Below are 124,501 nucleotides of genomic sequence, written 5' to 3'. Positions count from 1 at the left end.
TGTGTGGGTTTTCTCTGGCTTCCTCCAACAGTCCGAAGACATGCAGGTCAGGTTAATTGTTTCTATTTGTATGTTGGTCCGGTGATGTACTGGCGACCCATCCAGGGCGTAACCCACCTCTCGCCAAATGTCAGCTGGGATTGGCACCAGGACCCAGGATTCAAACTGGGAAAAGTACGGGGCCTTTAAAGAAACTTTATGGACTGTAAATCATTTAAGTTCACCCTGACTTACATTATCACGTAAGCATAGAGTATATATTCTATATGAGTTCCAGCTCTTCATCAAAACTTTATGATGTTTACATGATGTACTTTTCCAATGAAATGGAAATATTCTAAATATTCACGATTCAGCTTGATGTGTTTGGCATAATATTGGATCCGCAGTAAATATTAAAATAAACATCCGTGGACTTGAACAATGTGTGGCTGCACGGCACTCGGCAGAAGCAGAGGCTGCGATGACTAATTCAGCAGCCACTCAAATAGTTTAACCCTCCACATGTTCATAAATCTCCCATTTGATTCATTGCCGTGTAATTAACCTCCGTCCCTGCCTCAAAACAAGTGGCTGCATTCTAATCTTCACTCTTTTTGTATTTCCACAAGTGACCCAATTTCTCTTGCTCACTATTGACCTCCTCTTGAATAGCGAGGGGAAAAAATATTATATACGGGGATTCTTAATAGAGTAAGAGAGGAGCAGAGACGTGGAGCCAAACCGCACATGATGCCGGAATGATTAGAAACGGAAGAGGAACGTTATAAAAACAGAGAGAAACGTGTGAAAGGACACAGGGGGAAAATAAGTACATATGAAATATTAGAAACATTAATGGATAGGGGGAGCTTGTTAGCCACATGCAGAGAGAAAGAGAGCGATCTGATTCAAACATCCCGGTGGGGCGGCCTTGTAAAATCAATAAATAAATAAATAAATATCCACTCAGCACTCATCCAGGAATTTATTCATAGGAGTATTTATAATGCATGTCCACAGAACGAATGACTTCCCTGTGCATCCGGGCACGGCCGTGCGTGCGGCGTGTAGCCTTTACATGTCAGTGCAAAACTGTGCATCGGGTGTGTACGTGATTCCTTTTTTTTTTTTGCATGTGCAGTCTGTCTGCGAGACGGCGTAAGTGCTGACTGATGAGAGAGCATTTGTTTTAATGAGCCTCGAGAGTGGATTCACCTTGAGAGACATTTTGTTTCTCACATTACACTGTTTTCTGCTGCTGTCGGAAGACATCTCAAGCATACAGCATCAGGGAGTGAGAGAGAGAGAGAGAGAGAGAGAGAGAGAGAGAGAGAGAGAGAGAGAGAGAGAGAGAGAGAGAGCAGGGAAAATATAGTATCTATAGCGTAAATATAGCCTTATGCAACGTGCGCACAGGGTAAGCATCGTTCTCTATCTGTGCTGTTGTGAATTGATTTTAAAACAAACTTTGAATGACTGAACCCTACAGAGATCCCAAGGTCATCAATGAGGCTCAGAAGCACAACAAGCTCCTGAAAGAGAAGCAGCAGCAGCGGCCCCTCAACCCTAAACTCTAGGGTCCACAAGAGGTGGAGCTACAGGTGGTACCCAGCGTTCTGCACGGCTTCTGGCATCCTCCGCAGGACACCTGCCTCAACATCCCCTCCCAGCAGCTCAGCATAATGGCTGCTGGGCTGCCAAAAGCCATCGAGGACCAGGCGTCCAAACTCCTGCCCTCCCTGCACGTTCAATTCCCATTCTCACTCTCCACCAGAAAGAAAGTGGTCCTGTCGATCAGGGGGACGGTGAGACAGGGCAACGCTCAGCACATCCTGATGGAGAAAATCCACTCCTCCTCCACTGGACTCTTAGGATCCATCACTGATGTCGTAGCAAAAAAGATCTGTGAACTGTACCAGACAGAGTTCTAAGAGGGCGCATGTCTGGAGCCAGCCAGCAGAACCAGTGTGGCCCAGGCGTCACCTGATGAGAGCTCCACAGGCTGTAGCAGAGTGTGGGGTTGGGCAGGGAGACATGTCACAATTCCGTGTTTTGGAATCGGGTCACAAAACCTGGGGCGTTTGGACTGCGATTTTGGTCTCGGTTTGAGAATCGTTACAGCCCTACTGAAGAATATATATATATATATATATATATATATATAATACAGGAGTGGAGTAAAGAAATACAGTATTTACCTCCAAAATATAGTGTAGTAGAAGCATGAAATTGCAACAAATTCACATTCTATGGTAAAGTATGTGTACAGTTATTAAATAAATGTCATTTGTAGTCTTATTTTCAGAAAAACACCAACACTCAACATCCGACAAAGTTATTTTAAAATTTCACAAACATTCTCACCATATGAATGCGACACCACTCTGATAATCAACCAGAATAAAATATAGAGAACTTTACCTCTGTGTCTTTAAAAGTAGCTGCAGCCGTGGTTTGCAGGGATTTCTCAGCCCAATTGATAATAATTTAATGTAATTTTTACGTCAGTCGGATTATATTAAATTATATATTTTCAGTTTTTTTTTTACATCCCACCTTTCAGACAGTAGAGTGAGATAGGTTAAGAGATCCCGGATCATCCACCCCGCTGCCTTTCGTCGAGACGCTTAATAACCTGGTGTGTAGGTGGGGTCAGTGAAGCATTTAATGGTCTGATTATTCATGTGCCACTGAACTAAATTAGAATTAAACATTAAGAGAGTATCCTTCCATAAAAGTTCCTCCAACTGGTTAATCTAGAAACTTACGATTTAAATATTTTAGAGTCTCTAACCCATTAAACACAACCACATTAGTCGAGGAGGAGCTGATTTACAAGATTTTTTTTTATTCCTCATATTGGCAGAATGTCAGATGTGGTGGATTTGATGGGAAACAGCAGACATCTGTTCGCTGTCTGTGTTTCGATGGGGCCCGACAACGATATTTACAGTGAGGAGTGAGAGCAGTGATTGGAATACCCACTCACGTATTAAGATCATTTCCTGTGAATGAGACATGAAGTGAAATTTAACTAGTCCTCAATTTGCTCGAGAGCCCTGGAGCCTCTTTAAAAAAAACGGATGAGACGGAGTGAGAGCTGCTGCCATGTGCGAGAATAAAGCCACTTCCACTTTGAGCCTCTAGGTGTCCCCATAACTAAATCCCCACCTCTCTCCTGCCCCTCTTCTGTCTGAGCTGTCGTCGACTGTTTACATCTGCACATGGCGGAAGTGGTTTCACTGTGTACATTTTTCCTGAAATATTTACAAAATCCAGCGATGACAGCTTTAAAGAGCTTTGAAGGGTGAAGTCGCTTGTTGGGGGTGAATCGGCGCGTTGGTGTGCGGGTTGTTTCGTGTCAGAATAATACGGTTTTTTTACCGGGGAACGACGTGAAGCGGTGCGGTCCATTCGCACACAGCGGCGTTGAAGGGTGGTCACAGCGGGGCGAAGCTGAATGAAGAGCCGGTGAGGATGACGCACAGTCCGGTCTCCGAGGGGCGGTGCTGTCTCGTGTGTGTCACGATGGGTTTCAGGTTAAATGAGCTTGAAAGTGTTTGAAATAGCAACGTTGTTTAAAGACTTAAAAGAAAACATCGCGGAGGCAAAGCGCCTCATCATCATTGATGATGCTTCTAACACACGTCAGATGCAAAAATGAAAAAGAAAATAACTATAAAAGAAAACTATTGCGTAGAAGACACAGGCGAAGATGTCAAGAGAGTTTGCGGTGATGAGACCCGACGACGTGTTGTCACGTGGTCTCCGCAGCGGAGTTAATATGTCGCTTCCGGTCCCGGTGTGCTGCACCCAGCTGCTCCATCTCTCACCGGAAGAAATGCAGAGGATGTGATGCTGTTGTGAACGCGTGTGTGCAGAGAACCTCCTGCTGTGATGTGCATGTGTGAAAGGCAAAATGTGGGTTAACTCCGTATAGGTCATGTCTGAAAACGGCTTGAGACTCAAGGGCTGTTTCTGAAATCACTCTCATTCACTAAATCTTGTTTTGACTCCAGTTCTATTAAATTACAGTCGACCTTTATTGTTGAAACCTAATGCACTCACAGGTAAAGCTGGAAAACTTGAAACAGGGTTCATTTGAACAGGTTTCCATCGTCACAGCAGGTGATCCGATGTAACATTACATTTCCGGTCCATTACCAACTCACTGCTCTTTTATTTGCACTATTTCTTTTATATAGCACACATTCAAAAACTTCTGTTTTCCTGCATTATGGCATATGTGTTGTAAGCTATAACAATAGAAATGTAGTTTACAACAATAGAAACATTAGTCAGCATAGTCCACCATTCAAACATACAGTTACAGTTGTACAAATGATAGTAGCCTATTCATAAAATGTCATAATAATATATTTTACCAATCAAGGACATGTAGTGAAGTGGCTCTTCACCAGTTTAATGATTTACCAGTTTTTAACTTGCAGATGCAGCTGTGACAGGAGGTGTAACCTGTTTTTTAAAAAGGTCAACCAAAGTTAATTTATAACTGACCAGTATCTACATACCGACCTCTCTTTCTTGATCGTGGTCTGCTCTGCTCAGCTGCCTTGAAGACGAGCAAGGTGCTGTATGTTTGTTTAATTCTCTAGTTTTCAAAGTGGCTAATTCATAGCATGTTTAACTGAAAGTCTAGTAAAGAGTTAGATTTATTTAACACAATACCTATAGCCTCTTTCTGCATGAACAAGTTGTTTGCAGATCCTTCATATGTCATATAAGTTCTAAGAAATATGAACTTAATTTGCAACCCTCAATGTGTCCTTCATTTAGACATTTGTAGTTTGTCAAAAAGGTTTCACACGCTGTCACTTTCACCTTAGTTGACCATAAAACTGAATAAAACTCCAATTAATGCAGTGAATGATTATAATTTCGATCCCTGCGTACTAATAATTTATAGGGATTATTTTTGTTAATGAACATTCCAGTTAATGTCTTGATTAATGTAAGTCCTTTTTTTATTATTTTGACCTCCATTATGATTTTAGAGTCCATACAGTCAAAACCCCGAAAATATTAGATTTATGATGACATTTGACCAAAAAAAAAGAAGCTCTATACGCTCCAGCTTAATTCCATTTTCTGTTTGATAAATCACTCAGACTATTAATCATTGATCATAAACAGTTGTAGATTAGTTTTCTGTTATCTGACGGATCAGTTAATTACCTAATTGTTTAAGTGCTAATTGTTTTTGTAATAAAATTCGCTGCTTTAGGGTTTTGGAGCATGACAACTGTACCGACAAGCCTTTTTGTTCATATTATTATCATCATGAGCAATGTATTGTGTCAGTTAAAGCTGCAATCTATCATCTATTTATCATCTAGTCCAGTGTGAGCATTTGCTGCTTTTGTTTCCTGTCTGATATCATCGTAAACTAAAAAGACAACACAAGATGATTTGATGAAGGACTACGAGAAAACACGTTTTTCTCTTTTTTCCTCACATGCATTTTGTGGATCAAAACTTAGTGATATGAAGCTCTTGTGTTTCTTTTCAGTGTTTTGCATTCAGTCTTCTTGTTTTAGGGTCAATATTTTTCCTGGAATAAGAATAAAGGAACCAAATTGAAAAATGATTTAAATAAAAAAAGAAGTAACATTGTGTTTCCATTTGTTTTCAGTCGAGGGTTTGTCAGCTGATTGAAGACGAGCTGCTGTGGATCCTTGCCATGGATAAAGAGTTGACACCTTTGGACTGCCTGCTGCCCTCTGGTATTGGCTTTCTGTCACTAGAATTGGTTCATGTTTTATCCATAAATCCATATTTGAGTCCAGATATTCTTTATGTAATTGGGAAGAAATATCACAGTTCAGATCCTGGACTGTGATTATGTGTTAAAAAGATTGTGATGTGATTTTTTTGGGGGGGGGAAATCACTGACCCTCAGCTGTGTGTTTGCATGTAATCTGATTTGACTAAAAAAATCAGTCTGGTACATTTCTTCTTTGTGCACATATCTAGTTTCTGTTGGATGATTAATTTCCCCAGCGATGATCCAACATACTCAGTATCTGTTGATGGAAAAAACTAATAAGATGCTCCAGATGGTCAGCGCTGTCTGCCCTGCAGCCTTGAGGAGGAAGCTGGTTGCAGCTGGCTTTAGCCACCGCTCTCAAAGTATATGTGACCTCCATGGTGATGTGTGTATGAGTGTGGAAAGCTGATGTGAGCCTAAGGGCAGGTTTTACAGAGAGGAAAAGGTCAAGGGAATCGTATATATCAGTTTTGGCCCGTAAAGCAGACAGCGGGCGCATGTAGTTACCTCCGTCTCTTATGTCTGTCTTGGAACGCAGAAACACCTACATCATTTATTTCCATGAAATGTTTTAGAGGTTCCACAGCATTCACACAGAAAAGGCAGGTTCATAAACCTTTAATACAATAAGAATACTGTGAGCTGTTTAGAGACGTATCTGTGGCATTTACGTCCCAGAAGAATCTCCTCTTTTATGTGGTTTTATTTTTACAAAGAATTGTTATTTGGTTTTGCTGCTTTCTCTGAACCAGCCACTGTTTGAACAGCTGAAGAATCCGATGTCAAGTTGTATTCTAGTTAAACACGAAAAATCTTGTCTTCTCGTTGTCTGTTTTTCCGACATTCATTGATGATTCACATGAAAAACACAACACCAGAGAGAAAATATTGGCCGTTGAATGCTTTGGTCTATGCCAAGAACTGATTTATGTTAGTGCTGTCAAAGTGATTTAAAGGCTCCATATTTTACACTTCCTCTGGTGTTTTATTTGACATTTTGATACCAATAGGAAGATATATATGGCTTTAAGAACCCGAAACGCATCTCAATATAGTTTTAAATCTCCTCTCTCATACTATTTTCTTGAGCTCTAGCAAGAACAGGCTGGTTCGGGTCTGTCGGGTTTGAGTGATGCGTAGTCAGGCTTACCACGGTTAACATCTTCCTGCTACTGTGCCCCGCTAAAACTCACCAGTAAATGCGATGGTAAATCTGTGCTAAAGTGAGCCGAACAGATGGTTCGAATTGGAACCAAAATGCTACGGCTGAATTCTGGTTTGAATCCCTGGATCTTCTAGGTGCGTTGGTGTGCACAGTGTTGCGAAAACCTGGTCCAATGCGGGAATAGCAATGTCCCTCATTTCAACTCACTCCCTCTGAGCTGCTGGACCCTTGGGGTAGACCGGTACAGTGCCAGTATGTTTCAGGGCCAGACACAGGAACGTGCATGGCAAGAGACTGGGAGACCAGCAGGGACTTCAGGGCAGTGGGTGATGGGACAGCTGGGACAGCAAGAGTGGAATAAGGAAACTGAAATATCAGGAGGAGGAAAAGGAGCAGTCTCCCTTTCCGTCACTACCAGACCTCGTGGAGATTTGACTGGGATTGATTGGGACTGCAGACATCTATTAGGGGCTGGGTGATGGTGTTTAAGGGAAATTATGACAGCAATGTGTTTTGCCTTGGCAGCAGCCATGGAGACAACGCTATGGAGCAGCTGTAGGGTTGTAGCTGAAGGAGGTGACCATATTTCACAAAAATACGGAAGTCAAGAAAACATGATTTAAAGCAGATATTTTGAATATTTGATTATTTATAATCTCATTTTCTACAGTAGGAGATGTTTAATTTGAGTGTGGAATTATCAAAAATGACGGTTACAAATGAAGGTGATGAAGCTAAATAATTCTAATCTTAATTAGTATTTAATCAAAATGTTTGATTTGACAAAAGCAAAACCACCATTTGACAAAAAGAGCAGCCCTACGTTGATAAATACTTTGTTTATGACTCCTTCATTTTACGATTTATCAGTCGTTGTTTGCGCTGGCGTGAAGATTTATTGTTTGACATTTGCTCGGGGCGGCGTGTCAATCAAACAATGTGCTCATGATTCTCCATTGATCTGCTTTGACCCTCACTTGTGCTGACTTGAGGCTGCAGAGGGCCGGCTACCAATCACAGCTCACACTTCATTTTAAGGAACATGATGAACATAATGCCTGTGAGTATTACTGGAGGGACTCTATAGGCTTTTTAGTACTACATTATTAACCATATATTTATGATAGTATATGTTGCATTGTACTGCATTGCATTCTTCTTTTTTTGCTTCCCCCTTTCCTCTCCTGTCTCCATTGATTCTTGTGGAATGTTTTAAATCACTACAATAATCCCGTTAAACTACAAAGGCTACTGTAATCGCGCTTCTTGTACATGTACATATGCTGGTATAAATTCTGGCGTGTGTGTGATTTGTGCAGAGTGGGAACACAGAACTGCTTGTTCAGCTGGAAAATCAATAACCCCAAAGGCCAACATCAGTCAAGAGGCACTCACTGCTGATATCAGCTGTTGTGAAGCATCCATTGAGACAAATGTTTGCTTAAATGTGTGAGCCAAGCGTTATCGGCTACACTGGTCACTGTTCAAATCCGAGATTTATTCTGAAGATTTCACAGGTCGTGTAAATAATCCCCAAATCACAAATCTGATATGTCGCCCTGATGATATAATTTTTTCCATTAATCTGCCACCTGCTATCAAGGAAGATCAGTATGAGATTCCCTGAATTGTCCATTTTTTAAAAATCTCTTTGCAATATGAAACACTTGTCCCCTGTTAGATCAGTTTAGAGTGCATTTCTGTGTCTTCTTTATTTTAATCCCTTGAAGGAACTGCTTATCTAGACTCTCAAAGGAGAATATAAAAACAGCCCCTGGATATATGCATTTTAAAACACCTAGTGTGCACAGTTGGCATTCACCACTCAATACAAATGTATATTTTTGGAATATATTATGTGTTAGTTTACCTATGTTCTTGGATTTTGCCTGTGTGTGTGTGTGTTTGTGATATTTATGCTGTCTGGCACTTTATAAAAAAATCCCAAGGTGACATTTCTTTGAAGAGGGTGCACAAAAGGCTGAACAGTGTGTGTGTGTGTGTGTGTGTGTGTGTGTGTGTGTGTGTGTGTGTGTGTGTGTGTGTGTGTGTGTGTGTGTGTGTGTGTGTGTGTGTGTGTGTGTGTGTGTGTGTGTGTGTGTGTGTGTGTGTGTGCACTTTTACGACCAAGGGTTATCTGAAAAGTCACGGCTGGTTGAGTTTGTGTTTTGGTTCTCTGTACACATCCAGCCAATTAGGAGACAAGACTGACAAATCTACTCCACCCGCCCCCCCTCCTACCCTTCCATGTGTTCTCCTTTCTTTACCTCCTCCTCTGTCTCCCCTTTATCCCCCCCTTCTTACCCTCTTCCTTTAACCACACCAGTCTGGGGTTGACTTTCGCTTGGAAATGACCTTCCAAGTGATGTGAATTTTTTAATAACATCAAGCCGCCGCCACAAAGTCACACACCCAAAGGACTTTTTTTTCCTCCAAACCTTTTTGGCAAAGCTAAAATTCTCTCTTTTACACTTGAGTTTTTCAGGACACAAGGTGATACACTTTTTGAAAAGAGAATTCCGAGAAACCAGAATTACATTCTGATTATTTCTCTTTCCCTGTTGCTTCTACCTGGCATGCCTTAATAGATGCCCTCTCGTGCTGCCTTGAAACTGGGACCCAGTTTGGATGAATTTACATAAATACAGTTTAGGAGAGAGGGAAGGGGCAATTGCAATCATGGAGTGTTTCTTAAGCTTGCATATGGCACTGCAACTTAAAAAATTGGATGAGAATCATTCATACAGCAGACATGAAAAGATAAATGAGCAGGCAATGTGATGGCGAAGTGTGAATGTGAAGGGGAAGAAAGGTTGTGCTTTGGTCTTTGGTCCATTTAAGGCTGTTTTTCGAGCAGCTCTGTGTTTCAATTTTGTCAATCAATGCAGAGTCTCCGGTAATTTAATTTTTCATCCCCTGCAAATAGAAAATTGACAGTCCTGAGGCATTAGTCAGGGGATCTGCATCAGCAGCAGAGCACAAAGAAAAGCTAAAAGCAAGATGGATGCGGGGGGTTACAGGAGGAAATAGATTTATGAAATGATAAATCGATGACGGGGACCGAGAGTTTTGGCACAGAGACGTGGAGGTGCGCTGAGAGGAAGGAGAGAAGCTACAGATGCTGTGTCACCGAGGGCAAAGTATCGAGCACAGATGAGATGACGGATTTCCCCTTTTTTATACAGTAAATATTAAAGGAAAAGGTCATGGTCAAGAAGAGTTCATGTACTTAACTACCGGTTATAGGTTATTTTCATCCTCTGATGTTCCAATGCGAACCACTTGCAGCCTCACTGGGTCTAGTGGAAAACGATTTGAACTCTGATGAAACCGAGACTCGTTTGAAATGTTTTCCGTTTGTAATCCTCTTTTCCCGCTCTCCATGTGGAGCATAATAATGCCCTTATTATCACGGCTTTGCATTAATTATGCTCCTTAATTAGCACATTCAGTGCCACAAACAGCGACCTACAATCTGGATTTAAAAGGTTTTTTCGCTATGAACATGTAAATAATCAGGTCTTTACAGTTTCTGCTGTCTGACTGTTACACTCCATCAACCGTCTAATTATTTATCATTCATGGGTTTGCTCTTTTTTTTCTTCTGCCCCTTTTCAGGCACGCTCAAGATCTGTCTGATCATTCTCAACCAGCCGCTGGATGTGAGCTACCTGCACATGCTGTGGAGTAAAGGTAGATGTCTGACACAGATCAAACGCACCCTCCTCATATCACTTACATCCCATCTGCACTGGTTTGCACCCAGAGTCTGATCCTGTGTTGTTTTGTGCTCTGTGTAGGCATCAATGTGCAAAATCTGAATTGCTGCCATGTCACTCCCCCACCTGCTGCCCACATTTCCTATGACGTGTGTTTTAATGAAGTTATGGTTTCTATAATTTTTTTTGTAGAAAATAATTTTGCCTTCTTCAAGGGTGAGTTTTATTTATTTATTTAATGACTTCTGCAGCTGCGTGATCTGAAAAGTGATTTTCATAGGTCATCAGCTTCCTCAGCACTAAACAATAAAGTTTGTTCTTATCATAGATATTTGGAGCAGTGTTCCAATTACACAGTGGCTTTCCAGGAGCCCTATTTGGTCTCCGACATTCTGACTTCTAATCCATACTCTGTTCAAATATACCGAATAAAATCACCTTTTTTTCTAGCTTAATGATTTACCATTCAAATACCGGGGCCACTTCAACTCAAGCCCCTTTTTTCATGGACAATAAACCAACTAACACCTGCTAACATCTGGCTTTCGTCTGCAATGGGAATTGATGCGATCTGCATTCCCTCCCACGGTCAAATGACTCTGCAGTAGACACAGGTTTTAATTGTCTCTGGCTCCCATCGGCGGTGATGGAAACGAGACGTCTTGGTGAATTGGCTAATTCAGCCCGTAGGCAGAAAGCGAGGTGAGAGAGCACCTCGGATTTCTGTGGGTTTGTGATGTTGAACATGACGCAGCGGGAGAAAAACAGAAAGACAAACTCCTCTACTGGCAATGGGAATGGAGTCAGTTTTCTCTTTCAGTGGGTTTACATGCTTTTAAAAAACCCATGTATACCCAGTAGGTATCAGCGAAGAAGTGAGAAGTACAAGAGGTGACGTAAAGTTAAAACAATTATGATTTTAGGGCAGCGCCACCATGCATGGATGGCCACAGCAGGAATAGTTAGTCATAATTAGTGATGACATTGTTCAAAATTGGGATTTTAATGAGCGAAAAACCCACATTTACATATTTTTTGATTATTATTTTACATTCCAAGAACCTCATTGGACAGAAAAACAAAGTCGGACTCCCTAGCTCTCATTAACCATGATTTGTAGCATTTTAAAGTTTCTCGGTGACAAGGATGGCCATTCCTGCTCATCTCTTTTCGTGTAAACATTCACTAAAGATAACAGTTTGGTAAATGCTGTGAACACAGGCAGTGTCTAGTCCACTCAGCGAGGGAGGTCATTATAGACAAACCCAGTCCACCCAATAGCTCTGTTTTCAGAATGAGGGTGTCTTTTAAAAGCAAATCCATGGTTTCCATGTGCGCTAGTCTGCTGGGGTCCACTATGGTCCTTGTGACGCACATGTCATCATCCACCCATGTCTGCTAGGGAATGCACGGACCACTATGTGAACGTCCACGTGCAGCCAAAGGTTTGTAACATTCCTGACTGTGTCCACTGTGCAGGCTCCAGCTGCTACCAATGGAATGGAATGTGGTATCAGGTCACATGCGTTGAATGCCAGACAGTAGCTCATTTTAGTATGAATGGAACAAAAGTGTGTGACTGGATCAAGTACCCAACACTCAGCAGACAGAACATGGATAGAACGGTCAACCCTTAACAAGTCTACCTTCACTACAGACTGTGATCTGCTGCCTACGTCTATGAGGCCTCTTGCAGTCCTTTAGTAATGTGGGTAAGTGATGGTCTGGGACATGGACATATAGGAAGTACTGTACAGTCCTGGAGACCTGGATGCACAACTCTTATGTGTGTTTCTGTGTAAAAAAGCCAACATCATTTCATCAGCTATACATTACATTCATATTCAGATGTATGGTACATGTTGCACAATACCAGCTCTGTGGACGGCTCCACTTCAGCAGCTTCATGCCAGAGGGCGCTGATTATTGTTGAAGATGCCGGTCACAAGCTTGCTGGCAGTTTATGAAACTAGAAAGTCCCCAGGAAAGATTACAGCTGCTTCTTTTTTTTTTTCTTCTTTCTTTGCAGTCGTTAACTAGAGGATATAGAAATGGATTTGGTTTTCATCTGCTTCATGAATACGCCAAGGCCCTTAATCAGAGTAAAAGAGGAACAGAAATTCAGAAAAATACAGAAAAAAAACATTCACAAAAGGCTTATTGAGAAAAAAAACGAGGTGTCGCTTATGAGACGTGACGATGCATTGCAGCTCCCTGGCTGTGATGTATTAAACACCCAAAGCTGAGTTTGAAACTTTAAAGTAGACAATCTGTGTCCTACATTTGTTTTAGTTTTTTAGCTGTGTAAAATAATCAGCAAGAGTGCCTCACCAGACAAGAATAACTTGAAGCTATCTCAAGTGTTAAGCACAAATTCATATTATCAAGGACGGGGGTTAAAACAGTTGTCTTTAATCAGTCGTTCTCAACATATAACAGCAAACAAATATGGAGTCACACAAATGTATGAAAAAAACTTCTCGGTAACTTCACAGAGGAACTTTGATGGCAAACTTGTGATTAAAATCACTTTAGGTTGAATTTTAATGAACACAGCTTTGATATCTTATCAAAACCCAAGAGGCACCTGAGCCATCTCCACTGCACAGCAGCCACTCAGTTAGATACATGCTGCTCTCTCGGGTCGTGCCTTTTCGCTAAAGAAAAAATATTTAATGACATTTGACAGAGCAATTTCCTCATCTGATTTTACACCAAAGGTGTGCCTTCTTTCCCAAGATAAAGATTCTGTGGGTACTCTATTAAGGGGGAAAATATAATTTAAAGAAAGAAAAACACCGACAACATGCATCAAAATGAATGTAATACCTGTTTAATGTAAAGAGAGTGTCTGGATTGATGCTACATCTCATCAGTCTCACTGTAGTTTTCTATAGATTCTCAACGATATTATAAAAAATCACATTGCTTGTTTTTTGCTGAAGAAAATTGCAGCTGTAATTTGATTCGAAATGCATTGGAACACCCACTTCTATTTTTAGTGCGAGCAATAAACAATATCTAAATTGAGGACAGTTTTTCAATGTTCTGTTTAAATTGTCTGTTCACCACTGTCCTGCATCATATTAGGCTCGAAATAGATTCTTTTTACGCTCGGTTGATTGTGGCTCACCCTCGACAAAGTCTGCAGATTGATAATTTTGGTCAGCTCTCCAAAGTGGGTTAGGGATTACATTTTACATAAATTAATTATGGGGCTTTTGCATGTCCTTTTGTTGATTGTTGAATTTTTTGTTATCACATTCAATATTCACCAGTAGAACAGGAACATTAACTAACAAACCAGCTGCGTGATTCGGCAATATCAGATGCACTCTGTCAGAGGGCTGATTTGGTCGTTTGCCCACATTTAGACAAGGCGACTTATGAAAAAGTTTCAGAGAGATTCTGGGCAGTTTCTGAAACGCCACGAGCAAGTCGCTCTGGTGAGGATGTCAGAAATGTGAAAGCTCAGATCAGTTTGGCTCTCGGCAGCAGTGCACATTGCACTTGGAAGAACTTTTTTGACAGGATGATGATTGGGGCGTGAATGACAGATCTCAACTCTCCCACAGTTTGATGTTAAACACGCTCCTAGCATGTTTTTTCACCCCTCACTTGATTCGCCATGTAATTTTGATGTTGTTTATTGGATAAACAGATGTCGGCGCGCGTGTCTGAGTAGCGTGTCGCTCTCCGGATGGTTGTTCGCCTGGAGGCCTCCTAGCCAGGTCTCCACCCTGACAGACACAGACATCCACACACAAACATGCGCACGGTACTCTCAGGTTCTCTGATGTGGTGCCCCTGGGCCCCCTCATCATCTGTGGGAGAAGTGGAGCAGCAGGGAGGCAGAGGAGCAATGTGGGCTGGAAGAGCGCAACGCTGATCAAAGTCAAGCTCATTCACAGGTGCCAAGTGCAGTGTTGTGAAGTGGGATCAAGCTGCTTATCTCACTCGCGCATCCGCTCACTCATCAAGTCCATCAGTCCCCCACTTCCACACCTAGTCAGTCACTTGTTCACTCAATCGGTTACTCGTTTATTAGCTTGCAGATCCTTCACTTACTCCCAGTGAAAAGACACAAACAAGCAGTTCAATAAAGCAATCAGCGGAGGCGACTCTCTCTACAAGACAACAACGGGGAAAAAAACAGGCCCGTGTTTACTACAAGTGCCTCATTTCATCATTTGTTGATGCGGAGCAGCTTGCCGAAGTTGAAGTTTGTGAACATCACCCTCGTCAGTCGAGTATCAGCTTTGCAATCAAGGCTGGTTGGATAAACACACAACACGCACACGCACGCACACCCACACCCACACACTTGCTATACTAAATTTAAGCACACATTTCAGAGCTAATAGCCGTATCGAGTGTTTGAAGACAGAAGTTTTCGGAGAACGGGGGGATAGAAATCTGAAAAGAGCTAAAAGGCAAATTGGATCGAGACCGTCAATGGAGGAGAAAAGAGTGAAATTGTGCAAAATTGTGCCGCCTAGAATAACAAAGAGAAGGATGGAGCGGAAGAGTAAAGAGTAAGAGGGGCCTAGAGAGAAATAAAATGTTTGTGCAGGAAATCAATCAAATTCAAGGCAAGGTGTAGAGAGCAGGAGGAATCTGGAGACAGGCTGACGGAGTGTGGGGGGGGGTGGACTGATAGATGGCGGAGTGGCGTCACGGCATCTTAATGGGGATAATAATCTTTTCACAGCTCTTCATGACCGTTTGCCCTCTCCTGCACTGCACCAAAGCCCTAACCTGACAGGTATTAATACTCATTGCTAACCTCATCAATACTGGCATTCAGTAGAATACCCCGCACAGCAGCGTATGTGTGTGTGTGTGTGTGTGTGTTTGTGCATGAACGTCTCCATGCACCTTTTCTCCATCATATTCAGCAGTGACACAGATGATAAAAAAAATAGCGAAAGCTCTGAAATGACATGTTTCATTTCAGAGCCCTGCAGGGAGGGATTATGATAGCTAGTTGATTTACAAGGTCGTCTCCTCTGACACTTTCTGCTGGCCCCGCTCGGCTCGCATCAGATCATCGTCGCCATTCACACAGCCGTGTCTCCGTATGTGCAGTCCCTGTCGAGTTCGTCAAACTGAAATGCTCCGAGGTGAGCGAGCAGATGAAGGAGTCGGTTAAGTCGTCGCATCGCAATCGTGGCACACTTCAAATAGCCGACAACTCATTGTTTTCAGGAGGAGAATGACAGTAATTGTGTCTTCGCTGTGTGTGAATGGAGAACAGATGCAGAGATCATGTTTCCTCAAGTTAGGTTTACTCACTTTTGCTCTTTACAGTGATGCAGATGAACGGGACGTTGAGAAATCTAGAAAGATGGAGACTGAAGATAAACTTTTGAAAAAGCCTCAACTATGTGAATTTTGAGGGGTGTAAATGTCAAGAAGAGCAGCCTTGAAATAAAAGGAGAATCACAGTCTTTACTATTTGACATGCAGACGGGAAGACTATTAAAGCGAGCCAATCGATAACCCTAACACAAGGGGGGGGGGAAGGAAAGAGCTTGACAGGGATTTAAAAAGCAGGGTCATCAAATACAAAACAAAGTACTGATTCATATAAAACAGGATACAGGGATTGCACATTAGTTGGGTAAACTATGGGTAAACAAATTGACAAAACTAATATCAGCACATATCCAGCTGTTTTTTCTTTCCCCAACATTGCAACACCTTAGTCTGATTGTCGTAAGGACCATCTGTGGACCAATGTACTCCATGTGGGTCCCCCTTTATTCTGTGTTGTGCCTCTGCATGATTTCCACGCCTGCTGCGAGGCCATAGTGCTAACCACTGGCCCACGTAGATCTTGTGTATAATTAAAAATGTGTGATAAGCTAGAAAATGCATGCACCATGTTGGTTTGACCTCAAGAATGCACACAAAAAGTGCATGTTGATGAGAAACACTGAAAATAAAATGTATTTTTGTCACTAAAGCAAAAATCATTGTAGTTGTTTCTATGTAATAGCTGCCTCATTAATGAACTGCATCGCCTCTGTTGTGGGATTTAGCAGCAATATTTTAAATCTAACATTAGCATAGAGCTTTTTTTATTTCAGCCAAGGTAGGAGGCTCCAGTATAAACTGCTGCAGAAAACCATGACATAATTTAACAGGAGAATTAAAGTGCAAAAGAAAAGCAATATTGAAAGTCATCACTGGCTTCCATACAGCACTGGAAGGTTCATAATGCTTATAAAACAAGCATTGGCAAGGACAAACCTCACATGGTAAGGTTTTGTGTCACACTGCGTGTAATCGCATCCGATTTCCTGGAGCTGCGTGTGTGTGTGTGTGTGGATGGTCGACCATGCAGACAGAGAAAATGGAGAGAAGTAACTGATCTAAAAGTATGAAAATTATTCTGTGTTTGTGTGAGTGTGTGTGTGTGTCTCTGTCTCTCATACACAAATAATGACTGATGCCTTTACAGTTGTCTCTACTAAGCTTAAATGAGAGTTTCTCTGTTTTCCCAGAAGTTGTTATTCGAAGACTTTCACAGCCTTTGCACTCTGTCAGAGATAATGAGTCATTTACATTCCAATCATTTTTTGATGCCAAAGCATAAACAGCAGGTGGTACGGGTGGTGGATAAAAGCAGTACCTTGAATGTAAGTGTATTATTTACATCAATGCAAATGCTTCTGCATCCTCTCACCTTTTGAGCACTGAAGCCAAGGATAGTTCGATTTAGAACGATTCCTCTCTCTGTGTAAGAATCGTCATTTCTCTCCAACTCTAATATGGTGAATGTGTGAATCTGTGACTAGTGAATGTGAAGTGTAGGTGTGACTCTGCAGATTATTACATTCAACACATATGCTAATGGATTAAGAGATGTGTGATGTGACGTAAACAACTCGACCCATAGTTGATTTTTAAAGGCCAAATAATAATGATGGTTTAAAGCAGGAAAAAGTCAATGGCCCTTTAATTTGCTCGGGTAATTAGAGCTATTAACTGTTTATTTATTTATTTAACTTTTATGTATTCAATATCTATTAATATCGACACAAACTGAATGAGTTTGCACTTCAGTACGAGAGAGAATTACTCAGCCGTTGCTTTAGATTAAAATATCTTGGATAAAGTTTAGTTTCGTAAAGTTAGAAACAAATATTTTCATCACAGAAGCTTTCTATTTATTATTTCCTGTAATGTATTGAATGAGTGAGTGTTCATGCATAGTGTGCTTTACTCCTGCTGCACACCAGCTGGCTTTTGCTGACACCATTTTTAATTAACTACAGTTGTTGTTGAATGCGATCATTTGTAAGAGAATATCAGAATAATACCAAGAAGTGTTATGAGGTAACAGAACATCCCCAAGTGGATTTGATGGTTGATGATATAATTGGAATATGTTATATTTACAATGGGTGATGCAGGATTTCTTCATCACAATGCATTTTTAATGCCACGGTTAGGAACCATTACTGACACAGAGTTCTGCATAGTGTGATTCCATTAGATGAATGGAGGGAACAGCATTGTTAAGTAAAAGTAACAGATGAATAGTGTCCTTTCTGTACTGTATCATGTGTATTGGAGGGGGAGAAATGAATAAAGTCTGATATGACCTGATACAGTCGACAAAAACATAAACTTAAAGTCAAAAGCAAAATGTTTTTTGTCAATCAGGGTGGAGTTTGGTCGCCACAATTAAGCCTTATTAATGTATTTTTTCACTGATAATCAAACAAATGGTAATATCTATGCAGGCAACCAAACCAACGACATGCACAGAAGCACGTGCACTCTCGAACGGTGGTCTTTGGAAACTGACGCGTGGATGAAAGCCTTCGAGAACGAGCATCAAAAACAAAACAGGCGTACAAGTGTTACCCGTCTCTTTGGTGCAAGCTTCAGTTAGTTTTAAACTCGGTTCAAGTAGAAAAAACAGAGCTCACTCTTTGAAGTTTTCCCCCTGTGTGCTCCACAACAGCCCCAAACAGAAAAGGGCTCTTTAAAAAATAGGCTGCTCAATTTGAATAGAATGGAGGCCACGAAAGAGCATACATTTGCAAATAGTTTGCATCTAATTTTCCGAGAACTTGAATGCCATTTTAAGAATGGCAAATCACCGCCTCATTTGTCTGTCTTTAAAGGCACAAAAGATAAGTGCTCTTTCCTTGCCTTTGCCTCTAAACTGTCAATCCTTTTTTAACCGTAATGCTTCACCTGTCTGCGTGATTTGTTTTGTTTCCTATGGCAGAGAGGTATTCTCCTTCTAATAAATTTTGTCCTTGTTCAAACTCTTTCCATTTGTGCAGGGACTGATTGAAGAAAAATAAATAAATGCTGATGTTCATGTCCAATCCGGGGCTGTGTTTAAATGACTCACAGTTATGTTTTTCCTTCTTCTATAAACCCGTTTCTGTGTTTCCCTCTGTGCTCTGTCAAGTTGGGAACACACAGCTCATGCTAATGCAGACCAATACAACAGGTTTCATTGTTCAGCTTTTGTTGAAACTTTGTTACAGAGTTGCTGATTCATTTGTATGATAATTTGGGAAGTTTTAATTTGTTGTACACTCGAATTGTACTGTGTTGTGTTTATAGGTGTTTCTATTATTTCGTCCGCTCTATTCAAATCAATGAGGATGGGCAAATTTACAGAAGAAAATCTGTATACAATGCTTTACTGATCAACAGCACCACAAACTAAAGCTTTTGGAATGATTGTGATATTGAATTTATTAGCGCACAGTCATATGGTTAGTCCCAACCAAAATGACAGGTGTGAAACGGGCCTCTGACCACAGCCTGGAACCATGTACCAAAATTCAGTCCGATCAAAAGAGGAGGTCTTGGTTTGGATCAAACTGAACCCTGGTTCGGTTTATTTGCTGTGTGACAACACAGACTTCCGGACCAATTGCAGGAAGTTGAGACAGAATTAAACAATAGAAGAGGTTAAATAAGATAAAACAGTTGCCCAGGCTCTTGTTTGCAGCCTTTGCCCATCACCGACGACGATATAACGTTTGAATGAGAAGGTCGTTCATGTGACTCATTCAAACTAATGTTGACTACTGCACCTGAAATAATATTACTGCAAGTTGAATCAGTTCCTTATTTCCTCCATTCAAAGAGAAAGACAGGACGCTGACGATAGACGCAGGCCCGTTCAACAAACCAATCAATGTCAACTATTGGGAGACACAGCCCAAGTATTTCATACAAAAGTCTCAAGTGCGCTCCCTGAATAGAGATGTGAAACCAAAAGCGGATCAAATGTAAACAATGTAACAAAGACACAAACCTTGGTTCAGACTTTCAGCTGTGAAAACACCCGAAGTCAGTGCACTCATATGTGTCCTTCCCTGTGTCCTCACCAGAACTCTGGACACAAAAAAGGAAACCTGTCCATTGAATTAAGAGAATTTAGAGAGCACACAGCGTCTTTATCAGAAATAGCACTGGAAAGATGTAACTTGTGTGATACGGCTCCAAGGACACCACGTCTAACTGTACGAAGCTCTAAGAATCATTTCTTTGTAAATCCTTCTAACTGCACACGTGAATTGCAGGTCACACTTCTTAATTCATTTGTTAACAAAGTATGGTGCGTCCTATCCGAGCGAGGAGAAAATTGCACCTTCATGCCACCAGGCAGACGATGATGCACAAAGTAAAGAGCACACCTTTTCCCCAAACTCACCTCTGCAGCAGTGCAAACCAGCACGTTGTTCACGCTTCACATTGTTTAAACCAGACTGAACTGGATCACACACACGACAGTAACTTGTAAAAAAAAAAGAGTAGAAATGTCTCCTCTCAATGAAAGGAGGTGTTGTACTCGTTTAAAACTAATTGCTTTCATTTACACAGACCAAAGTGTCACTCTGTCGCTCTGTCTCTCTCCAGCTCTCTTGAGGGCCTGTGCTGATGGAGCTGCCAATCACCTTTATAACATCACTGCTGGAGAACGTGGCAGGTGAGTCTGTCTTGTGTTCGCATTTGCATTCGTTAATTTGTGTTGTCACTTACGTGTCGTTCTCCGGGAAAAGAGACGATCAAATTCAGAAAAAACGCTTTGGATTTGACCAAAATAAGTGACTGCATCATATGTGAAGCTCTGTGTCTCTCTGGTGGCAGTGTGTGTGAACGTTTTTTTCCGTGCACCCTCCATTGTGTGTTATTGTGTATTACCATTGTGTGTGTGTGTCTCTAACAAAGTACTATGTGTGTGGCTAATGGAGGACTGCTGTCTGGAGACAGATGGATCTGGGGTTCACTGGCTCCCTGAGGTGTTGAGGCTTTCACATTAACACCAAAGTGTGAGCATGAGTGTGTTTTCTGCCGAGGTCTGTGTGTGTGTGTGTGTGTGTGTGTGTGTGTGTGTGTGTGTGTGTGTGTGTGTGTGTGTGTGTGTGTGTGTGTGTGTGTGTGTGTGTGTGTGTGTGTGTGTGTGTTTTTGTATTCGTCTATGTGCATGATCTTTCAATTCTATCAGTGTAACAACAATTTGAAGTTGTAGACATGTGAGGCGTGGAGATTTTTGCTAAGTGCCATTCACACTTTTTCACAGGGACAACGTATTCTACTCCTAAATGTTAAGGTTTAAAGATGAAATCCTTGAAATTGTGTATTGCCACACACTTTAAAAGATTAGTCAGTGCTTTGACTGCAAACCAATAACAATGTTGTAAAACAACTTTATACAAAAAGCACTAGATGATATTGTAACACAAAACCTTTTGAAAGTGAAAACAGTTAAATGCTTTGCTGCACGATGAAGGTAATTTTAACAAGAAAAACACTGCTGAGAAAAAGGTTTTTTTCCGAACCACAGGAGTAAATAAAAAATGATAATTACGATAACAAAATAAAAACTGTTTCGTGGAGTTTGGAGGTTGAACAATCTAAGACAATTGTAACAAGAGAAGGTAGAATAATTAAAATTGGATATATGGTAAAAAAAAATGTCAATGATTCTTAAGATGCTGTTCTCAAAAAGATAAATCACTACAAATAAAAATAATTAAGAACATAACCATACATTTATGTAAAATGTAAACATATTTTCTGCATTTTTTACTCTGTGAAATAAAAGGTTTTATATTGACATACATCGGCAAACATAAACACAATATTGATATGTCTGTGAAAGGCTCAAAATGAGTCAGGCTTTAGAATTGACCACAGTAAATGGTTCACCAACAACTATTGTTTTCTTACAGTAATGTTAGTCAGCTATGCTTGTTGATACAGGCTTCACAGCAAAAGTTAGAACTAGGATCAAGTTAGGAATCTGCAAGTAGTGAGAGTTACAGTAGCTTTTTTAAGATGAGGCAGTGTATGGTCCTCCCTACTTTGGTGAGACAAACAGGTTTTCTGAGTCGGTGTTGTTTTTTTGTGTTGTATTTTGCAGCAGGTCATGCATCTCCGTCATCTCCGTGAGTTTGAGCATGTTATCCCTGCCCACAGAGGCATCGCTCATATTTCTGTCTGCGTGACACAGCAGATTCATCTTCTGACCTTTCAGTTCGAGCTCTGTCAGCAGCCTGCACAGTGGAGCTGACAGCCAGACCTCCCTTTTAGCCCCACCCAACTGCATCTGTCCCAGAAAATTATACATTGCACAGGAAGGATGGGTAATGGAGGAAAAAGATGCAGAGGGGGGGTAAAAATCATCATGTGGGGATGTGTAAATTAATCACCAGCAAGTTAAGATGTTTTTAACCTAACATTACATAACTAATGGACTACAAAGAGGGAGAAGACGGGTGATCGTGAGAGGGAGATACAAGCGATCAATCACAGCCACGCTTTATGAAATTTTAACAGTACTGGCGCCAAGACAGCAGCAGCAACAATCCCATGTGATCAAATAGAGTATGAGAGAAATGTACAGGAAGAAAAAAAAACAAGAGACAAGATAATTAAAAAAGATTGATAAATACCAAGATGTAAGAGATGAGCTGAGCTGAGTCTGTATGTTCTGTAGTAGCTGGTATCTGTGTATTTGTGTGGGTGTACATCTTAGGGCAGGGGTTGGGAAGCTCCAGGCCAAATACAGCCCATGAGACAATCTCCCCGAAAAGAATTAACCAATACAAAAATAATATCATGATTATCACGAAAATAACATAATAACATAATAAGATAGTACACTAACTTGTCCTTTGGGCTGTATGCCTGTAAGGTCAAAGTCTGGGTGAACCCAACTGGGATTACTGTTGGGATTGATGAGAGGGAGGAGCCAAATTATGTTTTTTTGCAAGCCATGCATGGTACCAACAAAGGTGAGGATTTCTTTGCACAAGTAGTTTTGGCCAAAACGAGCCGTGAGTAGCATCAGCACTACCCTCTGACATCAGATGACCCACCAAAGAGAAGCAGTTGCAACCATTGCATGAGGAATGATTAACTGGGAGGTCAGTGAAGTCTGTGTTTAATAATTTAGTATGGCCTGAAAAGGATGTTATACACATCGGAACGTGGACTTAAAGCTATCAGGGAAACAGCTTTTCCACCCCAGATCACAGAGTTTAAAATTCAAATTCAAAATATCAAAACTGGGATATTTTGTTTTTGTTGAATTCACGCAGTGCAGAGACTGCTCTGCTTTTAAACTGCAGATTGCACATCAACAGACTCTTGAAAGGATCAGTACCACCCCAAACTCTTGCAAGCAATGCTGACAAATTGCGCGGCCTCACTGCAGGGGAACATGTCGGCTTTTAAGATCCAGTTTGAAAAAGGGAAGCCAGCAAAAGTGCCCCACAGTCTTTGCGCTGTCATCACTTTGACCACATCCGCTGCAGCCGTGCTGGTGAAAATTTGAATTATGTCTGATTTTATTGAGAAAATCAAGGCGATTCAGTTGCCTGGAGGGAAACTCAGTCTGACGTGGTGCTTTGGAAATATGGAAATGAGTTATAATACATTTTTTAAGGTTTCTTTGATATATGGATGTCAAATTACGATGTCAAATCTTTTTTTGTTTTGAAGTGATGGCCATCATCAACAAGCTCACGTCTGTGTGTCTTTGTCCACATGTTTGCCTTGACTGTTTTCTCCAGTAAATAATGAGGGTAAAGTGTTTGGTCAACCTCCACAGTCCCCTGCTCGACTACAGGAAGAGAGTGGGTGGACAGCCTCCCACAGCTAAAAGAAAAGTTCCACATATTTTTCTGTCAAAACAGTCGAGATGGTAGTAATTAGGGATGAAGAGAGGAGGGGATGTGTCCGGCTAAGACTTTCTGCCTCACACAATGAGTCAATGAAGTTTTGGGGTGTGAGATGACTGTACATATATCAGGAATTCACATAGGGAATTTATTACATCTGGTAAAAACACTGAATTAGAATAAAAAATGAGCCAATTAGGATTTGGTGGTAAAGTCAAAGGTCAATGTCGGTGTTCCCTTGTGAACACAACATCTCAAGGGTGCCTCAAGGGAATTTCTTCATAATCGGCACTAACATTTAACTCAAGGATGAACTGATTAGAATTTGGTTGTCACGAAATTCCAACAAAAGTCAGAAACACACAACCAGAATATGACAAAAGTTCACACAAATGTCTAATATGATAAAACAATGGGATTACACGCTATATCCAAAAGGTAAAAAGTCAACTACACTGTGACATTATGCTTTTCTAAAAAAAAAACACCTTTCAATTCAATTTAATGGAATTTTTATATGTATAGCTCCAAATCTTAAAATACATTATCTTGAGACACTTACACTTCCCACAAAGAGCAAGCACATTTCTGGCCATAATTCAGAAACAGAGATTGTGACCATATTTCTCAGCTTGACTGGTTGGGTTTGGAATAAAGGCATCGATTCTGGTTTGATGTTAGTGTTCAAGCAGTTGCCCAGTTCTTATAAATCTCAGTCACTTACTCAAGAACTACTTTTATTTTCTTGAGAGAAATTGCTCAAAGTCCAACAATTGTGCCTTTATAAGTAGTGTGCTCTTCTTCTCATGCTTTTCTATTACCACCAGACAGGAAACAATATTCATCATTGACATGCATCCATATTCTGTATGTGCAGATACTGCACATTTAATTCAATTCCTCTAGTTTGAAACGGGAAATTTGGTACAGTCAGCCAGTAGCTGACTCAGATGAAGGCAGATTTTCAGGAAGCAATAACCAAATACCAAATCCCAGTGTGGGCTGTGAGCTCAGGTTAATGTGCATTTCTCAAAGATTATGATTAATTTAATAACTACATGCACTGAAATAATGTTTTATTCAGCTGTTGATAAAGTCAACATCAGTAATTCATGCTGCTTTTCATTTGCTGTGAGTCAAATGTATTATACTTATTACTGTTTTAGTCAGATATTCCTGATATATGACAATATAACAATTTCTTCCTTTTTCTTACTGCGGTTCACTGTTCTATCTGCTTGAAATTGGAAAAGCTTTCCTAAACTATATTGCAGCTTGTGTTATATGAATGTTTATCAGGAAACAATTTAAATATATCAAGAGACACATGTTAACAGTCATTCTTATTATTTACTGTACTTTTACCCAAATCTCTTTTATGTGGGCCCCTTTAGATATCTCACACCCTGTGGCTCCCATGTGTATCAGACCCAGTACCATTCTCTTTTTTTTTCTAAATGAAAATTGTATTTTGTCTAATTTTTGCATCAAATCAACTCCTCTGAGAAAATGAGAATAATATGGACGAACAAGGAGGGAAAAGCGACTGAATGTGGGCAGAGGTAATTGGACAAAGGAGAATTTATAAAACCTGCAGCTGTGTGTGGGATTGCCGAGTTAGAGGAAGAGGCAAACATGTGAGAGTAACAGCGTTCAAACACCAACACACTCACTCGTCAAAGCACGTGTGCACGTGGAACAGATTTTTCCGAGCATAGTTGTGTCAGCATGTGATTGTGTGCATATTGGTTTGGAAAAGATACAGAATTATCCCCCCCCCTGCAAATGAAGTTTTTCAGAGCAAAACTTTGTATGCCTTACTTACTTAAGACTTGGTGGCGAAGAGATATCTCTGACAGTTTCTCTTTCTGTTTTTGAATTAATTTTATTTCTCTTATCTATTCGTGCCACACACTTCATTTTTTTATGTGCAGTTATTTATAGTATAGTCTTATTAAAAGGACATTTATTATTTAAAGAGGTCAGTGTTTCATAGAGCCCCCGTGAGTTGTAGATGACATGTAATGCAGATAAGGTCAGCAAAGATTTCTCAGGCTGATATATTTGCTATTAATAATATTAATGTATAATAAACTATTTTGAAATACAGTGGTGTCCAATAGAGACCACTTTACCATTTATGGGAATGTCAAAATCACCATATGAGCCATTTTGACATTACTGGGCTTAATGGATGAAGGAAACTATTATGTTTATAGGCTTTGTTATTATTATTACAGTGGAGCCACATTTCAAATGCACTAAAACACAATGTTGGCAAAGTAACAGACCTCTGTCATATTGAGGAAAATGTAGATATGCCTCAATCTCAGGCTGTAATTGTGTGGAACTCTCTTTTTCTTTTTTTGCCATTTGCCAATTTTGTAAATGAAAACCAGGTACCCCCAAGTCACGATGGAATATGATGACCTGCCACTAATATTAAAAGTGAATTAAAAAATGGATAGACTGTGTATAGGCTACATCACACATCAAGTCTTATTCTCTATAATCAGCTATCACTAGCTACATTCCTACCATTGGGTGTGCAATCTCATGAAAACACTTTGAAGTTCACTGTAACTGACGGAATAGTGGAATGAGAATGTGCTAGAGGCGCTAAATGTGTTTTATGTTGGCTCGTAATTATTCAGAGAATAAGCTACTGTCAATATGCCATTAGAATTCCGTCTACACAAATACGATCAAATTCACACAGCTGTTTAACTGCTTGGTATATCAAGAAATGTATGACTTAAAAACAGGATCACAGGCGAGCAATTAAGAGGATTACACTGCAAATTAAACCAGGCAGGGGGTTTATGAGACTCAGCTGATGACTGGTAACTAACAGCTCCTTCCTTCTCACTGCTTTCAGTGCTGAAATATGCGTTTCTTCACAACACACTCAACATGAATCAAAGCAATTTGCTCGGTGGTTTTTAACAGTCCTTTTCTAAATGGGTAATTAATGTGGTGCATCTTTTTTTGGCAGATTCTATGATAATTACCTGCTATAACTGATTTCCTTTTATTTCCCCTCACTGTACTATCTTTTGTCAAGTAGCTCATAGACCCTCATGTTTTCATCAGCCAAGATACTTTCTGTCTCACACTTGCTATGCTGCTGCACTCCAGGTGGAGTTTGTCTATTACAGTCTGATTTGAAAAATCCCCTCTGTTTTTATTGCGCTGGTTTGGAAATTGACACGCTGAGCCAAGTTGATGAGCACAGGGAGCTGGGCCTTTTCTTTTTAATGTGAGGGCTTCACACTTTTGTTTTTACACATGCTATCATGAGTTTTTGTTAAGTCAATTTTATTGGAGTTGCAACCATTTAGGCTCATTAAAATTACAATTATCTCTTTCCATCCCTCTCACTCTCTCGGTTTAGTACACCAAGTAGCCCTCAGTGCTGAGAGTTAATAAACTTAGTGTATGTGTGTGGTTTGTGGATAAGAGATGTGCAGTGGATTTATGACTCTTGTCTGGTTATTACTCTGAGTGCCTGCAGGCATCTAGCTGATTAACTTTGGGATTAGACACTGGTGAAACACACAAATAAAGAGAGGCTCTACAGGCACAAGCACACATGTTTTCACAATCATGCATGTGCAACCAGGTGCTTTCTTTTCAATTGTTTCAATAAAGATGTGTGTGTGTTAAAGACACATGTACATCAGCATGTGTGCAAGCTCACATTTGTCCCTGGAGGTTTTGTAGATTATCTTCTTTTTTGCAATGGAATTATTAAATCTCTGGTAGCAAGGATTGGTTGTTTTTATACCCACATTTGTGGAACTGCAGTCGTATCACTGTCATCTGCACTAATGACTCACGTTTCTTAAAACTACATAGAAGACAATCTGACCTGCTTTCATTTGTGACTTCTCAAATAATCTATATTATCCAAAATATAACCCAGAAGGTATTCATATGGTTGTATTCTAATCTGTAGTCCCTCTGTACTTGAAAGGTAAGAATGTAGGATTTAGGGGGATTTCTTGACAGAAATGGAATACAGAAAAATCGTAATTTTTTCATTTATTTATACTTTCCTGCAACTAAGAATTCTTGCATTTTAGTTACCTTAGAATGACGTCTTCTTATCTCAATAAGGAGCGGGCCCTTTTTCGAGAAACTACCATTTTTTGCGTATTTCTACAGTAGCCCAGAATGGACAAACCAAACTATGACTCAAGACAAAACCTCTCGCACAACCAAATTCCACTGCGGGTTCTGCAATCTGCACTGTCACCACTAGATGCCACTAAATCCTACAAATACACCTTGTTGGAAGGTTTGGTTCAGCTCACATGAAACAGTAGTCGTAAATAAAGATTATTATTACAGGGCAATTTTGTTTTTCTCAAGTGAATTTAGTTGACGTCCATACAGTCTGTAGTCATTAAGGATGTCATTCAAAATGATTCCTCCGCCTTTTCACTGGCTCTCCTTGTCTGATTGGGAGGTGAGATGAGTAATCAGAGCCACATCTCCAGGAGAGAGAGGAGTGGTTGTCGTGTTGTGATTCAGGAAATGAATGACATGAGAGAGCGAGAGAATATAAACAAAATAACTGTTTGTTGTGATTAGTGGTCATATCCTTTCTTATTTTGAAGGGAAATGGAGATGAAAAGGGTATAATAATATATAGGGGAGGAGATTTTTTTTCTCATAATGACGCCGTTAGATGAAGGGAAGTTGGCCTAATTACATACTAAAGAAAATATCGCTGGGCTGAAAGTAGATGAGATTTGAATAAGGTGTAAATGAAAAAACAACATAGGAAGGAGAAGTGTGGGTCTGCAGGAGAGGAGAAAAAAAGCAGGCAAATCAGATGTAGAGAGAGGGAGACAGAAGGGTGATACACAAACACATACACACACACAAAGACAGGCAAAGGTCACACAGCCATCCCTGCACATGATATGCAGACAAACTGGTGGTAAAATGCTCCATTTCCCATCCAAATTAAAGTGTCAGTTAATATTAATGTGGAAGTGAAGACTGTCAGACAGGCACACAGACACATAGACAGAAGCAGCATTTACGCTCACGCACAAAGACACAAGTGCAGAATTTAGAATCTCTCGCCTGGTCAATTACTATCATCCGGTGGAGTCATGCACACAGGTCAGAAAGGGTGCGCGCGTGTGTGTGTATATCTCGGATGAGCCCCAGTGTCACGTCTCATCCCATCTGTCACATGAAGGCTCTTTCTGAATGGATATGCAATATTGGTTTCCTGTATTATAAGAAGGGGAAAAGTGTACATGTGTACCTGCATACTATATGTGTATGTGTGCACATTTCATTGCTTGTAAGTGTGAATATAGACTCATTTTTTACTAGCTCAGTCATAGGGCTGTGTTTAACTGTCTTCATGCATAACAATAAAACAGTTTCTTAATGATAAGATATAATATAATATTATATATAAGTTGTTATCTTCATTTAGCTTTAAAAATTATAAGTCATCCAGTCCTTCATGGCAGTCAGACAATAATCAGACTTTTGGTAGTGGTAAGGAATGCCTTTAAATTCGCCAATAATATGATTTAAGGGAAGCAGAAACAGAACAAATTGTAAAGGGCCCAAGATTGAACTCTGGGGCATTCCACAGGCAAGGCAGCAGACATATAGTGACCAAGTGACATCGAAGAGCTCCAGTCAGAGAGATAACACAAGAACCATTCCAGTACAATCAAAGACAGCATCCCACTGCCTTAGCCTTTAAATCAGGATGCTGTGATCTACAGTATCAAAAGATCCAGCAGCCCCAAAGCAGAGCATTCACCCACATCAGAAGACATCATTATGTCATTAGAGACTTGGAGAAAAGCTGTTTCAGTGCAATGCTTGGCATGGAAGGCAGATCAGAATATGATGTTTGGAGTCAAAATGGCAGTAAACTGTCAACAACTTCCTCTAAAAGTCCTGAGATAAAAGGCAGCTTAGATATTGGCCTTTTGGGAAGGGATGTATCAAGGTTAGTCGACGAAGGGAGGAGGCTGAACAACTGCATGTTTAAAATGAGCTGGGACACAACAAGATTGCAGGGAGCTATTTATGACAGACACCAGGATTGAATAATAGAACCACCCCCTATATTTTGAAGCAAGGAAGTAGTTGAAATGTCTGCAGGTCTGAAGGATGGTTTCGTAGTGCCCTTAAAATCAATCAGATCGTGCAGGGAAATGCCAAAAAGACCGTCAAATGTAAATGATGGAGTTGGATAAACAGAAGAAGGGTTTTGAGAAGGGGGTGATTCTAACTCTGTTCTAATCTAATCCACAAAGAAAGAGAAAGCAATCCTCATTTACAAATACAGGCTCATCTGCTGGTACAGTAGTGACAACCCTAACGAAGCCAAACAGGGTCGTTAACCTTGTTGTTAAACTCAGTTTGTCTGTGGTGACAGTGCACATGGAACTTGATAGATTTCTCCCCGCTGAAACATATGCACATACACTTATGTTAGATTTAACCAGGTCGATGAATGGACGGAGGGATGAAGTCTCATTGAATGAATAAAACACGTTCATAAAATTGAACCACTATTTAGATTAAGTGTATAAACCAGGTCCAGGGACCAGACACATGTTGAGTAAAGTTAAAAGACTTCAGACTTTTCTTAATTTAGAAAGTCAGCAGCCAAGTTACATGAAGCATCGTCTACGTGATATTTAAAATATTTAATCATAACAACTGATCAACTTCAAAATTAAATTACAGTAATAGTGGTCATCTGCAGTTCCAACTAAGAAAGCTTTTCTTGATAACCACAGCATTTCCCACACTGCTCTGCCAAGTCTCGGTCAGGAACAGAAAACCTGAGCCCTTTGAGGTAAAGAAGTAATCCAGTATCGAGGGCTTAATTGCATCAGAGTGAGCATTTGATCAAGGTGCTGGCCTCTTTCAGGAGCCTACGATGAGATATGGGGGTCTCCTGACAAGCAAGGGTTATTTGTTTGGCTTTACAGTGTAACGGTGAGGGAAAACTCCAGCGTCGGAAGAGACTGGTCTTCTGAGTGGGGTCCAAATCAGGGCAAGTTGGATGGGTGGGCCGTAACGTCTAAAGAATATTTGAGAAGCTTAGGGGAGGTGGTGAGGCCGCCCTGTTCAAAGATCCCCCGCCACTGAGGATCATCACTCTGGCCCAAGATGATTAAGTTTAGAGCTGGAGGAAGTACAGGGACAAGTGGAAGGGATCTCACACAACAGTGTCCTGCATGTTTGCATTGAAGTAGGCAATCTGTTCAGACTGCTCAGATGCCACTACCCAAAAACTGGAGAAAAGAGACTCTTTCTTCTGAAGAGCCTCCAAAAGCTGCGAGTTATCCACCTCCAGCTCGGCTATCTTTGAATTTGCTCTATGAAGTTGTTCATAGTCCTTACAGATGGTGTTGTTACTGTGAAAGTCTGGCTTTTGGAGCTTTCTGGTGATACAAATGTTTTCACTCAGTCAAAGCCGCTGCCAAAATCCTTCCAACTGGGTGAAAGATACAGTTAAAAGAAACAAAGATCTAAGCAGGTGTGACAAAAAACGTTGGGTGAAAGTCAATTTAAGACAAAGATTTGTGATAGCGTTTCTGGCCGACACAACTATGAACTAAGCACTTATGTCTGCTATGTGTATGTGGCAACAGATTGCACACAATTCCCGTTCTGTTTGTCTTGCTGTAACTCAATGGTGTAAATGGCAACACCGAGGAAGGAGGGAGGGAATAATCCGTCTGTATCTCTCTCCTCAACCGACCGGAACCCCGCTCTCGCCTCTTTCTGTGGTGCACACACACAGACTATAACCCACACAAACACACGACCCAACCAACCATGAAATCGTAATGTCAGACCTGTTAATGCCTCTAGATAGCAGCTACCGCATCCCTGAGTGGTCCCGCTCCTTACACATAAACACACACACACAAATGGAATAAACAGAGAGCTGTCCGTCTTCCCCTGACAGGAATGTTCCACTCGCTGGTGGCTGGTACATTTTGGGCTCTTTTCACTGATATCTTCAACAGACCTTTGTTATTCCAAAACCATGAGAATGTAGGTTTAGACACATTTGTATGCGATTGAATGAAATACAATGGAATAAGAATGCAAAGCCTGCATATACACATGATCCAAAACCTCCTGCGCAGTTTAATTTCCAGTTTTAATCCTCTTAATTAGGTGTGATAACATAATATTTTTTTGCGGATTTATGTAGCTAACAATTAATATTCTGTCTTCCTTCACTTTGCTTTGTTTTCTGGGAGGTAAATCTTATAAGTCATAAACCCTTTTACCCAAAAATTACTTTTGTCTATTTTTTTCCTCATTTTATAATAAGTTAAATACATCCTGAAAATATTTTTTTTCGAAATAATGTGCAAAGCTTTCAAAATTTAAGTTTAACTGTTCATTAATTTATTATTATTATTATTTATAAAAGTATTGTGCGACATAATCGGATCGCCTTATCATTTTTGTATGCATTTTGTGCATGGGATATAAAAATCTGTGGGGAACAAAAAAGCTTAAACTTTTTTACCTACCTTTAGTTCCCCTGCCTTAATAGATTTCTATAAATATATGATTTGTATTGCTTCATTTCACCTATTACAGTATATGATGTAGCAAAATATCAAATTTCACTGCGAAATGTTGAAATCAAACTGATACTCTGATAAAATGAACAACACTTCATGCTCTGTCTCTGTGTGTTTGTTTGTTTGTGTGTGCGTGTCTTTATGAGAGATGAAATCTTTATTGTATTCCTGTTGTTTAGGAGCTATTTATGTCCAGTCCTATAATTGATGCACAGTATTTAGTATTTAACAATTGGATTACATTTTTTTTAATTTGTTTTAGATTGGATTTGAAATTGAGAGAGTAAGCGAACAGGAGAGAAAGAGAGTGAGAGATCGAGGGAGTCCGGGCCAGGGCCCCCTGCCCAGAGAATCACCCTGTCAGTCTCCGTGTCTCTTCTTCTTCCCCGGCGGCGTCACACCCCTCCCTTGTTGCACAGATCAAAGAGCTGATATATGTCCGATGTCCTCTCTCTCCTCCTCTCTTCCATCTCTGCCTCACGCTCTGTCTCTCTCTGTCTTTCTTGCAATCTTAACCCTCTCCCTCTGCCACTCACCCTCTCTGTCTATCCTTATATCCAGCTTCCTCCCCGACTATATCAGTGGGGATTTTGATTCCATTACTGCCAAGGTCAAAGCTTTCTATGCCGACAAGGTGAGTGGAGACACAACTCTCACACCCTCTCTCTCTCAGACCTCAAGGTTCTCACTGACATGTAATCCCTCATATGTACTAACACACAAACAAAGAGCAGTAGGACTTGAGACAGGTTTGGACATAAGAACTTTATACTATTTCTGTACGATCAACCTGGGTGTTTGGACTCCTACGTGTGGTCGCTTGGTGAATCTAATGGGTCACAAGATGATGGAATAACTGTGGTACATGTCTTTTGACTTTGATTCTAAGCAGGAAACCAAAATTGAAACTTCTAAATTGAATGCACAAAGCCACTACCTTGTAAAAACAAATATCTGGAGTGGAGCCAAAGTGCTTTACAATCATGGTAAATGACAGTAACACAAGCATGGATAAAAAGATAACATGTACAATGTTAGAAATACAAAAATTTAAAATAAAAACAAAGTAAAAGGCATAGAGGATAAGTTAAAAAGACAGACAATAAAAATAAAATATTGAAGGTCCTGCAGATGGGTGCAAGATGTGGTGATTAGTGTCAGTTACATTACATGGGGATATTACACTGTGAAGTAATGTGAACAGAAGTCACAGGAGTTTGTATTTTTGCAAGATAAATTAATTTGTATGTACTAAATGTATATGCAACTAACATAATATACTGTACAAGTGTGGCAGACACTACTACTAAGAGCATAATTCATCAAAGCTGGCATGAGGGTGGCATATTGTAAAGTTATTGGACTCTGTTGATGTTGAGATGTTCTGCACTCTCACTCGCTGCTTTGAGGAGCTGTGGTGAAATGCAATGAGGTGTTAAAACAGATTACATTTCATTTAGCTGACGCTTGTATCCAAAGCGACTTACAATAAGTGCATTCAACCATGAGGGTACAAACCCAAAACAACAGATGTTGTCGCAGAGATGCCATTTTGTCAAAAGTTTGTTGTTTCACAGCCACAGAGGTTTCTTTGCCACATTCCATGCCCAAAAACAAGCTTTGGTGAATGATGTCTGCTACACAGTTGCATTTCCACCAAATTGAAGATACACACTCAAGGTTGACGCCAGAGCCGCCGCCGAGGCTCCTGATGACATCACAGTCTTGGCTCCTTGCGTCCCCATAGCTGTGCAGTAGAATTGTTCACGACTAAACTCTCAAAGGTCATGAAAATAAAATGAAAGTTCTTCTATCAAGTGGACTTCCCATTGTTTATAACGAGCAACATGTCAAACTAGGTAGGCCACTGGAAGAGAGGTGAAGCTTGTTTCAATAAATACAGGGTAAGGTGTCGCACACACACCCACACACACACTTAGCAGGAAGACAATGTAGTACCTTATATTTGTACTGTGTTACTGTGATCAGACTCCCATTGATATACACTGTCTACAGTTTAAAATGCATATCCGGTGCTTAACCGTGCACATGCACATTCACACATTTGCACTCACAGCTGTGAGTTGCCTTCAGCTGTGACACTCTCCTCTCTCTGTAGCTACCTGTAATATCAGCCCCTTTTCACACACATCACACAGGTTGCTTAAAAAAGAAAAAAAAAAGAGCTATGCCTTTTACCGTGGAGAAAGAACAGGCTGTTATGGTAATGCTTTAGGAGCAGAACAATGTGAAAGTTTGAGGCGTTCCTTTAGAGATTTGTTAGAAACGGTGAATAATTTCTGCATAAGTGGAAGGAAGAGATCCGAAAAAGCATCCGCAAGGGAGGGAGAGAGACAAGGGGTGGCAGAGATGTGGGGAAGAGGAGGGGAGGCACGGGAGGATGGATGGGATTAAACAGAGCACGGAGAACAAGTTTCTGTGAACTGATTGTACTCTGTGTGTGTGTGTGCCTTGTGAAATAGGGAAGCTGGTGTGTTTTAGAAGGAAAGTGACAGTGTTCTGAGACAGAGGAGAGAGAGCCAGGGCTTGGTTGTTTACCTGGATGCTGTAGTTTAGGGCCACTGACTGGAACCTCTACATTATTCAGCAACACAGCCCGCAGACAGCCAGACAACACTAAAACACAGATTTATACCTCTCTCCATCTCTCTCTCTCTCAGTTTTTCCGTACTCTGTTATCCCCCCATCCCTTACCTCTGCCTGGGTTTTTTTTGTGTTTTGATATGTGTGTCTGTGTACGTCCATCTGATTGCGTTTTGTTAACTTTGTGTGATTCCGTGCTTCTTCATTGTGCGTAGGGGTGCAAGCTGATAGAAACAGCTGACCAGGATCTAACAGACTTCACCAAGTGTCTGGCGATCATGCTGGAGGAGATTCAGACCAGACGGTTACAGGTAAACACCTGCCGCACACCAGACACACTCTGTCGGCTTCATTTCCGCACGATTTTAAATTAGGTCTGGCCATTTTTATAGCTAAAGGAATAGTTTGACATTTCTTTGGGAAATGCACTTATTCACTTATCTCTTGCCAAGAGTTACATGAGGAGACAGATAATATTCTTCGAGCTTAGTGTGAAAACATCCAACCTGACAGTATCCAAACGTAACAACATCTGCATATCAGGTCGTCTAGAGTTCATTTGTTAATGTTATACATTGTTGGTTTGATCCTTACAAAAAACCAGAGTGGTTTTATGAGGTTGTAATGTGCAGGACTATAGTTTTTCTTGGATTCCTCTTGCAGTCAGACCTTAGTGTCTTAATTAATGAGCTTTAGAGGTACTGGTTGGCGGATTAGGTTTTTAACTTTGGCCAGAGTGGGGCTGACACTTGTTTCTATTATTTATGCGAAGCTAAGCTACATTCACCTCCAGAGCTAACGACAAGGCTCCTGAAGACAATTGGGTAGTTGAACAATAGGTCACAATCTCATTTCCTGTTATTTAGATCGAGATGTTTCAAACAACAAGAAGGACATAAGGAATCAAAAGTGAAGGAAATAGATATAGTCTTGACCATTTTTCAGACATGAACTCCAAAAATCGGGTCTGGACATTTCACCGATTTCAGACTGTCCACGTCAGACGTGTTCACAATAACAGACTGATGACTGGGTAGAGCATCAGGAAGCAGGATATAACGGATAAATCCTGCTGCAGAAAGACAAATCCTCTTGTTGTCTCTCTAAGATGACCTCTTCTTTGGCCGTCTTCTCGTTGTGTTTGAAAACGTCATTGACATGCCCACTAACTTGCTGGGAATCTTCTTGACATTTTCCTGCTGTATTCCCTCATGGCCTCACTCTGACATTTTCCCGAAAATTTGCGAATGCCCTCTGGTAAATTTCAGTCAAATGTCAGTTTTTGTCAGTGCATACGTCTGACAGCAGCTTTAAAGTAACTTTAAGTAGATGACATTTAATATTTGGTTGCATAATTCTTATTTGCAATACTGCATCAAGCCAGTGACATCACTATTCTTCATTTGTGATACTTTTCCAACCTTATGCTGCAGCCCTTTTTTAGTTCTTGTTTGTTACATTGAGGGTTTCTTTCTTCAGTCTCCTCTGCATTAAGGACCGGGAATGGACTTTGGCCTAAAACCTTCCTCCCCTTGATGAAGTCCCTTGTCGTGTTAGCAGTGTGTCTTCGGGTCATCGTCTTGCTACACGATTGAAATCCCCCCCCCCCGCCCGATCCTTTTTGAAACTGGCAGACAAAGTGTTTCTGCAGAGCTCCGGATTCATTCTGCCGCTGCCATCTTACGTTACATCATCAATAAAGATTAGGGGAGCCTGTTCCAGCAGCAGACATGCAAGCCCAAACCATGACACCACCTCCAACGTGAGCTTGTATGATTTGGCTCATGAGCACATCTCCTCTGCGGTTAATCTTCGTTTGATCCGTCAGTCCGGAACTTTTTTCGGCTCATCTCGTTGCTTTCAAATGCAAATTTCAATCAGGCCTCGTGATTCTGACTCTTGTGAGATGTTTGCGTATTGTGGCGTCTTCACTTCTGCTCCCAGATTCGTCTTCGAACAGCGGATTGTTCTACCTTCACCCCTGTAGAGATTGATGGTGATGTCACTGACTATTGTTTTGGGCTTTTTTTCTTCACAGCTCTCACAATGTTTCTGTCATCAGCTGTTGTTGTTGTCCTTGACCGACCCGCTCAATGTCTGTTCTCTCACTACCGCAGGAGTTTCTTTCTTTTTCTGGACATTCCAAATGGTTGTATTGGCTGTGTCCAATGTTTGTGTAATGGCTCTGATCGATTTCTTCTTTTTCTCCGATTCCAAATGGCCTGCTTTTCTCCCACAGTGAGCTCCCTGCTCTTTATGTTGCTTTGTCCTTTCTACAACAGATTCTTTCTTCACAGGTGAAACCAAAGACTAAAACAAAGAGTAAATATTCAGGGCAGTTTAATGATTAAACAGTCAACCTAACAGGCAGCATCTGGGCAAACATCTGTCAGTCACAAGTTTCAGTATTTTTCCTCCCTTGAAATATGCAAACTTAAGAGGTGCTATGTTGTGAGTTGTTTAACACATGTAGATGTAAATCACAGGAATTAAAAGAGGAAATAATTAATACTTGTCTTATTCATCTTTCGATCTTCAACTCAAATGTAGAACAAAAGCAAAGAAACTGGGCTTGCCAATAGTTCTGACTCCAGCTCATAAACAGCAGACATATTTGATATCATATCAGTCCCAAATCTTGACTAATCCTTTAGTGCGGTTGCTTTTGATCATATGAATGTCGCAAAATTAGTTTTGAAAAAGTTACCGTCATTAAAATAAGTAGAAGCAGATTTAACGTTGGGTAAAATTAATAAGCAAAGCTCTCCTCTCCCTCGGCCTCTAAAGGCTTTTCGTCCTGAGCTACTTAGGATGAGCTGCTCATAGGTCAATTGTGTTGGACTGCGGTTGACTGCGCGCAGATCTCAAGTGTGAATGTGTGTGGGTGTGTGCATATCAAACAGTGTGTTGCTAGGAAAGAGCATTAATGCTCATCAACATTTCCTGAAGAACTAAGTGTAATATCACAGGAATACCATTAGCCATGTTTACACCCACACGTAGAACTCAACCTGTAATTGTGTCATTAAATAAAATACTTGATTTTTGTTGCTATCTTTAGTGTAAAGCTTTTTTCCTAACGGCCTGATCTCTGAAATGCCAGAATGAGCTGCCAGCCAGAACAAAGCCAGGAACCCAGTCAGCTGCTGCAGAGCCAGACACACACAGCGATCAGATCCCGATATTGACTCAGTTTCCATTGCCAGAATCCACATCATGTAATATAATTAACTGTATTTTTTTCAATTTCAATCATTTTAACAATAGCCATTGTCATGTTGAGTAGCATCATGGGAAATCATGGGAAATCATTTTCTGTCTATCTCTTCCCCCTCTCGTTTTGCTTCTTTGTCTCTATTTTCTGCATTATTAGGACTTTTAAGTAGCGTGCTGGGTGTCGCTCCAATCACTGCCGAGTGCCCCAATCACTTAACAGCTCGAAGCTGATGGAAGACCACGGAGAAGACGCTTACAGACACACAAACATGCTCGTAATCATGCTTGCACACGTGTTGCCATACCTGTCACTCAGTTTCCTGGTGTCAGGCTCTAAGAGAAGATACTTTTGTCCTCTCTTTCCATGGGCCTTTGTTTCCCCTCAGCCTGGCTAATATTTACCTTGCCTCTGAACTGGTGTTTGTCTGTCTGTGTCCCTGCAAGTGATTGTAGCCTGGCGATCAGTTTTTGTGGCCTGTTGGTATTAATTTCCTCTTTTCTTTGCAGCATTTGCTCCCTTCAACACTTTGTGAATATGTATATAGGTCATATAAAAACATAACGTTTTTTATACTTGTTTTTTATCAGGGGTTACATCAGGTAAACAAAAGCATACAGTTACGATATTAAAGAAAATGATTGTCCCTCTAATTTCCTCTCGCTTCTCTCCCAACTAACCCTCAACCATTAACAATGCAAAAGACATTTTATTTTAAGGGAACAAAATAATAAAAGAAAAAAATCAAAATTAACAATAATGACAGTTGTAACAACTGTACACTAAATATAAAGATGAATAAATAGATCACAATTAAATGGGCTAAAGAGAAAGAAATCTGAAATTTAAAAAATGGTAACATCCTCGTCTTTGTCACCCGTCCTCTATCAGGGATGTGGACGGGTCTGCCAAACAAGTAATATCCTGCTGGATGGAGAAGGATGGAGAGAACTGAAAGCAATAATGTTTAGTTACCTCGATGTGAATCTTTCCGCCTGGTCTGGCACTCCACAAATAGAAATAACTATCCCTACACCAGGTATACCTCCACCCCAATGATGTAAGAGATTAATTCAGAAACACATCCATTTAAGACATGACCAAAACATGTGTGTTAGGGTCAACTGGAGACTGTGCGTTCACAGAGTTCACATTTATCATCTTCTTGGGAGGAAAAGTTTCAAATGAAAAAGAGTCAGCCTCCGCACACCAGCACACCAGCTTTTGTCTGGATGGTGTAGCCAATATTAATCTTTTAGACATACATTTGGAAGAGCTTGGTCCCCCCCCCTTTGGCATACTTCTCTGAATAAAAGCCTCATTTATGTGTGGAGTGCAGCTCCTCCATATAAAGGATGAAATCAAGCTGTCAACTGAATAAAAAAAATATTGGTAAGAGAAAGATGCTAGCACATAAATGGATAAATAAGTCAGGGCTAAACATGAATTTTTACCCATTGGAATCTGCCGGCTAAAAAGAGGAGAACATCTTTTCAATGCAGCAAATAAAGATCCCCTTTCCACCCTTTTGAATGCTTTTTCCAGCTAATGAGTAAAACTACCTCTTTAGCGCTTAAGGGAAATATGTTATAAATAATATTTAGGAGCTGACGTTTATTAGAAAAAGAAAGATAACTCTCTATGATGCTCGACTGATGCTCTGAAATAATGTTCACCAAAAACAGTGTCCGCACGGCATGCTTGCCGGTATTTTACCAGCTGCTTTTAAATGTGAAAAAGGTTGATAGGAATTAGACTTTGTAGCCTCCTTGCTGGGTTTTAATAAAAGTGAGATTGATGCTCGGAAGCAGAAAGCCTGCAGGAATCCTTTGAATAGAGCTTACCAATTCTTTCATTTTGAAGGATTTGCCTTAATCCAGATTTGTACTAATAGAAAGAATTTCGAAGTTAGTAAGAAAAATATAAGAAAAATATGTCCCTATAGGGGCTTCTAAATAATACAGATAGGCAAAGTGTCCCACAATTTGGGATCTAACATGTAACGCAGACTTGCATTTATTTATGAGTAAGGAGCCGACTTGCTTCACCTCCATATTCATAGAAAGTAGCACATGCATGGAGCAACAGTTGTTTTGTTTCTGCAGTCGAAATCAAATTGAACTCTGTCTCGGGGTCCAGGTTAATTAACTGTGAGTTGTTGTGTCCAGTGTTGTTTAACTGCATGATAAGAAATAATTATTTCCAAAAGCACTGAAGGAGAAACAGAATTTTATTTGTATAAATGTTTTAGGGAGTGATCAGTCGATGTTCATAATATGTGATCACAAAGTTAATTGTCAAGTAATAAAGAGGAATTTAGCCTCCATATGAGGCGTCGGGTGGCAGATGATGAAAAGGACAATTATACCAAGACAACAGTTTGGTCCTAGATCACACTAGCTTAATATACTTTAGTTTTGAAAGACTTCTCTTGTTGATTAAAAAAGTATCTATTTTGGTGTGTTAGTAATGTGAGAGAACAATAAAAATGTATTTGTCCTTGGATAAATGAACATCCATGATCCTAGGGAACCAAATGGTCCTATTTGGTTCATTTATTTCAATGTGTCTTTGGACACTTTAGAGGAGGGGCTGGGTTTTTAGGACTGGAGTGGTCCAGTTTGTGGTCAATCACACTGGTCAAGGGCCCTTTTAATATTAAATATTGAGTATAAAGACTAAAAAACAGAGCTATTTGTGGCCCCTCAGGACCTGTAATATAATGGCCCCCAAAAAATAAGGTCTGCAGGAAAGAAGTGGACTTTTTGTGGATTGAAGTAGCTGTGCCCACCCATGATTTATGCGGTCAATTTTGTTTACCTCCCCAAATGAAGCAAGCAGCAGGTATCTATAACTGTACAACAGAGCTTTCCCCCTATCTCATACTCATGCATGACAGTGTAGTATTTGACAAAGTCCAACTCTATCCGAATGCCCTCAGAGCTTATTGATTGGCGTTCAGCCTGTCAGCACAATTCAGGTCGCTTCTATGTTACTGGAGCAAAATTCCTCTGCCTTTGCTGGAATGTCAAATCTTATTTTGTCCATCACACCAAAAAAATCACACCAAGGACAGCAGGACATTTCATCGTGAACTTGACACCTTTGTTACACACCCTGGTACGAACGTGGCCAGATTCCTAAAGACTGAAACTGGTTCATCTGTACAGGCGGGACATGTTTGCCGCTTTCCAAGAGATCTGAACCCTTTGGAGTCTCAGGAATTGCCTCTATTGTTTTTGGCAAATGCATTAGATGTGCTTGAGATCCACAAGGAGGAGAACCTGTGTAGTACATTGGGCTGGAAGCATGACTTAACCTAATTATTTAACATCATGCCGTGCTCACTTCTGCCCACCTTCAATTATTTCTATTGCCTGTTTAAATTAATTAAATGAAATAATAACAGAGGGACAGAATGCAGTATACTGAGCATTTTGCTAGGACCAAAGTATGGTATGAGAGGATTGAAGTGTGTGTGTGTGTATGTGTTTGTTTGTGTATACATATATTGCACCGTATATTTGTAGATGTATGTTTGCATGTTTACCTCTCAGCGTGTGAATTCAAAAGTGCGTCTGTGCGTGTGTGCATACAGTCCCCTGCACGTTAACATATGTTTGAGTATGTACTTGTTGAAATGTGTGCATGTACTGTACTGCAAGTGTGTACCCACTTGTCTGGCGGTATGAGTGTGTTCTGGCCTGTTTGTCGTCCCACTGCTCTGTCCTCGTTAGCCTCTCTCCTCGCTTCACTGCTGCAGGCACAAGCAGCGCTACTGTTTTAATTGTCCTCTCTCTTTATCCGCTTGTCTGTTCATCGTGCCCAAAGAAAAGAGTCGTGTTTTTGTGTTGATCCCCCCCCCCAGTGCAGCCAATCAGGAGACAGAACATGTTAAACTCCCTTCATTCGGTCATGACATTGTCCTTGCCATGCTTTTTCTTTTTCAAGTAAACAGACGTGAAAAAGGAACAAATAAAAGTTCAAGCAGTTATATAGACTTTGAAATGCGTAGCAGACACAACAGAAGTTTTGATGGAAAGCGGAAGATTGATCGAGCGAGTGTGTCATCGGAAGTTGAAACATCCCAGTTGCCTATAGTCATTGCTTCTTTTACTCTCTCAGCATTCCTTCCTTTCTCAGAGCTTTTTCTGCCTGGTTTTGGTGACTTGCCGTGACTTGACCCCCAACCCTTTCTCATTCCTCTAGTCTTTAAAAAACTATTTTTTGGGGAAGCCGTAATAAAGCCAGGACAGACATCAGAGATTAATTTGGAGGATGGTTTGATGGATGGGCAAAGGAGCTATGTCTAGTGTAGATAAGAGCTCCGAATTAAAGGATAAATCAGATAAATGTTCTATTGTTTCATGTTTGAAAAATAACTCGCATGAAAAGAGCAAAACCAAAAAGTATTTTCTTCTTTCTACCATAGATAGATGTAACTTAATAGACCTGCACTGTTGGATTATTAAGGCTCCGAATGTTTCTGTTCAAGGGAAGTTTTTTTAAGTAATTACAGAGGTTTTTTTAACCCCTTTGAATGGACTTTAGGCAGAGTACAGAGAATACACAGTATTACAGACTGAGAAAGAAGGTCTTATTATTGGATTTGTTAATACTAGAGGGGCTTTCTCACCCTCTTGGTTTGATCCGTGCCCTCGGAATTTTCAATGTAGTCCAAACCAAAATAACAGGTGTGAAGGGTGCCTCGGACGACGGTCCGGATCAAAGAACTAAAATTTAGTCCGACCAAAAGAGGTGGTCTCGGTCTGGGATATAGTTTGTTTGCACAGTGGAAATTGGAAAGTTAAGACTTTTGAACCAATGGTAGGAGGTTGAGACAGCATTGAGCAATAGTAGAGAAAAAGAAGCAGGAAGCAGCTTGTAAGACTGGATGCCATCTTCGCCTTCGATGATATAATGTATATATATAACGATGAGGACGGTCATTAAGTGTATTCAAACTAGTGTGGAGTACTGAGACTGAAGCTGGTGATGCTGGTAGTAAAACCATAACAATGTTACAGTGGCAAAGAAATCAACAAAATAAACAGGGTTATTCATTTTCTCCATTCAAACAGAAAAAAGGTTTTACCTGCTGAATTGTCACACAGACAGCAGGCAAGCGGCCATTTACAACCGTAACAATCAAGACAACAACAATGCAGCCTAAGGAAGCGATGATGAGGGGACGTACGCATGTCATACAAACGTCTCAAGTGCGTTCCCTAAATCCCAATGTGAAACCAAAACGAAAAAGATCACATGTAAACAATGTGACAAAGACACAAACCGTGGTCCGGACTTTCAGATGTGAAAACCCCCAAAATGAATTACACCATCCTCTTCCTGTAAGACCTGGATTCAGATTGGAAATATTAATGTTTGTTCCAACCTGTTTTTGAGCAACTTGTGCATGTAGATAAATGCAGTGAGTTTTTTCATCATTTTCTTTTTTATTACAGCAGCCTCTCTCTCTCTCTCTCTCTCTCTCTCTCTCTCTCTCTCTCTCTCTCTCACACAGAGGGGAGTTTGTTTACTAAGTGTTGTTGTTTACAGTGTCGGCCATGCCTCTGCATATGGGGGTGTGAGCCAGATGTTGAAATAACCTCAGACTCAGCTCTTGGTTTTGCTTTAACTTCTTCTCCTGAGGCAGGATGCGAGTTACATTACAATCCAGTTTGGTCTGTTCCCTTGTAAGAGGCTTCAAGTAGTGAAGCGGAAGCGAAAATGCTTTTAAAAGTGACGCGTTCTTGTGCTGTAGTTTAAAATGTATGCATATCCACTTATATGCAAGAATAGAAAACAGTCACACATCTGTTACTGTAGCAAATGAGTGTAGTCAGTATGATGGGACTGATCAGGAGCTACAGTGGAAAGAGTATCGAGTTTTCATTTTTAGTAAAATACTCATAATTGGCTGCTTCCCCCACCCCCGGTGTTATAAGCTGCGGCCCGAGCAATAATAAACATCAGCAAATGCAATAGAAAAATAATTTTACCTCCGACCTCCTGTTTATTTGTTTACAGTGAATGGATCAAGTGGAAACACCGAAGTGAAGCGAGTGTGACGGGGAGTATTTAGTTGATTTTCCGTGCCGCTGTGACTGTCGGCTGTCAGCCTGTGACAGCGCCTCTGCCCTTTAGACTCTGCTGGGTTTTAAAGCTGTCAGCAGTGGTGCCTGACTGCTCGGGGACTTTGTATAAGGATGTAACTGCTGAGAGCTGTAAATATTATACTTGGGCAAACTGCTGGCTCAAAGTTTATGAAAAGAAACCTTTTTGGGGCTCTTGAGGTTGCAGGAAATTCTATTAGTTCTTTAGCGATCCACTTATTCGCTGTTAACACGTTCACCTCTTAATTTAAGAGGCTGCTGTTTACCCTCAGTGAAGCGGCCTGAATTCATTGTTTGGTCACTAATTATGTATGTGTGTCCTTCCATTGTGTTTCTTTCTATTAGCTCTTTGTTCACAGCCCTAATGGCCCCAATGGGATTTGTTGTGGTGCTTGTTTGTTATTGTTTCCTCATAAATGGTTGGTGGTATTTTTCAACAATAAGACCAAGGCTTATAAAGCATTTGTCCATCTCTTGATAATTCCTCAGCCTGTTTGTGGCACTGAACTTAATTACTTCCAGTTGAAGATGGAAAGCCATGTTACCAATATCCCCTCTTAACTCCAGCACTATATACTATAAAACCCTATAGATTTTCAGCTGAAGATTAGTTTTTTCTTGTGAATATCAAAGGCACCAGTAGGGTTAACAATATGTAGGATTGACTGATAAATAAACAACAGTGCCTGTGTTCATGGTACTGTAAAAAGGAACCAGCCACCCACTGAAATAGTGTGGCTTACTGGTGTGGTTTCAGTGGTTTATGGGCCACAGTGGACCCCGTAGCATAGAGCTTTTGGTTACACAGATTAACACAGATACTTTGTTAAATGGATCAAATCGTCATTGTTTTTTGTTTTAATAAAGAACATCCCAAGTCTAGATGCTTTTTTCATGCTAATAATTCACACGTTATTCAAATTTCTCAAAGACGTATTCAGTCAATGCTCTTCCATCCAGTCTCCGATTTATTGGAGATATTTGTCTTTAGCCATTGCTCACAATTTTTGTTTTGTCTCTAAAAGGACAGACATCCTGAAGCAGCTTTGGTGCAGTTTAAGGTCCCAAAATCTCCCTCAACATTGGGTGTACCCAGGTGTTTTGTCTGTTTTTCTTAAAGGAGCAATAGATCGTTATTGCTTGATTTTTATTCCATCTTGGTGATGTGACGCCCCATTTTCAAAAAGCTGAAGACCTCACCCAATGTGGCACATTAAATATTTAGACCTGTCTTCAGCTTTCTTATCTGCCGTCCTCCTTTCTTAGAATTTGTTTCCAAATTTCTTCAGCTTCAGTCGATTTTGCGCCTGTTGACTGAGTAATGCCGTAAAAAATGTCATTGCGATCCTCAACAAAACATGTTAAATTCAAATAGCCATAACCAAGTATTCTGACTTTCTTCATGTTTTGCACCATCCATCCATTTATAAATCCGTAATTTTTTCTGATACAGGATTGATGTTCCCGAAATAATGGTTTCCATCATGCAATCAGTGAAATTGTCTGTCAAAATGTGTATTATTTGAGTGCAACTGCAGGAGAAAAAATATATCCGTTTTTTGTATTTCTCTTTCATTCCTCCTCCTCCTGCAGCCAGCTAAATCACTTTTTCCACGAGCTGAAAAAAGAAAGTGTCTTCCCCCGTCACTTCAGCAGAATGCTGCCAGAAAAACAAACCCACTACATCAAACCGTGACATTTCTTTCTGTTACTTATTAAACTCTGCTTGTCTTTCCAGGTGGATGCGATAGTGACCCTGGGCGGTCTGGCGGGCAGATTTGACCAGACCATGGCATCTGTGGAGACGCTCCACCACGCTCTGTCCATGACACAGCTGCCCGTGATGATCATACAGGGGACGAGTCTGGCATATCTACTCCGACCTGTGAGTGTATCGCAAACACACAGGACTAGTGAGAGCGCATAGCCTTCAATTCTGAGTTGAATTCCCACTCTGTTTATGTTTTTGTTCTGTCTACTTTTTACCTCCACCAAGGAGGTTATGTTTTCAACTGTGTGTTGAGTGTTTGTTTATTTGTTTGTCTGTCTACTTGTTATTTACCAGAATTAGACAAAAAACTAACTGTACGGATGAGCACAAAACTTGGTGGAAGGATACAGTCGGGGTCAGGAAAGAACCTCTTAAATTTATCCAGGATTTTTGCATAATTCCTGGATGTTGATGAAAAAAATCGGGCATGTTTAGAGGACTGATATCTATGAACGTGTGCAATTTGGTGCAGATCCAAATAAATATCTGGACAGTGAGTTTAAATGAGGTTTGCTCTCTACTGAGTGCCCTTCTTCTTGGATTTTCTCCCCTTTGAGTGACAAAGCCAGTTAGCTATTTTTACAGGTATAGTGTAACACAACAAATAACTGGAGGACTTCTCTCTCTGAATAGACTGGTTGTTGCTTCTTATTCCCAGTATTTCTCTTTGCCTGAATCTAAAAGTGGACATATGTCTGTGTAACTGTGTCTGTCTGTTGCATATGAAAAAACTACACACGCACGCTGTATTTCCACCGCGCCACATTAACACGCTGATCTCCTGCTCTAACATCTCCCACCACTCCTATCACTCCTCTCCCAGTCCTTCCTTCACTTTCTGTTCTCTCTCAAAACTGTTCTTTTCCTTGTTCTGCTTCCACCTTGATTGAAGTATTGAACACTTTGTTTCTTTGTTAAGTAATCACTTCAAACACACACACACACACTCCTCTGCTCTTATGGTGCCCCAATTTACTGTTATGCATGAGAGAGAGAGAGAGAGAGAGAGAGAGAGTCTCTTTTGCTCCCAAATTGTTTTTCCTCGATGCCAGCCACTTCCTCATGCTCCTCAGTTGATTGAATTTACAAGTGGGCCGAGCAGCCTCCTTTTGGGAAATACACTGCTCTTGTTTTAACCTCCCCTTCTTCCCCCTCATGTTGTTTATTCGTGATATTGTGTCAGGCCAGCAGCTAACTGTCTCACGGCTCTGATGGCACCCTCGTAATACGTTTAAGTAAGTACGTGAACTTCTTCCCGCGTGCACTCCCTCCCCACGTCTTGTCATTATTCCGAAGGCGTGTTGTCATTTGCTGCTTCATACCTCGACACCTCCAATTAATCTTACTTCAGCGACGGTAAATTAAGCTCGTTTGTCAACGCGGCTCCAATTCGCCAGCAACTGATGAACGCAGACGCCTGTACATGAAGGTGAAGGCAACCTTCGCGAGGCCCCCCGTTCGACTCGTTCAACTTAACATCTGTAATTGAGGTGTTTACAACTTTTGCCAAATATCCTCACCACCCACATTCCATGCAATCACGGCTTTGTTGCGTGCTCAGCTTCAGGATTTGGTGAAACAATCAGTGCATGCATAGGTCTTCATGTTCTATACAAACACTTACCCGCACAACAAACAAATTAAGACTAGAACTAAATGAGGTACATTTTGCAAATGATGTCACCTGAAAAAAAACGTATGTAGTCTTAAACTTAGGCTTATTAATGCAATATGTCATTACACGACTTTATTTTAGAAAATAACACAGATCTACTTCTTTGTTCCTTAATTTATCAAAACTCGTCTGTGACTTTTATGTAATCTGAGTTTTTTTCCCTATACAAGGCATCAGAGTGTTGATGTACTATCCTTGGAACATATGTAGAAGTATTGTTTTTTCTATAGCTTGCTCAGGGCATTGTATAATTATCATGTCTTTTATTAAATCAGGGACACTGAAGAGGACTGCAGGCTTGTTTATTCAAAGTCCCTACATGTCTTAATCTGCCTCGGTCCCAAAGTGATGCTAAATTTACTCATTTTGGGTCTGATTAAAAGAAAAAGACAAAACCTGCTCTGAATTTGTCTGTTTAGTTTGTCTTTCCCTTCCTGTCTGCTCCATTGAGACTCGCTCGGAGGACCAAGCAGAACTTGCGCCCCCGGCCCCTGAGGACACCTAAGAAAAGCTGTAGTGTGGGACAAACACTACACAGCGCTGTGTCAGCCCAATCCACGCCATAAAACCCTCTATAAGCACAAACACACACTCCCGGTCGAATCCACAGGCTTGTTTACCTGATGCCCTTTTGAGCAGTGAAACTTAAGAGCTGATTTAAATGATAAAGTGTGATACCTGAGGTACGTCCCCTCAATCCGACTCCTGCTGCACCGGAGCTAGTTAGGAACATGGGGACATTCAAGTATAAAACTGGTCTGTACTGCAGTGAAACATGTAAAATAACAGAAAAGAAAACAAATCTAACTCAAGTAATTACACGTTTTTTTGGAATTCATTTCTTGTGTCCTGCAGTCAGAAAATTATCATATGTAAAATAGCATCCACGTTAAAATCCAATGACCTACTCACACATATCTCAGCACACGCAGGAACATTGATGATAATTACCTTCCAAATTGTATGCTAATGTAACATTATAGGAAAATTCATGACAATCGCATGTAGGTATTCCTAATTGTGTTATTAATTATTTAACACAAGCAATACATCTTAATCCTGCTTTAAAATCAGCATTGTCATTGTGAGAATGTTAACATGCTGATTTTAGCATTTTGTCTCACCTCTATTTTGGCCTCACCAGGCCTGAATCACTTTAGATTTTAGTGTAGTTTTATGTTTCTTATTCTCAATTCTCTATTACTACTATGCACAGAAGCATGTTTCCCCATTATGGCATCTGCAAACCGATTCACCTCCATTGGAAGCATCAATAACATGTTTGAATTTGTCTTTTTTATGCAGCTGTATAAAAATCCTTTCAATTGGCAAGTCTCCTTCGTCAATAGATAGTTGTAGCATGTGAATAAGTAATAAATACAGTAATAAATAGTAGAACTGTCACAATGGAAGTATCCTTCAAGGATAAATGTAGTTTGAAAATTATAAGCATGGCTTAATCCATAGTACCCTTTTTATCAAAATGTATATTCTTTATACACTGTATATATTGTTTACATTGCAAACATTATTTCTATGTTTTATATTTCCTTCTGTGCATGTTTACTTATTTAGAACTTTTTTACTGTTGTTTCTTATTTTTACTATCCCCTTTGCTGCAGTTGCAGGGCAAATTCCCCCGTACTGGGACTAATAAAGTTTTAACTGATCTCAAGCACAGCTTTAGACTTATACCGTCACCGAGCATCTTTTAAAAATTTTAACTTTTTCCATCTGAGCTTCAGTTTCCGTCTATTTCAGTTAAAAAAGTTGCTATTGCGTTTAACCTGCAAAACGTCCATTCTCAAGTTTTCCAGCAGTGCCTCCTCCTGATCTGCAAAATGTGCTCATTCATTTGCACCTCCTCCGTTTTCACTTTTCTTTATACACTGCCTCACACAATTACCCAAAGAGACTGTGTTTATATATAGAAGAAAAAAAACAACCTCGGGGATGTTTCCTGAATGCGGAAAGCTCCAAAGCGTCGTATTTCCCCATCATTCCCTCCCTCTGGCCCCCGAAGCTCCAGGAAGCCGAGCAAAGGCAGCTCTGCTTTAAACGTGTCGCCCCTTCAAGATTTCAAACTCTTAATTGACGCCGCTGTCTGTGTTTGTCTTTATGATAGTGTGAGCCTCCTGTGATAATTGCTAAAGCATAATTATCACAATTTAGGCATTTCTGGCCACCGACTCTTTTGTCTTACCAGAAACGTGTATTTGCTCCGACAAGATCGAGTTGTTTCTTCTTCTCTTTGTTTTGTGTTCACTGTGAATGAGAGAAACTTTGTCTTGACCTTTTTAGTTTTGACCCAGCATCAGGTTTTATTAAAAGCTGCGCATTCAGAGCCGTGTCATTATTCAGCCTCGAGAGTCTGACACCACCTCGTACCTAGTTATTCTAAGGAATACTGTGACATTTTGAAATTTTCTGTGTACAGCACTTTATAAAAAGACTTCACTTGTGCTTCTGTCCCCCAGACACCACTGAACAACATTTGGAGCACTTGTCAACTTCGTTCCCAAAACTATTAGATAATGTTCTTTCTATACTAATAAAATGTGCTATTGTCGCACTTCTCATTTATTTGAAGTGAGCTATTAACTTCATAACAATGCAACCAGCTTTTCAGGGGAAAAGATTGCTTGGATGGTTTTGGGGTGTCAGTACAAAAACATTTGACTCCCTACAGACAGGGGAAAAAAAGAATATAATTCAAAACGGCAAGGCATCCTTTTTAAGTGTGGGTTGTAGGTGGAAGTCGGTTGCAACTTTGACAAGAGCAATAATTTATTTTAATGAGCTTTGTTCCCCGGGTGGAGGAGCTAAGTTTCTCATTTGGGCCTGAAAAAAAAGAGTCTTGCTCTACATTTACTTTCTCTTTTAACTTGTTTCCCTTCTCATTGTTTCTTCCTGTCATTGACTCTGTCATGCACAAGCATGCAGACAAATACTCTTTTTTGTTGTTGTTGTTGTGTCTACAGGGCAGCCACCGACTTGGAATGAACACAGGTCTGGAGGGGGACTGGTGCAGCCTCATCCCAGTGGGAGGGCCGTGCCAAACAATCACCACTGGACTCAAATGGAACCTGAGTGAGTCCCCGTATTTCAGCCACAGCAAATAATCTCCTGCTTTTTGTAGAATCGTCAGAATCTATAGTCTTTCTTTTGTCCTTTTCTCATGTCGAAGTAACATATATAAATTTAGTATGAAGGTTCATTTTTGATCTTGGAAACATGGTAAAGAACTTTTTGTTAAACTATAAGAAGCAAAACAACATAGATGGACGACATGACTGCTCCCCAAAAGTGAGGCCAAAGCATCTCATTCGCTGTGGATGGCTGCTGTATAGGTCATAAGTCCCACCCCCTCCATGTTAGTGAATAGGACATGGACCAAACAAAAGTCAAAGTACATGTAAAAAACTTTTTTTAAGTCTTCCGGTAAGTTTTGTTTAACTTGTCGATATAAAAATTGGGTGAAACGACATGATTGTGAGCTATCCATGATATTTTGGCTTCTTATGTGGAGAGTGGGATGAAGTGGAAACGTGTCATCTTTATATACAATCTACGAGATACACAACGAAAGACAGCAGTATGTTTTCTGTCAAGATAAGTGACGTACAGTGAAGGAGAAGGAATTCTTGATGTTGCTGCTCCCAAACCCCCCCCACGCACAACAGTTAGCTGCCAGTAATACAAACTTAAATTTGCATCCACAGCGGATACATCTTCCACTGAATTTTCAACACACACTACGAGATACTGCAGTGTCCACGTGCTCAATTTGCTTCAGTCGAGTGACGCTGCATTTTTAACAAATTTCATATATTGGAGAAACATACCTGCCACAATGAGCCTTTTATAATGTCTAACATTGAAAATCCAATCAGACACCCATCTGAGGACCCCTGTGGTCTTACCCCACTCCGCCTTATGGCCAGCTGTGTTCTTAATGAGTTGGCACAGACCAAACCGCCGCCCGGACGCGGGGAGACTTGGACCTTATGTCAGTGGGGTTAGATAATGTGTCGGCCTCTTGGTGGGTGTCCACTTGTAGTGTCTGTAAGTGCGCGAGGAGTTTATACACTTGAGCGAGCACACGTGTGTGTCCGCGCCTGTTGGAACACTGTGAGTGCGTCTTAACTCCGGTTTATTAACTTGTCTTTTTTTGTGTGGGTGTGTGCGTGTGCGTTCTTTTTCATCATCCTGCAGTGTGTGGTATATTTACTCAGCACACCTGTGAGATGGCCTTCTGCATGGTAATGAAAGGGACTTTATACATGAGAGTCCTATGCAGATTAGCTTGTGATAACAAGATGCATAATTAATCACATGCATATTTAGAAGGCTGGAAGTAATGATTTCCCTCTGGGGTCGGGAGGAAAGACCAGAATATGAAACCACATTTTTTTGAATATTAGTTATTCCCGCTGATGTGTGACTGCTGCATGTATGGATTGCTGGAGTGGCAGCAGTGCAACTTGTGATATACTGTACGTCTTCATTGATTTGTGCATTGGTTTTTACTGTTTGAATTCGTGCTCATTCAGGGAAGCCAGAGTCAGCACTGTGCCATTCTCGAGTGACACTAAGACTCTTAAGAAGTCCAGTGAAATGATCCCCCCACACTTGGGTTCAAAGCGTTTCTGTGATGAAAAATGTATGATCTTATAAAGAAAGAGTTTTGGGCTGTCAGCCATTACAGCCTTGCTGGCCCAGAGGAGGCTTGCTGCTTGCATCCCGAGCTTGTTTAAACTCTTGCTTTAAAGAATAATATTCTTGCAATGATTCATGTTGTTTTGATCCCGAGCATAAATTTGCTATGAGTAGACAGTTATTGAGCTTCGTTTTTTCCTTTCGTTCTTGTACTCCAGGGGAGTGTGTGGGATGAGATGAAACACCCTTGGCACAAGTTAATTATATCACGTGTTCTCTTTTTTATGTTAGTATATAAAGAATTAAACTGTTGTGAAGTTGGATCAGACTTTGTACACATGTATGTTGACACAGCTGAGCTTCGGCTTTTAGTGAGAGGGTGTCTTGTTGATTTTTATTGCGTATATTCAAATTTGCAAATGTTCTTTTCAACGTCAAAACAAAACATCTTAGGGTTTTATATTTTCACTGCATACAATGAACACTATTAGGGTGTGGAGAATAAATACAGCAAAAAAATATGGTGGTACTGGTTCTGTATGTGGTATAATGTGATGTGTACATATAGTTATTCTCTGGTATTTGACATATTTAAATACTTTTATTTATAGCCAAAATTGTAAATGACAATATTTCCATTTTAGAATGTTTCATTGGAAGCATTTTCCTAACAAAGGATAGAAACAACGACACAAGCAGAATCCCATTCACCTCCCTGAAGTAGTAGTAGTGTAGTGGTGAATATCTCAAAACCACATGCTGTGTTTGAGATATTATATTATATTATATTCACCTGCCATTTTCTACACTGACGAATGAGTTAGAAAATATTAGTTTTAGGGCAGTAATTATTTCTGAAGCCAATTTGATAGAAATGGAGACTAAAATTAAAGAGTTAAAGGAGAATTATTACAAAATTAGAATTAGATGAGAGTAATTATTTTATGAAAGAAATTAAATATAACATTTAAAATGCATATATGTTTGGCCTTCTTTAAAGGACTATAAGGGCCTAAGGCTTCCTCACTGCAGCACAGTCAAATCCTGAAGGTCACGGCAGAACATCAACTCAGAAACGTCTACAGGCAATTTGTATATAGATCAGTCGAGGCGTAGACGTACATTTCATATGCGCCTAAATCGGCAATCAGGGACGGGGACATGGGAACTGGGGAGAAAGACTCTCGACAGTTGAGTAGAAACCATAACACGAGGAGACATCCACCAAATGTTTCATGTTCGAGTGTGGTTAAGTTTCTTGACACCTGCCGAGGCTGCCAATACAAACTGCAACGTCCTGATCACCGCTTAGTTTCATTTTCTATCTCTTTGAACATGGATGTGATCTGAAACTTGACTGGTTTTTCGGAGACACACAACTCTAAGGAGGTTGACGGATCTCTTGGTCTATTACCTCTATAAAATAACGAAGTGACTGCAGTGTAGTAAAGGTAACAATACAGCAGGGGAGCATATGATTTCTTTAAGGCCATGTGCTTTGGATAGTGTGTATAATAATGTAAGTGAAATGATAAGAGCATGAATCGTGGCATCTTTAGCTCTGCTCCCACTCAAATAGCTGCTGAACTCTCTCTTTTCTTACTTTCATTCCCTTTGTCACTTTCTTCTTTACCATCTAATTTGCATTCACTCTCATCTTGTCTCTGTCCCCCTCACACTCCTGCTCTCTTCCCTCCCATAGCTGTTGGATGTTGTGGCAGCTGTGGTTTGGTACTTTGCACCCACTGCATGTTACTTTAATCATCAGACTGAAATGCCCCTGAGTAACTGTCAGTAAACACTGTACTGTGTACGTGCACATACTTTGCTCTGCTGTGGCTTGTGTCGATGTATAATATATGTATAATATGCAGTGCACAAAACATCTATGAATGTGTATGTACAGTCTATGTAATGTGTAACTGACTAACTTATGTGACTGACAATGATTCAAGCATATGTGTGTATTTTAAGATGGGTTGGACAGTAGCCTGCTTCTCTGCATAGGAAACAGGCCGTGTGTGTGTGTGTGTGTGTGTGTGTGTGTGTGTGTGTGTGTGTGTGTGTGTGTGTGTGTCCTTATGGAGGCTCACATTACTGGTTTGATAATACACCTTCACAATAACAGAGATATACTTCGCCATTTACTTCCGACTTTACTCTCAGAGTGCACTGCACAAACAATGCACACTGCATTTTAAAACCAACATGTCTATGTTGCGCTCAGATGGGTGCATGTGCATTTTTTATGAAAACAGCGTGAGCGCTGAATGGGAAAATGACAAATGCGTAAGTGTGAAAGTAGCAAAAACACTTTGGTCATGCTTTGCGCTGCTTTGCACCGGGTGTAAGATACAGGGCCCACAGTCTTGCTGCAAATCCTCCAGACAAGTTTTGGATGCGTTTCTTTGCAAATTAGCAGGAAGGAGATGTTACTGAAGACTTCTGAATTCATTGTGATGCTGCCATCATTAGTTGCATCATCCATAAATAATGGATGATAATCTGTTCCAGAAGCAGACATGCAAGTCCAGGACATGACACCCCCTCCACGGTTCACGAATGAGCTTGTATGCTTTGGATCATGAGCACATCCTCTCTTTCTCCAGACTTTGAATTTTCAATCACTTTGGTAGAGGTCCATCGTGGTCTCATCAGTCCATAATTTTTTTTTTGCAGTTCATCTCTTGTTCTTTGCAAATTCCAATTTGGCTTTTTACGATTCTTACTGTGGATGAGTAGTTTGCATCTTGTGGTCATCTCACGGTGGGTTGTGGTTCGCTGTTATTACCTGTTCTCTTTAGCCGATGTCTTGTCTTCTTTTCTACCTGAGAGAGCTCTCCTGTCTTCATATTCGTTCATCCTGTTTTATCAACAAACAGTCTTCACAGGGGAGACCCAAGGCCAAAACCAAGAGGAGACATTCAGAGCTATTTAATGTGTCCAAAATCTAAATATAAAGGGCAACCGCATGAGCAACAAGAAACATCTGTCAGTCACATATCAGTCAGCGTTTGTTGTAAATCAAAAGATGTGGGGGAAACACAGGGGTGCAATGGTGAGCAATGGTTTGAATCCCTGTCAGCTCAGGGTCTTTCTTTGTGGACATGCAAGTTCTCCCCATGTCTGCATGGGTATTCTCTGGGCACTGTTCTCCAGCTTTCAAAGACATGCAGACTGGGATGTCTCTACATCTGTGATGGACTGTCGGCCTCGCCTCTTGCCTAAATCCAGCTCCTTTCGCAACCCTCAAAAGGATAAACGTATAGATAATGGATGGAAGAATGAAAAATAGAATAAAGTAAAATAAATAGATAAAGCTCTTGTCTTGTATCCATTGAAGGGTTCAGCACAATGTCCGGTGAGATGAAATGAAAGAAGGGGTGCTGTAGAAATGGAAACAAACGGAGAGTTGACGGCGGAAGGAGTGGCTGAAAAATAAATTTGAGAGAAAAAAAGGATTTGGGGTAGAGAAATGAGAGCAGGGTGAAAAGCGGTTGCCACGTGATGACATATAGGAGGTGGAGAGACTCGGAGGCAGGTATGCCGTTGATTTGATGTTTGAAGCTGCTGACACACAGCAGGGAAAGGAGGATTACGGAGGCTGCCGGAAAGTGTTCTGGAGCTTTTTAGTGGGAGCTTGTATGCACACACACGCACGCAATCTCAACTGTAATGTAGTCAATTTGCAATAAAACGTTTTTTGCCATTCCCGTTTGCTTAGAAATTCTTTTTTTTTCCTGACTCCCTCATTTATTCCTCCTCTTCTGTGCTCATTACTTTTATCGTTTTGATTAATTGATATCAGATTACAGAGGATATCCCAGGTAAGATGTTTGCAGGAGAGCGAGTTACAGTGAGGTCCCCTTTTTTCAACATCCTGTTATTGTCCAGTCTTTGCTGCACGATTAATCGCTTATAAAGCACAACCTTGATTAAAACATTTGTGCGATCACATTTCCAACAGAATTGTATTTGTAAAGGGACATCAGCTGCATCAAAATAGGCGCTGCTAACTTTCTCTCAAAGATTTGAAAGCATCCCATAATGCAACATTACCTTTGCTTTCTCCCTCAGCCAATGATAACCTTGGCATTACCCGACATTATGCAGAAAAACAGAAAACCAGCCCTGAAATAGAGCCAATGAGAGAAACATTTGTGTTAAGGACAGATAAATAGAAAAATGTAATGAATCTAAAGGGAGACACCTGCTGATCAGTTGCAGATCTAGGATTTCGCCATAAAGGGGCCACAATTACACAGAGGGGCCGATTATATGTCCAACACACATGCACAGTTCCTGATTCAGTAATGTGCACATTTAAGTAATTGCTTGTTTACTGTTAGCTCCATAGCTTTGAGCAAAGCCACACATCCTTTAATGTTTTTTTAAAATTGTTCCTTCAAGCAGATTGTAAACACCAAAAAGATTAGAAAATAAAACTTCTGGACAAATTGTCATATTTATTGTTTGTATTGTTGTTGAGTGAGTATTTGTTTTTAAAGACTGCTGACAGGACAGGGCCGCTTCAGGGGCCAATCAGATTTCAGCCGGGGCCAGTGCCCCCTTGGCGTTATGTTCAACTTAAATCTGCAGCCACTCTTGGCCTGGATTTATTGTAGAGAAAATATTAGGTTGTGGTTTTATAGAAGTGTTACTGCAATGCTGTGACCCTCGGCTGGATGTTTGTGCAGACTTCTGTCTCTCTCAACCGTGACATTTGCTTCTTCGAAAACAGTGATACTCGGAAAAAGTTTGTTTTCATCGGGTGACCGAAAAACAAAAAGAAGATTCTATAAAGATGCTCCACCCTTCCCTGCACCGTCTTGTTGACAGTTTGCTGCACGCGCGGCCGTCTTGCCCCTGACCAGGCGTCCACCTTCTTTTCGAATGAGATGATTGAGACAAATGAGACGATTACTCGTGGTCAAGGATGGTTTGTCTTTGATGCTACTCCTCCTGCCCGGGTCTCACTGCAGCAGCAGTTTTCTTGTGGCCCCTGACATCTGCCTGGACATGCTCCAGAGCTTCTGCTTCTGGCACCAATGGGTCTTCTGTTGTTAGGAGCTCTCTCCTCCCCCATAATGTCAACAAGGAGGTGGGAAGTAGAGCTGTGTACGCTCGTCTGCCTTTCTGATTCTTTCAAAATATATATACTTCAGAGTGGACAGTTTTAATTAGCTTGTTGGCTCAACAACTGATGGCCCTGGGAATCACGTCTGACTCTCGTCCTCATGTTTTCTTTAAACATATTCTTGTGTTTTTGTTCAATTTAAGCTCTCCTGATCTACTGCTGTGCTGCCGCCTCGTACCCTGTTATCACAAGTCCCTGCTTTGGTTTGTTTAAATTGTCCCTATTCTAAATGTCAAGCATCTGTTTCTTATAAGACAGTGGCCATCTGTGGGGGATCTTTCCTGTGTTTGATTTCAGCTTCATATGCTTATTCCACCTGTGTCTAATTCCGCCAGTAATACAAGACATGAAATTCACATTACACTTTTCAATTGGACGTGTGCAAAATTGTTCTCACGAGGGGTTGAAACAGACCAACTGTGAAAAACCCCAAAGGAGTTTTTTTTTTTTAAGTCTTTTGTTCTCAGCCTGGGCTTTAATCATAGGCTGTGTTTTGATGTTGTTAGTTGTCCATGCAAAAGTGAAAATGCAGTTCACACAATAGTCACCTTAATATTTTTCCTTGCTCGATTCCAATAGGACTGGGCGATAAAACAATAATTATCATAACATAATTTTTAGCAATATAACAAAAGTTCAATATTTATTGACTACAGTGAGGTGTTAAAAACCAGGAACTTCACTCAGGAGCAAAATTGAGTCTTTAAACTTGAAAGAAATAACAATGTGATGATTATCAATATCGGTTGATGAGAACATTTTGAACTTGATTATTGGCCTCATCACCCAGCCCCACCTTCCAAAACACATTGCAAAGTTTTGCAAGAGGTTGCACTTTGAATATCTGTAGCGTAAGCAATGATGTAACCATACTAAAAACATTTTTTCCCATATCATTCACTGTCTGGGACGGGCACTGAAACCTGGTATTAAACCGGTCCCAGTGCTAAATTATTAAAGACTTTACTCATAAAAAAGCTGCAGCGTTGTCGTTTCTGCTCTTGGCACTGGAAAATTTAAGAAAATAGATAGATCCTCTTTATTATTGCTACATAAAGTTTTATCTTGCATATTTGATCTCGCCAACTCCGTTTCTGATTAAAGGATTCATCTGTGACTCTGCTCAATCCAAAACTCTGACTTACTTTCTCCCTCTGTCTCTCTCACACACGCTGCAGCGCCCGGCAGGAACGCGCACGCGATCACCTTGCTGCTGCCGGTCGCAATGACAGAGAGAACTAAATATTCAAATGTTCAGTTACACTTCACTGGAATCGAAGCTGACGAAGCTCGTTGCCACAAGTGCAACAAAGTGTTGTAAGCGCTGAAGACACGAGCAATCTGCCCGAAACATCCAGTGACAGTCCATCACCCAGGTGGAGAAATGCACCGTGCGCCATTTTCATTCACCTGGCTCAGAGTTCATCTGTCATCCAAGCAGGAATGTTAATGCCTGATAGCAGCCTGCTGATTGTTGATAAATTCAGTGTGAAAGAGAGCATCTCTCAGAGTCAGGGCATCATCTGAGGTGTCATTCTGAAATTCACAGTATCAGTGTCAGATCACTCGGGGACAGCATCTGTTATTTGGGAGCTGCAGGCAAAATACTAAAGAAAAAGTCTCAAATTCATTTTTTGCTTAAACGTACATTGTGTAGACACATAAATAACAAAAACAATCGATAAAGGGAAGTAGTGTGGACTTTATTTAAAGATTGATTTCAAAAGTGAAGCCAAAACATATTGATCGCCCCCTAGTGGTTGGCTGTAGTATAGATCCATAAACTCAGCATCTTCCAAGTACACACCAAAGACCTTTTTTTCTCATTTTATGTAACTCTTACCACACTGATGTATTTTCAATATATAATATATTCATATCTCCAGTAAGTTTGGTTTGATTATTCATTTGATGGCCATCTTTATATACAGCCTGTGTAGTATCGTTAAGAATAGGAGTAGCGGGTCAGACTGGGTAGCCGATACCAGCTATTATGCAAAGTGAGGGTAAGTTCTTTGCTCTCTTGATTGGTCATGCCGGGGAGCATAAGCCCGGATCAAGCACTTTATAGGCCGAGCTCCGATCTTTCACTCGTTTTTCCTGCAGTAACACTTTAAGACCCTGACCAATTTATTTGCATTAAACAGCTCTAATCTCTGCTCATTTTCTATGCTGCTGTGCATTCCTTTGCCCTTGCTGTACCCTGCAGAAAATAAGTGGCACTGGACCGCCCACAGCAAATAGCCACTGTAATATTAATCTGACATAAAGGGATGTCATTGAGTCACCACATCCTTGAAAGCAGGAGAGGATTCACCCACTGGAAACCACTGACGTGTTCAGCTCGAGTACAGTAACCTTCAGATCACACTGTGCTTATGTGAGTGTTTTTCATATACGAATGTTCATTTGGAGGTTTGTAGTGTCATAAATTTAAAGAAGGGCTCTAGGTGACTTTTTCCACCAACCCGCAAAAACATTTTAATTGAGTGAATGTATGTTTCTATGGTGAACCGTGCCTTTGTGCTATATTTATGTACTTTCAGAGCACACAGAGTGAAATGATCCTGATCCTGAAGCGCACACGCACACACACACACACACAGAGTGATCCTTTCTTTATAGTTAGATTAGATTAGGTACTTAGATGTTTGCTGCCTGCTGCCTGTCCCATTTCTGCCCCTGATCACCAATATTAGCGTCTTTATTTCTTAGTATTCCCCAGTGTTAGTTAGTAATTCACCTGACAAAGAATGAAGCTGTCTGCTGTGAAGCTGTAGCTAAAACCACAGCTTTGCTCTGCTCCCATTTTTGAGAATGTAATTTTTTCTCAATTAATGACAAATCATTTCATCACCTGCAACCCAATTTGCCATTGTTCATGTTTATGACCCGACCAAGCCACTGATTATAACCGAGACTCTCACAGATTACACTTTAATCACTTTTGCTCAGGTACAGGCAAAGTTAAAGTGTTTTTTTCAAAGCAGACGTTTCACTCTATGAAGCCAATGCGGAGCGCTCTAGGTCATCACTGTTTTGTTTAACCAGGGAAACTTATTTACAGGGTCGTTCTAGTAAACTGTGACTGAGTAGGTACGGTGAAGGTGTTACGTCTCGCACTGAGGGATAATATCTGTTGACACAGAGAAAATACTCTCACTTGTAGTCACCTGTCAACCTTCCGCTCAGTTTGTCGTTTGCATTGTGATTAATTATTTACCACGATTGTTTAAAACATTTTCTGTTGTCCCCGGGACAAAGTTTTGAGTCCTGTATTTACATTGATTCTACTATCTAGCAGCATTTGGCATTAAATGTTGCAGAGCTACACATGTATTCAGCTTATCAAACCTCACACTCATGGTATATTGAACTGTCTGTTTTCATCCTTGTGTACCACGAGAAACAACACATTAAGGTCATTGTGTCCCTTAACACACACCTACACATTGGGTTTTGTCCTTGAGCCTTTGCATCAGAAGGGCCAGTATCACATAAGTGGATTAAGCTGCAGCAACGATTATCTATTACCATCTGCAAACAATGAACGACACCTTCTTATGCCAAATACACACATATTACTACATAATTAAACATAAAGTGTATTGACAAAGTCATTCAAAGCATACAAGTCAGGATTAACCCACCAACTGTTACTCTATAAGACAAGATCTTTTACTGCCTAGTAAATAACCCTTTTTTTAACAACACACCAACAACCAAATATATCTGTGTTAGAACTTGTCGTGGTAAGTTTGTGATACCGCCCCATAAAAGGGAAAGTAAAGTAGGTGTGGCTGCATGATGGAGAGGTAGGGGTCCGTTTTAGGTTCTATAGGCCTTGATAAGATGCTGTAGTTCACAACTATTACCTCCTATTTAGCCTGAACTAAACCTAATCCAATAACTTTTCAGTAAGTTGGACTTTAAAACTCTCTAATAATCTTAAAAGCCTGAACCTGTTGAAAGGTTTGATTGTTGCTTGGTGTTTTATTTTCTCACTTTTCTCCTACTTTAATGGATATTGCTTTTCTCGAGTTTTTCAGTGCATTTACATTAGTGATATGGAGGCTACGTTTGGGAGATAGAACTTTTCTTGAATTAAAATTAAAAGGATTTCTAAAAACCCCATTCCTTCATTTTCAAAAGAACTCAGTCTTATCAGACAAGTGAACGAGAGTTGGGGAAAAAGAAGATGAGTGAATATTTTGTCGAGCACATTGAGCTTCGTTTAAACGGCCGGTGCATTAAAGTTGTAGCCTCTGACTTTCCAGGACAGCTGTCCGCCATAACTTTCAATGGCCTGTGTATTCGTCAAGTCAAGAGTATTATGATCTTTGTCAACCCCAACCACTATGACAGCTTAAAACCAGAGAACGAGGTTGTTGTTTTGTGAAGTGACGTTTGGATTATATCGCCAAATAATGTTTTATCACAGTGCTACTAGAAGATGAGGCAATATGCTTTCTAAATTAGCCTGTGTTTTTGTAGCTTTATTGTTTTTGATTTGGGACTTTCTTTTCTAGCATTAGCATAGGTACAATTTCTTAGATTTCATCAAAGACTGAATAAAGGTGTATGACGTGAAAGCTCCTCAAATGTGAAGACAAATTATCTTGATTGCCACCTGGTGGCCGGTTGCAGTATAGGTCATAAACCCTGCCTAATCCATGTTAGTGAATGGGACATGGACCAAACTAAAATGTACACATAGAAAATTTGTCTTAAAGATGGTTTCTGTCATTTTAGTTTTTTTTTTTAAATCACACTGATGTTTGTTGAAGTTTATTTTTCCAGTAAGTTGACAGCTGAGCCTCACTCGCAATTGGTTGAATATTGGTACTGGTGGGACCTTGCTTCCACAGCACTATCACTGCTACACAGTGTTTTGCTCCAAATGATGTCAACAGCACAACATGGGGGCATCCGTATCCAAGATATTTTGGCTTTATTTTTGTACAATAACAGAAAGTGGAGACGCGCTGTCCATCTTTATATACATTCTGATGTCTGGTGACCTGCACTTGTAGCTCAGCCTCCACACGACAATTTTTGCGACTTTAAAATACGACGTCTGAACTCTGGCTCACACAAACATCTCTTCAGTGGTTTTGCAATACATTGTTGAGCTCACTCAAAACCGTGGCAGCCACAGTTTAAATGACCACGACATGCCTCAGGCTTTATGCCTTGTCTTTAAACATCCGTTTCTCATTTTACCTTTCACTGGCAGCCATCTATTATGTTCCTGAAGCTTTCCTACAAGTAGGAAGCAAAGCTGTTGGCAATGCTAATGGTGATGAAGGTCAGTTTGAGCATCTGTGTGTGTATTGGGGAAAACCTTAGTCATTCCTTTGTGACTCAGCCTTCTCCCATCTTCATCCTGCAGCATCACAGGCTGAGTTATGGCTTCTGGCATAGTATGCGTGTGCGTGTGCGTGTGTGTGCGTGCGTGTGCATGCGTTAAAATCTGCTTATCAGGATGTTTTCGGCTTAGTGTAGATCATAATGAACCACAAATTTGAATAGCTGTCAGCCACAAAGCAACTCTTCCCTGCATATTGTGTTTGTGTGTGTGTGTTTGTGTGCGTGCGCATGTCTATCTATAGTTATGAGGGCCAATTTTGGTTTAATACAATGATTGTGAGGACATTTTGGCTGGTCCTCACAAATTAAATTAGCTTTTTTGAGGGTAAAGGTTATGGTTATAATAAGGCATTTAGTTGTGATGGTTAGAGTAGGGTAAGGGGCTAGGGAATATATTATGTCAATGAGAGTCCTCACGACTATAGAGAGACGCACGTGTGTGTGTGTGTGTGTGTGCGCGCATGCACGTTGCGTGCACTTGTTTCCCTGTGCTCTCTTTCATTTGTGTCTCACTGTGCCTTAGTCTCCTTTTATGTACAGAAATATGTATGTGTGAGTGTGTGTGTACGCTTGTGACAAAGAGCGAGAGAAACTTCTGTGGACCATGAACCATTGCTTTCAGCCCACTAATGACAGGAAGGCTGAGGAAGCTTTCCTCTCTCAGGTTTCCATTCAGCTTGATATGCAAATAAACTGCAACTTCACAACACCGGTTATATCCAAGCACCGACAAGCGTCAGAGCCTCACGCACAAGCACAAAATAATACGTGCACACTGGAACTGGGTGATAAATCAATATAATAGTGATATTTAACAATGACATAGACACAAGAAGCTAAATTGCATGAATGCAACAGAAGAAGACTGTGTTGGAAGATTCATCAGGTCACGTTGTTCTAATACAGAAGACAATGAGAGACAGTGAACATTGTCCAGCATATAGTATTACTTAGTTTATGATCCCAGAACCCAAAACCACATATAAAAGAGAGGAATGCCGACTTGAAGTGGAAATAGCTGGAGTTGCCTTTGTGTGTACTTGAAGTCAGTTTTACAGAAAAGCTGTAACAGACTGCTAACACACTGTGACAACCAAAATTAGTTTGACGTGAAAAGTTGAGTCCACACAGTGTTTGTCCACTGTAAATAGTGACTCATGCTGTTTTGTTATCATATTCACATTATAAATTATGCAAAGATTGTCAAGACAATGTCACAACAAGGACCGTTTAGTGGCTGTTCTTGAGGTTTTGCACGTATCAATTTAAAAAGTCTGCCACATCTCCACGCTGAATTTTCTTTACCTCTCACTCGCTGAGCTAAACTCTCACACACACACACACCTGAATGCATTGTTTAAATAATCATCAAAATGATAAAATATGACCCACCAGATGTTTGTTTTTTTTTAACTCATTGTCTCAGTGCTGCGCACACACACACACACACACACACACACACACACACACACACACACACACACACACACACACACACACACACACACACACACACACACACACACACACACACACACACACACACACACACACACACAGGGCACCTGTGGAAAAAACTCATCAACCCATACAGTAAACTAGTGCAACATCAGGCAGTGCACACACACACAAATCCAACGTGGACAGGTGCTGAGTTTGATTGAAAATAAAGAAGAGGAGGAGAAAAAAGCCTGAACACAGATGGATTACGGCGGCAAAGTCTCAGAGAGAGCCCAAGCAATTGAGAAATCTTAATTAAAAGTAAACTTTGGGTAAGATTACAAAAGCTTGCCCCTCACTGTTAATGAGAGCAGGCTGTTTATGCAATGTAAGCCTTCACAAACACATCGGCATGCAAATGACAGTGTTTGAACAAGGACTTAACTGCATATGTTCCATATTTTTAGTTACATCCAGAACATGAAGCTGATGGGAGCATAAACATGCAGTTTATTGACAGTAAAGACTTGCAGAGTGAGTAACATGTTGCATAATCAGCTGATCCTGGAACAGAGCAGGTTGCATTAAACTTGATGGACACCTTTTCTGACCTAAGGCCTCCTTATGAAAGCAGCAATGAAGCATTTGTATACAGTTTTCCCATCAGCCACTATTAGTCTTTGCTGATACTAATACATACATACATACATACTCTGTTGACTATAGAAGCAGGGATTTTCCTTGGTTTGAAGTTTTAAGTGCTGTGATTCCTGGTTCAAACTCTCCAAGAACACACACACACAGCAGGAGAAAAAACATTTTGATGTGCATTCAGAAACACTAAATCTTCGAATACGTCGACAGGACTGCCTTTAAAGCTTTTTTTCTCCTACCGCTGAGATGAAGCGCTGCAGCTTAAGGCTTTAGTTGAGTGTGCGAGCCGGGAGATTTCAGTATTCAGAAAGCATTCTGAATACAGGGAAGGATTGTTTTCTAAGGAGGGCAAAGCAATGTAGTTTATCTAGTAATCAAACAGATAGATGTGTCTGACAAAGTTGGTTCAGCGAGGTCTTACCCAGTGTCCCTGCCAGAGGCAGACATCTCTACTGGAAGATCTCTCCTTTCCCTTCTGTTTCTCGAGATGCAAACACGCATCCTGACCTTCTATTCTTTTCATTTCTCTTTTCTCCTCTCCCTGCCCGTGCTTTTTCGGCTTGCTTTCACCTCGCCCGGTGTTTTTGTCTGAAGAAATTAATTTTTCCCCCCTTTATCTCCCTCCGCTACACCTTTTCAACATAATGCCGCCTCTACCCCCGCCCCCCACTCCTAACTCTCTCTCCTCCCCTCTCATATCTTCCCTCTCTCCTTTGCGCCCGCTCACCAAGGTCTTAGAGAGGGGAAATGAAAAGTGTATGTATTCTGTAGCGTTGCAGTGTGGCAGCAGGAGGGAAAACTGCTGTTTTATGGTTTTATTTATGGATCTGTAGATCTCAGACGCTGTGCACATCACACACTGGGGCAGAGGAGGGAATGAAGAGCAGCCTGATGTGAACTGCTGCTCATACCCCCAGTGGAGCTGCAGACTAGCTAGGAGGCAGAGCAAGAGTGCACACATCACAGATAATGGACAAAACAGGCATCAGCCATGACCTACAGCGTATACGCCCAAACACATGCACGTCCATACACAGCATATAAACACATAGAGCTCTATTTTAACAAATCAAGGGCATGGTGTAAGGCACATGGCGTAACTGGTAAACTGTAAACAGGTTATACATAGTCTAATTTTTAGGCGTAACATCCAATAAGCTAATCAGTAACGTCTCGGATTCCCTTTAAGAGACAGACGTGCTTTCACCTCAACAGATTGAGATTAAAATGATGGATTTGCGAGGTAGTAAAGCAAGGCACGTTCATTTGTACATTTCAACCACAGGGCAATTCAAAGTGCTTTACATAGAATAAAAAAGGCATTGTGAAAAATTGTGAGAGCAACATAAAACAATACAAAAAAGAGGTATTTAAAAAGAAATTTAAAGGAGTTGCATAGAGAATCGAATAGATAAATAAGTAAATAAACAAAGGAAGATATAAAAGAGTGAAAGTAACAGTGAGGTGTAAGAAATTGGTGATTATTTCATTCACTATTTCTTTATATTCCTTCACCCAAGTACTGCACGCTACTCATGTGATGTCTTTCTGCTGCTGTAACATTGCAAATTTCCCCATTGCGGGACTAATAAAGGACTTCTTAACCTTAATCCAATAAAAGGCAGTGGCCAACAGAGAATGCTTCTCTTCTGAGAAAACGGCTTCACTTTACACACGAGACGACCATCTGTTTAAAAAGCAGAGTGTGCACTTGTTGTGCACGCGCCAGAGCAGGTGCATATTCATATTTTGCTAATGCACCCGTGGAATAACAGTAAAGTACTGCGTCATTAACTTCAGACTCCGAGCAGGTTTTTTGTTGGCCTAAAGAGCCATTACCTTCCACTGCGCTCAAGATAGCAATGTGCCAACAATGCACCTGACCACACCTCATATTTAGGACCAAGACAGTTGTGGGCGCTTCGATAGGTGCAAGTACATTTGCCATTTAAAACAACTTCTGGTTGACTGACTGGTGCAAGCTGTGATCCATGCACTGAAGTTTTCATAGTGGGACATTAAAATGCGTGTGAAGGAAATTCAGAGATGTATTTCTAAACATTAAATATTTGCTGACAACGCGTGAAAAGACTGAGCTCTGCAGTCGGAGCAGGTTGTTTTTCAATAAGGTTGTGAGTGGAGCATAGGATTTCACACCTGGTGAGTAAGAAGTGGTTCAATATTTTCTTATTTCTACATGATTTTGAAACTTAATTATAGAAACTTGCTGTTTTAAAATTTGAAAAAATGGCTGGTTGGTTAATAACCCATTTTCAACTCAATGCATCTATACTCATACCCTGCATCAAGCAGACATGAACAACGATTTATGCCAACAACCATTCTGTAATATCAAAATTACATAATTTGCACTGACTGATGCCACATTTCCCAGCAGGGACAGGTTTTCTTATCTGAAGGTCAACTTAAACCAGAGCAGTATCTGCCACCTCACCCTGTCTTAGACAAACCCAGCAGTGCCATCATAAACATTTAATGGAGGTGGCTATCGTTGCGCTGCAGATGGTGCTAACACTGCTAGCGCATGCCTCGGCTCATGTCACGGTCAATAAATAGCCTCACAAATAAGGAGATTGTCAGATAGAGAAAAGGGGACATTGCTGTATTGAAGGCTGATATGATATGAACAGTGCAGGAGTTCTCGAGAAGAATACAGCCACGTTTTTTTATATTCAGATCAGTGATGTTTGAAATCTCAATCATTGTTTCATTGATTTGAATCAGCTACAAACAAGACCTCGAGGTGACTGCCATGTAGTTTTGCATCTGAATTGTTCAACCGTTGAACCTAAAAAATTGCAATTCCTTGTGCTCTGTTAGAGTGAATTATAAGCTCAATAATGTAAAGTGTGTATTACTTGAGGTATCATTCTTTATTATTCTTATTCTGTATATATTCATAAATATAATGCAATGACAGCCTCCGTACTGACTGTGAAACACATTTGTACCTCCACCTCATTTCAGTAATTTGGACAGCTCAGTATTGAACAAACATGATTCGCAGAAAATGATTTTCCGACGCGAACTGTGAAGCGTGATGGAATTTGATAGCACGCTGGTCTAAAAGAGCGGAGGATTCACCCCCCCCCCCCGACAGAATGAGTTCAATTTGCCTCTCAATGACAAGTCGTGTTAAAAGGGAGCGTGTGTTCCTCGCTAAGCGCACTGGGCCATAATGGGAACAGAAAACGATGTGTTTTGGTTGTGCCGGACTACCTGGGATCATGTTGACGAGCTCAGAGTTATTTTAAAAGGTTGGATCGTGGCACATTTTCATTCAATGAAAAATGTCATCCCTCATTACAGATGATTAGTAGAATGACCGTGAATAATCTAAATCATTCATGATGAGGAGGGCGGCTTTTTCTTGCCTCAACACAGATCAAGTGTTTTATATGAACAGAACACTAACAGGGGATTTCCTTAAAGCTTAGGATGATGGGTGCAGAGGATTGAGAGAAATTTGAATAGATAAGTAAATCATATAAAGATGGACGACATGTCTTCACTTCCTCCCACTATCCAGAAATAGAGCCAAAAGTATCCTGAATACAAACACTGCCATCTTGCGCCAATGACATAATTTGGAGCAAGAGCCTGAGCAGTAGCCATCGGGGGATGGAGCCATGGCATCAATGTCCCCCCCGATACACTCGCCCAACCAATCGTGAGTCAGTCTCAGCCGTCAATTATGAAGTTTTATCCCATTTTTACAGCAAACTAAAACTTACCGGGAAAAATAAACACTTGAACATACAATCAGTGTGATAAGAACTAAAATGACAGTAACCCTCTTTGAGAAAAGATTACTCTATGTGTATTTTGACTTAAGTTTGGTCCATGCCCCATCCACTAACATGGAGATCGGGGGTTTTATGACTCGTACTGCAGCCAGGCACCATGTGGCAATCAAAACGTTTGGTTTCACTTTCAGGCAGCCTTCATGTCGTCCATCTTTATATTCAGTCTATGATCACACCTAAGAGATTTTAGGTATACACGCTAATGCTTAAAAAAGAAAATACAAATATTCCTTTGCTAGCATGGAGGCAGGGTTTATGACCTATACTGCAGCCAGCCACCAGGGGGCGATCAAGACATTTGGGCTTGACCTTTTGAGACCTGTCAAGTCTCACGTGTTTCTGTATTAACATGTTCTATGTTTCTAACAGGTGCTACATGTGCAGAAAGAGAAAAATTTGTATCATCTTTGTAAATCGAATGCAGGAATTATGGTCTAATTGTTTTTATATTAACATGCATTGACGCTTTAGATGGAGACCAGGTACCTGGACTGTGACTGTTTGTGACTATACCGTGTCACTAATAACTTACTCAATGCAGCACCTTTAACATGCCTCTCACAATAGAGCGGCAACACACCTCTCTCCGGTTCTTCTCGCCAGAAATGGCCCCTAACACCAGTAATTCCCCCCCCCTACCTGTCCACTGCAGTGCGAGTGTGTGCGAGTCTCCCCTCCCCGCGCCCACCCACTCTCCTGGGTAATTTGTTGTGTAAATACGGTCTACTTACAGCTGACGGGCCCTTTCAGCTGTGGCGCTGGAAATGCAATTACAGGCAGCAAACATCTCCATTGTTATCACTGGAGGGTGCAACGCTCATTTTGGTCCCCTCTGCAACGGGGGGCCGTTATTGATCGGTATCAGCTTTGAGGAGGGGATTACTGATGAAGCCATCTGAAAGCCCTTTGTGCTCAGTAAAGAGTTTGCACATGGGTGTGTGTGCGGGTGGATGCTTGTTTTAAATGGTTGTGTGAATGAGCGACACAGATTATGTGTGTTAGTAAATGTACATGCCTCTCGGCCATTCCTCCTCCCAATGCTTGTATGGTAGTGCTCTGTTGCCCCTAGTGGCCGTTCCTGTGACACCAGCCATCAATTTTCAGCCCTGAATATATCTCCTTTCCTCTCCGGTTGTAATATAATGACATTGTGCTGAGGGATAAATCCTATGGCATTTTTATATCGAGGATAAAAACATCAATGAGAGGTTTATGCAGCCTGCTGAAGGACCTAATGTGTGTGGAGCACTGGTGAATTGGTGTCTTCTTAGAAAATAGCTGCAGCTGTAAAGGGTATATTTTTTTTTTCAGTCATAGTGTTGTACAGTATTGTAATCCTAGTACAAACGTTGTAGAAAGCTCTCAAAGCCCCTGATAATATAGATCTACAATCTTTACATAAAATATTGATTAACTAATGTGAATACATTTGCTTAATAAGATTAAGGTTTAAAAAAAACACTTGTTAAAAATCAAAAATAGTATTATTAGAACACTAAGTTAATCTACTTCATCATGAAGGTAAGGTTTGATGAGATTTGAAAATCTTATGAAAACAACCATATGTTCATATATAGATTTAGATATTACAACATTTTGATTGATACTGACATATACTTAAGATGAAACATCACTAGGATTATTTTATATTCATTTTCTGCCAATAGATCCCTTTCCCCTAAATCTTACACACTGGACCTTTAAAGTCCTTCTGAATTAGTTTGAAGGTACACTGACTGTACTTGGGAGAATGTTTCCTCTTCCACTCCCACCCTCACCCTGAATGTCTGTTCCTGCTCTTTGTGACTTTGGTGAGCGGGTTCGATCTCCTGTGAGAAAACTTAAAATATCAAGAAATCTAAACAGAGTTTGCTGTATTTGTTGCAGCAGCAGCTCTTCTGGTTCAGAGGGATCGTGGGTAATATCCACTGTTCAGTTGTGTTTCAGTTTAGCAAGTGGGACCATGGAGTTAGAGATTGATGGACTTTGTTTTTTCTCTACACGAAAACCACTTAATCGATCGGACACAGACAGAATTAATCACCATGTGTAGCCGCAGAGGGCGCTGTTGCTCAGTAAAAGTGACATAGCTTTCCTTAAAAGGCATTTTTTATGGTATTCCCGACAGATGTTTCCATGAGGACTCTTTAATCCTCCCAAAGTGATCAATTAAAGTGAATACACTCGTTTGCTCATCTCACAAAACACTAAAATCTCTGCCTGGACTTTTGTCTCCAGCTCGTAGACGACTCTCGTGGCTCGGCTGCTATGAGCCTAGGTGGAAACATATTACCCTGCCGAGAAAAATCCTCAGGCCCACACTTTAACACAGTCAGACATTATTCTCGCCCGCCCATAGCACGGCTCTGTGCTCACTCAATTATTAAGTGCCTTAACTTCACATGCAACTTGTTTTCCTCCGTGTTCGGAGTCAAGCTGACTTAATACCATGCTTATTTGGCAGTCTTTGAAGCAGCATAGGGCTTTTTTGTCCCTGTTTGATGTGCGTGCAGGCGCCTGTGGACAAATGATTTGCTTCTTTCTCTCCTTCTTTGTTCCTTTGTGTTCATTTTCCCCTTTGTGTGAAGTGATTTCGCCAATAATATTTTTTTTTACATACTCATTAAAATTCTTATTTTCTGGTGTTCTTTGTCAATGCAGTTATCAGGTGTTGGCTCAGGTTAATAGTGTGTAATGTAGTGTATGATGTTTGAGGTGTAGCGTTTGCAAAAGCAGGTTGTGTGATTAATTGGTCTCTTTATTCTTCACCAGAGCAAAGCATTTGTTCTTTGAAATTATTTTTATATGAGGAGAAAAGCTGTTTGCCTCAGGAGCGGCTCTTTATTCTCTGATTTCTCACCCTGTAATCTTCAGATGGAAAACTTTCTCAAACTGCCAGAACGAGAATTAATGGATTGCATTTTTATTTTATCCAAATTTACCCAAAGCCCCCCAAGAAAAATGTCCGTGTAAATATCACTATCATGATTAATTGAGACTTTTACAAACAACTCGAAACACCCTTGTTTGTTTGTAGGAAGAGAAAGAAACAAATTACACAGTTGTTATTCTTCATATTTTTTACTGTAGTCATTATTATTTAAGCACAATTCTAGTATTTAAAAATCTGGGCCCCATTTTCCCATCTTTTTAAGCTCTAAATCATTAATAGGGACAAAGATGTTTGAATCTGTCCAGTACTGAGCAAGTTCGCTACGATCGGCTGCATTGTAATCCCTCGAGACATTTGTCTGCCTCAAACTTCCTCCACCCTGTCTTCAGCAGGCCTCTCTGCTCCGGCTGCTCTTCGAGGAGTAAGAGTAGGATTTCTATTTGAATGGCAGTGTTCAGGGCTTTGCCAAGTTAGTGCAGAGTGTAAATTACCTGGGAAACCATTTACTAGCGAGTCTAGATGGAGGCAGGCTTACACTTGTGCTAGCAGGAGGTGTACTTGCAGTAGGAGAATGGACTAAACCAACATACTTAAAGAGCTTGCTAAGGTTTCTTAACTTGTAGTCAACCCACAAATGTCTATGCAGGCATAGACTAAATAGAAATACATTAAACAAAATCAAATGTATCTCCCATCTCATTCTTCATGATTTTAGATGTAATGGAAATTGTGAAGCAGTTTAACAGATACAGAAACAGGGCGTCTATCCATTGCTATGGTGACGGCTGCTTCCTTGTTCCGCTTGAGTAGCAAGGGCATCCCATAATTTGGTTATCCTTTTATGTGTCTTACTCTTGTTTACGTTGTTGAGCAAGACGTGAGACACACGACAACATCTGTAGGAATCCATAATGTTGTCAGTGGCAAAAACAAGAACTTCATGACCGTACTATGACAAATCCGAGTGGTTTCGCAGTTTTCACAATAGCCTTCCTCGTTCAATATGGGAGCGATTCCAAACATTTTGTCTGTATCAATCATTAGGTCCCAAAAAGCAGAGAAAAATAGAGCCCAGGTTTAAAATATAAAGCATAAAGAATGATAGTTTTAGGTCATTAGTTCCAGTGACTGTATGTGCTGAGTTACAGCCTATACTAATATGTGAAGTTATTCAGAGGGTTAAATCTTATAGAGCTGAATAACACTCAGCAACATTATTAAACTTAGTATTAATAAATTCATGATCTTTGACTTGTTCCGACCACTGACAGACACTGGCTGAATGTGATGCACTTCACAACACATAATTCAGCACTTCCTGGTTTGACCACATGAGGTCAGTGTTGGCCAAGTGTCCTTTCAGCCTGAACGGTTCAGTTCAGTCAATTCACTGGAGCTTAGACCTGAACCTGGACCATCCAAGTTGTTATAATGAGCCATAATAAAAAGGGAAAGGACTCAGCGATTTGTCACAACGCTCATGTCAGGAAAAGAACACAAAGAGGAAGTTACCCATGAAACTGGAGCAAATATTTCACAAAGGTTTGACCTTGGAAGAATCCAGGCTGTCTTATGTGAAATTATTCCAGACTAGATGTGTCAGACCTGGTGAATAACATCCATGGTTGAAAAATGTATCAGGTCTAACGGTGTCTTTTCTTCTTTTGAATCCCTCTGTTTGAAGAGTTCTTTCTCCTTCACTGTGCTACTTGTCGTTATAAAGGGTATCGAACAATGAGCCTTATATAAGTTGTCACCTTTCCTGTGTCAACTGAAGGATTCTCCTTTCAGAGGATTTCTTAACACTTCAGTAAGCACTAAGTGGAAGAGTGCTCAGTGGCCTCAGCACAATAGCCTGTGTGAATGTGTTCGGGTTCGTGCCAGGAACCCGATGTGCGGCCTTGACATCGCCTCGCTAGGTCCAAAACTGTGTTAAGAGACAAATCAAAGTCATGTGCACGACCTCCAACTGTTAACTTGACTATTTAAAGTTGACATTTAGTAGTTTACAATATTACTGATGCGTTTCAACCTAATTGTATCTGTCTTCTCTGTCCAGATAACCAGGTCCTGCAGTTTGGGAAGCTGGTGAGCACGTCCAACACCTACGAGCCCGTCGCTCCTGGAAACACCAGGAAGCCTGTCACTGTGATCACAGACCAGCCACTACTGTGGAGCATGGGAATCCAGAAAAATATAGAATAGCACAGAAAAGGTTTGCTTTCTCAGTTAGTGTTCGACTAATCAGAACATCACACATGGAATTCAGTGAAAAACACCTTTAAATGTAACAGAAATCTCACTTAAGTGCTTTTATGAATTTTGCATGACTTGGCCCACAGGTAATTCAAAACAGAACCGAAATAGCAGATTCTTTTCATTTTTATATCTTGGACAATGCTCTTCTGCCAGATCATTGTTTTTTCCACTGTGTAGGGATGAATTCAAAATGTATCACAAAGTAGTTTTGTGTCTGTCGTTGAAAATGCACCTCATACAACCAGAATCAGAGCCTTTTTTCATACAGCTGGTCCATTTCAAGTACCGAGTACTGAGATGACAGCATATTGTAGAAAAATCACAAACAAGTTTCGTCACAATCACGAACTTTACATCGTCATTTAAAAGTGCAGGATTCCACTTCAACATGTGCCTTCTGTATCATCCTTTTTCACTGATTATAGAGTAAAAAGTATTTCCACCTGTCTTCTTCTTCAGGTTAGAAAATGTAGACTACAATGTAGCGAGGGCAGCAATGCTGTTTGCATAGACGGGACAAATCAAAAGTGTGGGTTTCCATTTGTTTTATTTACACAGCAAATACAAATGTTGTGCACAGAACGTAAAAATTGCCATCCCCATTCAGTCCCGATCACATCAGCCCAATATCACTTTACAGCACCGTCACCCGTCCCCAGGTATTGAAAATTGTTTTTCTCTGACCAGGATTTAACCACCACTGGAAGAAAGAAAATAAAAAAGAAAGTGTTAGGGACAAGTAATCAAAATGTGGCCAATACTATTTTTTAACAGTAATATTCACGTTTTTTAATGACCCAGCTAACGCATTAAAACCACCACTGATGAAAACCACTCGTCAATTTTCCTTTGAGAATTCAAGATTCAGAATAGTGTATATTCTGACACCCTTAACCATAGATTAATTGTATTTGAATGCTTTAAATCTTTTATGCACAAAATACTAAATATTTTCTGTCATATTCATCAGCTGTATAAATTGTGATGTGAAATTAACACCAGGTCCTTGGATGAGATGCTGCTATTCTACCACTGATGTAACAAAATGAACTGTCTCATGCGAGAGAGGAGAGTAAATCATTTGTTTTCCTATTAATTGTATACCTTAATAAATAAATGTGGAATTTCTACTGACATTTTAGTAGAAAGTCCCTAAAATGTGGCCTTCGTGAAACTGATTTGTTTTTGGTCATTTCTGAAGGTAATTTATCAATAATTGTGTTGTTGACACCATTAATCATAACATTGAACACAAAGATGTCACGTTGGGGTCATGTTTCCATTATTTATAAAAAATTAAGACGCTAAACGTGGAATCTTAACAAAAGAGCCCTGGGAAATATATAAACCTACAAATACTGCAGTTTTTAATTGTTTTATTTTGAATGTAGGACAATTAATTAACCTGCCAGTCTGTAACAAAGATGAACGGACATAACAGCTCAATTAATTCCTACGTACCCAATTCTAATGTCAATGCACATCTTTATTGTGAGTAAGACAATTTAAAAGCAAGGAGAAGTGTGTAAGATCATGAACACAATCACTAGAGAGTCATCACAGATATCAGGGAGGGAGACACTGGGATAAAAAGCCTGAGATAGCACAGTCCTGGACTAAGCACTTCTTATTTGTCTCTACTTGATGATATCAAAAGTTGTGATCACATCAAATCAAGACAAATCCGTTTCTCCCTCTTCCCTGTAACGAGCTTACGATGTGAATAATGTAGGTGTTACTGCCACTTACACAATGATGTTGTTGATGGGGATGTGAATGAGTTTGACGAAGAAACCGATGAAACCCATGATGGCGAATCCGATCGCCGTGGCCATGGCGATCTTCTGGAACTCTGACAGGAGGAAAGGAATGACTACGTGAAAAGTAGAACTTCAGCAGAGGAGAAGCCTCTTGGATGAGAAGTGAAAACATCTTCAAGAAACACAAACAAGTCCAGTGGTGGAAGTAAAAACTACTAAATGATCCGGATGACTGAGAATCCTCAGATATTAAGTAAGTACAAAGTATAACAACATCCCACATGCTTTTCCTAATCAGTCGAACTTTTAAACCATGTACCTCAGATCAAAGACAAGTTCTGACACAGCACATCAAAGCCGATGTGGCCCATTTAAGATTGAAAGCTGGTACCTTTCCTGTCGGGCTTCGTGCACCTCTTCACGAGCCTGATGGAGTCTTTGACGAACTGCCGGCTGGGCTCAACGAACTGCATTACCTGATCCATGATGTTTGTTTGGGCTGATGAGGATGAAGAACAGAAGAAGAAAAAGACAACATCAGTGTTAACGTCTGGGCTGCTCACAATGATGACGTATACATTCAGCATATCGCGAATACCACGTTCAACAACAATAAACTACAGCCACGTTACATTTGTTGACACATAAAACCTGCTGTTAAGTGACGTGTTAAACTGTAGTTTAACCGAAACTCCTTTAAACAACAGAAAACCGTGATTTGTAGTTGTGCTAGCTCCTCCTAGCTAGCTAGCGTTTGAAAAGCTACTAGCTCGACGTGGCAGTTCGCTGGAAACGCGACAAATACACGTTCAAGCTGTCAAAGCAGCAACTGTGTTAAACTGTAGTGTGAATAAAAGAAGGTTACAAGCGGCAGCTCGGGTCTCACCTTGTTCTGAGGAGGTGATCGGAGGAGGAACAGTCTGAGCTCTGAGAGACACGTCGCTTTCAGGTCACACTTAACTCGAGAAGAGATGACGTAGACTTTCACCGCGCGTGCGCAGGAGACGCTGATTCTTTGCTTCGATATTATCCAGACTGCCACCTGCAGGCGAGGAGGTTCATTACAGACACTGCCACTTGTCGTCACAGCAGCACTGGTGTTGGTTACTTCAATTTGACCATTAATGGAAAACAGATTTATTACAACTCCTTATTCAACCTCAGAATGGTAAAGTATTATAGATCTTTATTTTATAAGGATATCATTTTTAATTAATTAAATATTACTGATATATATTTTACCTTTTGTCAACCAAAGCTTCTTTATTATTATATTTTAAAAACAAAATACCCAGACCTACCTTCTTTCTTTCTTGATAAGAGGCCACTGTCACTTCAGTTTAATGAAGCATGTGGACATTTCGCTGTCGGTTTATTACAATTAAGTGACAATTTTTCAAAACTGCCACTTTAATATATTTAATTTCTGGTCACGGGAAAGTTGACTGATGGGATGTTTATTTTGGAAGTCGCTTCGGATAAAATTGTCAGCTAAATGATATGTAATAATAACAGAAGAAACATTTTTTTAAATCAACATAAATGCATCTTTTCTACATGTTTTAGTCTGTGAAGTCAAAGTTTGAATCTCTGCAAAGATAACTGCTGACACCATCTAAAGACTCATATCGGCTGATTTCATAACTCTTAAATCAGCCTGTAATCATATTACGTGTGTTGCTTAGAGGCGACGCTGTGGCCACTCCTCAAGCTCATTCCACATTCCTTCAGTCTTACACACTCCCCCATGTGACTCAGATTAACATAAGGTGTGTTCATACAGTTCTACTGATCTGTGTTCTTTATTATTCTCTGCTGTGACTAGAGTCACACTTAGAGTAATACTCATGTCTTGAAAAATAAAATATTCTGTACATGGAAATCAATTAGTTATCTGATCAGTGAATCATATTAAACAGCACGATGTTGTAAGCAGCAGGATTCAAACATTACTTTTCACTTTTGTCTCTTTGACAAAGTGGCCGTGGAGTCAGTCACATTGAAATGCAGTCGTCTGTTTGGGTGGCACTGACAGAGACTTTAAAACCCTAAATTCTCTCATTACTTAAACACTAATCTCACCTAATCTCTTTTAAATCTCAAAAGCGAAATTCATACCAGAGTCACATGTCACTGCATCTGAAAACGTCAACCCAGCGGCTTGTCATCATCATACACACGATCACAACTCACACATGCAGCAAACAAGCCAAACTTTGTTTTTTTCGTTTTAACAGATTTATTTTTATACATTATGTACATGCTGCCACATCGTCAGAGGCTTTCCTAACGCCTTCATAACCACATGTAACCATATTGTGGTTACAATTATTACTGCAACAGGAGAGACCTCTGATATCATTTAAGAAAATGTAGTGAAACAGTTCATCCATCCAGTAGTTGTATCTCTTATCCTGGAGCCAATCCCAGCTGACATCAGACGGGAGCCGAACATCCGGGAGAGATCACCAGACAACCACAGGGCTGAGAACCAAACAACTATCCACGCTCACATTCACACCTACGGACAGTTTATCCCCCAATTTCTCCAGTTAATCGAACCTGCATGTCTGTGGAAAGAAGCCAGAGTACTCAGGCACAGGCACGAGGGGAATATGGAAACAATAAAGGCCTTGGCTGTCTGGATGGTTCGACCCCAGAAGCTGTTTGTGGGGGCAGTGAGGCTATCCACTGCACCACCATGCCAGCCAGAGGCATTAAAATTACATTCTGATTCACAAAAGAAGAACGTTAACCATTTCCTATTGCCAGCTACAGTAAGTACATTACTTCATTCACATGTTACTTTGAAAAAATACTTTTCAAGGCCGTTTGGAGCCAAATCGTTCTCGTCCGTGCCAAAAAACTACTCCTCTGTTACACAAGACACTGCAAACTGAACGTTTGGTAAATATTAGAAAGGAATTCACGATGGGTCAAAAGACAAAAACAAAGAAAACCAACGATACAAAGAATATAGCGAGCTATAAACTAGCAAAGGTGTAGTGATAAGATAATTCAAAATTATTTCCTCAACATTCTACAGAGTACTAAAAACAATCTGACAATATGGGTAAGACATGAAACCCTGTTTGATCAATGCAATTGACCAAACATCAGATTCTTCCCATTATGTATAAAATAAAGGAGCCCTTGATAGAGATTCAGTCCTATTTAGACCATATTGAACTTCCAGTTATTAAAATACATAATTTCACAACAGTAACAGAAACAACAACGCCTCTTTAAGTGCTCAACAGTGCCGTCTGTCTTTTTTAAAGATGAAATTCACACATTACACACAACGTCCTCCACTACACAGTTCGTTTCCCACTGTTCACTGCCAGGTGATGCCGAGCATGTTGCAGCTGATTTCCCACAGTTTCTGGGCTGAGTCGTCATCGGAGGCCGCCCTCGAGCAGCGTACGGGGGCACAGTCACTGAACACACACACACACACACACACACACACACACACACACACACACACACACACAGGGAAAGAGGATGGTTGTTAAGTGCTGTGTGGTGCATTTATGTGTTAAACAAGAATAAAAACCTTTTTAATAAACCCTACTGTTAGTCAGCAGGTAGTAATAGTGAGCAGTGTGAAGCCGGCACTTCAGAAGTGCTTATGTAACCAGTTGTGCGTGGGCTGAAATACTGTGTGTACCTGAAGTAGCCCCCGCTCTGACTCTCCAGGCCGGGCTCCACGGCGCAGTAGATGGTGGTCTGAGCTCCCTCCACTGTCGTCTTGGTGAAAATCCGGAAAATCTTCACGGCCACCTGGATGCACTGGTGCTGGTGCCTCCACAGGTCGGACTGCACCACCCCCGGGTGCAGGGAGAACACGCTCACCCCTGTTCCTGTGACATACAGAGAGTACAGGCCCCTATACAGTCACTTCACACACACTATGTAATCATATGAACACATTCAAGCACATATGACCCTGTTGCATTTCCATATTCAGTGTAGAGCATCGGTGATTTGTTTGCAAATTCAAATCAAAAGCTTTATCAGCCATGGTGTTTGCATTTCATTTTCATCTCATTCTTCCCCTTTAATGTCCAATTTGTTTGTTTCTGAGTTAAACCCATAATGGACTGAGTTTTAATAGCTGTACTCAAGATCTGTGGAATCAAACATCAGACCCGAGAGTCTTTTTTTTAATTAAAGTAATTTCTTTCAGTTCTTGTCCATTAAGCAGAGAAACAAACCCCAGAAGTGAGACAACAAAATGGCTCATTTCCAGTGAAAGTCTGATTCACATAACAGGAGGCTACTTCCTCAGAATGAGAAAAGACTTGAGCAACCGATCCAGTGTGACACTAATGTCAGTCTGCTCTCATGTTCAACTGAAGACAATGCTTTCTGCTTTCTGATTTACATATCTTAGACTTTGGTTTTATTCCATCTAATTAAATTAAATAGATATATTTCTCAACTCTTTCCTTTCCTCTCAACAAGACTATATGTCATGTGTTCATGTTCACACATTAACAGATGTGTGTATAATTAACAAATAACAAACCACTAAGTTTTTTTAACAAATCAGATTTTATGCTTTTTGTGTATTTATGGGTCCACTTATTGTCTGGTTAATATAGTCACATTTTTTTTTATACGTGGTATATAAAGGCAAATTAAAAGCATTAAAAATGGCCAAAATAGCCCATGTCTACTAAGTAATTAATTAATTAAATTTCAATCATTAATAATGAATCAATCAAATGTAATCAAATTTATGTATTATTATTATTATTATTATTATTATTATTAGTATTATTATTAGTAGTAGTAGTAGTAGTAGTAATTTAGTACATTAAACTAAATACATTAAAGTATATTGACTTAAAACCAAATCTGTGACTACTCTATTTATTCTTTCCTCCATCCTGTGACGTTTGCTTCCTTCGGCAGTGACTCCATGAAAACCTCGGCGGTCTCCACTCACCATGAAGCCGTTTGGCCAGTGAGCGAGCGAACAGGACATTGGCCAGCTTGCTCTGTCCGTACGCCTTCATGGTGTCATAGCTCCTCTCGCTGTTGATGTCATCCAGCCGAAGCCCCGTCCAGGTGTGGGCCACCGACGCCACCACCACGATACGGGCCGGAGCCGAACGTTTGATGAGGTCCAGCAGCAGGTGAGTGAGCAGGAAGTGACCTGAGCAAAGTGAGAAACAGACATTTCAGGCTCTTGCTTCATGCTACATAAATAAAGGCCACAGCACTCAACCTTTACCCTTGTTTTGGGATCTTTTGGCTTGTGGCTTTAGCCCCTATAAAGGTCAATGCACACAAGTATTTTGTAGAAACACTGAAAGGTTGCCATCTCCAGAACATTGAGTTGAGCGGTGGGGACTGGCTGGAGCACGGAGGAGGGAGGACATGACGTGTAAACTCTGCTTTGGAAAGCTCAGGGCTTTTGTTTACAGTACATCGACACCAGCATCAGCTCTTGTCGCCAAAAGCTCTCGAATCTTCCTGCCTTCTTCTGCGTCTTCTATGTGTACGGCGCCTCTTCTTCATCATGAGATATTTGTGTTTTTCCAGTTTAGCTTCCATCGTGTGTTAGAAACGTCATCACTACACCCACTCGCTTGCTGTGAAGTTTCCATTTCGCTGCTGTATTCTCACACGGTCTCACTCAGACATGCTGCGGACATTTTACTGGGCAGCTGGCGGAAGAATCCCATCCAGAAAATCCAGAAGAAGGTGTTGATATGGTGTAATTTCTCTGTCTCGTTCTGTTTCCTCCTCGGTGGTCGGTGCAGAGCCGATAGTGAGGACAACTTTGTGACACTGATCTAAAGAACAGGACATTCTGATCTGGACTGAGTCTCTAGATTCTCCATCAGTAAAAAGGCTCAATCTCTAATAGATCGAACTGCTTGTGTTTAACATTCTTTCAGCTTTGTTTACGACTTCTATACAAGAATATCACAATGTATCAGGAGCCAGAAAGATGAGATGATAGGGTTTTGATGTAACTCATATTATTGCTCCTCAAATGGTAAAAACAAGGACTATATTTAAACAAATGGAAACAATAGAGAAAGACAAATTTCTGTTCAGGGAACAGTGGCATCGCCGTAAAGTGTCACGTGTGGAAGGAAACTTCCAGGTCTGGTTCGAGTTTGTCGCTTCCCGTACCCATTGTTAAATTTTTCCTGTTGACCTATACAGAGTTTATCATTGTTTGACATGTGTACATTTACAGGATGTACGTTCATGTACAAGTACGCATGTATGTGTGCATGTGTGTGGAGATGTGTGGGTGACTCGAGCACAGCGTGTTCCTCTCTCTGCCTGGCAGTGATAAAAATACCTTGGAGGAAACCATCATTTGGAAGGAAGCCACGGTCCAACGTAGGGAAAACGTTGACAGCTCCAAGAAAACTCTGGATCATTTTCCAGGCTGATATATTAGTCGGCTGGGTTTGACGGGTTCTGTGCGGCTCGTTAATAGGATGCAGTGTGGGAAGGAAAAGTACTTTTGCCCCTCTTTAGTGGGAAAATCCCACTCATAATGTGATCCTATTACTGGAAAAAAGATATTACAGTTTATGTCACATCAATTACTAAAACCTCTCCTTTCATTCAACCTGCAGATAAACATCACGGCCAACAGAAATCAATTCACTTAATTTTTATGTCGTGGACATAACTCACAGTGATGACTCACCCAAGTGATTGACTCCCAACTGCAGCTCAAAGCCGTCCGCAGTCTTGGAGAAGGGACACATCATGATGCCTGCGTTGTTTATCAGGATGTTCACTTGCTTCTCCTCTGAAAAGAACATTAGTCAGTTAGAAGTATCATAAGTCAGCTTTTTACGGATTGCTTCTCATTAACTCAAGCAGACATACGTCAATGGTGGCCTGACAATTTGGAGGAGTTTGGTGTCTTGTTCAAAGGCACATGGAAGGGCCAGGGTCTGAACTAGCAACCTTGCAAATGATCTGCAGCCCACAGTTGTCACTACTGTTTATTTTTCTTTTCATAGAAAACACGTACAAAAAATGCATATAGGTACAGATTTCAGTCGTTAGTTGTATAGACCGTATATAAACATATACGACATGACATCTTCCCCAAAAGTAAAGCCAAAGCATATCGATTACCACCTGGTCACTGGCTGCAGTATCGGCAACCACAACAAAAAAATACCATCTCCTGTTAGTAGATGGGACATGGACAGACTAAAAAAAAGTGCATGCCATCTTCGGTTGCTCTTATCACATTGAGGTTTGTTCAAGTGTCAGTTTTGATGCTATGAAAACAAGGTTACATGTCACAGTTGACAGCTGAGACTGACTTGTGATTGGTCAAACATGTGTATCGACAGGACTCCAAATGCACAACATGGTGGCATTCGTATCCAGGATATGGAATATGGCTGATTATGGCTTCATTTCTGGATAGTGGGAGGGAGGGGCCATCTTTATAAACAGTCTCTGCAGTTCCCTACCTTTGATTATGAGCTCAGCGAACGCTCTGATGGACTTGGTGTCGGACAGATCCAGTTTCCTGATGGCGATGTTCTCGTTTCCCGTGTCTTCCAGAATTTCCGTCCGCGCCTCCTCTGCTCTCTCCAGGTCTCTGCACGCCATCACGATGCGTGCACCTGAAAGAGACGATCATTTGAATGTGCACAACAATTACTTTGACTTCTCACGCAATCCAAAAACCCTGTCACGTGAAGTTGTTTCTCCTAGAAACTGTGAAGGCTGGATACTCAGTTCACACGAAGACAAATTGGGCTGTAAGTCAATTTTACTTCATGATAAATCACAGGACAAAGAGAAGAGGAAGCCATTTTACACTCATTGCTTCATACACTGAACATGACAGTGATTTACTGTGTGGGAGACAGTGTCCCACACAGGGAGGTTTGAACCCCTCGGATTTCCCAAACTCAAACATTGCAAAACAGCTTTGCTCATTTGCAGTCACACTGAGATGCCCACGTCAATTAAGGCGGGCGCACCTAAATCTCTCAGCGTGCGTTTGATCATCCTCTGATGTTTTCCAAACTCTCACTCAGCATCTCATTTAGCCGACCGCTCCGCTCCCACGAACACAAGGCCCTCTCAGCTGTGTCATTCTCATTCGCCTCTGACGCAAATTACGATGCATTCTCCTTAATGAGCCCAGAAAGGGGCTCTGAGGACACACAGACACACACACACACAGATACACACACACACGCACACAAAATAGCCGTTGTGCTCAGAAATTAAGGAAGAGGAGAGCCATTAATCAGTTGGAGCGTGGTGTCTGTATCCCATCACAGTGTCTTTGTCTCTCCCCTGCTGCTCCCATGTGGGAAAACCCAATTGTTCCCCCATTTCGCTGGTCGTCAAATTCAACCATTTAAAATAAAACGACGCGCAAACAGTGAGAGTGGAGGGCTGCACTGAGTCAAGTTAAAGATCACCCAGCACATGATTACATGCTGTTAGGCACGCATGAATAATGCAAATGAAGGGGCAAACAAAAAAAACAAAGTGAAGCCGGATCATTTTCTGCATATTCAATTCAATGTCCCAGTTTTCAGACGTTAACTTTTGTCCTTTGATACCAGTGAGTTATGTGCACATTTCACTTTGTCAAGATGGCAAATGCATCTAAATATGAAAAAGTTAGAACCGAACAGATACAGTATTAAAATGGCTGATGGGAGGATGCTGTGCCCCAAGCAGCCATCTTCCCTTATGAGTCCTTGCAAATCTAATCACGGTGTCATCATATATCGTCACATAATTCTATTTGTGGAAAAGCAATTGGACAGAGGACTCGCCTGAAAGAAGAAGCACCGACATTTATCTCCTCTCTCTCTCTCTCACTTAGAATTTCACCTTTTCTCTCCTTTATCATCCTTGCAATATCTTTTATTAGATAATAAAACGAAGGGTTTTACATCATCGCTTAAACGTGTATTAAAATTTATGTTTTTCCATTAACAAACTGGATCGCCTATGCAGAACCAGTTTTCATATTACTCGCTGTGTGTGTGTGTGTGTGTGTGTGTGTGTGTGTGTGTGTGTGTGTGTGTGTGTGTGTGTGTGTGTGTGTGTGTGTGTGTGTGTGTGTGTGTGTGTGTGTGTGTGTGTGAGAGCACTGCTGGGTGCACCCTCCCATCTCTCTTTGTTGCCTGTCTGGCTCGGGAGGGGAGCGAACCCTCACAATGCTCCCTCTGTCCCCTCGATGCCTCGTCTGTCTTCCATCTCTGCCATTTGTCTTTCTCGTGGATTTGGTGAAGTGTCTCTTCAGTTGACAGAGCGTCAAATTACCTTCCTGTCTGCCTGTGGCCTTACTATACACCACGAAATGCTGGTGCTATAGAAATCACTTGACTTGGTCGCCATATGTAAAAAAAAAACATGTCTAATCCCACTGCAAACAATGAGCAAACAAGTGAGTCGGATTAACCCTGGTTCTGTGGTGGAGGTCTGGGGACAGAGGTCTACAGTTAAAGATCACGCTGTGTAGCTTTAAAGCGCTCATGCATTAGGGGCTGCAGGGTGTGGAATGTGTCACAGTTTGCAAAAAAGAACAGAAGTGGAAGAAGGAAAAGAAACGGGCAGAGACACAGTGTGACGCAGACACACAGGTGGATTGTGCAGTACCTCTTCTCGCCAGGTCCCTGGCTGTTTCTTTGCCAATGCCGGTGTTGGCCCCGGTGATGATGACTGTTTTTCCATCCAGCCTCTCGTCAGAAGACCAGCGATTACAGCACACACTACAGTGAACAACAAGCACAACAGTTAGAGCATCAATAAAGGAAAGACAATATCCTGAGTTTTATAAACATAATCTCTCTCTTCATAAGAACTATTGTTTTGTACAAGTTGTCTCTCCCCATTGCTGGTGCTGTCTGGGATCTGCTTTATCTACAGTCATTCAAAAAGCTGTGATCCTGACTGGAGCTTTTCCTAAAGATTTAGAAATTGGGGAAAATGCAAACAGAAAATCAAACATCCTGCAGACATAGGACATTAGATCCACTGACTGAGCCAATGATGTGAAAATATGAAAATAACAGGCTATTTTTCCACAACATTTTAAAGTACATCTTCATTTCCTCCAGATCCACATGAGGAAAAACAATCACAGTAATTAGTTAAACTTTTTCTTTAGAAACAAATCATTTACAAGCGGAGAAATCCTGAATCCCACAGAAATGTTTTTTTTACACTGGTGCCCTTTAATCTAGTGCCAAATTTGGTGGCACGCTGAAGTGTAATCCCCTTTACATTGCTCACATTCCTGTCATTAGCTGAGCCACTTTTGCCCTTTGGTACTTATACTATACTATACTATACAGTTTGTGCATTTTCCTTTTCTTTCCTACCTGTGGTACATTCTTCCTGAAGAACCAGAGGAAAAAGAATAAAAACCATCCACCTCAGGACCTGAGCAGGAAATGAACAAAACACGCTGCTTCTCTCCTCACCAACACTTCATCAATGGATTTTTGGCTGGCTCTCTTTTTCTCTCTCTCTCTCCCTCTCTCTCTCTCTCTCTCTCTCTCCCCACAATGTTGTCATCGCACATATGCATGGACCAATCAGGAGCGAGGCTGACGCATAAATTGATTCACAAGTTCCAGGCTGAGGAGGGGGAGACAAGCGGAAGGGAGGGAGGGAGGGAGGGGGAGTCAGCCTCCTGCTGCTGGAGAGACTGGGTTATATGGACTGGGCTGACCCGCCTGAGAGAGAGAGAGAGAGAGAGAGAGAGAGAGAGAGAGAGAGTATATGTCAGGGTGCTGATGCTGTGCAAGCGTCTATTTGGGAGAGGAGCTGTATGAACAACATTTGTAAATATAAAAGTAAATATGTTGAATTATAATCACCGTGCACTCCTCTCCTCTCCTGGTTGATGCTCACACTGGATCCATTTCTTCATGATAGAAGTTTTCTGCTTTACTCCTCCCAGGAAGTGAGATGGAGCTTTTGATTTGAGAGCCCCCCTTTCCTCTTTTAAATCTCCATTTTCGATTAGTTTTATTTTAGTTTTTATAAATTGTTCTGCTTAATTTCTTATGTGGCCAGTGTCCTGATAATAATAATAACAACAATTATTATTATTATTCAACTTATAATACACTTTAGACTTTTATTTTTACTTTCATTTATATTTTTTAGATTTAACGCTATTGTTTTATGATCAGTACTGAATTTAAATATTGTGATACTGTAATCTTGGAGCATGCTGGTACAATAATTTGAAAGTATGTCAAATAATTTCAATTCAATTTTATGTTTATAGCGCCGAATGACAACATATATTATCTCAAAGCACTTTAAGTTGTAAATTGGAGAGAAAATTATAGAGAAACACAACTGTTCTCACAATGAGGAGAGAAAAAAAGTCTCAACAGGAAAAAACCTTAAGTCCTTTGAGATAATGTATGTTGGAATTTGGTGCTATATGCATGTAAAATTCAACTGTATCATACTGATAATACTCCAACTTGTTTTTTTACTCTAAAGTCAGATTGGACCAATTGCTAATTCCTAATCCCAGTCATGAGGATTTCCAAAATTAGCTCTAACACTGGAAGAAAAAAAATGAAAACAAGAAATCTTGGTAAATGTTGAATAACTTCTTCGGAGCAGGAGCTGTGCGAATTCGATGCTTGTTGTGTGTTGTCTTTGCTTTTTCACGTAAAACAACAAACCAGTCCAGACCAGTCAGCAGTTTGGATTTATCACTCATGGTTTTGTTTATTAGCAGCAGCTCTGACCTTCTCCTTCTCCGCAATCTATTTGTAGCTTTCATCACACATGACTTTCACCAATCAGACGCTTCAGTCCAGTTGGTCCATCGACCCCGTCACATGTTCAGCATTCAGCAAATCCAATAACATCACATATGTGGCATTGACGTCGTCACTCTATGAGCGTGGGGATATTGATTCATAGCATGTAGGAGGGGAGCATATGTGCATATGTAAAACTCTGCAGGTTTATCTCCAGCAGATGCCCAGCAGGTGGCAGCTCACAGCCCACAGCTTTAAGGCAATGCCATCATCCTGACCTGCCCGGCAGCCCTTTGCACTGGCACAGTCCCTGCAGGGAAAGGACAGGAAAGGGACACATAAGGAAACATAAGGAAAGGGAAAAAGAAAGCATAGGGGAAAGGAAAGGAAAAGAAAGAAAAGGAAAACAGAAGGAAAAGGAAGGAGATGAAAGGGAAGGCAAAAAATATTAGGAAAGGAAGGGAAAGAGAAAGGATTACATAAGGAAAGTAAATTAAGGGAAGAAAAGGAAATGGATGTGGGAAATACAGTTATTACCACCTTTGTACATTACATCATAACATTTGGATTCTCTTCCAATTATTTAAACAGCCACTCCCTCTTCTCCTCATCTAATTTAATGTCACATGATGATGTCTGTTTTTATTTTGTAACTTGTCAAGTGACTTGTGTGATTTGAACTGGTCGAACTGGGTACAAAACATTTCCCACTGACTTGTAGTGTCCTCCGGTGTGCAGCAGGTTCTCAGGGGTGACGGTGCAGTAGATGGTGGTGTAGGCCCCCTCTGCGGGGGTCCTGAACAGCACGCCGACGGTCTTGATTACGTCCAAAAGAGGGCGCCTTATGTGCCTGGTTATTTCAGTCTTCACCGTCCCGGGGTCCACGGAGTAAGTCGTCACACCAAGGGCTGGAGGGGAAAAGGACAGGGGTTCCTTTAACATGGCTCGACGTGGGGGGGATATATCCCAACAAAATATGAAAATAAAAGCGTGAAAGAAAGAAAAACCTAGAGAATAGTGTATAATTAGTCAAATGCAGGTTTGCATGGGGTCAAAACCAGAATCCATGGCACGGTAACTCCAGTTCATTATCTTGTATTCGATTTTTAAATATCTATATGTTTTTTTATATAGATGACAATGACAACCTAAGTCCAGTGAGCTTTGGTTCATTAAGATGGCTGTTTCCGACAAACATGTGTCTTCACGCCCAAAGCATTAGTGGTAGAAGCATGAGACCCTCACACTCACAAGAGACGCATTTACAATTTTTAATGCGGTGACGGAGAGACACAAAGAGAGAGATAAACATCCACGCTGCATGTTCCCGTTACTACCCTCAGTCCTCTTGGCCAGCTCTCTGGTGAACAGGACGTTGGCCAGCTTGCTCTGTGCGTACGCCCGCACGGGGTGGTAGTCCTTCTCGCCGCTGAGGTCCTCGAAGTGGATCCTGCCCATGGCGTGAGCCACCGACGACACGTTGATGACGCGGGATGGGGCAGAGTGCTTCAGCAAGTCGAGTAACAGGAAGGTCAGGAAGAAATGGCCTTGAGAGGGAGGACAGGGGGGGTGGAAGTACACAGATTGAAAAAGTGTAAAGCATTTACAATTATATGCAACTTTTAATAAATGCACAAAAGATTTACACGGTGATGAGAACAGACAGTGAAAGAAGATGGTTGATCATTTGGTCTTTTGATGCAAACTAGGGCAACAGGCATTTCTATCAATTTAGTGGCCCCCAAAATTCCTTTTGACGCCCCTGCCTATAGCTTAATACAGTGACAACCCCCCAGACCTGATGCAGATGAATTTCTTACACTATTTCCATCTCCTACCCAAGTGATTGACTCCAAACTGCAACTCGTATCCATCCACCGTCGTGGCATGAGGGCAAATAGCCACGCCTGCATTGTTGATCAGGAAGTGAAGAGACTTCTCACCTGGGAAACAGAATATCGGTTACCTGAGTCTATATATCTAATGCTGTATTTGGGAGTTTATGTTACTGTGTGTGTGTGTGTGTGTGTGTGTGTGTGTGTGTGTGTGTGTGTGTGTGTGTGTGTGTGTGTGTGTGTGTGTGTGTGTGTGTGTGTGTGTGTGTAACCCACTGTTGTAGACGTTCTCGGCAAACAGGCAGATCGACTTGGTGTCAGCGAGATCCAGTTGCTTGGCGACCACCCTGGCCCCCTCCACTTCCCTCATGATGTCACGGACGGCCTGCTCTGCCTTTGCCATGTCTCTGCACGCCAAAATCACCCGGGCACCTGCCGAGATTAATGCCTCTTACTGGTGTGCGTGCTTGCATGAGCATGCACGTTGAAATCTGATCACGGTGAGGTGAAGTTGAGCCTAAGCGTCTGAGTGTTTGTCTGTCACCGCATAAGGCAGCACTCTCTGATCTCATGATTTTAACTCTCTCATATTTAAAAATAGCAGGAACCCATTTTCATGAGCATTATTGGCTTCAGAAAAACTGTTTAACACTTGATTTGTTTTTCTTGCCCAAGCTTTTCATTATTAAATCTTTTCCACAAAGAACATGTCACTTTTAATCACTCGTTATTCTGTCTTTAAACATGCTGCTCTGATCACTTGCCTCTTCTGGCCAGGTCCTTGGCCGTCTCTTTTCCAATGCCAACGTTAGCCCCAGTCACGATGGCTGTCTTTCCCTCCAGGGACACATCTGAGGACCACTCGGAGATAAACAGAGACCTGAGGGATGAAGTGTGAAGGTAGAAATGAAGGCACCGAACATGAAATCCATCCTTTAACCATCATTAGAATAAAAAAAAGAAAATTTAAGCGTTTACATGATGTTTAACCATACAGTTGCTAAATTAGTAGATGGATAAAGTTTAGCACCTTAAAGGAAAAACAGTGTTTTCCAGAAAGTATACAGCCACCGTGTTATATCAAGTTAAAGGTCACACCCATCATGCACCTGGGTTAGATAAATAAATCAGGCTTACATCTGGCACTTATTACTGAAAGAAAACTGTTTTACAAAAAAACAAGCCAGTTCCACTTGTATATATATGATATCCAGCATAAAACGTTTCTTACCTGACTGCTTGCATTTCTACAAAATTCGAATATCCTTTCTAAAAATCTGAGCGACTACTTATTTCACTCGTGATGCATGAAGACTCAGGTCCCGAGAAACAAAACAGAGGACTAATATGAGAGAGAGATAGAGAGAGAGAGAGAGAGAGAGAGAGAGAGAGAGAGAGAGAGAGAGAGAGAGAGAGAAAGAGGAAGGGATGGAGGGAGAGAAAGAATCACAGCATTATGTCCCTTGAAGAGTCCTTCATCGTGCATTGGGACGTCGTGATTGGATACAAATCCCCTTCTGTTGAAAGGCCTCAATCGTACAAATCAATTAAGGTGAATTTTCCACACGCTTCCAGGCTGTGTTTAAATAGGCCAAAGTAACAGAGAGGCTTTATGTGTGTTTATGTAAAGCCTTATATGCCTATGTATTTTTTTAATATATATATACGTTTCCTCTGCCTGTTCACGTGGCCCAGTCTCTCCATCTGCTTTTTTAAACGATTCGATCCAAAGCAATTCATCATATTCAAATCCCTTTTGTGTCATAATTTGATCATTTGGCGGCTCTGATCCTCCATCAGCAGATTCTGCGGCTGAGATTGGAAAACCTGGATCTGCAGGTGAGGCGACTGTAATTTCAGCCTTTCACCACTGTGGATTTCCTGGTGCTTTCCACAGGAAGGTCCAATGCGAGCATGTTATTCTGATTACTGCTTGGAGCCAATAACATCACATTATCGGATCCTTCACAGGGAAAGTTGAACCATCACTCATTTATTTTAGTACATGTGACTAACTGTGCTTTTTCTCTCCCATAGTTTGTTCTCTCTCTCTCATTTCTGCACATCTCTGAGCTGCAGGACACTGCTCAACAACAAAAACGATTATTATCATGATTATTATATTATTATTCATGCTGTAATTAATAAAGTCATTACAAGTATAAATATCACTCTTATTATTTTCATTTTAACCAGCAGTCTGACGAAGCTTAAAAATGATGGTTACACAACTGTTCCCTCTCTCTCTCTCTCTCCCCCTCCCCGCTCATCCCAACCGGGCGAGGTACATGGCATTTTGGCCTGAGTCTGGTTCCAGAGGTTTCTTCCATTAAAATAAAATTGAAGTGAATTGAGTTCAAGAATCACTTTCTCCCTCTTTCATTTTATTATCAATATAAGTTTCGGTTGTGGTGTTAATGTGTTGTTTTTTTTAGGTTTAAATGATATCTGGTGGATTTAGGATCTGCTCGTAAAAACCCTGCAAAAGATTAAAATTTCTAAATGATCATGTTTACTTGTTATTTATCTTTTATTTAGTTGTGCTAGCAGGTAGGTGCCACTGGGGGGTGACTTCCTACATATCTCCTTTCAAATGAGAGACTGTTTTCTCACACACACACACGCACACACACACGCACACACACACACATTTGTGCTTCTGTCTTAGTGAGGACACTCATTCACATAATATATTCCTTAGGCCCTGACCCTAACCTTAACTATCCAAACTAAATGCCTAATCCTAACCCTAACCTAAATCTAACCCTAATCCTAACCCTAACCCTAACCTAATTCTAACTCTAACCCTAAAACCAAGTCATAATCCTCATACAGCCCATTAAAGGTGGGTCAGAAAGTGAGGACCGGCCAAAATGTCCTCACTCTGTAGGTTGTGGGCTCAAAATGGTCCTCACAAACATATCTGTACAAGTACAAACACACACACACTGAGCGCTGAAATCATTTAAAGCTCCAGTGAGGTTCTGTGTTGTCCAGCCAGATCTCATGTAAACCATGTGAAAGCCAGTCATAACTTCCTGTTTCTCACAAACAACCATAAAATAAGCTGAGACAAGACGCACGCGCACACACACACACACACACACATATATATATATATATAAACATACTCCTGTCGACCCAAACCAGGTCTAAATGTGCAGCCAGCTCCTCTCATGTGGTCTCTCTGTGACGCTAGTTGGTCTGACGGCGAGATTAGTTTCCCCTCACAGCTGCTCGCCATCGCCAGGCCCGATGAAAGGCCGCCCGACCGCCTGTCGTCACAGGGACGGAGACAAAGAGGCCTCGCCACATGTGTAATTAGCATCGCTTCGCAAAAAGATTATAGATCATCCCGAGGAGATAAACGACTCTCGCTTTGAGAGTTCGTCGAAGCCAGAATCTGAGAAAAGTTGACTGGAGAGAAACCACAGGGTCAGGATGGCAGCCATCCCGGAAAGGATTAGATGCAAAACATATTTTTATTTCAATCAAAATATTCTTTCAGTCATTCATTGCAATAGATTTGATTGATATGTACATAATTATTGAGGCTGCAGACATGTGAGTTCTACCAGCTGTTCATGGTTCACACATCCACACCACAAATCAAATGAGAGGAAGCACAAAGGGATCATTCTTATTTCTCAGATACATCATGCTTCTTTTTTCTCTTTGGAAATATTTACAAACATTGATCACATATGAATCTGAAATATTACATAAACAATCTGCTCTGGAAAAAATCATCTGAAAGAAAATATTACAAACAGTTTTTTCTTCATTAAGGCTTGCACATTAAAACACAATGAAACAAAACAAACTGGTAATAAAATAGCTTATCAAATGCATAGCATTTTTTATTTGACACAAACTGCACCTGTGGTGCAATAAGGAGAGAATTAAAAAAAAGTCAAGGATAAACAAGCATCGTACCAAAACTGGATGTGTCTCTTTTCTGTGAAATAGCTTTGGTTAGACTCTTCAAACCAGAGAATGAAAACTCGTGACAAATCTGTAAACTCATCTCAACTTTGACTCTACTCTCAGATCTTTCTGTAGCCATTAGATTCAGTTTTCTTCCCTGAAAATATTTATTTTCATTGCAGTTATTTCCACATGGTGGATATTTTGTTTTGTAACTGCTAAATTACCCAAACGTCAAATTCAAACTGGTTAAAAACGCCGCAGGCTTTAACCTTTACTGTCTAAAGGTGGGAAATGGGAAGTGCAATAACTCTTTTGTATCGAGACCCGGCTGCGATTTCCATACAACCATGAAAGCCTGACATTGTTCCAGTCTGAACTCTAGTTCCACATCCAATTCCCAACAAAATTCCCCATCAATGTCTGGAATGAAGGGAGTTTCCATGTGAAGGAGCCTGAAGCTTTCCACTGGAAATTAAAAAAAGGCATGTTTGAGGAGAAGTGCCCGAGGCTACGTTCAGTGACTAATGTCTGAGGAGAGACTAGTTACTGTTTGATTATGTTCCAAAGAATAACACATTTTTTTAAAAGTTGCCTCGTCACTCAGCTAATTGGTCGGATTCATTGTAATTGAAAGTCTTCCTGGCTATGACAAGCTGGTATGTGACAACCATACACTGTATATGAAGATGGATGACATGACAGCTCCTCAAAAGTGAAGCCTAAATGTCTCAATCACCACCTAGTGGCTGGCAGCAGTATAGGTCATTAACCCAACCTTCTCCCTGTAAGTAGATGGGAGATGGACCAGAAAAAAAGTCAAATTAAACGACAAATAAGTATATTTCTCCAAGATAGTTTCAGTCAAAATTTTGTTCAAACATTTTCTGGTGATTTTGATTTAATTAATTAATGCTACAAAAAAAAGGGTAAGAAGATTCATGGATTGACAGCTGAGACCGACTTGCGATTGGTCAAGTGTGTATATTGGCGACACCACAATAACGCGGCTCCATCACCTGATTGCTACGCCACCAACTCTGGTTCCAAATGCACAAGAGGGCAGCGCTCGTATCCAGGATGTTTTTGCTTTAATTCTGGATACTGGAAAGAAGTGGCGACACGTCATCCATCTTTACTTACATTCTAGGACAAACTAGGACAGTTTTTTTGTCATTTCATTGGGAGCTAAGATATATAAGGTGACGTAACCAACAAGAATGATCAGAGATCACTTGTCTATCTGATAGTTATTGAGAGGATGCACTGGGCTGACACAGCCACTGTTCACTTCCCCGGCGGCCGCTCGGTCATCACTTCTTGCACCGGCAGCGTCTCGTCTTGCACCGTGACGCGAGACAAGCAATCCCCTCTCGACCTCGCAGCGCGCTGTAAAAACGGAGCCGTCTCGTTGGCCTCTTCCTGGACGGGGCTTCGGAAGGCATCGTCCAGCCCCGCTCCGTCGCTGCCGACCGACGTCTGGCTGACGTAGACGACGATGACGTCGCCGCTGAAGTTCATCACCTGACCGCTGGAGATGAAGGTGGTGTTGTTGTTCCCCGACACCTGACCTGAGCATGTCGAATGTGGAGGGGGAGAAAAGGAAGAGATAGTGAGAAGTTTGGCACCAGAAAAGCGATCAAAGAGTGAGTTTTAGTTTTTCGCATTTAAAAAATAAAATGGTGCCAATACTTCTGGCTTCAAATGGGCGTCTGACCTCGACATCCCCAACTTCCCTATTCTGGTATAGAAAACGACAAGTACAGAGTCATCTCATTGACAAATCAGTCGAAATATAAATATATATGCTGTCAAATTCTCCTCCCACACACAGGAAGAGGTTCTCCTATGCATACGTACGTGAAGACGGGACTAAACCTCGGATGACAAATGGTCAGTGGGCGTGATGACCGCGCATGAAGACCACAGAGAGGCCGCGGCTACACAGATTGCCATATCACATCCTTTTCTGCCATATTTGTGTCAGAGTGTCCAGAACTCTTTTAGCGTGAGAAACTCAAGGGCTCTCAAAACACATCCATTTGGTTCAGGGTTTTACAGACATGGCTGAATACGTTTTTTTTTTTTAAAAAGTGCTGCTCAACTCTTTCTAACCTTGACTGCCTCGTAAAAACGTGTTTCTGCAACTGCCTCAAAATCATTTGCACTAACTCCGTGTACTGTTCACACATGAATTTGAGCCAATCAGGTTAATTATGTGATCAGCTGCTTTTTATTTTGTTTTGCAAGTCACCACTCAACACATTAAGCCTCTGGTTCCTATTTTATCCAGCCGCCAGTCTGACTTCCCAGCCGACAAAACAAGCCGACCCTCCGTGACTCACAGCTCATGTTTCATTTATTCACACATACAGCCCGCACACACACACGCGCACGCACACACACACACACACACACACACACGATCCGAGTAAATCCAAACAAACAGACTCCAGCAAACATTTTTACACTTATACACACACAGAGAAAAGCACACACACGCGCAGAGACACACAAATACACAAACAATATCAGTAAATCTGAGCTAGGCAAACATTTTTACACTTGCACTAACACACACACACACACAGAGAAAAGCACACACAGCACACACACAAAGTTGCACAGACAGACAAACACACAATCAGACACACTCCCCGAGAGTGTGTCTCTGTGTTCCCCCATCTGAGAGCCCTTTTCCCGGAATACCAGTCTGAGAGGTCCAGCTAAAAACTATGACATTTCACCACAACTTTGAAAACAAAGCTCTGTGGAATCTGCTTGGCTTCTTCTGTTTATACTCCCTTAATACCGAGCTGACTTTTTTTTTTTGTTGGATGCCCAACAATTCTAGCAATACAACTCAGACGGGGGTCAATTTGAACTCTATAGAACCCTCAGCCTGTTTAACCTGCGGGAGAACCACACTCATACACAGTTTTCCCTCAAAGTTCTTGCTTACTTTACCTGGTGAGCTGCCAGTTTGAATCTGGGTCATTAGCTCGGCTGAGGAGCCCTCGAAACTAAAAGTATTTAACGTCCTAACCAGCTCTGGTGGAGCCTCTGAGTGGCCGACAGATACGGTTTACGTTGTATAATAGACAGCTTCTATGTGTGAGACTTGTGTGAAACCACCGACCCTCGCTTCACCTTAAAATAGCACGAGCGGGAAGTCTTTTAATCAGCTGCCATTACTGCATGATGGGAAACGGAGTTCAAAACGTGTCATTTGTCAGTCCAAAATAGTCTTCACAAGTTTCTCTGTGAGAGAGCATGTGTGTTGTGTGTTTTTGTTGGGTGGGCAGGGTTATAAAAAGTATTACTCAAGCTGCCACACATCTTGCTTCAATTAAAGCTGTGGTCACTTTTTGCGCAACCCTATGGAACTCTGGGTAAACAGGAGCTTTGTCGATGGCACAGTTCACGCTGATGCACACTGATGCTCGTTCACACACACACACTTTACACTGTATGTTGGAGTGTGGTTCTGGTGGTTCACTGGCTCACCAAACACACACACACGCAGCACGCACGCACACAGACAGACAGACAGACAGACAGACAGACAGACAGACAGACAGACAGACAGACAGACAGACAGACAGACAGACAGACAGACAGACAGACAGACAGACACCCACACACACACACACACACACACACATACACACACATACACACACACACACACACACACACACACACACACACACACACACACACACACACACACACACACACATTTATTCCTGCTTCCTGTGTGGGCTCCTGAAATTTAGGGTTCAACTCTCATTACTGGCGTCAATAAGGCATATTTCTCACACATTCACTCACAGACACAGACACAGACACACACACACACACACACTCCTTATTCTCCTGCTGAAACCAATCCTCTGTTATAAGCTGTGTTGAGCATGTTCACCTAATGATACCCCAGCTTCAGCTAACCACTGTCTCGATCAGACTGTTCTGATAATACTGCTTTTGTAAGTAACCATAACCACCCAGTGGCCGAGGCACAAATACACAAATATGCTTCCCGGAGATTTTTTTTTCGCTTTGGCGGCGTGCGTGCGTGTGTGCGTGCGTGCGTGTGTGTGTGTGTGTGTGTGTGTGTGGAGCCCTTTGAAAGAACAATACAAAGTTCAAGTGTGTGACAGTAAAACTTTCCATTTAAACCAACACAAATTTCATTGTGTTATTCTTGGTGGCTGGTCCCACCTACTTTGTGGAGAGGGAGCGCTGTAATGCCGTGTATGAAATCATGTATGGGTTCGACCCTGTGGCAGCACGGTGGTGACTGGCTCCACAGACACAGAGCACAGAATCCACCTGGAAAACACAACCGTGCTCTCACAGTCTTTGAAATGAGCCGTTCTCCCCATAGGACACAACCACTGTGCATTCAGATGACTTTGAGAGGCTATAGCATTTTATTATAATAATATAATATAGATCATATAATATTTAAGGGAATCGACATGTATAGGTATGTATGTATTTATGTATATATGAGAAAATATATATGCATACATATATTAATGGTAACCTATTTAATTTCTTTAATAACACAAATATAAAAGTTATTAAGTTATTAAAGTTATACATTGTATATTATAAAGTAAAAATACTCATATTAATACTTATGATGTGGTAATTGACTAACTCAGAGAATTGTATTAAGTCAAAATTGTGAGACACTAAGGTAAAAGCACAACTTAAAAAATATAATAAAATAAAAAATAATTTGATATAGGCAAAAGAAAACACAACTTTTACTTACATTTTTTATTTGTTAAGTCATAATGTTGATTTAGTATATATATTTAGTTTTTCTTTCTAATAATAATAATTTATACATTTATATATTTTTATTTATAGTATAAAATGCAGCTCAAGAACACAATAACAGAAGCAGATAGGAACATAATCTGATAGACTAGCTTAAAGTTAACAATGGTGCTAGTTAGAGACTTTTAAAATCCATCCTGGTGCTAAAACTGATGTGATATGTTCAAGTACTCAGGTTCAAATTATTGTCAGCCTTCATAATATTTCATTATATATTTCTGTTGTTCTGCCAGTTTAAATTCTTGACGTTTGAAATGTGTACCCACCTGAGGTAAGCGTTGGTTCCGCCAGCTGACTATGGAGGCTCTCAGGAGAGCACTGCAGTTCTGACTCCCCACACGAGAGCTTGTTTCTACTGTTATTCTCCCAGGAAAGACCCTGGCCTGGCTCCGGGCCAGAGGCCTCGGGGGGTTTGTCCAGGTACAGATCTCTAACAGACGAGGACGTCATCAGGGGACTGACTGAGGTCATCGCAGAGGTTGTGCTATTCTCTGCTGAGGTGGTGTCTGTGCTCGCCAGTCTGTATAACTCCTCCTGTTTCAGCGGTGACCTGTCGGTCATGTTGGGTTTGAACTCTGGCGACACCAGAGCCTGGGACAGAGGCAGGCAGAGTTCAGGACGTGGGCTGGATGGAGGGACGACAGAGGAGCTGTGGAGGAGTGGAGGAGAGAGAGACACGAGGGACGCAGCAGCCGTTTCACTCTTGCACAAAACCATCTTTTCTTGATTCCCGTTGCCCTTCTCCCCGCTCTCACTCCTCTCTTCTTTCCCGCTCTCATCTCCATCCCTCTCTCCATCCAGCCCTCCACACGAGCATGTTCCTGGAGTCCCGGGGGAGACGGCCTGGCTGCAGTCCTCGTTCTCCCCGACCTCCAGTGGCTCGCGAACAGGGATGACGCACACGCAGGAACCCGCCAAGAGAGGGGGCACGCTGGCGACCTCCTCCTCCTCTGACACCTCCTCCGGCTCTCCAGACCCTTCGCTCTGATCCTCCGTCACCGTCTTCCCGTTGGTTGCTACGCTTTCTGTCATTTCCCCGGTGAAGGGCAGCGAGACCTTGACGTCAGGAGCAGAGGTGGGGAATGTGCAGAGGGGCTCGTCTGTTGGGTTGTGTGGTGCTTGGTAGACGAGTTTGGTGATCTCACACGGTGTACACTTAGGACCCCCACTGTGGTAAAGAGGGTCCAAGGTATCCTAGAACAAAAGAAGCACGGAAATAAGCACTGAGAATAACCATTATCTTCTGTGCATTGTAGGAAATATGATTTCAAAAAGTGTTATGCACACAATTTAAGAGACTTTGGCTGTATTTGTGCCTCATTGAGACAAATATTTCAAACATGCACGTGCAACTACATGCAATGCAGTGGATTTCTGTGTATTTTCAACTGTAATTCCACTTTACCTGCTGTATCCTTGTACTCTTCAGATTCTGAACACACGATCGCAGATTTACTGGACAAAGAAACAACACATTCTAGGTTAAAATGGAAAGGATGAATCATGACCCATTTTCAGCCACGAACCCCAGAATCCACCGGGTCTTTCTAATACGAAGAACGCAGCAGGAGATTGTTCAGGTCGGACACATTCACAACAACAGGACAATGTGTGGAACACTCATGCGAGGGGTGGCGTCAGTAGAGCCTGCGGGAGGCAGGATGGAAATTATGCGATTTTGTTTACAGCACATCAACATCAGTGTCTGCCCCTTTTGCCAAAACCTCTCGCATCCTGTTGTCTTCTACTTGTATGGCTCCTCTCATATTTACATTCTTCCTGTTTTGCATGTCTCGTGTGTTAGAAACGTCATCAACACACCCACTCGCTCTAAAAGTCTCAGAAAATGTCCGCAGCAACTGACTCAGACATTTGCGTTCTCATGTACTTCAGCTCCTACGGTAAATTTTAGGAAAAAGTTTGGGCAAAGAGGTTGTTGAACATCAGGACTATAAATTGAGAACTAGTTCAAACAGCAAGTCAGATCTATTTATCTATGTACTTCAATGTTTTTGAATATAAGATAAATTTACGGGGCTGTAGCTTACCAGAGAGTAACTTCAGTTTGTCCTTGTAGCAGAAAAGCAGCAGGATGAGGAGACACAGAACGGTGATGACTGACAGAACTGAAACTATGACCCAGGAGGGCGTGGCACCTGCAAGCGAGACAAGTTCACAGATCACGTTTTATATTTTACAGCTACTGTCAGTCAAACATATCGTAAATCACACATGAGGTTTAGGTGATTAGTCGTTTGTTTCCTCCTGAGTGGATGTTGAACATGCATTGACTGGTCTTTGTATGACAGTGTCCACTGAACATGTCTCACCAGACACAGGGAGTCCACATGCTGCATCGGCCTGAGCGCTGCCTGGATGTGTCTCAGTCCTGCCCTCGGCCTTACAGCTGAAAGAGAAGATGGGGGTTAAAAAAACAATGAAGAGCAAAGACTACACGTGGACATGTGTTATTTTGTTCATTACAGGGTAACACCAGCCTAACAGCCTCCACCACTGGACAGCTCTGTGATGAAGAAACAGAAAGAGAGCGAGAGATGGAAAAAAGGGAGATTTTCCCTTCTCTCAGTCCATCATCATCATCATCATCATCATAAACATCATCATCACCGTTCCGGCCTGTGCTGGCTTCTGGTGAGGAGATCTACCAGGTTGCGTTTTCCCTTCAGAAAGATCTCAGCCTAAACACTGTTTGTGTGCGTGCATATGTATGTGTGTGTGTACTTCTTTTTGGGACATTTGCAGAACTCGTTTGCAAATGAATTTGATTAGGCTGTACACAATGAATGGAAGTCAATGCAAATGTCAGTGCAGAGTGTAAAAGGGTTGGGCCAGAGCCTGATTGCTTGGATTTACTGCAAATGTGTGTGTTTGTATGTGTGGGTGCAAGCGTCCACACTTACTTAGTCCATTGTTTGCATTGTTCTCCGTTGTTGTCAGCAGAGAAGCAGCCTTTCTTACATGCCACACAGACCTTCCTTCCGTTCGTGGAGTCTGAAAGGAGCAGCATATATTTCATCAGATGTGTCATGTCTCCGGTTCACGAGTCCCTCCGTAAAATGTCGGATGTGATTGTTGTGACTCTCACCGGGATCCACCTCGAGGCCATATCCGGCACTGCAGGTGGGAATCCTCTCACAGAACTCACAGTTGATGGGGTAGCACTGGAGGTGGGGGAGGCAGCGGCACGGCTCCTCTGCCACAGTGTTCTCAGGCCTCTCCATGAAACCCTTAACTGCAAGGGGGGGAGTCAAAGGGGGAGTATTTTTATACTATAGAGATATACGATGAGATCACCAGGACATTCTTTTTGTGATGGTCGGAACATTTTTTCAATACAAAAAGACAAGTCCCAATAGTATGACAATAAGTAGGCAAACCTTTAATCATACATTTTGTTTCGAGTACATCAGCAATAGTTTAAGGTTTGAAAAACTGGATACATTCAAATTTGTTGGGTTTTTGGTTCTCTGGTGTATTCTAACTATTAGGAAACAACAATCCTAGTTTCAAACACATTATTATTAAAGGTTCAGTGTGTGAGATTTAGGTGAAAGGGATCTATTGGCAGAAATTGAATATAAAATAATCCTAGTCATGATTTCACGAGTGTGTTTCATCTAAATTGTACAAATTGTTGTTTTCTTTACCGTAGGATGGACCCTTTATATTTAAATACTTTATATTTACACCAGGGGGGGGGTGGTCCTCTCTACGGAGGCTGCCATGTTTTTACAGTAGCCCAGACTGGACAAACTAGACGCCTTATGAGTTTTTAGGACAACTGAAGGCTTCCACTGGTTCTCTTTCATGTTAGGAAGGGGAGGGTGAGGTGAGGGGTATTCAGCTGCAACATGCAACTTCACCACTAGCTGTCACTAAATCCTACACACTGAACCTTTAAGGCAGGATTTTCGTCCTTATTCAAGATGTTGGTACTGACTCGGGTCACAGAACTTCTGCTGGAGACAGCGGTCCTCTTCGGTCCAGCCGGGTTGGTATTCACCGCGATTGCACTTTATACATTTCGTCTTTTGAGAGTCAGTGCAGGCAGCGAGCATACGGAAGCCTGGTGGGGACAAAAAGTGAGACACAGAGTCAGAGCAGGAAAATAAGAGGTCTGTGTGTGTGTGTGTGTGTGTGTGTGTGTGTGTGTGTGTGTGTGTGTGTGTGTGTGCAGAATATGTCTTTGAATCATTGTGAGGACATTTTGGCCAGACATCAAAACTTCAGAGGGCTGTTAGATGTTCAGGTGAGAATTAAGAGGAGGATTAGGTGTTTAGATTAGGGTTATGCGTGTGTGTGTGTGTGTGTGTGTGTGTGTGTGTGTGTGTGTGTGTGTGTGTGTGTGTTTACCTGGCCCACACTTCTTGCAGCATCTGGTGCCTCTTACGTAATGAGTCTCATCACAAGGTAAAGTTTTGGATACCACATCCTAAAAAAAAAAACATCAAGACATAAACTGATGTGTTATTTTGTGTAAGTTTAGCTTTTTATACGTCTGTGTGTCCTGATACTAAATGTATTTGAAGAAAAGATTCCCACATTAATTCGTGCTTCGCTCGATCAAAAACGTCCCTTGATGTCTGCCACGCTTCGGAGGCCATCTTCCTCCGTCTTTTCTCCATCTTTCAAATCCACATGAGGTATTTTGAGACGGCGGTGAGTAATGAGAGGAAGAGGATGGTTGTTTTCCACGACGTGCCCAGGAATTCTTTCCGCCACCTCAGAAGCACCTGACCACAGCGGCGCACAGCCTCCAAACCGGCAAACCAAACCCCCCTATAGTACCCAATTACCCATGGAGAGACCAACTGGAATTAAAAGCAATCAACTCCAACTGCCGTCAGATTAGAACACACTGGACTCCAGATGTTCTCCTATTGTACATTAGAGAGCTATTCGAATATAATTACCATGTGTTTGAGTCCCCTATTAGTCAACTTGTCCATTACATAAATAATGCGAATAACAGCTGGCTGCTATGACACTTAAATGATGAGTTTATTCCCAAAAGCTCTTTCTCCTGTTATAACTTAGAGTAATGCTATAAATAACATTTCCTGCTGTGATTCAACACAGCAATCTGTAGTTTAGCAAGGGGCACCAGAGAGGGAAACATCTGGGAGCTCTAGTAAAAAAAGGCCACAAAGGTAAGCCAAGGCTCACCCCCACACACACACACACACACACACACACACACACACACACACACACACACACACACACACACACACACACACACACACACACACACACACACACCCTGCAGCCACCCTCACCACACTGCTGAATTAGAGAATCTGACTGTTATGACAGAAACGATGCCAAAGCCACAGTGTCTATATAAAATGTAGAAAAACACAACGTATAGACTCTGTCCTCGGACCTTACTCTTTTAATTTTTCACATTCAGCACATCTCAATGTTTGTCTTTCCCATGAAATTACATGCTGTTTCAGTCTAACAGTAATTTGTACAGCTAAAGAAATGTTGGTGCTGCAGCAACATTCAGAGGAAACACATTTGAAATAGTCTCCGACTCTCACTTTTCTCTCCCATGGTGCAACTGTGTGTCTGCAACTTTCAGCAGCTTCATAAAGACACAAATTATTGACTGTATTTAAAGAAAGATGACGTAACTGCGCCCAACAAGTGAAGCCAAAGCATCTAGATTGCCACCTGGTGGCTGGCAGCAGTATAGGTCATATGCCCCGCCTCCTACACGTTAGTGGACAGGATGTGGACCCAAATAAAAAGTCAAAGTACAATTTAAAAAACCTTTTTCCCTGAGATGATTTCTTTCATTTTAGGTAGTTCTCACACTGATGTTCTGTAAGTTTGGTTTTTATTAGTTATTTGATGCTATAAAAACAGAGTGATACCTCATGATTGACAGCTGAGACTGACTCACGATTGGTCGATAGCATGTATCAACGGTACCACACCACTGCAGCTTCTTCCCCTGATCAATACTGCACAGACTCTGGCTCCAAATGCACAAGATGGCAGCGTGATTAAAACTGTTCACGTCCATGAAGAATGAGCTTCCTCAATAAGAGCAGTTGCATAAACACAGCATTTATGTCCAGCAATTCAATGTTGCTTTGGAGATCATATTCATGCATCACTGTGCACTGGTGAAATCAATTAGGTAATTATTTCTCTGTAGGACTAGTTTTAATTACGTAATTTATAGAATTACAATGATAACTTTCCTTTTGTTGAAATGTTCAAGTTCCATTGGTTTGAACTGATTGTAACAAGGAATCAAATCTTAAAATAAAACTGAATATTTAAGGATAACATCAGATTAAATAAAAAATACTTAGCTCCCTTCCCTCCTCTCTCCCTTTCGTTCTCACACCTCCACAGTAAATTCTGTTTAGTCTCAATGTCTTTTGCCTCGGGCAAAAGCAGAGCAACATGAACGCTGGCAAGCTTTTAATTACCTCCACTCGGTCGCTCGCACATCAGCCAGTCTTTGTTTCAGAATCTCTGCAGAGGAATAATGACGCACGGCGCTCGGACCACAGCACTAACGAGGACCATGTGCTGCAGCAAACAGAAGTGACAGAGGAGGAGGAACGGTTCCCATGACAATGTTCATGTCTATGGATGGATGGATGGATGGATGGATGAATGGATGAATGGATGGATGGATGGAGAGACAGACAGACAGACAGACAGACAGACAGACAGACAGACAGAGAGATAGATAGAGAGATAGATAGAGAGATAGATAGACAGATCACACACACATAAAGAATTCTGGGAAGTGTGTTTTGGCGATGGCCACATCTAAACATTGGCTGTCGGTTCTGTGAGGCCGTTATGTTTTGACAAACTAAATATACAGTAAATGTCACAGGAAAAGAGCTGATCCACCCTATATGATTATAGGTTATCATACCGGTAAAGATAGAACACGCAACCTCAACTTTTAAGGCTGTACAAATACAGTAATATATGAATGTGTGTGTCCTACAGCTTGTTCAAAGAAGAAATAGGGGGATAGTCAAATAGATATGATTGGATAAAAATGTTCCAGGGCTCCAGCCTTTTTTTTTTTAATCTCATCTTTTAAAAATCCTCCAGCATGTGTGAGATCAGGAGTGTGACACACAACACATTCCTTTTTGGCGTCAGAGTAGGGGAGGATTTGCATAACGGCCACGGCAGCCGCTGGCAACGGGCCTAAAGAAGCAGAGTGTGACTTTCAGGCCTCTGTGTGTTTCAGCGCTCCGTGATAAGGCTGCTGTAAAAAAAAAAGAAAAAAAGAAGCATGTTGCACAACGCCTGAATGTTTGTATTGTGTTTACACCTGTGGTTCATTCTTTTAAACAGCCATAAAAATGAACTCCTTTGAAGTTCCACCTGCGCAAATTATGACTTTTACTCGTTTTGAAAGTCTCATACTCAGCTAATAAATACTTTCCATACTTGTAAACCATATGTGGCACTGAAGGACCTTTATGGATTTATCCTCAAATAATAAAAATGATGATAATAATACAGTGTTAACACTTTGTATTGTCTCGTTGGCATAAACTGCCAGTGATTTAATGGTTATCCAGTACATGTAAGAGACTATTAAGTAGAGTTTTCTCAAAGGCTCTGACTTATTTTATAATTGCAGCAGCTTTGACACAAAAAGAACAAGCTTGAAGATGAGAAGGATGACTTATAACCACCATGGGACCCAAAAAAAAGCTGGAAACACGTCCAAGGGAGAATTTATCTAATCTGCGCTAATTGTTTTAAGGAACTTGACAGAGTTTAATCGGGGCCCGAAGACCAATATGACCCCTCCTCTTTCCACACAAAGCTCTGTTGTTATTACAAAGCTTCATATTTTATCAGGCAGTTGAAAGTCTGTTGTCTGAAAAGTTAAATCAAGTTTGGATCTGCAGGCCTGAGGCAATGTGGTGTTATTGCTGAAGCCACGACACACATAACATTACTGGAGAGATGGATGGACGGATGGAAGGACGGATGGAGAAAAAGCTCAACGTTTTTCGGTGGAATATCAAATGAAGGAAAAGGAGACAAGACCCAGAGAGAGATTCTTGACGGGTGGATGACAGAAAGGTGGACAAACAGAGGACGCCTGGGGAAACAGACTATTAAATAAAGTACACAACTACTGACTTTTTAAGCCCAGAACATCTTGAACTAATCCTGTGTTGCTCAATCACACAGGCGGTTTGAAATGAATTTGAACCATTTCTGGACGAAGTGGTTGAAAACCAATAAGCGAAGGGGGATTTTATTGGAGGATACAGTGAGTCAGTGATGGCAAGACCACGGTGAGAACATACCAGAGCCAACGGTTTGCAGTGTCACCTTAAAACGTAGGATGGCTTTCCTCGCTTCCTCTGTGCACACTGACTCATTTTCCATGCATCAAATCTGCATTCCCTCACTCTGTTTGCCTCAATACTTGAAAAACTAAAAACTGGGACTTCTTGCTTCTGTGCCATCATCATATCTCTTGCAACACACCTTAGTAGAGCAGAAGGAGAGAAAGAGAGAAGAAGGAGCGTCTGTTCCAGTCAAAGTTGTAATGCTGCTGGTTTACGGTAACGCGCACACAAACAGCCTGTGATGGATGACTGGTGCCCAGCAGTCCCACCGCCCCAACCACATCTTATAAACTGCTCCACCTGGATGGAGTTAGAGCCGCTTGGACTGCACAACAACATGGACAGCATGTCATTGGCCATTCACTCTTTTTCCTCACCACCAAAATCAAACTGTGGCCTTGGATCATGCTGTGGGAGACATTACGCATTGTTGTTATTTCAATGGTTTGGTTTGTATCCATGCCATTGGAGTATGGCACTGCCACCACCGTAACTTTGTATTGTCTTCCAGTCCTAATCTGTAGGGAATAAAACCAGTGACAACTTGTCTGGATCCGTGCAGGAGCTTTACTGCTGCCTGGGTCCTGATGCGCCATTTGGCCAGCGCCGGTCCCCCCCTCCGGACCGGACCGGGAGAGAATGTTTGGTGGAGGGAGAAGAACATCCTGCGGCCAGCGGCGTTTTTGCGGTCAGACCGCGCATGCAGGGGGAGGTGGACTCGACCCAAACACAACTGTTTCCAGTCAAAACTCAACCATCATCTCTTCCCCTCAATCCGCGCAACAACATCTCAGGTGTTGGCACCGTTACACTTTTCCATCTACTCCATAGCGATTCTCACTTTTTTTGGGGCAAAGCCACTCATGTATAAACGTTTGACAGCCCCCGAGAAGTAGGTTATAGGAGAACAAAACATCTATGCACTGTTTTTTATTTATAAATACACTCCTTACTGCTGTTATCAAGGACATTAAACCCCCCCCCTTCAGTCACAGAAGTGGTGTTTTTACCTGTGCGTAAAAGGCGACGAGCGCACACGTTATCCAGCCTCGGAATATCCAACTCGTAGAAAAGTTCAGTCTCATCTCTGCAGGAGGATGAAGACTCCTTCCTTCTCGGGACAAACTTTCCTTTTCTCTCAGCCAAGACGACGATCTCCCAAGGCCGAGATCAGATTCTTCTCTTCGGGATTCAACTCAGTAAATCACTTCTTCTTGCGCGCAGAAATGTGGCGGAGCCTCCGCAACGTCTCATGGGGCATTCTTGCGCCTTCATTCCCGGTTAGGCTGCAGTTACAGTTCCCCTCCTCTCCTCTCCTCTCATCTTCCTTCTGCTTTCACCCACGCGTTGTGGAGCAGAGGATGCATGCAACAGCTTGTAAAAGCCGAGTGAGTGACTGGGGCAAGGGAGGGAGCTCCTCCCACCACGTTGCCACATGTAAAGAAAGAAAGAAGTTCACCCCCCCCCCCAACCCCTCTGGCTCTGTGCACTGATCTCTCTTTCTGAATGAATGAATGAGTGTGTGTATGTGGCAGTTAGTGTGTGAGTGTTACTGTGACATGAACCTTCACACACTGGAAACACAACTGTGCAGCATCTCTGCAGAAAACAGTTGCAGAGTTTATTTTTGGAGCCGTTCCTGAAGTGACACTTTTGGTCTAAAAATGGTGTCATGACCTCACACCCGAGATGAACTCAGATATGACCAAACGCACACGAAAGGCAAAGAATGTGGTGACTATCAAAAAGCTTTCACTTCCTGCATGAGCCATTCATCCTGGATGGCGAGTAGGCTGCTCTCCGCTCTGGAGCGTGAGACCTGGAACCGTTACGACCATTTCTTCAGTCGACAAATGTCTTTCATTTAGCAGAATAGTGACTGCAGCTGTGCTGGTGTGGGGAAGACAGCGATTCAGAGAAAGAGAGAAAAAACTGTATTTTCCCTCTGAGCATTGCAGATCAGAGGCAGCCAAACTTGGCAAGTGAGGGAGGGCGGGTTCGGCTGAGTGGACAACATGTTCTCCTCAAAGTGACAGTTATGCAAATATTAAATTGCAGGTAGGCCCTGAACGCAGAAAACAGGAGGCTGGTCGGCCCGAGAGAGAAGAGGTGCCAAAAAAAGATGCCAAAAAAAATTAAGCAATCTTGTCTTATTCGTGCAAACAAGATTGATTGATTCATGCTAGACCCTGTCTACTCTAATAAATGTTCTAAGTATTATTAATTTGTTGATGTGCTGTTACATGCAACAACTTCTGTCTGTCCTGATTGTGACTCTTCTGGATGTTTCTCATTTCTCTAGGTCGAGGGTTAAGGACAGAATGTAGATGTCTCAACTTGTACAGTTTGTTGAGGCCTAAGAGGTTAACTGTGATTTGTGAATACGAGCTGCTTTTCTTTGATGCAATTGGACAAAAAATGTATATTTATTCAGACACAGAATTATTGTCAACTCTACAGTTGCAGTTTCTAAATTAATTATACTGTAAATGTATAAACAAATAGAGGACAGGTTTTTCTGTAATAACTAGTTGGCCTCACACCAACATTTTATGGGTCCTTGGGTCACTCTCCACCTCGCCAAACGATTTAACGGAAATCAGTTGAGTAGTTTTTGTGTCATCTTGCTAACAAACAAACAAACAAACAAAAAAACCACCCACCAGCAAACCAACGCAGACAAAAACAGAACATCCTCGGGAAGAGGTAAAAAACGTGGGCACGGGTTTTCCTGTGTATCAATCATAATGAATGACTAAGAAAGCAGCTGATTGTGTCACAGCCAACACAACTAACAGAGGTGGATCTTCCCCTCAAGCAGAGAAAGTGAAAGAATAATGAAGGTTTTGAGCTCAGCCAGTGACGCTAATGGGCTCTGTCCTCCCTCTCCCCTCCTTATTTTCTACTTCCCTTCTCCAAACATGCTGAGAGAAGCTGTTCTGTGGCCGGGGCCTCTGCAGCTTGCACAGTAGCAATTAAGAGCCAGATGTGACTGTTTTAGCAGGAAGAAACCTCCGCTGGACTCTGAACGCACCCCGAGCATTCACACTAACAACGGAATTGAACCGGCACCGAAGCGAAGTCCCTGTGAAGCCGCACTTTAAACGCTGAAGTCACGATGTAGCTTATTTTTTGATGTATGAAGACGTAGGTCCGCTGCATGGAGAGACGCCATGCTGGTTTACAAGCATCACACTGGCTCAGGTCAGAGCTCAGGCCGTCGAGCCATGCAGGCATTCGGTTTGTGTTGCTTCGCATCACTTACAAAAGGCAAAGTTCAAGAAATGGGCCTGACAGCTCAGATACACAATAATGCACACACACTTAGATGCACGCCATAAGCCGCGGAATGGTTCACATTAATGTAACACACTCATTACTTGTTCCACAGAAGAAAGCAGCCACAGCCTGTTTTGGTACAAAGATTTTGGAGGAAGCTTCAAGGGGTTAGGCGAGGTCTCCGCAGATCATAGTGAAAAGTACACGGGGCAGAAAAACACGCTCACATCCACAGAGAGCTCGAGAGGAATAATAACATTAAAGCCCGGCCACCGTGTTCCGGTGGTTTTAAGACTGGGTCTGCGTTGCTCCTGCTTGCTTTGGAAACAGATGTGATCCGTGAGTCACCCGAGCCGCCGGCGTGAGTAAGAGCTGCCGGCTGATGTCGTTTCCATGCACAAACAAAATGGTTTTTTTATGAACACACATGCACACACAGTGGTGCTCTCACATGCAGGTGCACATATCTGCATGGCCCTGCACATCCGATGCTGAAAAGCCAATGCAAAGGTCTTGGCAAGAGGACAGGCGCGCCGCGACATGGAAGGCAAAGCAGGGGCCTCGAGCTGAGAGTGGACACATACTTCGCTTGCGCCGACGCTGACACACAAACATTGTTATCGGACACATCTGTGAACCCAGACTTGGTTAAAACAACATTTGGTCTGCGGCATCACAAATAACGCACGTGTTTATTTATATTTAGAGCAGGAAGTGAGATCAGACCACAATTGGTCACAGGACACGAGTTCAGGATGAATTTTATTACCAGGTGTGAACGGGGCCTCAATGAGTGTGTATGTGTCTGAGATGGGGTTTGAACTTTAAGTCTCACTAAAGTAGCTTATTAAAGCACCTTAAAACTCTACTTTGAAAGGTAAAAAAACGTGTACCGTCTCCCCACCTTCACAGCGCCACCTGCAGTAGAGGAGCCTTCTCCAACTACTGACCCCACCCACAAGCTGACAGGATTGGTTATTTAGGTTTGTGACATCATAAACCCTGCGATTTGAATCTGTCATCTGTTCACTGCAGTGTTAGGGCCCGGTCACACATTTGCTAATGCAAAGCGAATATCGCAAGTCAAATGTCACCAAAGTTGAACGCTGTGATTTGCCTCACCACAGGAAGCAAATGTTTTATTCGCTTGCGCAGAGTGGAAGTGGAAAGGAAGTGAAGTTTCTTGGGGTGTTAGGGCCCCACGCCCCAGGTCCCTTTTGCCTGGGGCCCCCGAAACTCCCTTGAAACGCCCCTGCAAGAAGGTGGTTATTTTGACACACAAAGAACTGCCCTATTTACTCTGAATGCAAATAACACATATCTGCGATCTACTGCTGCATACGCATATCTACAGACAAAGACGGACAAGCGCACCCGAACACCCAGGACACACGTGTCACGCCTCCAGCTCCACCCCTGAGGTGTACACATTATTTGTCCACCTGGTGACTTATCAGTGATGATGGTTGAATATTAGCCTACATATGCAAATTCTGTTCTTTACCAGTGGGCGTTAGCTATAACTCATGTCATGTTCAACCATGAAATGAGCAATGAGCTATTTTCTGCAGAATTCACTGTACATCACCACACACCAATCAGGACTGTGCACAATCTGATGTTGGCAAATTACAAACACACATTGTACTTCACTTGTTTTTTTGTGAACACTTGTGATTTAAACGTTTTTACCCCTGCATGTTGAATGGTTGGTTTGTTTATTTGTAAACAAGATAACACAAAAACAACTGAATGGATCATCACAATGGGAAAAGGACCCAAAGAAGATTCTATTAAAGTCTGGTGCAGATCTTAGTAAAGGGGCAGATTCAGGAATATTTTTAATCACTTTTGTTTGATTTCTCAGAATATTTCCTGCATCTTGATGTGGAAAAGTCTGACATGTTTAGGGGACTGAGATTCATGTGTGTGTGTAATTTGGTGCATTTGAGTGAGTCCAGATCGAGTGAATGTAAATGTGGTTTCATAAGTAAACGGTCGGACCTTGCACTCTACTGTAAAACCCCTGAAGTCTCCTTGAGAGCAGGTGCACACGTCTGCCTACCACAATCAATTGTCCTGTTTGACAGATTCAGGCCAAAGTTAAACACATTAACTAAGTCATAACTTTTCTAAAAGGACAGATAGCAGGGATTGAGCGATAGTGCAATCTGGACGGCAGATCGGTGCGTTTCTTTCCGTACCCATTTGGGGGTTGAGTTGTTGGGAATGTCCCATGAGACGGACTTTGGTTTGTTGTACCAAGCAGTAACAATAGACCACATCAAAGGGTCGGACGTGAGCGGCGGGAGCGAGGGTTCATCTGCGACATCGCTTCGCTTTACTGCCTCCAACACCTGTCGGGAACTTTGAGCAGTAACCAGAACTCGGAAGAGGCTTTGAGTGCAGACGCTCAATGAAGCTCCCGGCGTTTACATTTGAGTACACAACTCATCTCCATCTTTTATTACACCATGACACCAATTTTCAAATATACATAAAGAGTACCGTCCTCTCCGGGTCAGTGTATCATACAGTTATTTACCGCTTTTCTTAGAGCATATCCCCCAAAAAAAGAACAACGGAAAAAAAAGATATGAAAGAACAAAAATACAAAAAGGTAGAATTATCAGAGAGAGACCGCAACACAGAGAGACGCAATGCTACAGACAGAGAAGAATTATGATCAGTGTTCTTTTTTAACTTCACGACGCCAAAACAGATAAACCAGAAAAAAAAAAAGTCCATTGACAGTAGTGATATTGTTCATCATGTATCAGCCTCTGAATTAAAACAAATATATATATATATATATATATATGTATATTTATATAATAAAGAACAAAAGAGAAGTGCAAATTTCTTTGGAAGTTGGAATAAAGTATGGATTTTTCCTTCATTAATTAAGACATAAATAAGTTATAAAATAGAAGCTATCAAAACAAACAAATAACAACAAAAAAAACCCAGACAGACTTTGAAGAAATCAAGGCAAGACTTTTTTTTTTATAGCTTCAAGTAGGCGTTACTTCTGAGCCGTACAGAAACACTGTACGAGGCATTCTTAGCAGACCGAGAGCCATTTTGTGGTTCAATCCTCCAGTGTAATTTTCCCTCACGGATGCAAGTTAATGCGACTGTCGAGCATTTTCCTCTGGGATGGCGTTTTTTGAAAGAGTCTAAATGAAGTCAAGCAGGCCTCGCTGTCGTGTTTTGCCAAAAAAAAGTCGAGGCAAACAAGAAGCGCTGGAGTGAACGTGAAATTTGATTCGGTGATACTTTCACGTCCAAGAAACAAGTCCCATGTTTTCATTTTGGGTGAAACATCATATTCAGTTCCTTCCCCCCGTCTCATCTCTCTTTTCTGAAATGTCAATGTCGACAACACTTATTGGAAAAAAGCACATTTCTAGTCTGTGACAATGCCTCCGTCGGGATTAGGAATTAAGGACAGAATAAATGAGCAGAGGGGGAACTTTGCCTTTCACTGCAAAAAAAAAACCAACATTCTGCCGTTAACCTTTAAATAGCAGGTTCTGCTACGGCACCGACGATTTTCAAACCAACACACCTTAGTTTCTCCAAACTGAATAAATAAACTCGATCTTCGAGCTCTGTAAGCGGAACCAGTGCTTCGTCCGGTAAAATGAAATGCTCCCGAAGACGGCAGGGGGTTGGTCGGATACAGAAAGTGCGGTCGGTGGTCGGTCAGTCCGCTTTACGATCACTTCTTTCTCTGGAAGACGTTTGCCAGCATGGCGCCAGAGGTGGTGAGCTGACCCATCTTGCTGAGGAACTTGGTCTTGGCGTCCTCACCCACCAAACTGGAGGCGATGGACATGGAACTATGGGAGGAAAAAAAATACGAAAAACGTTAAACTGGCAGTGATGAAGCAGCAAGATTTATCTCTTTTGCTTTATCAATACGGACTGAAAGATAAACAGAATGAAACCAGTACAGGAAGAACAAGACCCACTATCTGCTGACGAGCTTAGATAATCCTCTACTCCGTTAGAGGGGAAAGCCTGTTTGCCAATTCAGCCCCTCTTGACTTTTACAGTCTAACGGCTCTGCAAGTTCCTCTTTTCAATGAGCTGGGATTCAGATAGAGCGGAGCAGTTACAGCGCTCCGCCGAGCCGCCGCGTTGCTCAACAGGAGGACAAACATCACGTCCTAAAACCAACACTGACTTCCAGCCAACGAATCCAGCAGGAATTCATTGGTGGTCATTAATACACGGTTATTAAATAAACCCAAGAATGAGAAATTGACTCAAGAATTTGTTACCGAAAACCTCGTCTTCTGGCATAAAGGCCTGTGTTTTTGGTTCCGTTTGGTAAAATGTATGTAGGAGGAATCTCATTATTTTGGTAGGAATAAAATAAACCTTTATGAAGACATGTGCATAAGCTCTCAAAAGATCCTTGATGTTTATTACACTGCAGTACTGGAACTTAAACGTCAGAACTTAGAGATTCATTCAGTACAAATACAAGTGATTACACAAGTATATTTACTTTACACTGTACATAGGTACATTTTCCATGCATCTGTACTTTACTTTTTTAAAGTAGTTGATTTTTAACTCAAGTCAAAAGGTCAATGTGGTACATTTACTTAAAAAGTACTAAAAATAAAAGACCCCAGTTATCATCTATAGCAGGAAACCAAAGAAAGGCTCAATATCAAAGATTGGGAGGACACGCCCCAAACTGAGCCTATCCACATACACACATGCAGACATGCACCCACTTCTGACATCCACATACACACGCTTCTCCTTTTAATGAACACATGTTAACAAGATGGGAGAAGAATTTTTTTTTGTTTTTTGAAAACGACACCCACAGTATTATGGCTGCTGTCCCAGCTCTTTTAGCTCCACCAAAACAACTCCTCTCATTTTTTCCTCCTCTCTTTCTGTGAAGATACCCACATAATGAGTGCGGCTCCAACACTCTCATGTGCTCTGCTCCCCCGGGGAATAAACCCACAAAACGGGCCCGGTTCCAATACTGTTTAGTGACCCCCTCTCTTCACTTCCTCCTCCCAGAATTCTTCTGAACCACCACTTAAAAAGCATCGCTCGTTACTGTCACACATAGAGAGAACAATTCGCAAATCATTTCAGAAATAGAGATTGTGTGAATGAGACTGTTAGTTCCTTCTCACCCTTGTGCGTCCGCCATCCCTCGGTTTTCCACCTTGATTTCACATTCTTTCACCATAGAGCTCAAAATCACCTGTGGAGGAGACAACAGAGACGATTGCGATTTTTACAAAAAGGTGTTTGGCACAGACATGTCAAGATTTGCCAAAAGACAAGGCCATCTAGGCAACAGCATATTTTTAACTACTGGAGTTGTACAAATCAAGCTGTGTCTGAGGTCTGTCATGACAACATCTATTTGTGTGTTTTCCTGTAGTACAGTTGGAAAATGAATTTGAATCCCTCTTTTAGGGTCTAGTAGGTTGACGTTACAGACAGAGAGGAAAAGAGTCAGCTGACTGTTAGTCACCTTGGGTAAAAACGCTCACATGAATTGGCTCTTGTGATATTCTGAGCCATAAATACATATGGAGGAGGTGGGTGGGTGTATGAGTGTGTCTGAGAAGGTCAGACTGCGTGTGAGATCTCCCGGAAGTCTGAGCGACAGTCTGGCCAATCAGGAGGTTGAGTACGCAGATGGGACACTGTACTTGTGCGTGCATGTGTGCAATTTATGTGTTTATAAAACTTCCCCAATGTATGTGAGAGAACATGCATGTGTCCGTGTCTCCTGACCTCGTGCTCGGGAGAGAGCTGCTCCATGTCGGTGCGGAGACACCGGAGGCCAGGCAGGAAGTGGTTGATCATGACGTCCTCCGAAATGACTGCACAGGAAGTTAAGGAGGGGGAACTATTGACTTTCAAGATGCCAGTGGATCCGAAGCACCTTGCAGGACCACAAATAGGTGTAACTTCTCATTATCCCGACTGACAGGCAGGTTCTGGAAAAAGCTAAATATGGTTACTTACTCATTTAAAATTTCAGGAAAAATGTTGAAGACAAAAAGCAAAACCGACCTACATGTATTTTATATTAAAAAAAAGCTGATGGTTTTATCTATATTTAAAACCTCAGGGCTTTTTTACATCTATTTTGAGTTTTTAGTTTGGTTCATGCCCCATCCACTAACATGGAGGAGGCTGGGTTTATGACCAATACTGCAGCCGGCCACCAGATGGAGTTTGAAAGGCTTTGGGGAGCAGTCCCGTCATCCATCTTTATATACGGTCTATGGTACACACACATAAACTACACGGTTTGAGGCTAAGCAGCTACACAGTTTGGACAGTGTGTCTAGAAACAGATGTGTGGAGTTTACTTCAGCGTAATTAAAAGAAAACCTTTAAGGGAAAATTATAATATTTTCCTTTGACTGTAAACATTTTCTTAAGGTGACAAACTTAACTTTTCGTCAAAATTCCACTTTGTCTTGGTTGCTACTGCATGTGCTCTGCAACCTGTCACAGCCAATGGAGCTATACGGGACACAGAGTGAACCAATCTGTATTTTTAGAGATGTGAACGTACAATTTCAGAGCTTGTCTCACTGATTACAAGAACAAGATGTGCAGTGGGAGGTGAAACCTTCTGAGGTTACAGGGCTATACCTCCTGGACACTGCCGCACTGTGAAATAACAGCCTGACAAAGATCCACAGGAATGAACCCCAGACCAGCTGCCTTCTGTGTGTGCGTTGGAAGTGGGTGTGGTGGGGTTGACAGAGGAGAGACGCAGTGGAGAGACGCAAAAGTGTGAGAAAAGAGAAATCGTGAGAGCAGGAGGAATCACAGAAAAGCGGCAGAGAGGGATGGCAGAGCCAGAGCAGAGGTAGTCTGGATGTGAGACTGATCCTGGGAACTGTTACTAAGGCCTGAAGTTGATGTTCAACCCTTCCCTCCTCTCACACTCGTTTTCCTGCTCTCATCCTTTCCTCTGTTAAAGCAACCCTATAATTACCTCTAGCCTCCAAATGGAGGGAGCTTATTTTTCCCTTTCTCCTGCTGCCAAATTATTGTCGGGCTCTGCCAACACACACACACACACGGAACCACACTCTCAAACACCGGGGCCATGCTGACTCCCTCCGCCACTGTTATACAGGCACGTTCCCAGAGAGCATCTGACCAGCGGAGCGAGCGTTTGACCGGCTATTCTAACAGCCTCAACACTGACTCACTGTTAGGACAGTTAACGCTGAACCTGAGCCAACACTGACAAACACTTCTAGTAAATCCTAAATATATACAGGGCAGCAGTTATAAAAGTATGAGTGAGCTGACTTCTCAGAGAAAGTACACCACACTTTTCATCTTGGCCTCCACTGCTTCAAGTTTAAGTATATGGAAAGTGTCAAAAACTGATGTAAAAAACGGAGCATTAGGGACATTTTGAAGTAAGAAAATTCTAAGATTTCAAGAATAACGTTGTAATAGTACAAGAAGATATGAAAAACATTTTAAGGAAATAAGCAGCAAGGAAAATCCTTGCACGCCAGAGTTCCACTTCTTCTGGATCCAAAATCTTGAACCAAACTCATCATTATTAAATTACAATAAATGTTTTATTCTCTATCATTGTAATATTAAGTCTTTATTCTCATAATATTAAAGCTTTATTCTTGTAGAACTATGACTCAATTTGTGTTAAAGAAAAAAGATTCCCTGTAGTATTCACTAAAACTCTTTTCTCGTAATGTTACGACTTTATTCCTGTAATACTATATCTATTTTTGTGAAAATTACAACTTTTTTCTCACGATAATAGAGTCAAACTATTGTGAATCTATTCTTGTTATATTACTACTTTAGTCTCATGAGATTACAACTTTAGTCTTTGAAATAAATTAAATCTATTGGTTTGTAGTTTTTCCCTTTAAGTGGCCTTAAAACTCAGTTGTAAGATATCGTCCTCACATAAAACGTTAATGCAGGATGACCAGTGTATATAAAAAGGAAACCACAACGTGACTTATAGAAGGATACAGCAGCAGGAGAGGGCACTGTAGGCCTCAAACAGCTGCGTGGCGATGTCAATTCTCTTGCTCTCCACTGACTGGCTGTTGTTCCCCAGCGCCAGCTTGTGAAGATGTGGCAGCACGACTGGAAAGAAAAACAAAAAGCAGCTCACTCCACATGAAGGAAACACTAACGAGCCTAAGGTAGAATAGAAGAGAAACATAATTTAGATCTGGTGCAACAGTGGTGGCACTTTGCACTTTCACACACAGTCATCTCTGAAGCGCGGCTCTGCATTTGGTCCAACTCTTCCAAACGTCCTGATGATTTCCATGTGCAGAGAGTGTTGGTCTTGGTACTGCGGGTCCTCGAGGAACGAGGCCAACTGCATTTTTACACGCTCCAGCAGCTGTATGTAAACAGAAGCCAACAGTAGTAAACACGTTGTAAGGTTTGTAAAGTCATTGATTAATATCGTGTGTATATCGGGCACAGTTTTACGTTTACTGTTCCCTACCTCTTTTTGTGTGACGGTCTCCATGATGGTACCGAAGGCAGGAATAGTGGATATCCTCACTGAGCTAAAAATCACCAGGAGAGTGAGATACAATTGTTTTACCATTTATAGTCACGGCCTTTCAGGTTTTCTCACTGTTTAGAATTAAAATAATCTGAGAGAGTCAAATATTACCTGCAAATATTGATTTGGAAATGTTTGAATCACCAGATTGTTGGGTTTTTAACCACATTAAGACAACTCAGGTAGCCTAAGGTTATGTCATTAGTGCAGAGGCACCAGTCTGCTTTCCTTGGGCTATTTATTTATGACACACTGTCAATTACAATGGCACGTCTAGTGCTCATTCCACATTTATAATAAAACAAAAAAGAAGAAGGACATTTAACACATATTCTGGTTTGTTGCTTAAAGATTAAACTCTACATTCTGCATCACGTATGATTTCCCGAATTAAATCTAACCAAAATGCATTTTGCATCAATGGTATCAATATTTTATAAAAGCTGTAAGTTTAAACACCAAAACTCTGAGTGCTGGGCTGATCTATTCAATTAACTTTTAACTGTGATCATTTGATTACTAAAGATCCAATTAGATCAGTTATTGCCAATTCCTAATATAATATAGAATAAAATAATTTGTTTTAAATCACTTGGTGCCGCTTGATCCATCAAAGATATAAAAGTATTCTCAATTATAATCATTGGATTCAAATGTAACATCAGTGGTTAAAATGAAGTGCAAAAAGCGAGGTTAATGGGGTGTTAATTAGGTGATAATCATTCCACTGTCAGTCGGAGCAGGAGTAAACGGTGTTGTGGAGTAAATACTAATTTCTCATTATGTCTCTGAGCGTTAATTCTTATTTTAGAGTCTTTAAAATAGAGAGATTGTGGACACAGCAAGATGTAGTTATGACAGGTTAAAGACAAATAAAGGACATGTATCAAGTCTTTAAAATAACTAAACATACAAGCTGGGGACAAGTGTGTACCCATCAAAATGTGATTTTCAATACAGAAAGTGATGACATGAAAAGGGCTGCATTCCAACAGTGTCGCTGCTAATTTCATCATTGTGCCGAATCATAAACACAGAGGATGTTGGCAGCTCAAAAGGGTTTTGTTTTCATTCCTCGAATTAATTTAAAACATGGAGAAGAACTGCAATGAAAGTGAAGATTTACACACTAGGTCAGTGTGGACTGATGACAGGATACAGGAAGAGATGCAACGTTCTCAGTGTTGCCAATTTAGGGACTTTTCACTTTGCCTAGCACCTTAAAATTGTAACTAGCGACCAGCGACAAATCTGGCGACTCTCCGCTACTTTGGCAATCTCTGTTTTCGTTGTTGAGCAACAGCAAAATCCCGTTCACTGATTTGTGAATGACGTCACATTTGCCTTTCTTAGCGTTCCAGCTAACAATGTTCGATCTGTAATTATACTTCCGTGTTGTCACAGCTCACTATGTAGAATAGTGTGACTACGAGGAAGTACATGTACAGATCTAACTCGCATCTCAGCGATGTGATTGGAGGGCAGTGTGCATTGCAGGCAGACACAGACCTGAAACCCATGATGCAAAGATGCCTATTGCCGTGGCTAAAACCAAAGTCCTTATGAGCACTCCGTAGGCGTGTCTGAAAAGTCCATTCTACCCGATCCACTATATAAAGAAGGGTCAAATCAGTTGTGGTTCAGTGATAAAAATTAACTTCATTCGGTTTCATCATCCCCACCCGTTTTCCCCACCCACACTCCATGGAAAAACCAAACAATATATCCGACCTGAAACATTTCAGAGAGCCAATAGCTACTTCTGGTGAGATTTCTTTGGCAACACTGAAAGGTCTTCAGGTTCCTACTTCCTCGTCCAGTGGATTTTTTTGTGGTGATTAAAAGCATCAGCTACATTTTCCGACGTACTGATGGGTTTTGGTGGCAAATGGATACAAGATCTTTTTTTGTTTTTTTTTTAGTTCCCATTCAAGCTGAGCGAGAAAAGATTCCTCGAAGACGCACAGCTTTACACTGTCAGGATGCAGCCCACAGAATGACAATGTTCATAAGAGAGGTTTTCTTGTGTAGATTGACTCACAATTCGGGCCCACTGCACAGAGTTATTAGGGCGGGAGCCGCCCGGCGATCTACTAATGCTTCACTCATGCCTCGGAGAACCAACTGCAAACCCACCACACACAGCGGGATGAGAGAGAGGGAGAGGCAGGGTGGGAGGAGGAGACAGAGGGGAGGAGGAGGAGGAGGAAGGAGGGAAGTACAGAGGGAGGCAGGAAAGAGGTGAAAGACAGAGGTAAAAGGTAGAAGGGATGGTAGAGACGAGACAGAGAGGAAGACAGACAGACAAAGATAACCAACCAACCACTGGTTGACGGGTCGGTCAGGAGGAGGGGCCCTGCCTCAACGAAGTGGGGTGGGGAGGAAGAGGAGGAGGAGGAGGAGGAGGAGCGGGAATGGGCAGCGATGAGCATGCTGTGATTTTGCCGCCACATGCATCAATCTGGCGGCGGACTGGTGAGCGTTGCAGACTGATGAGAGCTGGCGTGGATTAGTGTTGCAGATTGATGATGCCGACATGCAGGGTTAGTGTTCACAATGGTTGTGCTGATGAATCACCACATGTCACAGCCTCAACCTAAACAGGAGCAATTCCAAGACTTAAAACAAAATTTTGAGGATAAAATAGAATTGTCTTTATCTGATTATTGATCAATGGTGATTTCATGTTTTAAGATTTCGTGGTAAATTGGCCCCTGGCAGGTGGAGACTTGTTTCAGTGTGATAGTTCTCAGACAGCAAAGAGAAGGGGGAGAGAGACGCGGCGCGGTTTGCTGTTGTTGTTGTTGTTGTTCCACTTACATTTCAGGGTCGGAGGACAGTGTGATGAGAGCCGGGGCCACTCTCTGAGCTACCAGCGTCTCATTCACCCCCTTCACCAGCAGCTGATCGGATTGGACAGAGCCCGACGTGATGTCACAGAGGTGGGCGGAGGCATTGGGACAAGAGCGAGCAACACCGCCGATAGATAGAGAGAAGAAAATAAAAAAAGCAAAACAGAAAGGGGAGGGAAAAAAAAAAACACAAAAAGATAGAAAGAAAGTGATATACAATGACAAGAACTGTAGCTGCAAGGCACGGAACAGCACTGCATGTTCCAAGCAAGTGTGTAGTACACACACACACACACACATACACTCACACATACACGCACACAAACACACACACATGCACACGCGGGTATGCAAACTGAACAAATACTTTTACAGTATGGTGAGCTTAAAGCTGTCGGCCCTTTCCACAGACTCCGGGCCAGATCATTGTTTCATTCACGTTCACTAATCCAATCTGGGGTCTGTGGAACAGGTCCATCCTCCAACCCACAGTTCTGACAATGGTGTACAGCTACACACTATGGGATGGTGAGAGTGAGGTGTGTTGGGAAAAGGGCTTCACAAAACAGGGCAGGGGGGGGGACATGAATACACCCCACCACTCCTCCTTCCCCCAGGTTTGGACCAATGTAGACCCAGTTCTACTGCTACGCCTGGATCCTCCTCCCGACATTTGACCTTTAAGTGTGCACAGATCTCAGAGGGCACAGAATGTGAAGTGCTGGCTTTTTCTAACGGCTCAAAATGCAAACAATCAGTGGAATTCAATCGAAAGGGAGAAAAGAGGGAAGCGGCCATCTCCCTTTAAAAATAATATCGGGATTATATTTCCACAAGAGCTGAAATCCCCAAAACAAATAAAAAGAATGCTCCCAGGAAAACATCTCTGATTAAATCACATTTTCCGACAACAGTGAGAAGGAACAGGCCTTGAACCCATCTTGAAGAGACTTTCACATTGCTGACTTTAGCTCCCTTTTCCCTGACGCGCAGCAGATATTTGTGTAGTCACTGCAGAGACCCGTGCACAGTGAAAGGTCTAATGTAAGAGGGTCCAGGCATACAGCTAAAAGCAGGGCGCTGATGAGCTACAGGTGTCTTCACTCACACTCATAAAAGACAGAGTGGCCGAATATCAAATGCATGTTAAACATTAGCAATAGCAAGCAGAGGTAGCACGTGTACAGCACAGAGTCAAACAGGGAAACTGGATATATAATGTAGGACTACACAACTGTTAATAACTGCAAATGACAATTTTATCTCACTAATACAAAGTTTAAATTGTGTTGCATTATTTAAAAGACTTTTAAATCACAAATAATTTAAATAAACAATAAATCTTGATTACAATTTCATTCATAATTGTGCAGCCATGTGATATTATATGAAAAAAAAGGTATTCTAGCACAGTCACTTATTCTTATTTATTAAAAAAATACAAAAGTATCTGCACAAGGATCTAATCTAATAAAGTTAATACAAAATAATTTAAAAAATATAAAATAATATGAATTTCTATAGGACCAATACACTATCTGTGCATTTGTGTGTGTGTGTGTGTGTGTACCTCAAACATCCGTGCTGCCGTACACCGCACCAGTGCAGAAGTATGGACCACCCCATACCACAGAACAGTCAGCAGCAATTCATGGTACACTGGGTTGGCACTGCAGCAGAGCGAAAGATAAACAGGCGGCAACATTGTGACCTTCAATTAGACTTCACTGACAAACGTTTGTGGGGACTATTTTGTGTCACAACCCATTAACAATTAAATGTACAGTATATGTGTGTGTGTGTGTGTGTGATGTATGTCTCACCCCAGCTCTACAAAGGAGGCCTTCAGGCTGTCGAGCGGCGCATGGGAGAGTGACAGGGTTGTCATAACATCCTCAAGGAAACCCACCAACAACTTGCGATCCTCCTCCTTCAGGGAAACGTGAGCGTGTTTATGTTAGTTACGTCTATTAAATTTTACAGACCAGTTAGCGTCTTTTTTGTCACTTTCAACATGAGCGGAATTGGGCTGCTACAAACATGTTTTCTTATTTATTTTTTTATGTTGTGCTGGAAGTTAACAGACAATAACACTCCCCACACTCCGTGTGTTGCAAGCGCCGCATTGTCTTGTGAATCGAAAATCAAAACAAAAAACATGTGGTAGCTTGATGCGTGCTGGAGCGGATTTTCCCCTGTGACAGAGAACAATAACCCAAAGTGTAATGTGGTCCACACTCTAAATTCATAGATGAGAAAATAAACTGAATATAATTAAACACAGGAAATACAGGAAATAATTTAGATTAATTACATGGACCTATTTATAAAGAATCATTCTTTGTTTAAATCCAGGTGTTCTCCTCATGTGTTTTCAAGTCAGCTATTATTGGGCTGAGGACCGTTATTAAATTACCTGGTTGTAGCATGTCAGCACTCCGGTGGCGTAGATGGGAACTGTGGCTTTGGTAAGAATACCGTTCCCTACTGAAGCATCTGACGGAGGAAGAAAATAAGAGCAAGTCAGGCCACAAGAGAATGAACGATATATCCGAGATCCAACTGCAGCCATTTCAATTTCTGAGGTGGTTTTCCATTTTTCAGCATCAAGCCATAAACTTGATAAAATAAAATAGGCTGCATTGCATTATGGTCTTTTGATACTATTGCTGTCACCCAAGTCCAGTTGCCCTTAAAAGAACTTTAAAAGAGCTCTAGTGCTTAGAGTGGAAATCATCATCTCCACCTTTTCTAAGGTGAACATTTTGCTGTGTGCACAGTTGTGGGTCGAATTGTGACCTTCCTGGTCGTCTCATACAGTTTTTTCTGCTATTAAATACCATTAAAACTGTGCTGCACATGCCACGTGAGTTACCATTATCTGTTTCAACCAAGGAAATAAAATAAAAAACTCACAGACAATGTTACACAACGAGGAATAAGACATGATGTCCGTAGGGTACAGTCTCTTATATTGTGCCATGCATGTGGTGCTGTGACTGTGGGTGTAACATTGTGTTCGCAGCATTCATAGTATTGTTTATTGTTTCAAACATTCTACAGAAAAAAAACAACTGCAATTTAAGGTCATGATGACCTTAACACAGGCTGGGCCTCAGCATGAAACCCATTTCATAAGTGGCCACAATACCAAGGCATAAATCACTTGGCAGCATGAGGAGACCAAGCACCTCTAATAAC

General features: G+C 41.4%; 6 protein-coding genes across 16 annotated transcripts in view; 1 reads left to right on the top strand and 5 right to left on the bottom strand.

The window, feature by feature from the left end:
- Positions 1–3,186: 3,186 nt before the first annotated feature.
- tpk1 (thiamin pyrophosphokinase 1) lies at positions 3,187–75,213 on the top strand. Of its 2 annotated transcripts, XM_047337839.1 has the most exons (10): positions 3,187–3,453; positions 4,434–4,571; positions 5,636–5,726; positions 10,554–10,628; positions 20,558–20,627; positions 32,994–33,066; positions 35,252–35,347; positions 46,105–46,251; positions 50,794–50,902; positions 73,852–75,213. In XM_047337839.1, exons 3-10 carry the CDS (start codon positions 5,684–5,686, stop codon positions 73,995–73,997), a joined length of 759 nt encoding a protein of 252 aa, XP_047193795.1. In that variant the 5' UTR covers positions 3,187–3,453; positions 4,434–4,571; positions 5,636–5,683; the 3' UTR covers positions 73,998–75,213. The 2 variants fall into 2 exon arrangements, with proteins under 2 accessions (XP_047193795.1, XP_034998053.1); XM_035142162.2 differs by lacking the exon at positions 4,434–4,571.
- On the bottom strand, positions 74,582–76,850 carry sec61g (SEC61 translocon subunit gamma). The gene is made up of 4 exons (XM_035142166.2): positions 76,698–76,850; positions 76,203–76,310; positions 75,801–75,903; positions 74,582–74,751 (listed from the first exon to the last, which is right to left on the bottom strand). The coding sequence occupies exons 2-4, from the start codon at positions 76,294–76,296 to the stop codon at positions 74,742–74,744; spliced, it is 207 nt and encodes a 68-aa protein (XP_034998057.1). The 5' UTR covers positions 76,297–76,310; positions 76,698–76,850; the 3' UTR covers positions 74,582–74,741.
- Positions 76,851–78,030: 1,180 nt separating this feature from the next.
- On the bottom strand, positions 78,031–86,328 carry zgc:112332 (uncharacterized protein LOC553712 homolog). Its single transcript, XM_035142161.2, has 7 exons — positions 86,173–86,328; positions 85,448–85,560; positions 83,287–83,442; positions 82,500–82,604; positions 80,769–80,978; positions 79,485–79,677; positions 78,031–79,251 (listed from the first exon to the last, which is right to left on the bottom strand). Exons 1-7 carry the CDS (start codon positions 86,181–86,183, stop codon positions 79,149–79,151), a joined length of 891 nt encoding a protein of 296 aa, XP_034998052.1. The 5' UTR covers positions 86,184–86,328; the 3' UTR covers positions 78,031–79,148.
- A 1,200-nt stretch (positions 86,329–87,528) lies between these two features.
- On the bottom strand, positions 87,529–90,745 carry si:dkey-73n8.3 (uncharacterized protein LOC100150965 homolog). Its single transcript, XM_035142160.2, has 7 exons — positions 90,649–90,745; positions 90,182–90,297; positions 89,694–89,849; positions 89,421–89,525; positions 88,920–89,129; positions 88,298–88,490; positions 87,529–87,892 (listed from the first exon to the last, which is right to left on the bottom strand). Exons 1-7 carry the CDS (start codon positions 90,660–90,662, stop codon positions 87,790–87,792), a joined length of 897 nt encoding a protein of 298 aa, XP_034998051.1. The 5' UTR covers positions 90,663–90,745; the 3' UTR covers positions 87,529–87,789.
- Positions 90,746–92,892: 2,147 nt separating this feature from the next.
- Positions 92,893–107,920, bottom strand: tnfrsf11a (tumor necrosis factor receptor superfamily, member 11a, NFKB activator). The gene is made up of 10 exons (XM_035142159.2): positions 107,593–107,920; positions 102,573–102,651; positions 102,160–102,285; positions 101,305–101,451; positions 101,120–101,210; positions 100,529–100,605; positions 100,247–100,354; positions 99,604–99,653; positions 98,465–99,392; positions 92,893–94,915 (listed from the first exon to the last, which is right to left on the bottom strand). The coding sequence occupies exons 1-10, from the start codon at positions 107,665–107,667 to the stop codon at positions 94,632–94,634; spliced, it is 1,965 nt and encodes a 654-aa protein (XP_034998050.2). The 5' UTR covers positions 107,668–107,920; the 3' UTR covers positions 92,893–94,631.
- Positions 107,921–112,292: 4,372 nt separating this feature from the next.
- relch (RAB11 binding and LisH domain, coiled-coil and HEAT repeat containing) overlaps positions 112,293–124,501 on the bottom strand; it is a 31,634-nt gene continuing 19,425 nt past the window's right edge. For 6 of the 10 annotated variants that reach the window (XM_035142378.2, XM_035142376.2, XM_035142380.2 and 3 more), the window contains 10 exons: positions 123,717–123,796; positions 123,124–123,230; positions 122,871–122,970; positions 121,269–121,351; positions 118,386–118,449; positions 118,139–118,277; positions 117,896–118,012; positions 115,649–115,737; positions 115,036–115,106; positions 112,293–113,706 (listed from right to left, as the gene is read on the bottom strand). In XM_035142378.2, the coding sequence (XP_034998269.1) occupies positions 113,586–113,706; positions 115,036–115,106; positions 115,649–115,737; positions 117,896–118,012; positions 118,139–118,277; positions 118,386–118,449; positions 121,269–121,351; positions 122,871–122,970; positions 123,124–123,230; positions 123,717–123,796 (971 nt within the window). In that variant the 3' untranslated portion in view covers positions 112,293–113,585. The other 4 variants (XM_035142377.2, XM_035142381.2, XM_035142384.2 and 1 more) reach the window with 2 other exon arrangements.

The sequence above is a fragment of the Hippoglossus stenolepis genome, chromosome 19, assembly GCF_022539355.2.
Source record: "Hippoglossus stenolepis isolate QCI-W04-F060 chromosome 19, HSTE1.2, whole genome shotgun sequence".
NCBI classification, from domain to species: Eukaryota; Metazoa; Chordata; class Actinopteri; order Pleuronectiformes; family Pleuronectidae; genus Hippoglossus; species Hippoglossus stenolepis.
This window is presented reverse-complemented; position numbering and strand designations above follow the sequence as displayed.

Excerpts from the sequence above, each read along its gene's own strand:
- si:dkey-73n8.3 (XM_035142160.2), bottom strand. Across the intron at positions 89,526-89,693 it reads TGCCGAGAACGTCTACAACA|GTGAGAAGTCTCTTCACTTC; the intron begins GTGGGTTACACA and ends TCTGTTTCCCAG. Across the intron at positions 89,130-89,420 it reads GTTTGGAGTCAATCACTTGG|GCCATTTCTTCCTGACCTTC; the intron begins GTAGGAGATGGA and ends CTCCCTCTCAAG.
- sec61g (XM_035142166.2), bottom strand. The coding sequence starts at position 76,296 with ATGGATCAGGTAATGCAGTTCGTTGAGCCCAGCCGGCAGTTCGTCAAA. Across the intron at positions 75,904-76,202 it reads CACGAAGCCCGACAGGAAAG|AGTTCCAGAAGATCGCCATG; the intron begins GTACCAGCTTTC and ends TCCTCCTGTCAG.
- tpk1 (XM_035142162.2), top strand. The coding sequence starts at position 5,684 with ATGGATAAAGAGTTGACACCTTTGGACTGCCTGCTGCCCTCTG. Across the intron at positions 10,629-20,557 it reads GCACATGCTGTGGAGTAAAG|CTCTCTTGAGGGCCTGTGCT; the intron begins GTAGATGTCTGA and ends GTCTCTCTCCAG. Across the intron at positions 35,348-46,104 it reads TTCAGACCAGACGGTTACAG|GTGGATGCGATAGTGACCCT; the intron begins GTAAACACCTGC and ends TTGTCTTTCCAG.
- tnfrsf11a (XM_035142159.2), bottom strand. The coding sequence starts at position 107,667 with ATGAGACTGAACTTTTCTACGAGTTGGATATTCCGAGGCTGGATAACG. Across the intron at positions 102,652-107,592 it reads TCGTCGCCTTTTACGCACAG|GATGTGGTATCCAAAACTTT; the intron begins GTAAAAACACCA and ends TTTTTTTTTTAG. Across the intron at positions 101,452-102,159 it reads GCAGAAGTTCTGTGACCCGA|TTAAGGGTTTCATGGAGAGG; the intron begins GTCAGTACCAAC and ends CCCCCCTTGCAG.
- zgc:112332 (XM_035142161.2), bottom strand. Across the intron at positions 80,979-82,499 it reads GTTGGGAGTCAATCACTTGG|GTCACTTCCTGCTCACTCAC; the intron begins GTGAGTCATCAC and ends CACTTTGCTCAG. Across the intron at positions 79,252-79,484 it reads CAGAGCGGGGGCTACTTCAG|TGACTGTGCCCCCGTACGCT; the intron begins GTACACACAGTA and ends GTGTGTGTTCAG.